Raw genomic sequence first — 142700 nt, 5'->3', positions numbered from 1 at the left:
CGTGCTCGTTTGGTTTGGAAAAGCTATCCTATACTTTATAGTAAAAATAAAAACACAAAGACTGCGCAGTTAAGTTTCTTTGCCTGGCCAGGGAGAAGTGGACCGCTCCAGCTGCATCACCACGAACACTTCTGATCTCCTCCCCAGCTTCAGCAGTTTTTATTCAAAAGCAAGGCGTGTACATGTAAAGAAAAAACATACACTTTATCAGATGTCAGTTGAACTGTCTGTTTCCATATCTTTACTGTTGCCGGGCAAATTATATCTAAGTCAAACACACATGGAGGCCTGTTTAGGCAGGCCACTAAGTTACACAATACATTTTATTTCACACATTATTAAACATAACTTGAGCATAACAATTCAGACCCTATTAAGTATTTTAAATGTTTCCAACATTACCCCCTTTTGAAGTCTCAATAAGACTTCACCCTAAAATGCCCGCAGATTATATTTTAAGCAACTTTAAATCTTCAGCATGCCTTCCTGCTCCTCATCATCACCGTCTACCTCTAGCAGTGGCATCATGGTGGGATGCTGAGAAGCCTTCCCTTCAATAGTGGAGGTGATAAATCTTACCACCAGAGAACGGATACATGGCACACAGCAACACCCGCACGTCACCATAATAGCTACAAACACAGCAATAGAAATCAACAAAGACATTATCAAACCCTTCCAGTGTCCAAACATGTCCGTCATCCACTCCTCAAGGGGATTATCAATTCCAGAATGTTCATGCATGGTTGCGGAGAGGGTCTTAAATCCCTCTAAAGCCTTTGACACTGAACCATCCGGTGCAGTGTTGTTGGGAATAAAAGTGCAACACATATCTCCAAACATCGCACAGAAACCCCTTTTTCTGCTAACAACATATCTAATGCCATTCGGTTTGGCACAGCCATGAGGGAGGTTGGTGCCAATTGTTCAGACAGGCCTTCTACTGCATCCCTTGTTAGGTTAGCTAGACGTAAAACATTATAATGGATGTAGTTGATGCGGTCAACATTCTTATTTGGGGTCACCGGGAAAAAGGCTGCAATTATGGGGATATTTTCAAAACCTGCTGAGACTTGATTTGCGATTTTATATCCATTTGGCACTCCCCGAGGTACTCCTATGGCATCAATGTAAGTGGGGGAGCCCTGACTCAGGTCAAAGGTTCCTGCGCTCCTTTTCATGACGTGCTTTCTTCTTCTACGTGTTAACGCCCTGGTCTTATTATGAGTGGTCGTGGCAGATGTTATATTAGGTCTTATCAGGACCAGTGGTGCCTGTAGCCTAACCATGACACACATTCCTACGGTCTTTTGTGGGATATTAGTGAGCAGTCTATGGTCTCCGCAATAATAGTAGAGTCCTGACCTTGTCCAACGTCCAATGCCCCTGCCTGAAGCGGTCCTATTACACCAATCTAAGGGGATCTGTCCCACATTAATTTTAGGGTTTTGAGCAGTAAAATTAAAACAAGTATAAGGGACATTCTTTCTTTGAGGGGTAAATGGTCCTGTTTTGGTGTTATTGGGGATGGGAGGAAAAATGCTGGCTAGTGTGGTGCAGTTAGCTGGTGTGGCCTCCTTAGTTAGTTGTAACCCCACGTGTCCTCTGGATAAATTCAATTCAATTCATTTCAAAAATACTTTATTAATCCCAAAGGGAAATTAAATGTTGTTATAGCTCATATTATGAAGGTTTCCTCAAAGAGCCGTTGTAGATGCTGATGGCTGTGGGCAGGAAGGATCTCCTGTAGCGCTCCGTCTTACAGCAGATCTGAAGAAGCCTCTGACTGAAGACACTCTGTTGTTGTAGGACAGTCTCATGAAGAGGATGCTCAGGGTTCTCCACAATGTTCTTCATTTTATGAAGAATCTGTCTTTCCACAATGATCTCCAGAGGTTCCAGAGGAGTCCCCAGAACAGAGGCAGCCTTTTTTAATCAGCTTGTTGAGTTTTTTTAAGTCCCTGGCTCGGATGCTGCTTCCCCAGCAGATGATGGTAGAAGAGATCACACTTTCCACAACTGACTTATAGAAGATATACAGCATCTTGCTGCAAACACCAAAGAACCTAAGCTTCCTCAAGAAGTACAGTCTGCTCTGTCCCTTCTTGTAGATGGCTTCACAGTTGCATCTCCACTCTAGTCTGTTGTCCAGGTGAACACCGAGGTATTTATACTCCTCCACCACGTCCACTTCTTCTCCCATGATAGAAATAGTTTTGACTTATTCCTGTTTCTCTTAAAATCTACAATCATCTCCTTTGTTTTATTCACGTTCAAAATGAGATGATTGTTTCCACACCATGTCACAAAGCGGTCCACCACCTTCCTGTACTCAGCTTCTTGTCCATCTCTGATCCACCCCACGACTGCAGAATCATCAGAGTATTTCTGCAGATGACAGGAGTCTGTCTTGTACTGGAAGTCTGAGGTGTACAGAGTGAAAAGGAATGGTGAGAGTACAGTCCCCTGTGGTGCTCCTGTGCTGCTGACTACCTGGTTAGACTCACAACCCTTCAGTCTCACAAACTGTGGTCTGTTTGTCAGGTAGTCTTTGATCCAGGAGATTGTTGAGGCCTCCACCTGAGTCTTCTGGAGTTTCTGACAAAGCAAATCAGGTTGGATTGTATTAAATGCACTGGAGAAATCAAAGAACATGATCCTCACAGTGCTGCTGGCTTTGTCCAGATGACAGTGGGTTTGTTGAAGCAGGTGTATGATGGCATCTTCAACTCCAACTCCACAGCAATAAGCAAACTGAAGGGGGTCCTGATGGTTTATTGTTTGCTTACTCAGGTGGGCCAACAGGAGTCTCTCTAGGACCTTCATGATGTGAGATGTCAGGGCAACAGGTCTATAGTCATTGAGGACTGATGAGTGAGTTTTCTTTGGTACCGGAACAAGACAGGAGGTCTTCCACAACACCGGAACCTTCTTCTGGGCCAGGCTAAGGTTGAAGAGGTGCTGCAGAATCCCACAGAGCTGCCCTGCACAGGCCTTATGCACTCTAGGGCTGACATGATCTGGACCTGCAGCCTTATTCCTATTCAGTCTCTCCAGTTGTCTCTTCACCTGACTTCTTGAGACACACAGGTGGAAGGGGGAAGCAAAGGAAGCATCAGCATCTTCTGATATGGTTGAAGGCAAACATGTAAAAGCAGAAGGGTCTAGGGTTGAGGTGGAAGATAAAAAAATGTGAGGTGTTACTCGACAGCTGTGGGTCCTGTGGTTCAAAGGAAGATGGAATGTCTGTTTGGCTGTGAGCAGGAGAGGAGGATGCGAAGCTGGTTTCTGAACTGAACCTATTGAAGAATGTGTTCAGTTCATTGGGTCTGATCTTCTTTCTGCTTGAAGCCTGTGATCTTCTTCATCCCTGTTCACACATCTCTGATATTGTTTTGCTGGAGCTTTCTCTCCAGCTTCTTCTTGTACACCTCCTTGCTGTCTCACATCTTGACTTTAAGTTGCTTCTGTATAATCCTCAATAATTCTCTGTCTCCCTCTCTGAAGGCTCTTTTTTTCTTGTTAAGCAGGTCCTTCAGGTCACTGGTGATCCAAGGTTTGTTATTGGGGAAGCATCTCATGGTTCTGGTGGGGATGATGTTATCCACACAGAAGTTTATATAGTCGGTTACACACTCAGTCATGGCATTGATGTCCTCTCCATGTGGCTGGCACAGTGCGTCCCAGTCTGTAGCCTCAAAGCAACCTTGCAGAGCTTCTTCAGCTTCCTGTGACCATTTTCTCACAGTCCTCTTTATTACAGGTTGTCTCTGAACAAGGGGCTTATATTTCGAGCAGAGAAAAACAAGATTGTGATCTGATTTGCCTAGAGGAGGTCGTGCTGTAGAGATGTATGAGTCCTTGACATTTGCGTAAAACAAATCCAATGATTTGTTTTCTCTGGTAGAGCAGCTGACAATTTGTTGAAACGTTGGAAGTGTAGCAGAGAGTGAAGCATGGTTAAAATCACCAGAAATTGCCACAAAAGCATTGGGGTTTTGTGTCTGTAGCTTAGCAACAACTGAGCTGATGGCATCACATGCAGTGTCAGCAACAGCGGAAGGTGGAACGTAAACTGTTACCAAAATAACACTGGTGAACTCTCTGGGTAAATAATATGGACGAAAACTTACTGCCAACAGTTCAATATCTGGACTGCAAAGATGACACTTCACAGTAACATGTCCTGGATTACAACATCTGTTGTTCACAAGTACTGCCAGTCCACCTCCTTTACATTTGCCGCTCCTCTTTAAATCTCTGTCTGCCCGGCAGAGAGACGCCGGAGTTGGGGATATGATCCTGCAGCCATGTCTCAGTAAAACACATGATACTGCATGCCCGGTACTCTGGCTGGGTCCTTTGTAGGGCTTGGAGTTCATCCAACTTGTTTCCCAACAATCTCACATTGCCCATCAAAATCGACGTAAGAGATGGTTTGAATTTCCTCCTTCTCTCTCTTCTCTTAGCTCCTGCTCTGCATCCACGGCGTCTCCTTTTCAACTCATCAGGGATTTGGGGTTGTAGCTGAAGTATTATTTGAGCTTTTGAGATATTAATCAGCTGCTCACGGTTGTAAGAAACAACCCCGTTGCCATGGCAATGTATCATAACAAATGTCCAAAAATAGAAAGTATTAAGAAAAATCCTCCAAGCTGCACAGCATCCGACACTGGAGTGGACAGTCATACAAAAAAAATCAACTGTATAGTTCCCAAAAAAGAATAAATCAGAATCAAAAGTAACAGAGCTACTCCAACCTGCTGCCACCTTGAGCTGCGCAATTCTAGAAATCAACCCTAACCCTATAAAGAGGGGCGGGATCGGTGGTAAGATGTGGTCGGGCCGAGGCACAGGCCACACACTCAGCTTTGCTTGGTTCTTTTGCTGTTTGTGTTATCCACTGAAGCCAAAGGTTATCTTCGGTATATCCTGTGGCCATTTGGATTACCTCTATAGGTTTAAATGTAGAATAATCAAGTTCCATCACCTGGGGTTTATTTTTTGGCCTGTCGGTGGGACGGTAATTGTGTTGTCCTGGTGCACAGACGGTGTTTGAAAATTAAGTTTTATTGGTCCCATGTGTCTGTTCCTGACTGCCATACTGCAAGAGTAAAATACTCTACAGAGGGTTGAGTGCAGTCAACGTGCATGGAGAGCATTAGGGGGTTACGTCCATTGGTTATGGCTTCACCTAGCGTGCCGTGCTGGATGCTGATACTTGTCAAATTACTGGGTACTGCCTTTTTATCAGGAGTCCATCCAGAGCCCGTCCAACTAGTTACCCCACTCCAAGAGCCACATGGTAGGGGCCTGGGCATGGAGTACCTCCGTTGTTTACAGTACTTAGACCATTTTTCGTCCATGCATAAATAAATGGCATAACCTTCCCACCCGGCTCCGCCATTCCCGCAATTCACTACCAGACAGAGGTCAAAAGAAAAGGTGGTAGTGGCCCCACAAACATACTTGAGCTCTATCCCCTCGTTTTTAGCCATACACCAGTCTGCTTTTCCCTTATTGATTGCACGTTTGAACATTTGCTCAGTTTGGTGGCTGTCAGAGCATGTCTGGAATGGAAGTTCACAAAACAAACCCAAAATCACTATAATAATGCAGAAAGATATGACACACAAACATCCCATGACCCAACCCTTAGAGGGTTTTCGTCCTACCCTTTGGCTCCCCATGATTATTCCTGGTAATACTTGTGAGTAATATAATCTTTGATACCTGTAAAAAAAGAAATTAATAGAGATACAAAAGTTTTAGTTCAGTTTTTTTAAAATTCAGTATTTTACAAGTGGGAGGGAAAACTCTACCACTTTCAGTGAGAGGAAAACTCAATCACTACCGCCTCTACTCCTGATGTCCTTTCTTCTCTTCAGCTCTCAGGTTAGACTGACCTAGAGCTTTGCGTTCTCACCCCTGGGGATTATTCTGCCCCTTCTGTTGTGTGAGAAATTTGATCTTCCTTCCAGGTGTTTTCTCTTAGGTTTTCCTGGACATCAGCGAGGGATCTCTGCGGAGCGTCTGTCGCTGTACACTGATTCCAGTGGTACCAGGTGTCGCCTTTACCCTTGAGTCTCACCGCATGTGAGGTTCTTTCTGTGACCTGGAATGGACCGGTCCACCTGGGTTCTGACCACTTCCTTTTGATCACCTTCAGGACCCATTGAGCTTCCGAGGTGGTGGTGCCGTTTCTGGTCTCTGGTTCTGCTGGGACCTGTTTAGAGAACGCTGCAACAAGACTGGAGAGATCTGTAATAATCACGGTGAGACATAGACTCTTCACATTCATTTAGAAAAGGTAGCCTGGTTTGGGGACCTGGAAATGGTCTCCCTGTCTGCAGTTCATGTGGAGTCAGACCATGCCTCTGATTCACAGAGCTTCTTACAGACATCAAGGCTAATGGCAAGGCTGTGACCCAATTCATTTTGGTCTGTGCACAGATTTTAGCCAATTTGGTTTTGAGTGTTCGGTTCCTTCTTTCCATCTTTCCCTGGGACTGTGGATGATACACCGTCCCAAAGGAATGTTTGAGCCCCAAAACTTTTCCACTTCTCAGAGCTCCTCATTTTTAAAGTGGGTGCCATTGTCTGATCTTATCTTGGCTGGAAAACCATGTCTGGGAATGTAATGATTTATCAAACACTTTACCACAGACTGCTGTCTTCTTTCTTTGTGGCCCAGGCTTCTGGCCAACCTGTGAAAGCATCCACACACACTAGCAGATATCTGAACCCATTCACTCTCTCAGTCATATCTGTATAGTCAATGATGATTTCTTTCCCTGCAATAGGATCCACTAGGAATTTCCCTGGCGCTGGCTTCAGGGTAGGTTTGGCATTGAACTGTCTGCAAATTTCACATGAGTTTATCCAATGCACTGCCATTGGTTTTAAATAAGGATGCCACCAGTGTTCGAGATTTTTTATCATTTGTGTGGTCCCTACATGCCCCATGCCATGGGCTTCCTCCAGGGCTGCTGTAGTGAGCCCTGGTGGCAGGATTGGACGTCCGTCTGGACTCCTCCAAAGTCCATTTTGGTCCTCACTGCCTCCTCTCGCCTTCCACATCGACTTTTCTTTTGGTGAGGCCCCCTTTTGTAGTTTCACTACTTCCTCCAGAGTGGGCTCTGGTGTCCACCCTACCTCTGAACACAACAATATATTTTTTGGTTGATACCCAGCACACTGCTTCGCTGCTTGATCTGCCGCCTGATTTGCCAGTGCTACTCTGGTATTGCTGCTGTCATGTCCTTTGCACTTGATAACTGCCACCTCCTGTGGTAATAGCAATGCTTCAGCCAACCTCATTTCTGTTCATGCTTAATGGGTTTCTGTCCTGCTGTCCTAAACCCTGTTCTCAACCATTGCTTTAGTTCAACATGGCAACTGTGGCATATGCTGAGTCTGTGTAAATGTTTATTTTTTGTCCTTCTCCTAATTCTAGGGCCGCTATCACTGCCAAAACTTCGGCTCTCTGTGCTGATTGTGTGCCTGCCAGCTTTTCCGCTTTCACTGTTACAAAGTCCGACCCTGAGTCCTCCACCACTGCATTTGCTGCTTTAAGTCCTTGTGTGTCATGTCTGAAACAGCAACCATCTGTATACAGATTTCTAGCATCTGTCAGAGATGTGCTTTGTAGGTGTGGTCAGATTTTTTCATTAAACTCCACTTTTTCTGCACAGACATGTGGCTCTCCTGATGTCATTCTGTCTGCCATGTTTATGCCTTCATGTGTGTATGTGATGTTAGGAGCTTCCAGCACCTTGCTCAGTCTCTGTCGTCTCAATGGTGATAGTGTGAATGTCTTTGAGTTCACAAAAGCCACTACTCCATGTGATGTGAGAATGCGGAGGAAGTGTCCCATAACTACATGGGCTGTTTTCTGGATTATTTTAGCCATCCCTGCTGCATGTCTGGTGCATTCATGATGTCTTTGTTCCATGTTGTCCAACATAACACTTATGTACATAAGGACAGTTCTAGTACCCCCTTTTTTCTGGAACAGCACCCCATTTGCTGTGTGTGCTGTTACAGAAACATCCAAATAGAATGACAGTGTGTAGTCAGGGTGTGCCAAGATAAGTTTGTTTTGAGAGTGATAAAAGCTTCTTCAGCTTCTGTGGTCCATTCCAACGGGGCAGTGAGATTTCTCATGCCCTGTTTTTTCACTAGGTCTCTAAGGGGAGCTGTGAGATCAGTGTAGCTGGGGACAAATGATCTACTGTATCCTGTAAGGCCCAGAAATGACAACATGTCTTTCACAAAGAATGGTTTTGGATAAGAAAGTACTGCAGATTGATGCGCAGGGGACATACCGGTCCCTGGCTGGGAGATCACCGTGCCCAAGAAGTCCACCTGTCTTCTGCAGATTTGAAGTTTGGCCTTACTGACTTTGTAGCCTGTCTTGGCCAGATGTGAAATAACTACAGCAGTAGCCTCCAAACATTCAGTGACAGTGGGTGTGGCCAAGAGAATGTCATCAACATACTGGAGGTTAGGAGTGGAAGAGAGATGCCAATCCGGTAGGGAGAGGGAGCGTTTTATCACCCCCCCTAACTCACGTGCTTCATGTCCTCGATGGAGGGCTAAAGAAACGTGCGGAATGCCATCAGCCCACATTTCAAACCACCCTTCCTGTTCTTTGGATAACTGTACAGAGGCGACAACGCCTTCTGGAGCTACATAAATGTCAGTGGTGACAATGTCCCACGTCTTACCCTCCAGCTCATCAGCAAAGTTTTCCTGGTAGCATTCACAGTTATTTCTGTCATAAAACAGGGTGACATGCGGCGGGTCAGGGGGAGGAACATAGGGTGCCAGAGTGGAGATCCAGGATTTCCACCGAAGGAAGGAAGAGAGAACACCTCTGCACGCTGTGGTTTCTGGGTGTAGCAAGACCCAGTAAATGTCAGCCAGAGGATCGGGTAAGGGCTGGATTAAATACTGTCCATGTGAGAAGTGTGTGTTGCTGCCACATGAAAGTTGGGTGCCATTAGGAAGGTGCACCTGCAGTCCATTTGAACCACACAGAATGGTTGCGCCCATTTTGATCAACATGTCTCCGCCCAGTAAATTTACTGGTTTGTCTGCGGACACTAAGTAACTGCGGTTCAAAGTTTGCCCTCCTATTTCAGTTCTTAGGGGCTTGGTGTAAGGTATGACCTGTTTAGCCCCAGAAAACCCCGTGACAGTGGTAGTCCTTGTGGAGAGAGTGTTGGGAGGGGCTTGTTTGATGGTTGAGCATGTAGTCCCGGTGTCCACTAGAAAAGGAAGACTTTGTCCATACACCATCACGGACAGTAAGGGGTCCTCAATCCCTCTGTCCGGGGGGTTCTGTGGGGACCCTCACTGGTGGTCTGGCCAGAGACTGGGCTCATCCCAGGCTGGCAATTGGAGTGAAGGCTGCTGCTGTTGGCCTCCACGTGGCGGACCACCTCTCCCTCTGCGGGGGCGACCTGCTGGTCTTGCAAGTGGACCATACCATCCATTCTCTCCTTGAGGGTTCTTGTATGGACATTCACAAGACCAGTGGCCTGGCTCTTCACAGTAGTAGCACACATCAGCATTCCCCCACCTCCGTGGAGGCCCTCGCTGGAATCCCCTTCCCCTGGGCCCACCTCGTCCCCTGAAACGACCAGCATGTGCCTGATGAGGACCAGAGGTCATAGGCCCCTGTGCAAACATGTCCTGGTGGCCAGGAAATGGAGGAGCTTGTGGTGGTTGGGACACAGCACCTTCATACATTATTTTGGTGGTTTTATTCTCTTTTTTCTTTTCCCTGCTTTTTGTTTTGCTTCAGCTAACTGCCTTTCTAGTAACTGAGTCTGCAACGCTTTAAGTTCTTTCTCATCCTTCTTATGTTCCTCTCTTATTTTAGATAGATGGTGAATTAAATGGCGATCCCACATTCCACTACCAGCCACTGGCAAATCAGGATTGTCTTCCATGTTGGTTTTAACCTGTGTGGGTAAGCCTCTCAGCACAGCGTCTCTGAACCAATCCCTCTGTGAGCCCTCATTGGCTGGATTGGTTCCTGTTTGCGTTTGCCACATGGATTTACATTGGTCCAAATATATTCTCTGGGGTTAGTGTTGGGATTCCATTCGAACTTAGGAATGGTGCGGCCCCTGGTTACAGAGTATAGCTCCCTCAGCGTGTCCCCTATGGCTTGGGCATGGAGAGAGAAATGATCTGTGTCTGGGAAGAGAAGGGAGCGAGCACTCGCTTCAACCTCTCTACAGCTGTGTGGTTTCATACAACGCGCTGCAATAGCCCGGTAATCCCCTAGAGCTAAAGTGGTGCCTGCAGTGAGAGAATCTAATGTTTGCAACCAAATAGAAACACCCTCAGTTATGGGTGGGAGCTTGTCGCAGAGTGTGGTAGGATCCCCCAGGGAAAAAGGTTTATATTTCCGCTGCCCCCTGAACCAGGTTGATGAAGGAAGGGCAGCTGCTTTTTATAGAACCCAGGCTCCCCTCTTGATGCCACCTTACGGAGGATGCGTGGTTGCATGGTTTGAGTTTCTGGTTGGGGGGCACTGCGCTCAGGTGTGTCTTCTGGTGGTTCATGCAGGGTTGAGACGGCTTCATCATTTTCCTGGGCCTCACATTCTACACTAGGAGTGGGTGAAGCCCAAGGAGTAGATGTCCGTGGTGGAAATAATCTATGAGGAAGTGTGGCATCAGGCCGCCAGTCACCATACACAGCAACAGTCACTGAGCCTACTTGCTTAGATGGGGCAGGTGTTGCCATGGTCATGCTTTGGGGTGAATAATCTGTACAGGGTGAACGGGGTGAGGGATGGTGCTGAGATGGAGTTAAAGTTGGGATGGGAATTGTTACACCATCCACGATTTCTCGCATTTTTCTTAGCTTAAACCCATCTGGGCTTACTTGAGTATAAGAGCCAACAGAGAGTGCTTCAGAGCAAGCTGGGTCAGTTACAGACAGAGAGTCTTGTGATTCAGATGAGAAAGAAATTAAGTCCTTTTGTTCTTCTTGTGGAGCTGTAGGGGCGGGACAGTCGGTGAGAGCAGCCTGTGGGGTGGGCAAGCCACGAACAGTTACATCCCCTTCTTTGACGTCAAGTACAGGGTACAGCCCTGTGGGAGGAGATGTAGGAGGGGGAGGAAACTGGGCAGAACCAGTGGGAGGTGCATAGGGTGGTGGCTTGTCAGCTACTTCCTTATTCCTGTCAGTGTATCGTTCTGTATGTGTGGTGTCAGGTTTATCAAACATTGCATATTTTCCTCCCTGCCATATTCACACCATCTGAGACCAGAAAGTCTCATATTTTGTTGCTTTGTCTCTTAAATCTTTCCACTTGCCTTTAAACCATCCACTTTCCTTGCATTTCTCTTCTGCCAACTCCTTTTCTTTTTTAGCTTTCTTCATGTGCAGCCAAAACCATCTTCCAACACTCTTTCTACTCTTTTCATCTGTTCCATCTCTCACCACTTCCTCTTGTATTTTCTGGTTCATTTTCTTAATCAACTTTTCAGCCTGTTTTTCCTCCTGAGTCTGCTGCACCAGCTGCCTGAAAACATACACCTGTTCCTTAAACGTTTTCCAAACGTGCCTCTGCAGGCAACAAGCAGAAGTCCTCAGCAGTGGTTTCCTAGCAGCTATTTTACCATGAAGGCCTGATTCACAGAGTCTCCTCTTAACAGTTGTTCTAGAGATGTGTCTGCTGCTAGAACTCTATGTGGCATTGACCTGTTCTCTAATCTGAGCTGCTGTTAACCTGCGATTTCTGAGGCTGGTGACTCGGATGAACTTATCGTCCGCAGCAGAGGTGACTCTTGGTCTTCCATTCCTGGGGCGGTCCTCATGTGAGCCAGTTTCATTGTAGCGCTTCATGGTTTTTGCGACTGCACTTGGGGACACTTTCAAAGTTTTCCCAATTGTTCGGACTGACTGACCTTCATTTCTTAAAGTAATGATGGCCACTTGTTTTTCTTTACTTAGCTGCCTTTTTCTTGCCATAATACAAAGTCTAACAGTCTATTCAGTAGGACTATCAGCTGTGTACTGTATCCACCTCCTGCACAACACAACTGATGGTCCCAACCCCATTTATAAGGCTTGAAATCCCACTTATTAAACCTGACAGGGCACACCTGTGAAGTGAAAACCATTTCAGGTGAATACCTCTTGAAGCTTATCAACAGAATGCCAAGAGTGTGCGGAGCAGTAATCAAAGCAAAAGGTGGCTACTTTGAAGAACCTAGAATATAAGACATATTTTCAGTTGTTTCACACTTTTTTGTTCAGTATATAATTCCACATGTGTTAATTCATAGTTTTGATGCCTTCAGTGTGAAGCTACAATATTCATAGTTGCAAAAATAAAGAAAACTCTTTGAATGAGAAGGTGTGTCCAAACGTTTGGTCTGTACTGTACATATATATATGTAACCCTTCTTGTTCATTCTGATCCAGCAGGTTGACTTCACGACATACACATTCTGGTTCTCTGTATTTATTCTAACAAGAGACAAATAAACAAGTTGGTGGTTAGCCGCTCCAGCAGCTTCTGCCCCACAGTAACAGACAGCAACAGAAAAAGGGGTGAGCTGACTGTGATTGTATAGTGGTTTTTACATAAATTTGTCACAAATCAGGTCACTAACTAGCAATGTCTTATGTTCAGTAAGCCACATTTAATTGTTTTATTTTTCTTTTTAGTCTGAGTTGTGTTTATTTTTATTAGATTTTCCTGATTTCCTCCTTTTAGATTATTTTTTAATCTTTTCAATTTTGGCCGTGGGCGAGACACTGTCTTAATAGGGTAATGGGTGGGTAGCAGTACAGAAGCTGCAGAGAGGAGTGTTAAACTACGACCCTGCTTCCTGGTCTGAACCCTGTGTTGTCAGAGTTTTGGAGAACTAATAAATTCGGCCAGATTCCTAGAAAGAAGAGCAGCTCCATCCAAAGTGAGATGGATGCCGTCTCTCCGGATCAGACCAGGTTTTCCCCAAAATGTTCGCCAGTTATCAATGTAACCCACATTGTTTTCTGGACACCACCTAGACAGCCAGTAGTTGAATGACAGCATGCGGCTAAACATGTCGTCATTGGTCCGATCGGGGAGGGGACCAGAGAAAATTCATTGTGAGAGTCCGACATTGTTTTGGCAAACTTACACACCGAAGCAAAACTAACTTTGGGGACCTCCGATTGACGTAACCGAATGTCATTACCGTGAATAACAATCTTACTGTATTTACGCTTATCCTTAGCCAGCAGTTTCAGGTAGGATTTGATGTCGCCCGTTCTGGCCCCTGGCAGACATTTGACTATGGTCGCTGGTGTCTCTAGTGCCACGTTTCTGACTATGGAGCTGCCAATTACCAGAGTTGGCTTCTCAGCGGGTGTGTCACTGAGCGGGGAAAATCTGTTAGAAACGCAGACGGGTTGGTGGTGACCTGTGGGCTGGGATCTAGGACTATTCTTTCTACGTACTGTCATCCACAAGGCCTGAAGCCCCGGCTGCGCGGGCTCTGCTGGAGGACTGCTACGGGGAGCTACCCTCGGTGGCTCCGCGCTGGCTAAGGGGCCTCGGCTATCTGCTGGTTTTTCAACAGCGCGGAGCCGGGCCTCCAATTCCGACACCCTCGCCTCCAAAGCTACAAAAATGCTACATTTATTACACGTCTCATTATTACTAAAGGAGGCAGAGGAGTAACTGAACATCTGACACAAAGAGCAGGAGAGAGGAGAAGACTCAGAGAGAGAAACAGCAGAACGGGTAGCCATGGTGGAGCTAACACTAAGCTAGCGACCCCTTACCACTACTAGAAAAACCGTGTAAACACGGAGAGTCCCCAAACGTTAAACGTAGCAACAGAAAGTAAGTGTTTTAACGTGCTTATGTATTAGAACAAGTAAGAGATATCACAGTAGAGAGAAATCAGATCAAACGAGAGAGCTTCACACATCAAACAATTCACCAACAGCGAAAACAGGAAGTGACGTTACCCAGAGCAACAGAGCATCCAATCAGGATGCAGGATCATATCCCCGACTCCAGCGTCTCTCTGCCGAGCTTTTTAACCATACGAGCAGACAGAGATTTAAAGAGGAGCGGCAAATGTAAAGGAGGTGGACTGGCAGTACTTTTTAACAACAGATGGTGTAATCCAGGACATGTAACTGTGAAGTGTCATCTCTGCAGTCAAGATATTGAACTGTTGGCAGTAAGTTTTCGTCCATATTAGTTACCCAGAGAGTTCACCAGTGTTATTTTGGCAACAGTTTACGTTCCACCTTCCGCTGTTGCCGACACTGCATGTGATGCCATCAGCTCAGTTGTTGCTAAGCTACAGACACAAAACACCAATGCTTTTCAATTCAATTCAATTCAAAAATACTTTATTAATCCCAAAGGGAAATTAAATGTTGTTGTAGCTCATTATGAAGGTTTCTTCAAAGAGCCGTTGTAGATGCTGATGGCTGTGGGCAGGAAGGATCTTCTGTAGCGCTCCGTCTTACAGCAGACCTGAAGAAGCCTCTGACTGAAGACACTCTGTTGTTGTAGGACAGTCTCATGAAGAGGATGCTCAGGGTTCTCCATAATGTTCTTCATTTTATGAAGAATCCGTCTTTCCACAATGATCTCCAGAGGTTCCAGAGGAGTCCCCAGAACAGAGCCAGCCTTCTTTATCAGCTTGTTGAGCTTTTTTAAGTCCCTGGCTCGGATGCTGTTTCCCCAGCAGATGCTGGCAGAAGAGATCACACTCTCCATAACAGACTTATAGAAGATATGCAGCATCTTGCTGCAAACACCAAAGGACCTAAGCTTCCTCAAGAAGAACAGTCTGCTCTGTCCCTTCTTGTAGATGGCTTCACAGTTGCATCTCCACTCTAGTCTGTTGTCCAGGTGAACACCGAGGTATTTATACTCCTCCACCACCTCCACTTCTTCTCCCATGATAGAAATAGTTTTTGACTTATTCCTGTTTCTCTTAAAATCTACAATCATCTCCTTTGTTTTAGTCACATTCAAAATGAGATGATTGTTTCCACACCATGCCACAAAGTGGTCCACCACCTTCCTGTACTCAGCTTCTTGTCCATCTCTGATCCACCCCACAATTGCGGAATCATCCGAGTATTTCTGCAGATGACAAGAGTCTGTCTTGTACTGGAAGTCTGAGGTGTACAGAGTGAAAAGGAATGGTGAGAGTACAGTCCCCTGTGGTGCTCCTGTGCTGCTGACTACTACTATTTTGTGACATTTTCTGGTTATTTTAACCACGCCTCACTCTCTGCTACACTTCCAACGTTTCAACAGTTTGTCAGCTGCTCTATCAGAGAAAACAAATCATTGGATTTGTTTTATGCAAATGTCAAGGACTCATACATCTCTACAGCAAGACCTCCTCTAGGCAAATCAGATCACAATCTAGTTTTTCTCTGCTCAAAATATAAGCCCCTTGTCCAGAGGCAACCTGTAATAAAGAGGACTGTGAGGAAATGGTCACAGGAAGCTGAAGAAGCTCTGCAAGGTTGCTTTGAGGCTACAGACTGGGACGCACTGTGCCAGCCACATGGAGAGGACATCAATGCCATGACTGAGTGTGTAACTGACTATATAAACTTCTGTGTGGATAACATCATCCCCACCAGAACCATGAGATGCTTCCCCAATAACAAACCTTGGATCACCAGTGACCTGAAGGACCTGCTTAACAAGAAAAAAAGAGCCTTCAGAGAGGGAGACAGAGAATTATTGAGGAGTTTACAAAAGCAACTTAAAGTCAAGATAAGAGACAGCAAAGAGGTGTACAAGAAGAAGCTGGAGAGCAAGCTCCAGCAAAACAATATCAGAGATGTGTGGACAGGAATGAAGAAGATCACAGGCTCCAAGCAGAAGGATGATCAGACCGATGGAGGTCTGGACAGAACCAATGAACTGAACACATTCTTCAATAGGTTCAGTTCAGAAACAAGCTCAGCATCCTCCTCTCCTGCTCACAGCCAAACAGACATTCCACCTTCCTTTGACCCACAGAACCCACAGCTGTCCAGTAACACCTCAAATGTTTTATCTTCCACCTCAGCCCTAGACCCTTCTGCTTCTACATGTTTGCCTTCAACCATATCAGAAGATGCTGATACTTCCTTTGCTTCCCCCTTCCACCTGTGTGTCTCAAGAAGTCAAGTGAAGATGCAACTGGAGAGACTGAATCGGAATAAGGCTGCAGGTCCAGATCATGTCAGCCCTAGAGTCCTGAAGGGCTGTGCAGAGCAGCTCTGTGGGATTCTGCAGCACCTCTTCAACCTTAGCCTGGCCCAGAAGAAGGTTCAGGTGTTGTGGAAGACATCCTGTCTTGTTCTGGTACCAAAGAAAACTCACCCATCAGTCCTCAATGACTATAGACCTGTTGCCCTGACATCTCACATCATGAAGGTCCTAGAGAGACTCCTGTTGGCCCACCCGAGTAAGCAAACAATAAACCATCAGAACCCCCTTCAGTTTGCTTATTGCTGTGGAGTTGGAGTTGAAGATGCCATCACACACCTGCTTCAACAAACCCACTGTCATCTGGACAAAGCCAGCAGCACTGTGAGGATCATGTTCTTTGATTTCTCCAGAACATTTAATACAATCCAACCTGATTTGCTTTGTCAGAAACTCCAGAAGACTCAAGTGGAGGCCTCAACAATCTCCTGGATCAAAGACTACCTGACAAACAGACCACAGTTTGAGAGACTGAAGGGTTGTGAGTCTAACCAGGTAGTCAGCAGCACATGAGCACCACAGGGGACTGTACTCTCACCATTCCTTTTCACTCTGTACACCTCAGACTTCCAGTACAAGACAGATTCCTGTCATCTGCAGAAATACTCGGATGATTCTGCAGTCGTGGGGTGGATCAGAGATGGACAAGAAGCTGAGTACAGGAAGGTGGTGGACCACTTTGTGACATGGTGTGGAAACAATCATCTCATTTTGAACGTGACTAAAACAAAGGAGATGATTGTAGATTTTAAGAGAAAAAGGAATAAGTCAAACACTATTTCTATCCTGAGAGAAAAGGTGGAGGTAGTGGAGGAGGATAAATACCTCGGTGTTCACCTGGACAACAGACTAGAGTGGAGATGCAACTGTGAAGCCATCTACAAGGGACAGAGCAGACTGTACTTCTTGAGGAAGCTTAGGTCCTTTGGTGTTTGCAGCAAGATGCTGTATATCTTCTATAAGTCTGTTGTGGAAAGTGTGATCTCTTCTACCATCATCTGCTGGGGAAGCAGCATCAGAGCCAGGGACTTAAAAAAGCTCAATAAGCTGATAAAGAAGGCTGGTTCTGTTCTGGGGACTCCTCTGGAACCTCTGGAGATCATTGTGGAAAGATGAATTCTTCATAAAATGAAGAACATTATGGAGAACCCTGAGCATCCTCTTCATGAGACTGTCCTACAACAACAGAGTGTCTTCAGTCAGAGGCTTCTTCAGATCTGCTGTAAGACGGAGCGCTACAGGAGATCCTTCCTGCCCACAGCCATCAGCATCTACAACGGCTCTTTGAGGAAACCTTCATAATATGAGCTACAACAACATTTAATTTCCCTTTGGGATTAATAAAGTATTTTTGAATTGAACTGAATTGAATATTAAAGTGTTTATGCTTTCAAAAATAAAGCTATCTTTTGAAAGTGTACGCCTGTGAAAAGAAAATTAATTACATTTATATTCAAGTTCTTAGGTTTGATATTTACATACTGGTTGAAAATAACCCTGTGAGAAATTTATAGTAAAGTTCATTTAAAGTAAAAAGTTAATAGAAACAAAATGTATACAGAAGTTCAGACGTTTTAACCAGAGACAACTCGGGTAATTTAGCTCATTTATGTTTTTTGACCCTGCCTCTTAAAAGAATCGGAATCGAGAATCTATAGGAACTGGAATTGTTCTGATTTCACTCCTATGTTCTCCAGCTTGTCTCTCAGAATTATGGGTTGGATGGTATTGAAGGCACTGGAGAAGTCAAAAAACATGATTCTCACTGTTCTACCAATGGTGTCCAGGTGAGAGACGGAACAATGGCATTACCCATCCCAATGCCGGGCTGGCAGGCAAACTGAAGTGGGTTCAGTGATGCACTCACTAGGTGGCATAGCTGCATAATGACCAGTCTTTCAAGGGCCTTCAACCTGTGGGATGTCAGACCCACTGGCCTGTAGCTGCTGAAGTCCTTTGGATGTCGAGTCTTTGGCACAGGTACCACACAGGAAGTTTACGAAAGCTGTGGTACCCTCCCCAGCTTTAGGCTCAGGTTAAAAATGTGCACCATCACCCCACACAACTGATCTGCGCAAAATCTGACAACCTTTGAGCTGATTCCATCCACCGACCTGGCGCTTTCCTGGTTTTCATCCTCCTTAGTTCCATCTGTACTTGGATGGCCGAGATAGAAAAAGCTGGAGGAGCAATGAGGTGTCTGAAGTGGAACAGAGGTGAAGGTTGGGGTGACTTTAGCAGATGTTAAAGACTGTATCAAGGGAGGCATTATAGATGTAAAAATAGGGGCAGCTGTGTCAAACCTAGTAAAAAATGTATTTAGTCATTTGCCCACTTTGCATTCCCCACTGGCAGAGTTATGTTCTCTGGGCCTGAAATGGTTCTAAGGCCTCTCCAGACTCCGCTAATATTGTTCTTCTGAAGTTGATTCTAAATCCTCTGCCTTTAGCTGTTCTTCCCATCCCTGATCAGCCTCTTTAGCACTCTGCACCCTTTTCAGCTCCTCCTTGTTTCCCGATTGAAATGGCCTCTTTTTTTGTTTGAGCACGGCCTTGATTTCTGTGGTAATCCATGGATTATTGTTCGGGAAACTCTGTATGGTTTTGGTAGGTATGATGTCATCCACACAGAAATTAATATAGTCCATAATGCAAATCAGAAGGCTGTCGATATCTTCCTCATGGTCGTCACAAACATTTCCCACACAGTAAACTCAAAACAATCCTTTGGAGCCTCCTCACTTTCATTTGACCATCTCTGCACTGTGCTGGTGACTGCTGGCACCCTGTGAACCAAGGGCTCGTACACAGGGACAAGGTGCACCAGGTTGTCATCAGATATCCCCAGAGGAGGGCATTTGTTGCATTAGCATACAGTAGGTCCAGTGCCTTATTGCCTCTAGGGCTGCATGTCACATACTGGGTGAAGGTGGGTAATATTGAGTACAATAATGCATGCTTAAAGTCACCTGATATTAATAACAGTGTTTTGTGTCTGCAGTCTGCTGACTACAGAATGGAGAGAGTCACAGGCTGCCTCTGCGTTGGCTGAGGGTGCGATATATCGGAATCATAATCAGAATCAGCTTTATTGCTAAGTTCGTACATACAAACAAGGAATTTGACTCCGGTACACTTTGCTCTTTGGTTTTGTTTTTGTATTACAGAATATACATATTTACAATGTACAATATTCATATATATAATAAAAAGATGCATTTGCAACATCTGTTGCTGTTGTTTTGTACTCTATTAAATGTTCATCAGAGAAACAGCCTGGAGGAAGAAACTGTCAGGTTTAAACAACCTAACAATACGTATAACAACACAAAAAGAAGAGAGAGACAAAGTATTAGTTATTTTACTCGCTTGCGAGGAGAGACGGTCAGAGTTGCTTTCAGTTACAAACTCTCCACCGCTCTGAAACCCATCTAACCGCTCCCTCTTTTTATTGTCTTTTGGGGGTCCCTAGTTTACAAAAACATTAATCTCTAAAGGATGGGAAAACAACAACTGCATCGTAAAGAAGTCATAAACAGCTTTATCCATTAACAACACATTTCCACAGTCCTCTTTCAGCTTCCAGGGTCAGTTGCGCCTTTTGTTCAGTGTAATCAGCCTTCATCTTTATGACCTCCTCAACTGGACTGCTTCCTTATCTGCTAGCTCAGCTCAATTTATGATCTTTGCCTGCAGACAACTCATCAGATCATTTACTCACATACATCTTGAATGATTATAAGATCAAATAGCCAAGTTAAAGAATAAGAACAATATAAGACAAATCTTTATTCAATTATTCCAACATTTCCCCCCTGTTTGTCTTATATTTGCTCACATTCTCATATCACTTAAACAGCCACTTCTCTCAAATTTTTAACTGTAAGATTATCTTCATGAGTACAAAGACAAGAGGTACTTACTGACATTTAAATCACAGAATCATATAGAAATGGATCTGGATACAGGCCAGAAAAGTGGCCAGTCCCATCCTCGTCATCTTCATCATCCTGATGTTTAAATAACGGATAGAGTTGTGTAACTCTGTTTTCCATAGGAGAAATAGCTGTGGTGATAAGACTGTTAAACAGAGAACGAAGGCAGGGAATTCAACAATATCCACACAATGTCAAAATTGCATCAAACACTGCAAAGGAAATTATTACTCATGATACTAAAATTTTATACTTCCCAAACATATCCAGCCAGGAGTCCCACATCGAGGTGTCTACTCCAGAATGCTCTTTCATTTTACCATTTAGAGATCTCAAACCTTCTATGGCTTTCATTTGGCTGCCAGCAGCAGTGTTGTTAGGTATAAATGTGTAACATTTTTCTCTAAAAATAGCACAAACTTCTCCTTTTTCAGCTAACAACATGTCCAAAGCAATTCTGTTCTGGAATGACATCAGGGAAGTTGAAGCCAATCAGTCATGGACAGTTTCAAACCCGCTTTGTGTCCAATTTCCTAGTTTTTGTACATTGTAATGGACATAATTGATCCTGTCTACGTTTTTGTTCAACGTACATCACCAACAGATACTTGATTCAAATCTTGCAGCTACTTGATCAGTTAATTTATATTCATCTATAGCATCTATGTATGTAGAGTCTCCCTCAGTCTGCCAAGCTGCTTCTCTGCACTTCCTATCACACCAATCATGTGGATTTAACACTAAATAGTCCATCTGTTACTTCATCTACTAACATAGGATATAACCATAAAGTAATTAAGCACAGAGTCCTGTTACTTTTGAAGGTGATCAATCAAACAACCACCACCAAATGTCTCCTCTAGAGACTGGTTTAAAACACTTATTTACTTTTACAATTGTAATACACCATACTGCAATGAGATTTCCCAATTTATTACCTCTCTCTGTCATATTTATACATGTATAGTGTCCAGTGGTGACTCGCTTATGGAAAACTGATTTATCCTTATCTGCTCTAATTACAGGAAAAACAGAATCCTTGTGCTGACACATTTCATTAGGATTAGTTTGATTCATTACTTCCATCACACAGAGTTGTGGTATCACAGCTGGAATTATTTATAACAAAAACCTGGGACCCAAACACACAACACAATCTCTTTTAGTCATGTTAGCCTCTTGCTCTACCATCAATAACCAGTTATTATTTGTGCCTAATACTCCTGTAATAACCTGGAACTTAGTCATCTATGGTTAACTTTCCTAACATAATTTTACTCTCTTCGCTTTGTTACCTGGATTGCATTATCAGCTTTATGGAACTTAAACAACTTCTTTTAATAACTAGCATAAGCAGTGGTGCACCACTCTGGTGTCCAATTATTTCCTTCATCAGCTACCATCATGGACCATGAGGTGTCTCTTCTATCATTAGTTAAGTACCATTTATAACTTCTATAATCCTGCCCTTCCTCATTTGGTCAAGCTAATGAGTGGGATCAGCACCACAGCTATGGTTTTAGATTTCACGCACACTTGAATACCATAAGTATAAGGAGTTTGTTTAGTGCACATAGTTAGGTTATCTTTCCTACCTTGATTTAGCGCTACTTGTTTCATATCACTCATAACAGATGTTGTTACATTCTAATTCATCTTGACTGGTTCCCAGAAATACCAGAAAAATAAAAATCAATATAAGAAACAAAATATAACCACCCAGCATCGGAAAGCATTGTTCATCCATCTAGAAATCATTTTGGCTGAAATTTTCACTCCTCTAAATGGTTCCAGTGTCTTAATTGTCTTCACTGACATTCGGATCTCTCCAGCCTCTAAATGTCTGGGTCCACCCTATTATCAGTCTGTAAATCACTTCCCCTGACGGAGCTTTCAACCGAAATGATCTTTTTACAATGTGTAAGGTGAATCCAGGTTGATCTCTCAGCTATTTTACTGCCCTTGCAGTGGTTAATAATACCTAATATGGATCCTCCCACTAAGGTGAATACCAATGCTTCTTCTTTACACTCCTTATTAACACCCAGTCTCCTGGTTTCACTAGTTAGTTTTCCTGCTGGGAAATAGAACATTCCTCATTAGTTTAAATTTATTTCTGTTGGTTTCTAACATACTCCTCATATAATCAGCTAGGTTAGCTTCTTCATCTAACTCCCACTTGTTTTTTAATAACCATGTATGGTCTTCCAAATAACATTTCATAGGGTGTTAACCCTGAGGTGCTTGTAATATTTAGTTGGAAATAGTTCTATCCGTTTAGAAAATGCATCTATAATGACTAAACAGAACTTTTTCCTTCACTGTGGTTTAACTCAATAAAATCCATATGAATTGTTTGAAAAGGGTATCTTAGTTTTGAAAATTGTCCCCTTTGTGGTCTTAAATTCCCTTGTGGATTACGTTTTACACATGCTAACATGTTTTACAAAACTTTTTTTTAATAAGAATTTTAGAATTTAATCAATATGTGATATAATATTAATATATCTGTCCTACTATTCCCCCCTGTTGAGACATTATGAAACACGATGGCTCAAATATTGCTTCCATTTATAGGTTCTTTGGTAGGACAGGTTTATTATCTGGTCAAATATAGTTTTCATCTTTTAATGCAGCTCCATGTTTTCTCCATATTTCTATCTCCTGTAGTGAGCTTTGTTGTTGCATTTCTTTTAACACTATATATTGTCGATATTATGTTGTTTTTCCATTACCAATATTTTGATTTGTCCAGCTGCAGCCTTTCTTGTTGTCTTATCTGCAAATAGTTTGCAGACCTCAATTAGCGCAATTAACTCTGCAGCCTGTGCAGAATAATGTGAAGGTAATTGTTCTGCTTTTAACACTATCTCTTGTCACCAACGCATATCCTGTTTGTGTCTTCCCTCTCTCATCTTTTTTGGAGAAATCATTCACATAAACTATTTCGTGATCCTGCAAATCACTTCTAATTTATTTATTTATTTATTTACTTTTTCTTTTTCTACTAATTCAGCAGTATTAATGCTGAAATTGCATGGGAAACTCTTAAGGTTAAAAGGTGAAACAACACTATTGCAGCACTGCAACTGTCATTTTAGGCTGCAATTACAGCTCTCACACAATATGGTTGCACACACACAACACTGTCTAATTTTGAAAAGAAATAGGCTATTATTTTCATTTTATCTCCATGTTGTTGAACCAGAACTGAAGTCATAAAATGTCCCTTGCAATCTACCATCTGAACAAACGGTTTACTATAATCTGGTAATGTTAAAGCAGTACTGGAAACTAGAACTTGTTTTATGTTGGTAAATGCTTCTTCAGCTTCTACACTCCATTTCAATTTAGACGTCATTTTGAGCTCTTCCTCATACATTAATTTGTTTAATGGAGCTACTATTTCTGCATAATTTGGCACCCAGTTTCTACAATAATTAGTTAGTCCAAGGAAGGACATCATTTGCTTTTTTGTTACTGGTTTTAGAACTTGTAATATTTCAGTCTTTCTTTCTTCTACTATTGTGCGGCCCCCTGCGCTAAGATTGTGGCCTAGGTATTTAACCTCATTTTTACACAACTGAAGTTTCTTTTACTGACTTCGTGTCCCTCTTCTGCTAAATGTTTTAATAATGCTATTGTGTCATTTTTACAGGTTTCCTCATCAGGAGAGGCTAATAGCACATCATCAACATATAATAAAACCTGTCAAACTTGGCCATACTTGCACTCATTACTTGAAAGTATATAGTTGGACTTTCACAGTAACCTTGAGGTAGTCTGGTATAAGTATATCTTTGTCCCTCAAAGGTAAATGCAAACCACAACTGCCTATCTTTCCTGTTGATGGAGCTTGTTTTTTAACTGGAAAAATGGGGGTGTTACATGGTGAATCCTCACATTTTATTATCACCCCTGCAGTTATTAAATCCTTTATTACTGGTTTTATTCCTTCACGAGCATCATATTTCAAAGGGTATTGTTTTACTCTGGGCCTGTATTCTGTTTTTGCCCTGATTTGGACAGGTACTGCTCCTTTACTAAAACCCACATCAGTAGGGTCTGTTGACCATAATTTATCAAGGACTTCATTCAAGAACTGTTCCTCCTGTTCAGTAAGGAATATTTCTCATTGATGCTTTGTATGAAAATGTATCCCTTCCTGCACTGTCACTGTCCAAAATAATAATTTTCTAATTAATCCTGTGGATGCACTAGTTTCTGTATTCATTATTGTTACAAACCAGTCTGTGGCATCTTTTCCCCTCTGCACTATTCTTCCCATATCATGCCACTTGAGTTCTTTATCCTTGAATAAAGATATTTGTGGAGGTGACCACATTTTGCAGAGCTTCCTAATGTCTTCCGCTAACACTACTTCAGCAACTGACATACTCTTCCTATCTGTATAAACATAAGTTACCATGACTTTTATAGGGGTTACTTTATTTAATGCTTATTCGTAAGTTTTATCTGGTCCAGGAGTATTTTTATACCACATGGTAATATGTATATCATCTGGTGTCATCTGATCTTGTAGTTGAGTTATGACATTTCTTCCTTCTGTTAGTAAAGCTGTCCCTACGTCTAGGGGTGGCTTATTCAGAACATCCAGTTAATAGTGGTAATAAGGTGGTCTTACTCCTTTTTAACATCAACACCCTGATGTGTATTGTCTGTAATCTCCTCTGCTCACTCCTCTCTGACCCCTGCGGTTTTTGTCCTCTGCCTCTAAATTTTTTCTTCCTCTGTTGTTTTAATAATAAATCTGCTCTTCTTCTTCTTGCTGAAAAAAGGTGTTGCCTATTTATTTATTTATTTTTTTCCTTCATAACTTTTTTTGCATGGAGGGCATGACTTACATAGTCTTCTAGATTTGCTGTGGGGAACCCTATAAAATGTCTCCTTACCCAGGTATTAATTGCATTCCTGGCACCAGCATGTAGTGCATTTTTTAACTGCTGTCAATAACCTCCTTGCTCGTTTTCATCTTCTTGTAGACCACTAAGTATTTTAAACACTTTTGTCAGTCTAATCCTATATTCTTCAAAAGGTTCTTCCTCTTTTTGTTTCACTCTGGCTATTAAAAAGAGTAAAATATTTTCTAAGGATACTCAGAAAAAAAAAAACATGTCATGCCATGAACCTCCGTGACACGCTGTATCAACAGCCTCCAGCGTCTCAAAACAATAATAAAAAATAAAAACTAAACACAAATAAAACATACATGAAGTACAGCCATGGTGCGGATGGATTTATTCACCAAAGGGACTTACTTAAAAATGACTTCTTAGCCCTCTGACCTTTTCTGCTTTCCACAAAAACGTCCATTCTTGTCTCCTGCATCACATCTCTCTCTTTTAGTTACTTTTAAGCAATAATCTACATCTTCATAACCTTCTTTGTCCATTTTTCTTAAATCACATTACTTTTAATGTACTTTTAATTATTGCATCCTATAGATCACCTAATTTTTTAGAGTTTAAACGACCATCATAATGATATGTGGTTATCCATTTATCTAAATATTTTAATTTAAATATTTTAATTTGATCCTGTGCTTCCATAAATTTCCAATCTTTACATTATTATTCATTTTAGTGTATTTAAATCACCCTTTTCCCATTTTTTGATTTAAATTTGGTCCAGCATATAAATACCTAGGGTATTCTAAATACTGGATTATTCTGCTCAGTAGGGTGACAGAAAAATCTCCTTTTGTGGTAATTCTCACTTCAACTCTTTCGAGTGGAGAATTCTTGCCTTTGCTTCCACAAAAGTTAGTCACTTACAATCCTACTGTTTTTGGTATGAGGTAAAACCTAGTGGTTTAAATCCTCCATTTATTTCTCACATACACACATTTAAACGCGGATTTTACTTAGTATTTTTTGTTGTTTAAAATACTTAAACGCAAATTTTACTTAGTATTTTTTTGTTGTTTAAAATACTTAAACGCAGACTCCGCCGTTCTGGAAACACGGAATTTTAGTATTACTTTCTTAATACTTAAGAGGACTCTGTCGTTCATTTCTCACATGCACACATTTTAAATGGATTTTTCTTAGTATTTTCTGTTGTTGTTTAAAATACTTCTTAACACTCAAAGGACTCCGCCGTCCTGGATCACTGAATTTTCAGTATTTTCCCCAATACTTTAAGCAGAACTCCGGCACACTGCTGTTACCTGTTAGGGCCTAGGATTCACAAGGTTTGTTTCTTATTTCACGCAATGACCCCCAGTCATTCGTCACACTTTTGTTTTAAATCCAGATTCAACTCACCACTTTGTCCTCTCCTCTCTCTCAGAGTTCCGTCAGCCGTCAGAACCCAGCGGTCGGGCCGAAATCCAGTCCCGGAAAGGGTCTGTGTGTCTCCCTGTTGAAGACAGCCGTGCGCACGGTCTTTTCCTGGAATCTACCGACCCGCTGGAACCATCAGGCGTAGTTGGAATCCGGCTCGAAAGGACCAAATTAATGTCAGGTTTAAACAACCTAACAATACGTATAACAACACAAAAAGAAGAGAGAGACAAAGTATTAGTTATTTTACTCGCTTGCGAGGAGAGACGGTCAGAGTTGCTTTCAGTTACAAACTCTCCACCGCTCTGAAACCCATCTAACCGCTCCCTCTTTTTATTATCTTTGGGGGTCCCTAGTTTACAAAAACATTAATCTCTAAAGGATGGGAAAACAACAACTGCATCGTAAAGAAGTCATAAACAGCTTTATCCATTAACAACACATTTCCACAGTCCTCTTTCAGCTTCCAGGGTCAGTTGCGCCTTTTGTTCAGTGTAATCAGCCTTCATCTTTATGACCTCCTCAACTGGACTGCTTCCTTCTCTGCTAGCTCAGCTCCATTTATGATCTTTGCCTGCAGACAACTCATCAGATCATTTACTCACACACATCTTGAATGATTATAAGATCAAATAGTCAAGTTAAAGAATAAGAACAATATAAGACAAATCTTTATTCAATTATTCCAACAGAAACTGTCTCTGTGGCGGCTGGTTTTAGTGAACAGTGCTCTGTAGCGCCACCTGAAGGTAAAGCTCTGAACAGTTTATGTGCAGGGTGTGTGGGGTCTGCAGAGATTTTAGCAGCTCTTCTCCTGACCCTAGACCTGTATAAGTCCTGGATGGAGGGAAGGTCAGCTCTGATTATTCTCTCTGCAGTCCTGATTATTCGTTGCAGTTATCACATTAACGTGAGAATTCCCTGGGAAGGTAGTATGCAGTGTTACCAGATCTTGTGAGAGAAACAAGCAACCAGCTCTATGAAAACAAGAACAACGGGCAACCACCACACTATGTAAAACAGAGGGCAATTATAAACATTATAAATGCTTACAATTATTATGGCATTATACATAAGCAACAGCAAAATTATGCTAAAAACTTTAACCATGGAAATTTTGAATAACAAATTCTTTGAATAACTCCTACTTTTAAACTCTGATATAAAGAAAAGTGCATTTTGCATACATAACATCACAATGACAGTAAACATAGTCAATAAAAAACTTTCTTTAAACTGTTTAAAATAAAAGACACACATGAGCCAATTCAAACAGGCTCAGTGTAAAACCATCTTTGTTTGTGGTCAGAAATCACATATGTAAAAATTAGCATAAAGCCTGGCACAGATGAAAAAGATGTAAAACGGCAATAACCTGGACTGCAATACATCATTGCTATTTTCCCCATTTACTGCAACTCATTCTCCCACTGTCACTCTGAGCTCTGGCGTGTTTGTGTTTGGGGTCTGTGGTCAACTAACCGGGAAACAGGTATGTGGAAAGGACAAACTACCTTCCACTCGTGTTTTGCTTTATTGTGGGGAGCTGGGAGATAATCAGGAGGTTTCACTTGGAAAGAAAGTCACGCCCAAATCAGCAACTTCTCACATTCAAAAACAAGCCAAAAAAAATGCAACCCGCAACTCAAGAGATTTGCAAGTGACTTTAGAAAAACAGAAGCCCAAAGTCGCTTATAATAAACAGACTTGGCAACACTGGTAGTATGGTCGCATACTAACAGTTCTATGATTCTGCTGCAGAGTTGGTCTTTCACAGTGATGTGCCCTGGGTTACACCGTCATTCACAAACACAGCAAGTCCTTCCTTTTACCACTCTCACTTGTCCTGTCCACCTGTAGCAACTGGAATCCAGGCAGTGCTACATTCATATCCGGGATGGGCGATGTAAACCAGGTCTCCATCAGGATCATAATACTGCACTGCAGAATTCAGTCCAGTAACGGATCAGCGCAGCTAACTCATCCATCTTATTGGGGAGGGATCTTACATTCCCCATAGTGATAGAAGGGAGGGATGGTCTGTACCGTCTCGTTCTCGGGTGACGACGGTCCCTCCCAGCTCGACACCCACGTCTCTTCCTTCTTAGTCTGCTGGGGATGTCGGGTCTATCAGCCAGATGCACAGCTGTGGGGCGCATAGATAATAGCTCCTCTCGAGTCTAAACAAGGTCAGGAGCCATGCACCGGATCTCCAAACAGAGGCGAAACAAAAAAGTAAAAACCACAAAAAAATTACCAGATCTAACACAGCCCGATGGTGAATATCGGTATCAGATTTACGTTCATAGCGATATCAAGAGAATAAAAGGGAATAAAAAATAGTAAAATAAGAAAGAAGCTCAGAAATGTGAGGAGCTGCCGTTAACAGACTGACACTTGCTGGGGGTGCCATTTTGAATGTCCATGGTTATGGTTAGCTACCACATTTAGTAAGAAACTAATTAACATTTATGGAAATATTATGTTCTAGATTGGAAACTAATTACCTTTCTGGATAGATTCTTAATATATTACTATCCATCACATGGGGTAATGGACTACTAAAATGGCAACGAGGAATGCCTATGGACTTATAAGATGTTGAGTTGGATGTAGATCTCTGGCCTGACTAGCGTTAGCTGTCAGTGGTTTCAGCTAGCAAAGGAAAGCCTATAACTTCCCTGAAGTCAAACATGTACCTTTAAAATACCAATAATTAAAGGATTAAAATGCATATGAAGAGTTTCAGTCAGGTTTCAGAGCCCATCCTAGCACTGAAAAAGCTCTGCTGAAAGTCACTAATGATATTCTTATGGCCTCAGATAATGGACTTGTGTCTGTTCTTCTGTTCTGGTTCTGTTAGATCTCAGTGCTGCATTTGATCCAGTCGATCATAATATTCTCTTAGAAAGGCTGGAATATGCTGTAGGGATCAGGGGAACAGCGCTAGGCTGGTTTAAATCTTATCTGTCTGACAGATTCCAGTTTGTTCATGTAAATGATAAATCATCTTTAAACTCCAGGGTTAATTGTGGAGTACCACAGGGTTCAGTACTTGGGCCAATTCTCTTTACTATATATATGCTTCCAATAGGTCAAATTATCAGGCAGCATAGGATCAATTTTCACTGTTACGCTGATGATACTCAGCTTTACTTATCCATAAATCCTGATGAGCCCAACCAGTTAGATAGACTACAAGCATGTCTTGAAGACATAAAAACTTGGATGACTTTAAAGTTTCTGCTTCTAAATTCAGACAAGACAGAAGTTGTCGTCTTTGGACCGGAGTCTTTAAAAAAGAAACTACTTAGTCAATCACTTAACCTGGATGGCATTAAATTGACCTCTGATAATAAAGTAAAAAACCTTGGTGTTATTTTTGACCAGGACATGTCATTTAAATTCCATATTAAACAGGTTTATAAGATTTCCTTCTTTCATCTCCAGAACATTGCCAAAATTAGAAATATCCTATCTAGGAGTGACGCTGAAAAACTAGTTCATGCATTTGTTACTTCAAGGCTGGACTATTGTAATTCTTTACTATCAGGATGTCCGCAAAATGCAGTTAAAAGCCTTCAGCTGATTCAAAATGCTGCAGCAAGAGTTCTGATGAAATTTAAAAAGAGAGATCATATTTCTCCTATTTTAGTTTCCCTTCATTGGCTCACTGTTAAATCCAGAATATAATTTAAAATTCTCCTTCTCACATACAAAGCCCTTAATGATCTAGCTCCATCATACATCAGAGATCTGATTGTTCCATATGTTCCTAACAGAGCACTTCGTTCTTAGACTGCAGGTTTACTGGTGGTTCCTAGAGTCTCTAGAAGTAGAATGGGAGGCAGATCCTTTAGTTATCAGGCTCCTCTCCTGTGGAGCCAGCTCCCAGTTTTAGTCCGTGAGGCAGACACCCTGTCTACTTTTAAGGCTAGGCTTAAAACTTTCCTTTTTGATAAAGCTTATAGTTAGAGTGGCTTAGTTTATCAGGGATGGAGCCTTCCTCCCTCCCTGTTGGTTGGAATAAGGGGGAGTCAGGTTTAGCCTAAACCGGCTCAGTTATGGTTGAGGTGCGAACACACCCTCCATTTCTGCTACCTGTACGACCCCTTCTCTTTTCCAACGGTTATAATCAGTCTGACAGAGAGAGGTATCCCAATCATTGTGGTTTTTAGTATAACAATGACCCCCAGTGGGACCCTTTGTGGGGTTCCTTGAGACGACATTGTTGTAAATAAGCGCCGTTTAACTAAATAATCTGAACTGAAACTATCTGTGTAGTTATGCTGCTATAGGCTTAGGCTGCTGGAGGACATAACGACCACTTTCACCCTCTTCGCTACATTCTCACACTACTCTCCAATTTTGCATTATTTGCTGTTATTTCAGTTTTTAACTTTGTTCTCTCTTTTCTCTTCCTAGAACCTACACCTGGCCTGACTCTGTGTCTACCTGTGACACCTTTCTGGAGAGGGGCATCGTCTGACCTGCTGACAACAACTTAATGCTCACCTTCTACCGATGATCCACATGGCCCTGTCTTTCAGTGTTTAACCCTTTCTCTCTCCTAGACATGGAAATTGACTGAGCTTTTACTGTAACTAACTCTATGTGCTCTCTTTCAGACTCTAACCTTGAAAACTGGCTCAGAGTTTATCTGTTATTTCTTTCTAGGTGAAACAACTAAAGGAGCTACATCCATTAACATTTACTTTTCCTTCCCATAGAAAGTACTCCTGGATCACTGCTTCTTTGTTCTTTTTGTGTCTCTGCTCTGTTCTCTCAAACCCCCAGTCGGTCGTGGCAGATGGCCGCTCACACTGAGCCTGGTTCTGGTTCTGCTGGAGGTTTCTTCCTGTTAAAAGGGAGTTTTTCCTCTCAACTGTCGCTACATGCATGCTCAGTATGAGGGATTGCTGCAAAGTCAACACCAGTGACTGTCCACTGTCTCTACATGCTCATCCAGGAGGAGTGAATGCTGCAAGTCACTGACTGGATGCAATCTGCTGGGTTTCCTTAGATAGAAAAACTTTTTATCCAATTTGAATAAATAACTAACTCCGACTGCACTGTTCAATGGTTAGGATTAATTGAAATGTATGAACCTGACTGTTGTGAAGTGCCTTGAGACAACATGTGTTGTGAATTGGCGCTATATAAATAAACTGAATTGAATTGAATTGAATATAAGCGTTGATGGTGCGTTATTGCCGATCTGTGTTTAAACCACACTTTAAATAAAGTTTGCTTTTAAAGGCAACCCAGAACAAATAACTAGCCTCAAGCTGAGAGGTCTGTTCACATTAGCTGGAAAAATAGCATGCAAGCACTTCGGTAGCTTACTTTCTCAACACAAACGGAGCAAAACATCATGAGATAAATAGTCTTTAGATTATTCCATCCTGAACTAATTTTCTCTGCTGGAAACTTTGGTTGCTTCTATTGTATGTAGGCCTAGACAAGCTAAGCTTGTTGTAATAACCCCTTTTGTACAAATGCTGGGTTATTTGTATCATACTTATACATACATACATATTATTTATAACATACTTAGGGTATTCGACCGTCGGATCATGGTCGTGGATTTAAGTTCAAGAGTTGTGCTTTCTCACCCGCAAGGAGACATTCATGCCTCTCCTGTCTGACCGCGGTTGAGGTGCATGGATTCAGACTGCCATGTCAGATCAAGGTGTTTTTGTTTCAGACTGAATGACGGGGACAGTTCAGTCCATGTTTTTAATCTATGGCAGGGGCCCGACAACATACAATCATCCAACTTTAATCTAACTGAAAACCTATGTAAAGAAGTGCAGACTGCACAGATGCTCCTAGAACCTTCAAAATTTGAAGAACAATTTGTGAGGAAGAATTTTTCAAAATCACAACTGGACAATAGATACAACTTCAGGCTACCATTACTTTGTTTTGTCAGTTGATTGACAGGAAATGGGGTGAAGAGAGAGGGGAAGACATGCAGCTAAGTTCAAAGGGCCGGGACTTGGACCCGTGACGGCTGGTCCGAGGACTGCAGTCTTCGTATATGGGTCAGGCGCTTACCCCTGTTCCACCGCCACTCCACCAATGGAGCCTTTTATATTAGGTATTGAATAGGCTACACTTGTAATAATTTTTGTGCTTATTCTCTGAGGTATTTCACTTTATTTCCCATAACTTAATACATAGACTTATTTGTGTTGATCTTTTTGTATGACTGGACCGCAAATAACATGTTGCAAAATCTGTTTTTTTTTAGCTTCTACCAAAGATGTGAGCACTACGAATGTATTTAAACACCCCCTTGGAGTGGGAGAAATGCTGCTCTCTACAACATGCTCAAGACAACAGTAAACCTCTAATCCCCACCAAAAGACAACCTACCTTACGGAAATCATTTTCATACTCCATCCCCTACAATAAGATAGGGGACTAGTGGAAAGCTATCAAGGATGCCGTCATGCTGTTTATTGCCAAAGACGTGGTGCCTATTTATACAGTGGAAAAGCCCAGCTTTATTCACCTGCTAGGCAGAAATATTTTGTCGAAATTGCCTTGGCCCAGCTGTACAACTGCAAATGTGAAAGGAGCGCAAGAGAGCTGGAGGGTGTGAGTTTTTACTCTGCCACAACAAACTTGTAATCCAGTCCAACAATGGAGCCATATATGAGTTTTACGGTGCATTTTGTTGACGATAACTGGGCTCTACGAAGTGTCTGCCTGCAAGCAGCTAACTTTGCCAAAGATCACATAGTGAAGCAATTACCTTTGCAATTGCAATTGGCTAAAAGACGCTGTGAGCTACTGGAACCTTTCTGAAGACTGACTCATCTCTATGACAAAAGACAGCAGCATCAGCATTATCAAAGCTCTGAATGACATTGGGTGGCCAAACCTCCAGTGGTTTGGACATAAACTACCAAATGCTATAAGTAAGAAAGGAATCTATACGGTATACCTTATTTAGCATGTTATATGCACTTCATGTGTAGCCTCTTTTTGTCATTTGATAGTACATTCAGGTCTATTTTCCCACAAAAAATACACATGAACATTTCACCTAATGCATGAAGCAAATCAAATGGAGTTTAGACAAAAATTCAGAATGAAAGACTCATCTTCACCGTCTCCACCTTCCAATGACTCTTCTGTGTGTTTCCTGGCCTTCCAGTCAGCATCCTTTCCGTCTGATTCTCCATCCAATCACCTTCCGACGCCTTGCTTTTAAAGGACCTTCAGCTGTGTTCATCCTCGCTTGTCAGCTGAGCTCATCCCTCCTCCACCCCACCTCCACAATCTTCCTTCATATCTACTCCTGGCTTCCTCGCTCCATGGCCGCCAATCCACCATCAGTGTCAGATCAGGGGGAAGACATCTCTAAATTTAAGCCTTACAAATGATCATCTTAGCTCATGTCATTCTCAGCATTCATGTCTTCCTCCCAGGTCCGAGCGCCAAAGAAATAACCATGTAATTTCACATCATTAAAACTTTTCTAATTGCCATCCCTTTTCTTTGTGAGTCTTTTCAGAATTGAAATGTATTTTAATCAAATTAATACATATTTATACAAAATGTACATGCATCTTAATGATGGTACATGTACCATGTGAGTGAGTATGTGTGTCTATGCGTGCCAACATCAGTAAAATGTTGAAATCTAAAAAAAATAAAATGTTTTCACATATTGACCAGTATGTTGAATGTAGCTCATTATAACATTAAAACGGATACATTTTTGTTTTCTTTATTGTATAAAGAACAATGTGAAGGACCCACAGACTGAACATTGGAGTTTGTAAAAAGGCTACTGCTGTCTTTTCCTATAGTTAATGAAAAATAAGAGAGATGAGTGAAGAACAGGTCGAGCTTATTCGAGCTATTCTATGACTAATAGCAGAATCCCAAACTTGATGGGCTTCACGCCAAAATATGATAACCTCTGGAACAATAAAAAGCGATGTCTCGTGTTCTGAGTTCAGGCAAGAAAGGTTGGCATCTTGTGCCCATTTGGCAAGACTTTGATGTTTTGGAATCTGTAAATAAGGCTGTTAGACCACTCCAAACCTTTACTGATGCCCTGTCTGGTGAGGCTTATGTCAGAGTTTCCTACATTAAACATGCTCCATTTGTTTACAACCAGTCTCCTACAGTAAGTGGAGGAAGACACTGAGCTCACTAAAACAATAAAAAAAGAAAGAAAAAATTACAGAAGTACCTCAATGATGAATACTGCAAACGTGCAGGATAAAGTTTTAGACATGGCCTCACTGATGGACACCAGGTTCTGGAAAACCTAATTTGACCCAGACAGGGTGGAACACATAAAAAAAGAACAGTAATTGAACTAATGTCTCTGCCTGCTGAAGTAAGTGCATCACAACAGCTGCGAGCTTCAGCTGTGCATACGGGCAGAGAAGAGCAAGCTCCACTCAATAAGAAAATTACTTTTGGTGCCTTCTTCCAAAAAATGTGCCATTGCCTTCTCCTCACAAATCAGAGGCAGTGAAAATAGAAACCGAGCTGGCAAACTACCTGTTGACCACTGAGGCAGACCCAGACACCGATCTACTTCAGTGGTAAAAGCACCACAAGCTAAACTTTCAAAGGCTGTGAAAAACTGGCCAAGAATTGTTTCTGTCCCTGCTACAACTGCCCCATTAGACAGTGTTTTTAGTGTAGGAGGGGGCGCTGCTACATGCCACAGGGCATGCCTGAAACCAGATGCAATAGGCAAGCTTTTTCTTGTCATGGATGTATAACAACACAAAACAACACAAAAAACAGCAGGAATGTACTAATGATTTTGGCGGCTATGCAATGAATGTATGTATGGAACATTTGGTATACATGTCAGAGATTCATTAAAATACTGTTTTGTCTACAAGAGGTATATTTTCTTCAAACACATGTTAATTCTAAAGAAACTTTGCTCCTTATAGCATTACCAAGAATGGAAACTGTTTTGGTAATAACATCCAATGTTACATTTATGTGTAAGAAAATCTATTGTCAAAATACTTTAAAGGGGAAGTTTCTTTACCAGCTTGTATTTAGTTGCACTTTGAATTCATGTCAACTCCCAGAAAGGATCATTGAAATAACAAGTTTTCAAAAGTAATTTCTGTCATTTGTTTTTTGGTTTTATGTAACAAACAGTAGAAAAAAAAATCTATTAATTGGATTTGGTATACAAAAATCAGAGATTTTATTTTTAAGCCATATCACCCAGCCCTATTTTCTTTTCATCCTCTTTTCCAGCAGTCTAGATCACCCAGTTTTAAGTCTAATTGTAATTTTCCATCAACACAGTTGGATAGCTAATTAAGAGAATGAAAATACTTCAACTGTCCAGCTTTTTTCTCTTTGAGGAACCAGTGGGATTGTAATTGCTAAAAGAGAATCACAACAATGAGCGCTAATTAACATTAACACTCCCTGAAAAACGTTTGTCAAAAACCACTGAATCCTTAAATCAGGTAATTTAGTGTGTACTGACACTGCAGATTAAGGGAATGGTAGTGGTGACATTTATTTTTATTTTACAGCATGTAGCAGGAATTACCGTATTTTCCGCACTATAAGGCGCACCAGATTATAAGGCGCATAGAATAGAAGCTACTGCAGTCAAACGTTTGACTGGGGTTGCGTTATGCATCCACTAGATGGAGCTGTGCTAAAGAGAATGTCAACAAAACAGTCAGATAAGTCAGTCAGTCAAACTTTATTAATAAACTACAAACCAGCGTTCTGATAACTCCATTCACTCTCATGGTAAGGTCTCCTCTACATAGAATTCTATTGAATAGAGCCAACCGCACGTTAGGAATGCATTGGAGTCTATGAAGTTGAAGTTGAAATCAAACGTTAGTTAAAACGTGAAAGGGAACTTTTCCCTGATTCAGTAAACACGTAAAAGAAACAGTTTGATGCACTAAATCAAACGTTAGTACTGTTAACCTTTCCTGTTTCTGTCCCCTGACCGTAGTCTGATGACACAGGGGAGACGCTTTCTCCAGGGCCGAAGTTACTAGTTTCCTCGGGGTTAACTCCCTCACTCATACGTTGCTGAGTTGAACATGAAGAAACAGCATCAAAACACTGAGTTGTGGACGAGATTCGGGGTTCTTTTTAATGACTTTGCAGCACGTAAAAACACAGGGCTTACAGACTCATACACCGCTGCTCCGGTCGCCGTCTCTACCCACCCCACACACACAATAATACCGACGTCACTCCTTCACTCTTGATTCTCAGCTACGGCAGCACACAGCGCCACCTCTGTCCGGAGGAGTAATGTCAACATCTTCCATACACACACGAAACATACACCCCACACACTGAGCTTCTAATCACATATAGTTCAGGCAATTCCTGCAACAGTACATTCAAACGTTATACACACACAAGTGGGTGGTGTTGGACTAGGAGTAAGCACAGTACAGGTGTTTACTGCTATTACTTCGGCGACACCCCTGACTACGGTAGCCGTAATGCTGCAAGCGGTGCGGCTTTGTAGTTTACCAGTCGTACTGAAACATTTTGACAGAGCGCCGTGTACAACCAGTATGGATCAACCAATTAACCAATTGATCCATATATAAGGCGCTCCGGATTACAAGGCGCACTGTCATTTTTTGAAAAAAATTAAAGGTTTTTAAGTGTGCCTTATAGTGCGGAAAATACGGTACTTAACACTCACACATTAAAGTTTTGCAATAAAAATATTGAAGTATAAATTTGAATTCCACTGTCGCTACATGCATGCTCAGTATAAGGGTTTGCTGCAAGCAATGTCAATGCAAGTCAGTGCACACAACTGTCCACTGTCACTACACGCTCATCCAGGAGGATTGAATGGTGCAAGTCACTGACTCGATGCAATCTGCTGGATTTCCTTAGACAGAAAAGGCATTGTAGTTTGTTGAGTGTTTTGGATGGTGTACCATACAGAATACTGTTGCAGTAGGATGTGAAGGCATGTATTAGGTTTTCAGTGCCAGAGAAGGTAAATAATGGTCATGTCATACCCAATCACCTCCACCCTTGTGACCCTGCTGGGACAAAAAGGCAGGGACAATGGCGGCATGGATTGCTCATTTGAAAACTGCACAGGGGAGGGTGAATATCTTTCATGATACTGTAGTAACTATTGCTAGATGCAATGAATAATTCATCTCTTTTAAAAGAAAACCCCGATTTCTTTGCTTAGTCATAATGTAATCATGCTCCACTGAATCATTCTGGATAGCAGCTTAACCCATAGTGATAGAAAGGAGCGAGGGTCTGTACCGTCTCCTTCTCGGGTGCACTGGCCCCATGTGCGCAACTCGAGTTTTCCCCTGTCTCTTTCAAAGTTTTCCCACACGCCGGGCTGCAAGGAGCCCTCCACATCACATTTACGACCACTGCCCTAGATTTTTGGTCCTGCTGGGGTCAGAGCAACCCTCAGTTTGGCCCACTTTTTATTTGAAAACATTTGCTATATTTAGCCAGGTTTTATAAATGGGAACGCTCAGGCCTGCTTTTGAGGAAGAGCTGGATATTTGTTATGCTATTGTTAATAAAATTCAAAAAGCATAGTCATTGAAAGACTAATTAAAATGCTAAGTTAAAAAAATAAGACTTTGTTTTTAAGAATATTTATTTTTTATTAAAAATCTCACCCAATTTTTTATTTTTTTATTTCTCCATCTGCTTAAACTGCCTGTGCTGCCAAATTTGTACCATTCTTCAACTGCGGTCAGGGACCACACAAAATAATTCCCAGGGCTACAAATAAATTGGACACCCCAGTATTGCGTTTTTAGTAGTGGGGAAATGTAATGCATCAGATAGACCAGAGAAATGCACACAGTCACACACACATTCTAATTTACTCATTTTGGATTTTATTTTGTTTGAATCAAAAGTAAAATGAATAATACAAAATTATCTCAACCCAACATCTCTAATTCAACAAGTCATTATTTTAACAACCAGCTATTTTCTTAGCTCCATCCCTCAAGTCAGCCTATAGTTTTAAACATTGCTATTGCAACAACTTCCTTTTTTGCCCTTAAATGAATTTAAAAGTTAGTAATGTGACCATGTGCCTTGCAAAAGTATTCGGCCCCCTTGAACTTTTCAACCTCTTGCCACATTTCAGGCTTCAAACATAAAGTTATAAAATTCTAATTTTTTGTGAAGAATCAACAACAAGTGGGACACAATCATGAAATGGAATGAAATTTATTGGATGTGTCAAAATTTTCTAACAAATAAAAAACTGAAAGTGGTGCGTGCAATATTATTCGGCCCCCTTGTGTTAATACTTTTTAGCGCCACCCTTTGCTCCAATTACAGCTGCAAGTCTCTTGGGGTTTGTTTCTATCAGTTTTCACATCGAGAGACTGAAATTCTTGTCTATTCTTCTTGTAAAACAGCTGGAGCTCAGTGAGGTTGGATGGAGAGCGTTCGTGAACAACAGTCTTCAGCTCTTTCCACAGATTCTCGATTGGATTTAGGTCTGGACTTTGACTAGGCCATTCCAACACCTGGATACGTTTATTTGTGAACCATTTCATTGTAGATTTGGCTTTATGTTTTGGATCATTGTCTTGTTGGAAGATTAATCTCCGTCCCAGTCTCAGGTCTCTTGCAGACTCCAACAGGTTTTCTTCCAGAATGGTTCTGTATTTGGACCCATCCATCTTCTCATCAATTTTGACCATCTTCCTTGTCCCTGCTGATGAAAAGCAGGCCCAAACCATGATGCTGCCACCACCATGTTTGACAGTGGGGATGGTGTGTTCAGGGTTATGAGCTGTGTTGCTTTTACGCCAAACATATTGTTTTGCATTGTGGCCAAACAGTTTGATTTTGGTTTCATCTGACCAGAGCACCTTCTTCCACATGTTTGGTGTGTCTCCCAGGTGGCTTGTGGCAAACTTTAAATGAGACTTTTTATGGATATCTTTGAGAAATGACTTTCTTCTTGCCACTCTTCCATAAAGACCAGATTTATGCAGTGTACGACTGATTGTTGTCCTATGGACAGACTCTCCCACCTCAGCTGTAGATCTCTGCAGTTCATCCAGAGTGATCATGGGCCTCTTGGCTGCATCTCTGATCAGTCTTCTCCTTGTTCGAGATGAAAGTTTAGAGGGACGGCCGGGTCTTGGTAGATTTGTAGTGGTCTGATACTCCTTCCATTTCAATATGATTGCTTGCACAGTGCTCCTTGGGATGTTTAAAGCTTGGGAAATCTTTTTGTATCCAAATCTGGCTTTAAACTTCTCCACAACAGTATCTCGGACCTGCCTGGTGTGTTCCTTGGTCTTCATGATGCTCTCTGTGCTTTGAACAGAACCCTGAGACTATCACAGAGCAGGTGCATTTATAGAGACTTGATTACACACAGGTGGATTATATTTATCATCATCAGTCATTTGGGACAACATTGGATCATTCAGAGATCCTCACTGAACTTCTGGAGTCAGTTTACTGCACTGAAAGTAAAGGGGCCGAATAATATTGCACGCCCCACTTTTCAGTTTTTTATTTGTTAAAAATTTTGACACATCCAATAAATTTCATTCCACTTCATGATTTTGTCCCACTTGTTGTTGATTCTTCACAAAAAGTTGAATTTTATATCTTTATGTTTGAAGCCTGAAATGTGGCAAGAGGTTGAAAAGTTCAAGAGGGCCGAATACTTTCACAAGGCTCTGTACTCTGTACATTCCCACAACACTAGTAATATAATACAGTACACACATGCACACACTGCTTTCTCCCTGGTCCCATTGGCTTTCCTTAGCACGTCATCTTCATTTAGATATTCCATTCCACTCCAGACACATTACCAGCCAAATAAATATATACACAGGATCACACACACAGGATCACACACACACACACACACACACACTCTTTCCTCTTGCTGTCTAGCATCTCAGAGGATTTGTAGACAGATTGTTTCTCCTGCAGAAGACCGAGCAGCTGAATTTTATTCATTATTTTTGCAGTGTTTCCCATAACTGCAGACAGTAGCAAACCGCTGGGCTGCATGTGCAAACTGCCTGTGAACACAGTTATGACGGAGTGTATCATGTTACAACCCAGCATCCATCGCTTTGGGTTTTATACATCTGACAAGGGTAAGTGTGTTTGACATTGGTTTGGACTGGCAGCAATTTTGTCTAGTCTCTAGGGTGTTTATATTTCGAGTGACTTGTTTGTCAGGATTTTTTCGTTCTTTTTACTTTTTTAACTGCAGTTTTTTTATTCCCTCTCTTAAGATTTGTGTTGCCTTAAGAAGTGGCAGAACTTGTCTGTTACAATTGGGCATCCTGTACTCAGAACACTGATTGATATTCACCTAGAAATAATAAAAACATATTTACAGTGATGTAAAAAAGTATTGCCTCCCCCATAAATTTTTTTTTTCATATTTTGGTGACATTTTTATGAAAAGTAAATGTTTCAAAGACAATTAAATTTATCTACAGTTTTTGGAAAGGTTAGTTCAGTATCACAAGAGACACCCGGACCTGATCACTGCCAGATCTGTACAAACAAGAAACTTCTTGAATAGAACTTGTCTGACAGCATGAAGTAACACATAATACCCCAACCTAAAGAAACTGAAGAACAAATAAGAAACAAAAACATCTATGGATCTGGAGAGTGTTACAAAGTCATATCTAAGGCGTTGGGACGTCAGCAAACCACAATGAAAGTCATTATCCAAAAGTGAAGAAAACATGAAACAAAACTTCACTTTCCCAGGAGTCTTCAGCTACCAAAGTTACCCCAAGAGTGTATCAACGACTCATCCTGGATGACAAAAAAGAATCCACAACCACATCTAAAGCACTGCAGGCCTCACCTAAGTCCTTGGTTAAGGTCATTGTTCATGATTCAACAATAAGAAAGAGATTTGGTAAATATTGCCTCTACAGCAGATTTCCAAGGCCAAAACCACTGTCGAGCAAAAAGAACACAAAGGCTCTTTAAACATTTACCGGGAAACATCTTGATGATCTCCAAGACATTTGTGCCAATATTACAGAGGCAGATGAGTCAAAAGTGAAACTTTTGAAAGGTCATCCTAAATATGGTATAAAAATAACACACTCTTTCAGAAAAAGAACATGGTCAAACACGCTGGTGGTAGTGTGATGGTTTGCTTAGCTAATTCAGGACCTGCCCAAGTTTCCATAATTGATGGAACTGAATTTCTTTATTAATGTTGTGTGATGATCTGAAATATGTAATCGTGGAAGAAAAAGCTAAACAGTAGAACTATGTGGGGGACAAATACCTCCTAAACTTTTACTGTTTTCATGTAACTTGGGAAAATAAAAGATATTGATAGATAGATATTGGATTTCCTGTGGGAAATTAAACAACAGACAATGGAAATGTAAAAAGACAGAAATCAAAAAGACTAAATACCAGATATGTGTCCAGAGCATTTGTAAATGGCCAGTATTGGAATCCCAGTAAATACATTTGAAGATACAGAAGGAGGTGAGATAGTTTGTTTGATGACTTTGTGTTTGTGCCTGCTGAAATGTCTCCACATAGTCTCCAATGATTTTCTAGCTTTCTAACTAGTTTAACGAGTTTGTTGGTATATCTAGCAGTGATGCTACCGATGCTAAAGCAGAAATGCTTTCTACGCTTCTATCTGTGCCAAACTAAAGGACAGGTTTTTTTGTGAATCTGCATTCCATTTAGGCATATGTAGTTCAATACTAAGACTGGCTAAACCTGAACTGTGCAATTCTACACTTCACAGAAATGTATAGTCAACATTTGACACTTAGGAAACCTTTCAATTGTAGTTTTTATTTGAGAAAGTACAAAATGGACAATTTTCACAGTTTTGTATTATTTTATGGGGGGGGGGGGGGATCTGGACTACAATAAAATAAGATTTTTTTTAATGCAATATACCGACTAAATGATGGTACACTGATTACAGATCCTTTAAAACACAGTTTGTGATTTGTGAAATCTTTATTTTATTTTCTTGAAATATTGCTAAAATCTAGGAAAATTCTTGTGCATTAAATGTTGAGTATCATCTTGTGTGTTGTGTGCTGGATGTATGGTAACACCCCTAGCTATGACACAAATATTTTTATGTAGGTTAAATTGTTTATCTAAAAAAACAAAAAAATGAAACACAACCCTGCATCTCTATTTCATTTATCTGTCACATCCCAACATTCCCATTATGTCCCAAATCAGATAACATTTCCACCTGGTACCCACCAACTTACATCTAGCCAATTTAACTTCAAATATGTGTTTAGCTAGTTTGTGCTTCTATTTTCTTCCCCTGTGCCCTGTAAAACACCTCCAAAGGATTTCATTTATTGCAGTAGAAGAAGAAATGTTGCCCTCTCCGCTGGCTGCTTGAAGGGAAGCGCTGCTCAGCTCTGCTCCCTGTAAGTGTGGTGACATTACCATCTCCGTTTAACACCCCCACTCACTCTGTGTCAGAGTGAGTGGGGGTGGGGGTGGATTTTTGTGCCCCCTCTGACAGCCCAACTGGGGAATTACACAAGCTTGCTGTTCAGTAAAACTGCCATCTTATTTAGCAGGCGATCTTTATGTTTGAGTGTGTCTTTTCTAATAGGTTGCCATGTTATAGAGCTTTATAACAAGATTCACTATCATTATTCTTTATGTAAACCTGCCATTTTTTATTCCTTCATAATTTCTCGTTGACTAATGAAAAAGAGCTGGTTGAACATGAACAGGTATGGTAAGGTGGACCTTAAAAAGAAAGGGCACTTGACAGATATTCTTTGATTTCAGTTCAACGCCCCTCCACCCCCATCAAAAGAGACCCAACAGCAGCACTGAGGGTAGAGCTCTGTGATTTTCAGCAGATGAAAGTGAATATGTAATTAACATGCTATAATTGCAGGCAGTCTCGCTTTTTATTCCAAGATAAAGTGATGCACACTCTCTCTAAAGCCAAGGTCAAGGGCCCTCCCTCCTGTTATACATATTTAATGGACAAAGACAGAATGTGATCATGTGGCTTGCACTGTGTTTTAAATGTAATCCACAGAAGCAGTAAGCTAGCTTGGTTTATGAAATCACTGGCACATACAGTTAAAAGTGCATTTTTCACTATTTTCCATGCATCGTCAAGGTTATTTAAGGTTGCTTTAAATCCATAGAATAGCTGTGGAATGATTTCGTGGCCAGACCACAACTAAAACTCACCTTAACAGTAGAATAAAATGACCACCTCATGTTCTGGCACATTTTCTTTGTCAATTTTTGACTTATTATTCATTGATAAAATGTTTTCAGCATATGACATGGAGATGTCATAGTAGGTGTTACTTCATAGAATGGAGGATTGCTGTGCACTGCTTATGCACTTAAATGTATTCCTGTTTTTCTGTGTGTCTTAATTTATGTTTGCTATTCACCTGGGCTTACTTACCCCAAAGCCATATGTAGAGAACACTGATAGGTGTCCATATAATTTGTGGATAGAAAAGGATAGAAGCAGTTCATGAAGACGACAGATTTGGTGATTACGTTGTACTTTGTGTACGATTCAGTAATACACAAGTCACAAAAGTAAGTCATTTGCTCTGTATATGCACTTTGTAAGGTTTTCTAAATGTGAAATTTTTTTTATATGTATTTCAACTGTATGCGCTGGCATCTCTCATAACTGAGGCAACAGCAGCATAATACAGCATTTAGGGGAGGCAATCGAGAGTAAATCAATCACATAAAACAAAACTTGAATAAGAAATACAAACATATTTGTAGTTTAACTTCTAAAGTTGATAATTTTCCTTTTCACTGCTTGGTTTTTTTGTCTCGCCCTCCATGTTAGATTCCATCATCTGGTACGGATAGTCAGATTCTGGTTCAAACATAAATTCTTTCAATAATTTAAAATATTATTATCACCTTCTTTAATTTCATTAACTTAATTTACTAAGTGAAACACATTATATGTAATATGTAATTGTAGCACTGTTGACTTGCTGTCAGAGGGTTCGAATCCTAGCTTGGGTTCTTTCTGCATTGAGTTTGCATGTTCTCCCCGTGCATATGGATGGATGGATGGATGGAAGGATTGGATGGATGGATTGAAGGATGGATGGATGGATGGATGGATGGATGGAAGGATTGGATGGATGGATGGATGGATGGATTGGATGGATGGAAGGATTGGATGGATGGATTGAAGGATGGATGGATGGATGGATGGATGGATGGAAGGATTGGATGGATGGATGGATGGATGGATTGGATGGATGGATGGATGGATTGGATTGATGGATGGAAGGATTGGATGGATGGATGGATGGATGGAAGGATTGGATGGATGGATGGATTGGATGGATGGATGGATGGATTGGATGGATGGATGGATGGATGGATGGATGGAAGGAAGGATTGGATGGATGGATGGATGGATGGATGGAAGGATTGGATGGATGGATGGATGGATGGATGGAAGGATTGGATGGATGGATGGATGGAAGGATTGGATGGATGGATTGGATGGATGGATGGATGGATTGGATGGATGGATGGATGGATGGATGGAAGGATTGGATGGATGGATGGATTGGATGGATGGATGGATGGATGGATGGATGGATGGATTGGATGGATGGATGGATGGATGGAAAGATTGGATGGATGGATGGATGGATGGATGGAAGGATTGGATGGATGGATGGATGGATGGAAGGATTGGATGGATGGATGGATTGGATGGATGGAAGGATGGATTGGATGGATGGATGGATGGATGGATGGAAGGATTGGATGGATGGATGGATGGAAGGATTGGATGGATGGATGGATGGAAGGATTGGATGGATGGATGGATGGATGGATGGATGGAAGGATTGGATGGATGGATGGATGGAAGGATGAATGGATAGATGGATGGATGGATGGATGGATTGATGGATGGATGGATTGATGGATGGATGGATTGGATGGATGGATGGATGGATGGATGGAAGGATTGGATGGATGGATGGATTGGATGGATGGATGGATGGATTGAATTGATGGATGGAAGGATTGGATGGATGGATGGATGGATGGAAGGATTGGATGGATGGATGGATTGGATGGATGGATGGATGGATGAATGGATTGATGGAAGGATTGGATGGATGGATTGGATGGATGGATGGAAGGATTGGATGGATGGATGGAAGGAAGGATTGGATGGATGGATGGAAGGATTGGATGGATGGATGGATTGGATGGATGGATGGATGGATGGATGGAAGGATTGGATGGATGGATGGATGGATTGGATGGATGGATGGATGGATGGAAGGATTGGATGGATGGATGGATTGGATGGATGGATGGATGGATGGATTGGATGGATGGATGGATGGATGGATGGATGGATGGATTGGATGGATGGAAAGATTGGATGGATGGATGGATGGAAGGATTGGATGGATGGATGGATGGATGGAAGGATTGGATGGATGGATGGATTGGATGGATGGATGGATGGATGAAAGGATTGATGGAAGGATTGGATGGATGGATTGGATGGATGGATGGAAGGATTGGATGGATGGAAGGATTGGATGGATGGATGGATTGGATGGATGGATGAATGGATTGATGGAAGGATTGGATGGATGGATGGATGGATTGGATGGATGGATGGATGGATGGATGGAAGGATGGATGGAAGGATTGGATGGATGGATGGATTGGATGGATGGATGGATGGATGGATGGATGGATGGATGGATGGATGGATGGAAGGAAGGATTGGATGGATGGATGGATGGATGGATGGATGGAAGGATTGGATGGATGGATGGATGGATGGATGGAAGGATTGGATGGATGGATGGATGGAAGGATTGGATGGATGGATTGGATGGATGGATGGATGGATTGGATGGATGGATGGATGGATGGAAGGATTGGATGGATGGATGGATTGGATGGATGGATGGATGATGGATGGATGGATGGATGGATGGATTGGATGGATGGATGGATGGATGGAAGGATTGGATGGATGGATGGATGGATGGATGGATGGAAGGATTGGATGGATGGATGGATGGATGGAAGGATTGGATGGATGGATGGATTGGATGGATGGAAGGATGGATTGGATGGATGGATGGATGGATGGATGGAAGGATTGGATGGATGGATGGATGGATGGAAGGATTGGATGGATGGATGGATGGATGGAAGGATTGGATGGATGGATGGATGGATGGATGGATGGATTGGATGGATGGAAGGATTGGATGGATGGATGGATGGATGGATGGATGGATGGATGGATGGATGGAAGGATTGGATGGATGGATGGATGGATGGATGGATGGAAGGATTGGTTGGATGGATGGATTGGATGGATGGATGGATGGATTGGATGGATGGAAGGATTGGATGGATAGATGGATGGATGGATGTATGGATGGATGGAAGGATTGGATGGATGGGTGGATGGATGGATGGATGGAAGGATTGGATGGATGGATGGATTGGATGGATGGATGGAAGGATTGGATGGATAGATGGATGGATGGATGGATGGATGGATGGATGGAAGGATTGGATGGAAGGATTGGATGGATGGATGGATGGATATTTGGATGGATGGATGGATGGATGGAAGGATTGGATGGATGGATGGATGGATGGATGGAAGGATTGGATGGATGGATTGGATGGATGGATGGATGGATTGGATTGATGGATGGAAGGATTGGATGGATGGATGGATGGATGGAAGGATTGGATGGATGAATGGATTGGATGGATGGATGGATGGATGAATGGATTGATGGAAGGATTGGATGGATGGATTGGATGGATGGATGGATGGATTGGATGGATGGATGGAAGGAAGGATTGGATGGATGGATGGAAGGATTGGATGGATGGATGGATTGGATGGATGGATGGATGGATGGATGGAAGGATTGGATGGATGGATGGATGGATTGGATGGATGGATGGATGGATGGAAGGATTGGATGGATGGATGGATTGGATGGATGGATGGATTGGATGGATGGATGGATGGATGGATGGATGGATGGATGGATGGATGGAAGGATTGGATGGATGGATGGATGGATGGATGGATGGAAGGATTGGATGGATGGATGGATTGGATGGATGGATGGATGGATTGGATGGATGGAAGGATTGGATGGATGGATGGATGGATGGATGGAAGGATTGGATGGATGGATGGATGGATGGAAGGATTGGATGGATGGATGGATGGATGGAAGGATTGGATGGATGGATGGATGGATGGATGGAAGGATTGGATGGATGGATGGATGGATGGATGGATGGATGGAAGGATTGGATGGATGGATGGATTGGATGGATGGATGGATGGATGAATGGATTGATGGAAGGATTGGATGGATGGATTGGATGGATGGATGGAAGGATTGGATGGATGGAAGGATTGGATGGATGGATGGATTGGATGGATGGATGGATGGATGAATGGATTGATGGAAGGATTGGATGGATGGATGGATGGATTGGATGGATGGATGGATGGATGGATGGAAGGATGGATGGAAGGATTGGATGGATGGATGGATTGGATGGATGGATGGATGGATGGATGGATGGATGGATGGATGGAAGGAAGGATTGGATGGATGGATGGATGGAAGGATTGGATGGATGGATGGATGGATGGATGGAAGGATTGGATGGATGGATGGATGGAAGGATTGGATGGATGGATTGGATGGATGGATGGATGGATTGGATGGATGGATGGACGGATGGAAGGATTGGATGGATGGATGGATTGGATGGATGGATGGATGGATGGATGGATGGATGGATGGATGGATGGATTGGATGGATGGATGGATGGATGGAAGGATTGGATGGATGGATGGATGGATGGATGGAAGGATTGGATGGATGGATGGATGGATGGAAGGATTGGATGGATGGATGGATTGGATGGATGGAAGGATGGATTGGATGGATGGATGGATGGATGGATGGAAGGATTGGATGGATGGATGGATGGATGGAAGGATTGGATGGATGGATGGATGGATGGAAGGATTGGATGGATGGATGGATGGATGGATGGATTGGATGGATGGAAGGATTGGATGGATGGATGGATGGATGGATGGATGGATGGATGGATGGATGGATGGATGGAAGGATTGGATGGATGGATGGATGGATGGATGGATGGTAGGATTGGTTGGATGGATGGATTGGATGGATGGATGGATGGATTGGATGGATGGAAGGATTGGATGGATAGATGGATGGATGTATGGATGGATGGAAGGATTGGATGGATGGATGGAAGGATTGGATGGATGGATGGATTGGATGGATGGATGGAAGGATTGGATGGATAGATGGATGGATGGATGGATGGATGGATGGATGGATGGATGGAAGGATTGGATGGAAGGATTGGATGGATGGATGGATGGATATTTGGATGGATGGATGGATGGATGGATGGATGGATGGAAGGATTGGATGGATGGATGGATTGGATGGATGGAAGGATGGATTGGATGGATGGATGGATGGATGGATGGATGGATGGATGGATGGAAGGATTGGATGGATGGATGGATTGGATGGATGGATGGATGGATGGATGGATTGGATGGATGGATGGATGGATGGAAGGATTGGATGGATGGATGAATGGATGGATGGAAGGATTGGATGGATGGATGGATTGGATGGATGGATTGGATGGATGGAAGGATGGATGGATAGATGGATGGATGGATGGATGGATGGATGGATGGACGGATGGATGGATAGATGGATGGATGGATGGCTGGATGGAAGGATTGGATGGATGGATGGATAGATGGATGGATGGATGGATGGATGGATGGAAGGATTGGATGGATGGAAGGATTGGATGGATAGATGGATGGATGGATGGATGGATGGAAGGATTGGATGGATGGATGGATGGAAGGATTGGATGGATGGATGGATGGAAGGATTGAATGGATGGATGGATTGGATGGATGGATGGATGGATGAAAGGATTGATGGAAGGATTGGATGGATGGATTGGATGGATGGATGGAAGGATTGGATGGATGGAAGGATTGGATGGATGGATGGATTGGATGGATGGATGAATGGATTGATGGAAGGATTGGATGGATGGATGGATGGATTGGATGGATGGATGGATGGATGGATGGAAGGATGGATGGAAGGATTGGATGGATGGATGGATTGGATGGATGGATGGATGGATGGATGGATGGATGGATGGATGGATGGATGGAAGGAAGGATTGGATGGATGGATGGATGGATGGATGGATGGAAGGATTGGATGGATGGATGGATGGATGGATGGAAGGATTGGATGGATGGATGGATGGAAGGATTGGATGGATGGATTGGATGGATGGATGGATGGATTGGATGGATGGATGGATGGATGGAAGGATTGGATGGATGGATGGATTGGATGGATGGATGGATGGATGGATGGATGGATGGATGGATTGGATGGATGGATGGATGGATGGAAGGATTGGATGGATGGATGGATGGATGGATGGATGGAAGGATTGGATGGATGGATGGATGGATGGAAGGATTGGATGGATGGATGGATTGGATGGATGGAAGGATGGATTGGATGGATGGATGGATGGATGGATGGAAGGATTGGATGGATGGATGGATGGATGGAAGGATTGGATGGATGGATGGATGGATGGAAGGATTGGATGGATGGATGGATGGATGGATGGATGGATTGGATGGATGGAAGGATTGGATGGATGGATGGATGGATGGATGGATGGATGGATGGATGGATGGATGGAAGGATTGGATGGATGGATGGATGGATGGATGGATGGAAGGATTGGTTGGATGGATGGATTGGATGGATGGATGGATGGATTGGATGGATGGAAGGATTGGATGGATAGATGGATGGATGGATGTATGGATGGATGGATGGAAGGATTGGATGGAAGGATTGGATGGATGGATGGATGGATATTTGGATGGATGGATGGATGGATGGAAGGATTGGATGGATGGATGGATGGATGGATGGAAGGATTGGATGGATGGATTGGATGGATGGATGGATGGATTGGATGGATGGATGGATGGATGGATGGATGGAAGGATTGGATGGATGGATGGATGGATGGAAGGATTGGATGGATGGATGGATTGGATGGATGGAAGGATGGATTGGATGGATGGATGGATGGATGGATGGAAGGATTGGATGGATGGATGGATGGATGGAAGGATTGGATGGATGGATGGATGGATGGAAGGATTGGATGGATGGATGGATGGATGGATGGATGGATTGGATGGATGGAAGGATTGGATGGATGGATGGATGGATGGATGGATGGATGGATGGATGGATGGAAGGATTGGATGGATGGATGGATGGATGGATGGATGGAAGGATTGGTTGGATGGATGGATTGGATGGATGGATGGATGGATTGGATGGATGGAAGGATTGGATGGATAGATGGATGGATGGATGTATGGATGGATGGATGGAAGGATTGGATGGAAGGATTGGATGGATGGATGGATGGATATTTGGATGGATGGATGGATGGATGGAAGGATTGGATGGATGGATGGATGGATGGATGGAAGGATTGGATGGATGGATTGGATGGATGGATGGATGGATTGGATTGATGGATGGAAGGATTGGATGGATGGATGGATGGATGGAAGGATTGGATGGATGAATGGATTGGATGGATGGATGGATGGATGAATGGATTGATGGAAGGATGGATGGATGGATGGATGGATGGATGGATGGATTGGATGGATGGATGGAAGGAAGGATTGGATGGATGGATGGAAGGATTGGATGGATGGATGGATTGGATGGATGGATGGATGGATGGATGGAAGGATTGGATGGATGGATGGATGGATTGGATGGATGGATGGATGGATGGAAGGATTGGATGGATGGATGGATTGGATGGATGGATGGATTGGATGGATGGATGGATGGATGGATGGATGGATGGATGGATGGATGGAAGGATTGGATGGATGGATGGATGGATGGATGGATGGAAGGATTGGATGGATGGATGGATTGGATGGATGGATGGATGGATTGGATGGATGGAAGGATTGGATGGATGGATGGATGGATGGATGGAAGGATTGGATGGATGGATGGATGGATGGAAGGATTGGATGGATGGATGGATGGATGGAAGGATTGGATGGATGGATGGATGGATGGATGGAAGGATTGGATGGATGGATGGATGGATGGATGGATGGATGGAAGGATTGGATGGATGGATGGATTGGATGGATGGATGGATGGATGAATGGATTGATGGAAGGATTGGATGGATGGATTGGATGGATGGATGGAAGGATTGGATGGATGGAAGGATTGGATGGATGGATGGATTGGATGGATGGATGGATGGATGAATGGATTGATGGAAGGATTGGATGGATGGATGGATGGATTGGATGGATGGATGGATGGATGGATGGAAGGATGGATGGAAGGATTGGATGGATGGATGGATTGGATGGATGGATGGATGGATGGATGGATGGATGGATGGAAGGAAGGATTGGATGGATGGATGGATGGAAGGATTGGATGGATGGATGGATGGATGGATGGAAGGATTGGATGGATGGATGGATGGAAGGATTGGATGGATGGATTGGATGGATGGATGGATGGATTGGATGGATGGATGGATGGATGGAAGGATTGGATGGATGGATGGATGGATGGATGGATGGATGGAAGGATTGGTTGGATGGATGGATTGGATGGATGGATGGATGGATTGGATGGATGGAAGGATTGGATGGATAGATGGATGGATGTATGGATGGATGGAAGGATTGGATGGATGGATGGATGGATGGATGGAAGGATTGGATGGATGGATGGATTGGATGGATGGATGGAAGGATTGGATGGATAGATGGATGGATGGATGGATGGATGGATGGATGGATGGATGGAAGGATTGGATGGAAGGATTGGATGGATGGATGGATGGATATTTGGATGGATGGATGGATGGATGGAAGGATTGGATGGATGGATGGATGGATGGATGGATGGAAGGATTGGATGGATAGATGGATGGATGGATGGATGGATGGATGGATGGAAGGATTGGATGGATGGATGGATGGAAGGATTGGATGGATGGATGGATTGGATGGATGGATGGATGGATGGATGGATTGGATGGATGGATGGATGGATGGAAGGATTGGATGGATGGATGAATGGATGGATGGAAGGATTGGATGGATGGATGGATTGGATGGATGGATTGGATGGATGGAAGGATTGGATGGATAGATGGATGGATGGATGGATGGATGGATGGATGGACGGATGGATGGATAGATGGATGGATGGATGGCTGGATGGAAGGATTGGATGGATGGATGTATAGATGGATGGATGGATGGATGGATGGATGGAAGGATTGGATGGATGGAAGGATTGGATGGATAGATGGATGGATGGATGGATGGATGGAAGGATTGGATGGATGGAAGGATTGGATTGATAGATGGATGGATGGATGGATGGATGGATGGATGGATGGATGGATGGAAGGATTGGATGGATGGATGGATGGATGGATGGAAGGATTGGATGGATGGAAGGATTGGATGGATGGATGGATGGATGGAAGGAAGGATTGGATGGATGGATGGATTGGATGGATGGATGGATGGATGGATGGAAGGATTGGATGGATGGATGGATGGAAGGATTGGATGGATGGATTGGATGGATGGATGGATGGATTGGATGGATGGATGGATGGATGGATGGAAGGATTGGATGGATGGATGGATTGGATGGATGGATGGATGGATGGATTGGATGGATGGATGGATGGATGGATGGATGGATTGGATGGATGGAAGGATTGGATGGATGGAAGGATTGGATGGATGGATGGATGGAAGGATTGGATGGGTGGATGGATGGATGGAAGGATTGGATGGATGGATGGATGGATGGATGGATGGAAGGATTGGATGGATGGATGGATGGATGGATGGATGGATGGAAGGATTGGATGGAAGGATTGGATGGATGGATGGATATTTGGATGGATGGATGGATGGATGGAAGGATTGGATGGATGGATGGATGGATGGAAGGATTGGATGGATAGATGGATGGATGGATGGATGGATGGATGGAAGGATTGGATGGATGGATGGATGGAAGGATTGGATGGATGGATGGATTGGATGGATGGATGGATGGATGGATGGATTGGATGGATGGAAGGATTGGATGGATAGATGGATGGATGGATGGATGGATGGATGGATGGACGGATGGATGGATAGATGGATGGATGGATGGCTGGATGGATGGATGGATGGATGGAAGGATTGGTTGGATGGATGGATTGGATGGATGGATGGATGGATTGGATGGATGGAAGGATTGGATGGATAGATGGATGGATGGATGTATGGATGGATGGAAGGATGGATATTTGGATGGATGGATGGATGGATGGAAGGATTGGATGGATGGATGGATGGATGGATGGATGGATGGAAGGATTGGATGGATAGATGGATGGATGGATGGATGGATGGATGGATGGATGGATGGATTGGATGGATGGAAGGATTGGATGGATGGATGGATGGATGGATGGATGGATGGATGGATGGATGGATGGAAGGATTGGATGGATGGATGGATGGATGGAAGGATTGGTTGGATGGATGGATTGGATGGATGGATGGATGGATTGGATGGATGGAAGGATTGGATGGATAGATGGATGGATGGATGTATGGATGGATGGAAGGATTGGATGGATGGATGGATGGATGGATGGATGGAAGGATTGGATGGATGGATGGATTGGATGGATGGATGGAAGGATTGGATGGATAGATGGATGGATGGATGGATGGATGGATGGATGGATGGAAGGATTGGATGGAAGGATTGGATGGATGGATGGATGGATATTTGGATGGATGGATGGATGGATGGAAGGATTGGATGGATGGATGGATGGATGGATGGATGGAAGGATTGGATGGATAGATGGATGGATGGATGGATGGATGGATGGATGGAAGGATTGGATGGATGGATGGATGGAAGGATTGGATGGATGGATGGATTGGATGGATGGATGGATGGATGGATGGATGGATTGGATGGATGGATGGATGGATGGAAGGATTGGATGGATGGATGAATGGATGGATGGAAGGATTGGATGGATGGATGGATTGGATGGATGGATGGATTGGATGGATGGATGGATGGATGGATGGATGGATTGGATGGATGGATGGATGGATGGAAGGATTGGATGGATGGAAGGATTGGATGGATGGATGGATAGATGGATGGATGGATGGATGGATGGATGGAAGGATTGGATGGATGGAAGGATTGGATGCATAGATGGATGGATGGATGGATGGATGGAAGGATTGGATGGATGGAAGGATTGGATTGATAGATGGATGGATGGATGGATGGATGGATGGATGGATGGATGGATGGATGGAAGGATTGGATGGATGGATGGATGGATGGATGGAAGGATTGGATGGATGGAAGGATTGGATGGATGGATGGATGGAAGGAAGGATTGGATGGATGGATGGATTGGATGGATGGATGGATGGATGGATGGAAGGATTGGATGGATGGATGGATGGAAGGATTGGATGGATGGATTGGATGGATGGATGGAAGGATTGGATGGATGGATGGATTGGATGGATGGATGGATGGATTGGATGGATGGATGGATGGATGGATGGATGGATTGGATGGATGGAAGGATTGGATGGATGGAAGGATTGGATGGATGGATGGATGGAAGGATTGGATGGGTGGATGGATGGATGGAAGGATTGGATGGATGGATGGATGGATGGATGGATGGAAGGATTGGATGGAGGGATGGATGGATGGATGGATGGATGGAAGGATTGGATGGAAGGATTGGATGGATGGATGGATGGATATTTGGATGGATGGATGGATGGATGGAAGGATTGGATGGATGGATGGATGGATGGATGGATGGAAGGATTGGATGGATAGATGGATGGATGGATGGATGGATGGATGGAAGGATTGGATGGATGGATGGATGGAAGGATTGGATGGATGGATGGATTGGATGGATGGATGGATGGATGGATGGATGGATTGGATGGATGGATGGATGGATGGAAGGATTGGATGGATGGATGAATGGATGGATGGAAGGATTGGATGGATGGATGGATTGGATGGATGGATTGGATGGATGGAAGGATTGGATGGATAGATGGATGGATGGATGGATGGATGGATGGATGGACGGATGGATGGATAGATGGATGGATGGATGGCTGGATGGAAGGATTGGATGGATGGATGGATAGATGGATGGATGGATGGATGGATGGAAGGATTGGATGGATGGAAGGATTGGATGGATAGATGGATGGATGGATGGAAGGATTGGATGGATGGAAGGATTGGATTGATAGATGGATGGATGGATGGATGGATGGATGGATGGATGGATGGATGGATGGAAGGATTGGATGGATGGATGGATGGATGGATGGAAGGATTGGATGGATGGAAGGATTGGATGGATGGATGGATGGATGGAAGGAAGGATTGGATGGATGGATGGATTGGATGGATGGATGGATGGATGGATGGAAGGATTGGATGGATGGATGGATGGAAGGATTGGATGGATGGATTGGATGGATGGATGGATGGATTGGATGGATGGATGGATGGATGGATGGAAGGATTGGATGGATGGATGGATTGATGGATGGATGGAAGGATTTGATGGATGGATGGATGGATGGATGGAAGGATTGGATGGATGGAAGGATTGGATGGATGGATGGATCGATGGATGGAAGGATTGGATGGATGGATGGATGGATGGAAGGATTGGATGGATGGATGGATGGATGGATGGATGGATGGAAGGATTGGATTGATAGATGGATGGATGGATGGATGGATGGAAGGATTGGATGGAAGGATTGGATGGATGGATGGATGGATATTTGGATGGATGGATGGATGGATGGAAGGATTGGATGGATGGAAGGATTGGATGGATGGATGGATGGAAGGATTGGATGGGTGGATGGATGGATGGAAGGATTGGATGGATGGAAGGATTGGATGGATGGATGGATGGAAGGATTGGATGGATGGATGGATTGGATGGATGGATGGATGGATGGATGGATTGGATGGATGGATGGAAGGATTGGATGGATGGATGAATGGATGGATGGAAGGATTGGATGGATGGATGGATTGGATGGATGGATTGGATGGATGGATGGATGGATGGAAGGATGGATGGATGGATGGAAGGATTTGATGGATGGATGGATGGATGGATGGAAGGATTGGATGGATGGAAGGATTGGATGGATGGATGGATGGATGGAAGGAAGGATTGGATGGATGGATGGATTGGATGGATGGATGGATGGATGGATGGAAGGATTGGATGGATGGATGGATGGAAGGATTGGATGGATGGATTGGATGGATGGATGGATGGATTGGATGGATGGATGGATGGATGGATGGAAGGATTGGATGGATGGATGGATTGGATGGATGGATGGATGGATGGATTGGATGGATGGATGGATGGATGGATGGATGGATTGGATGGATGGAAGGATTGGATGGATGGAAGGATTGGATGGATGGATGGATGGAAGGATTGGATGGGTGGATGGATGGATGGAAGGATTGGATGGATGGATGGATGGATGGATGGATGGAAGGATTGGATGGATGGATGGATGGATGGATTGGATGGATGGATGGAAGGATTGGATGGAAGGAAGGAAGGATTGGATGGATGGATGGATGGATGGATTGGATGGATGGATGGAAGGATTGGATGGATGGATGGATGGATGGATGGAAGGATTGGATGGATGGATGGATGGAAGGATGGATGGATGGATGGAAGGATTTGATGGATGGATGGATCAATGGATGGAAGGATTGGATGGATGGATGGATCGATGGATGGAAGGATTGGATGGATGGATGGATGGATGGAAGGATTGGATGGATGGATGGATGGATGGATGGATGGATGGAAGGATTGGATGGATGGATGGAAGGATTGGATGGAAGGATTGGATGGATGGATGGATGGATGGATGGAAGGATTGGATGGATGGATGGATGGATGGATGGATGGATGGATGGATGGAAGGATTGGATGGATGGATGGATCGATGGATGGAAGGATTGGATGGATGGATGGATGGATGGAAGGATTGGATGGATGGATGGATGGATGGATGGATGGAAGGATTGGATGGATGGATGGATTGGATGGATGGAAGGATTGGATGGATAGATGGATGGATGGATGGATGGATGGATTGGATGGATGGATGGAAGGATTGGATGGATAGATGGATGGATGGATGGATGGATGGATGGATGGATGGAAGGATTGGATGGAAGGATTGGATGGATGGATGGATGGATGGATGGATGGATGGATGGATGGATGGATGGAAGGATTGGATGGATGGATGGATGGATGGATGGAAGGATTGGATGGATGGATGGATGGATGGATGGATGGATGGAAGCATTGGATGGATGGATGGATGGATGGATGGATGGAAGGATTGGATGGATAGATGGATGGATGGATGGATGGATGGATGGAAGGATTGGATGGATGGATGGATGGATTGGATGGATGGATGGATGGATGGATGGATTGGATGGATGGATGGATGGATGGATGGAAGGATTGGATGGATGGATGGATGGATGGAAGGATTGGATGGATGGATGGATTGGATGGATGGATTGGATGGATGGAAGGATTGGGTGGATGGATGGAAGGATTGGATGGATGGATGGATGGATGGATGGATGGAAGGATTGGATGGATGGATGGATGGATGGAAGGATTGGATGGATGGATGGATTGGATGGATGGATGGAAGGATTGGATGGATAGATGGATGGATGGATGGATGGATGGATGGATGGAAGGATTGGATGGAAGGATTGGAGGGATGGATGGATGGATGGATGGATGGATGGAAGGATTGGATGGATGGAAGGATTGGATGGATAGATGGATGGATGGATGGATGGATGGAAGGATTGGATGGATGGATGGATGGATGGATGGATTGATGGATGGATGGATGGAAGGATTGGATGGATGGATGGAAGGATTTGATGGATGGATGGATGGATGGATGGATGGATGGATTGGATGGATGGATGGATGGATGGATGGAAGGATTGGATGGATGGATGGATGGATGGATGGATGGAAGGATTGGATGGATGGATGGATTGGATGGATGGATTGGATGGATGGAAGGATTGGATGGATAGATGGATGGATGGATGGATGGATGGAAGGATTGGATGGATGGATGGATGGATGGATGGATGGAAGGATTGGATGGATGGATGGAAGGATTTGATGGATGGATGGATGGATGGATGGATGGATTGGATGGATGGATGGATGGAAGGATTGGATGGATGGATGGAAGGATTGGATGGATAGATGGATGGATGGATGGATGGATGGAAGGATTGGATGGATGGATGGAAGGATTTGATGGATGGATGGATGGATGGATGGATGGATTGGATGGATGGATGGATGGATGGATGGAAGGATTGGATGGATGGATGGATGGATGGATGGATGGATGGATGGATGGAAGGATTGGATGGATGGATAGATGGATGGATGGATGGATGGATGGAAGGATTGGATGGATGGATGGATGGATGGAAGGATTGGATGGATGGATGGATGGATGGATGGAAGGATTGGATGAATGGATGGAAGGATTGGATGGATGGATGGAAGGATTGGATGGATGGATGGATGGATGGATTGGATGGATGGAAGGATTGGATGGATAGATGGATGGATGGATGGATGGATGGAAGGATTGGATGGATGGATGGATGGATGGATGGATTGATGGATGGATGGATGGAAGGATTGGATGGATGGATGGAAGGATTTGATGGATGGATGGATGGATGGATGGATGGATGGATTGGATGGATGGATGGATGGATGGATGGAAGGATTGGATGGATGGATGGATGGATGGATGGATGGAAGGATTGGATGGATGGATGGATTGGATGGATGGATTGGATGGATGGAAGGATTGGATGGATAGATGGATGGATGGATGGATGGATGGAAGGATTGGATGGATGGATGGATGGATGGATGGATGGAAGGATTGGATGGATGGATGGAAGGATTTGATGGATGGATGGATGGATGGATGGATGGATTGGATGGATGGATGGATGGAAGGATTGGATGGATGGATGGAAGGATTGGATGGATAGATGGATGGATGGATGGATGGATGGAAGGATTGGATGGATGGATGGAAGGATTTGATGGATGGATGGATGGATGGATGGATGGATTGGATGGATGGATGGATGGATGGATGGAAGGATTGGATGGATGGATGGATGGATGGATGGATGGATGGATGGATGGAAGGATTGGATGGATGGATGGATTGGATGGATGGATTGGATGGATGGAAGGATTGGATGGATAGATGGATGGATGGATGGATGGATGGAAGGATTGGATGGATGGATGGATGGATGGAAGGATTGGATGGATGGATGGATGGATGGATGGAAGGATTGGATGAATGGATGGAAGGATTGGATGGATGGATGGAAGGATTGGATGGATGGATGGATGGATGGATGGATGGATGGATGGAAGGATTGGATGGAGGGATGGATGGATGGATGGATGGATTGGATGGATGGAAGGATTGGATGGATGGATGGATGGATGGAAGGATTGGATGGATAGATGGATGGATGGATGGATGGATGGATGGAAGGATTGGATGGATGGATGGATGGATGGATGGATTGATGGATGGATGGATGGAAGGATTGGATGGATGGATGGAAGGATTGGATGGATGGATGGATGGATGGATGGATGGATTGGATGGATGGATGGATGGATGGATGGAAGGATTGGATGGATGGATGGATGGATGGATGGAAGGATTGGATGGATGGATGGATTGGATGGATGGATTGGATGGATGGAAGGATTGGATGGATAGATGGATGGATGGATGGATGGATGGATGGACGGATGGATGGATAGATGGATGGATGGATGGCTGGATGGAAGGATTGGATGGATGGATGGATAGATGGATGGATGGATGGATGGATGGAAGGATTGGATGGATGGAAGGATTGGATGGATAGATGGATGGATGGATGGATGGATGGAAGGATTGGATGGATGGAAGGATTGGATGGATGGAAGGATTGGATGGATAGATGGATGGATGGATGGATGGATGGATGGATGGATGGATGGAAGGATTGGATAGATGGATGGATGGATGGATGGATGGAAGGATTGGATGGATGGATGGACACAACATTTTAGGTTAGAATATTAAATCCGACCGAAAAAAATAAACACTTTTAATTTTGAAATGTGGAATTTATTAAAAGTATGTTTAATACCTCCTTAGAGGTTATTATTCTCAAAAACCACTTTTAATCTACCAAACGAGCCTCAATGGATCCCATATTCTAATAGTGTTCTGATTTCTTATTGAGTTTAACTGCACATGTCTCGGTTGCACCACTTTTTTAATCAGGAAGAAAACTGAGCTTGACTTAATATTTCAGAATCCACATCAGAATCTGTCCAAAGTCACTCGTCCAGAATATGGTTTATGCTGGATGAGTGACTTGTTTAAAACTCCCCTTTTGTGCTGTTTGAAAAGTGCTGTTTTCTGTGTATTTGTACAGATGTTTAAAAATAAACAGTACCTCTGGTCATTACCTTCAAGGTTCCATCTAAGCAGAGACATGGCAAAACTTTAGGATGGTGATAACCTTAAAAAAGAACTGGCTGTACATTTCTTTGCCCGTGAGATCAGATTTAGAAGTATATTTAGACCTAGTAGGTTTTCTGCTGCATGGATGACTTCATCAGCTGCGGCTTGGGTGGCTTGGCAGCCTGGGAACACATTAAGGATGTGGTATAAAATGACACAAAATGCCTGAATAAAACAAAAAATCCTTGATTGCATGGTTTTATTTTATAGCTAGAATAAATTTAGTCAAAACTGATGCTTTATACCTTACTGTTGGTTTTGAAGGTGCTTACATGCTTACATCAAGACCTTTAATTTGTTTAGAGAAAGGCAGCCTTAGAAATATATAAAGTAAAAACATAAACCTCATAAAACACTTTTTCATAATTACCTGAAACTTAATATTATAACTTTTTTCATTTTAGCTGTTGGACATTGGTTTAGACCTGCTTGCAATATAGCATATTATCTGAGCATTTTGTCTAATGAAAGAGAGAAAGGCACAAAAAACAACAAACACGAAAGAAGAAGAAGTCCTTAGCCACAGTCTGTGCCTGAATGCATCAGTGTGTCTAAATAGTTTATCAAAATCAAAAGTTGTTTAAGAAGTAATACCTAGGTCAAGCTGACTGTCCAATCCCATGGAAGCCTGTTTAAAATAGATTGGAAGATGTTCACTGTGTAATGTTTCCATTCTTATGCATATTTACTCTCTGTGGCCATTACAACAAATTTTGGAATCCCATTTGCTAAGGTAATAATGTTGTGTTCATCAGGAGAAGGAAATCAGCACATCACATTAAACATTTTATTAAGCTACTCTTAATTTCCTAGGCCTTGTCAATGAGAATATAAACGAGATAACCACTAAATCAAATAACCTGGAATACCTATGGAAAGAGCCATTTCTGATTTATATTTATTTTATTTTATGTTTTTAGGAGGTTTAGATTAAGACTGTATTGACATTTCCAAATAACAATTTAGAGTACATTGCATAATTTCAAATATGGTCAACAAAGCTTTTAACATGGATAATCTAGTGGTTGTGTTTAGTGCTTTAGAAATGCACTGATGCCCTTTGAACTTTTTCACTTTTCGTCACAAAACAACCACAAACTTCAATGTATTTAACTGGGATTTTATGGGATTTTTATTATGTCCCCTTCACACTGACACTGAATTAAAGCTCAGTGCAACTACCTACCTTTAGAACACTTCACTCTTAATTAGTCAGTTTCAGTCTGAATGCAACTGTTCTGTGAAGGCCTCCAAGGTTTGTTGGAGAACATTACTGAAAGAACAGCATGACAAAGAACATAGACATGTTTGAACCAAGGTGAGGTCATACAAATATATTCTGAGCTCTGAACATCTTACTGACCACTTTTCATTTTTCCATGGCACAGCTGCAGGAAATGGAGATCCACCTAAACTGACCGGCTGTGCAAGGACAGCTTTAACCAGGGAAGCAGCCATAAGGCCAGTGGCATCTTGGGAGGGGCTGGTGAGATCCTATATACAGGTGTGAGAATCTGTTGATAAGGCCACTAGTAGTTTTGCATTTTATGTGACAAGATAAAGAAACTGCTAAAAAAAAGCCACAATAAGTCCCGTTTTCAGTTTGCCACAGGTCAGGATCACGCATGCTAGCAGCAACACACTGTGGGGATTCTTTACTTCCGCAGACATAAGATGGTCAGACTTGAAGATGGATAACGCTAAAGATTGGTAATGCGTGCAGAAAGGTTACCAGCAAAAGAGTGGAAGAAAATGTCAACCAATTGATTGCTATTGAAATTTTGATCATCATTTTGAAAACCAAGTGACGGGTAAAAACAAATCATGACTAGATTTTTTTTAGCCAGTCAAAATGACTGAAGGCAAAAAAGTCTAGCGCAACCTCCACCTGTAAGTGAGAAGTGGAGCAAACTTTACTTAAGCTAATTTCCAACTCTGGTAGATGGCATCAAGAAGTGTCTCACTTAAGTTATTTCAACCAAAGTGGTAACACTAGATAATAGAGGGTAGGATATATTAAGTTTTTCTGTAAAACATTCAATTGTGTAAATACCAGGAACTAAGTTACTTTCTTCTCCAAGGATAAAAAATATTGATTAAATATCAATATGTACACATTTCTAAATTAAGAGCTGAATATTTAACAGCATGTCCTAATTTGTTTAATATGTATGTATGTAATCAAAACTTTATAAAACCTAAATTTTTACTAAACACTAATAAACACACAAGTACAGCAGATTTAAGTGGAGATAAAGTGTAAAAGAAGTACGATACTCATTTCAGTCCAAAGTGTCCCATGCACACTGCTGATTTCGTAGTGAACGAAGAATTAATTGCAGATGCAAAGTATTTTCATGGGTCTCGTAAATCAGCAGTGTCCAAGACACTTAGCCCTCCACCCACCTCCTTTCCCGAGGGCCGAGGCCTGACTCCTACATGTCACCCTCTTCATGTAATGAAGAGACAGCGGGTGTCATGTGTGTTCTCGACGGTCTGCGGCATACATGAGAGTTAGAGTATTAAATGGACTAACTGCTGGCTTTGCCACTGAGGGCCCACTGGTGTCTGAGCCCAATGATTACTACCGACCCAAACAAAAATGACATTTGTCTGACAATAAAATTGGATACTAACCTGTCTGAAGGCCGTCTCTATTTGCCTAGAACAAATGTTGGCTTCGGAAAACAGTTTGACACACTTTTCCCCTTGAATAAAGAGAGAAGGCGAAGCCATCCTTTGGCTCACGGTAATGGCCTCTCATTGTTAGCCGGTGCGGATGTGGCACTATTCATACCGGCGGATGATTGAAAAGAAAATTGAATCTCTTTTGATGTGATAAATGTGTCTGTTACTGCATTTGCACACAAAATGTTGGTGGAAATTATAGTGGGGAGGCATGGCTCAGAAGGAAAAATACATATGGAAGGCATATTGGCTAGATTTGATTGGGGCTGAAATATAAATATACTGTACTGGTAGTAAAATAAGTCCAAGCCCCCTGATTTTTCCACAGGAACTTCACAAATGAAAGGCCTTGAGAGCCCCAATTGTAAGACTATGTAAAAAGGTTAAATGTCTTCAAAGCGCCGTCTCTCTTCTCCTTCACAAAGAACAGATTGATAAAGGACACCAAAAACTGCTTTCCATGCAATGAAAGAGAGTTTTCTTTTTTCTTTTTGTTTTCAAAATTTCATAAAATACACGAAGAGGACCAAGAGAAAAAAAAGGAAAACATTGTTTCTTTTCAAGCATTTCAAAATGAAGGACTGATTCATTTAAATGTTAAAGACAGTTGGTGAAGTATTTAGAGCACGTTTTTGTTACTTTTTGAATTTTTATTTGCGTAAACCATATGCACTCTTATTGATTTTGGCCTGTTAATGATTTGTGTAAACCATGCACTTCTCTGGGTGGAAAGATTATGTAACAGACAACTTTAGTTAATAAAAAAAACAAGGATTTAGTGTATAAGTTTGAATTTATTATACCTTTTTCTAATCTGCATATTTTCAAAGTAATGCATATAATTTGGCTGAAATTTGAGCTTCAGTCAGATAAAAAAAAGAATGAGCAATTTGGCCACAGTAACAAGAAAGTATTTTTGGAGGATCATATGTAAGGCATTAAAACGTAAGAACACTGTCAAGCACAATGGCAGCATCATCATGCTTTTGGGCTGTTTTGGTTCTGGTAGTAGTGGTGTATTGCATAAAGCTGTGGGAATAAAAAAGAAGGGTGGCTACCTCCACCTGGTCAACTAGAGTAAGCAGAATACGTTTCTATTTTCACTACCTTTGCACTGGGGAGTGACATCTCATTGGGGGACATCAGACTGACCTAACACTGTGATGAGGCTATCATTAAGCAGTTCATATTTACATTACCTAAGCAATGTGAGTACATCCCTCACATTTTTGTTAATATTCTATTATATATTTCTTGGGACAACACTAAAGCTATGACACTTTCATACAATGTAAAGTAGTTAGTGCACATCTTGTATAACCGTGTGTATTTTCAGTCCCCTCAAAACAACTAAACACTCAGCCATTAATGTCTAAACTTCTGGCAACAAAAGTGAGTAAACCCCTAAGTATAAATGTCCAAAATGTGCCCAGTTACCCATTTGAATGGAGAACAGGTGTGCTAAATTTGGTTTTAGCGCTCTCACTTTCTCTCATACTGGAAGTTCAACATGGCCAAGTTCAAAGATGGCTACTGAGGTAAAGGTGCTGGTCTGGCCAAGCGTGTTTAAAGACTTAAACCCTATTTGGGGTAACCTTGAAAAGAAGGTAGAAGAGCTCAGAGTCTCTAACATCCATCGGCTCCATGATGTCGTCATTGAGGTGTGAAAGATGATTCCAGTGGCAACCAGGTAACCTCTACTGAAGTCCAGTAGAGAGTTAAGGCAGTGCTGGAAAATAGTGGTAGCCACAGTTGACATATTTTCATTATGGGTATACTCACTTTTGTTGCCAGTAGTTTAGACATGAATTGCTGTATGTTGAGTTATTTTAAGGGGACAGCAAATTTATACTGTTTTACAAGCTGCACAGTGACTACTTTACATTACATCAAAGCGTCATCTCTTCAGTGTTGCCTTATGAAAAGATAAAATAGAATATTTACAAAAATGTGAGTGGCGTACTCACTTTAGTGAGACACTGTAAATAGATAACGTTAATATATGCCACCCAATGTGTTCACTACTTTAATACTGCAGGTAAAGGAACATTGATTACCTTTTTAAATCTGGTTTAAACCTCTGAGTGTTTGTCTCTCAGATATATCGCCAAGGTTGCAGTTCTAGGACAACTAGCATCTGGGCTCATCGGTATTGGTTTTTCCTGTATGTCTGCCCTATAGGAAAAATTCCGCCAAACTACACCTTTTGGGCTAAAGGGAGTCAGAAAGGCTCATTTCCAAACACAATAGCTACGTTACCTGTGTTTTAAACTTGCAGCAGTAGCACACTGTTTGAATTTTCAACCATTATTGTTCAGGTGAGGCTCTGAAGGGAAGGGAGGCGATATGTTTTTGTGTGTCTGCAGCACTGCTGGGTGAAGATGTGTACCAGCTTGATAGATGAAAATGGCTGAGATTGTATTGATGAGTATCTTTGAATAATTTTTTTTTTTAGTATTGGTGATATCCAAACATCGATTATTTTGACAAACCTTCAAAGACCTGCTTCACATTTCCCAAAAATCTTGATGATCCCAAAGTCTTTTGGGAAAACATTCGGTGGACTTAGAAGACAAAAGTCAAACTTGATAGAATGTGTTTAATCCTGTTTTATCCAGGGAAAAATTTACACAGCATTGAAAAAAAACCCAACATAATACTAAGACTCAAACACAGTCGTGTTATGGTGTGGGGCAGCTTTGCTGCTTCAGGACTTGCGCGGCCTGCCGTTAATGATGGAATGGTGTCTGGCCATCAACTTGTAATGTTAAGCTCAGGTTATTCAGCAGCACAATGTTCCAATGTACCAAGAAGTCCACCTCTGAAAGGCCCAAAAAACAAGGTTTCAGAATAGCCTAGTAAACGTCTGGACCCAAATTTATTCTAGATGCTATGCCAGGACCTTAAACAGGTTGTGCATGATTTACAACCTTGAGATCTGCCTGACTTAAAACATTGGTGCAAATAATAGACCAAAATTCCTCCACAACAATGTAATAGAATCATGACCAGTTATTTAGAGGCTTGAAGGGCAATTACTTGTCACAGAGGGCAAGTTTGGTTTGGATAGGTTTTTCCATTGATGAATAAAATCCTCATTTGATCTCATACAGTTTATTGTATTTAATCTGGTTATCTTCATCTGATATTAATAATTTGAAACAAAAAAAACAGACAGAAGAAGTCTTTAATGGTTCAAATATTGTTTCACAGTATTGTAAATTGTTGACACTTGGATACAATTGAGGTTCTAACAGGACAATGATTCCTAACACTCATCAAAACATTGTTTGGAAAAGATGAGATAGGTTAATGTGAAGCTTTTGGAATGCCCTGACCTCACCAATACTAACAATTAGGGGACTGTGCCATGTAAGCGACCAGTTAAGAGAAACTATCAGCTTCGCCAAAAGCTTTGGGAAGTTTGACCTCGAGGAGTTGAGGAAATGTCCACCAAAGGTTTTAATACTGTGCATCTAATTCTTGTTTTTAAAATTCATTGAAGATGTATGTTGTTCATCCTGAAAAAAGAACTGCTCAAAGGTTTCATTCAAACCCCAATGTGAATATAGCTTTCATGGCCATGATGAGTGGATATAAGCACCAGCGCTTCATCAGCATCATTATTATGCATCCTTTGTTATTTAAAAAAGGCATTATTGCTTTAAAGGAAATGTTTGAAGAAAGTTGTTTTCCTAGGTTGGTTCCCAGAGGTTACTTATTCAATCAGGTTAGTACTATCTCATTTGGTTTAACAGCTCCTTAAATACCAAGGTCATTGGTAAAGCTCTAGGTATTGCTCTCTGGAACTTATAGGTGAGGTTCGAAAAGAAAACAAACATCATATTGTAATAAATCTCCTCTCCTTTGCAAAAGATAAAAAATATTGTTTATGGAGTTTAGACGAAAATTCAGAATGAAAGACTCACCTTCACCGTCTCCACCTTCCATTGACTCTTCTGTGCGTTTCCTGGCCTTCCAATCAGCATCTTGTCCGTCTGATTCTACATCCAATCACCTTCCGACGTCTATCTATTAAAGTACCTTCAGCTGTGTTCATCCTCGCTTGTCAGCTGAGCTCATCCCTCCTCCACCTCCACCATCTTCCTTCATATCTACTCCTGGCTTCCTTGCTCCCTGGCCGCCAATCCACCACCAGTGTCGGATCAGGGGGAAGACATCTCTAAATCTAAACCTTACAAATGATCATCTTAGCTCATGTCATTCTCAGCATTCATGTCTTCCTCCCAGGTCCGAGTGCCAAAGAAGTAACCATGTAATTTCACATCATAAAAACTTTCCATTTCCATCCTTTTCTTTGTGAGTATTTTCAGATTGAAATCTTTCATAATTCTTTTGACATTGATGGTATGAAATAAAGCATTATATTTTCCTTTCATATTACAGTTTTCAGTGCTAACATGTGTAAGTCTCATTGTTTCTTATTTTGTGGCTCAAAAACCTCATCAAACTTTCATTGCGTCTTGAGTGTTTTTCTTTTTATTGGAACTCCAGGTATCAAAGATTTAATTAAAATTCCATACATTTTAATTTAGTCTCAGTGTGGCGAGAATCCCACTCAATTCAATCACTCTCTCATTGTTGTAGTTAAGTGCCTTTTGTCCATTTTGTAATGACAGTATTTTTAGGTTACCAGACTTCTAATACACAAATGTAACCAGTAATTAAGATGTACATCTAAACGAAGTCAGGGTCCGCCAGACAACCTGCTGGAATATAAAGAAATATCAATTCACTTTTTCCCTTTTATCAGTCATTATATTTTTATCATAGCACCTGTTAGTGGGCAGCAAGTGAACATTTGGTCATTAGGTTGATGTGTTAGAAGCAGTAAGACTGGGCAAGCACAGGGATTTTAATCAAGTCTGAAAACTGTTCTTCAGTGATGGAGATCTATCAAAATTAGTCCAAGGAAGAAGCAGTGGTGAACAGGTAACAGGGTCAAGGTTTATCAGAATCAGAATCAGAATCAGCTTTATTGCCAAGTTCGTACATACAAACAAGGAATTTGCCTCCGGTACACTTTGCTCTTTTGTTCTGTTTTTGCATTACAGAATATACAAATTTACAATGTACAATATACAATATACACATATCTAATAAAAGGTACATTTGTAACATCTGTATGCAGTTGTTTTGTACTCTATTGAATGTTCATCAGAGAAACAGCCTGGGGGAAGAAACTGTCTCTGTGGCGACTGGTTTTAGTGAACAGCGCTCTGTAGCTGCGGCCTGAAGGTAAAACTCTGAACAGTTTATGTGCAGGGTGTGTGGGGTCTGCAGAGATTTTGGCAGCTCTTTTCTTGACCCTAGACCTGCATAAGTCCTGGATGGAGGGAAGGTCAGCTCTGATTATTCTCTCTGCAGTCCTGATTATTCGTTGCAGTCTGGACCTGTCCTGTTTTGTGGATGATCCAAACCACACTGAGATGGATGAAGACAGGACAGACTCCTTGAACCGTCACCTTAACGTGGTGGAGGGGTTTGAGTGCTCAAATGATCCTAGAGGCTATGTTGTCTGGGGCCTAAATGCCCCTGGTAGGGTCTCCCATGGCAAACAGGTTCTAGGTGATGGGTCAGACAAAGAATGGTTCAAGAACCCCTCATGAAGAACACAATATCGAGGCACGTGACGTCGCCCGGTACGGCGGAGCCGGGGTCCCACCCTGGAGCCAGGCCTGGGGTCGGGACTCGTCGGAGAGCGCCTGGTGGCCGGGTTGCTCCTCGCGGGACCCGGCCGGGCCAAGCCCGAACGAGAGACGCGAGGCCATCCTCCAGTGGGCCCACCACCTGCAGGGGGAACCGTGAGGGACCGGTGCAAAGAGGATTGGGTGGCGGACGAAGGTGGAGACCTCAACGGCCCGATCCCCGGATGCTTAGGCTGGCTCTAGGGACATGGAATGTCACCTCGCTGGGGGGGAAGGAGTCTGAGCTTGTGCGGGAGGTCGAGAGATATCGACTAGAAATAGTCGGGCTCGCCTCCACGCACAGCGTGGGCTCTGGAACCCAGCTCCTTGAGAGGGGTTGGACTCTCTTCTACTCTGGAGTGGCCCACGGGGAGAGGCGGCGGGCTGGTGTGGGTTTGCTTGTTGTTTGGGTTTACCCCAGTGGATGAGAGGGTTGTATCCCTGCGCCTTCGGGTTGGGGAGAGGTCTCTGACTATCATTTCAGCCTACGGGCCGAGTGGTAGTGCAGAGTACCCTGCCTTCTTGGCGTCCCTGTCGGGGGTGCTGGATAGTGCCCCTCCCGGGGACTCCATTATTCTGCTGGGGGACTTCAACGCCCACGTGGGGAACGACAGTGACACCTGGAGAGGCGTGATCGGGAGGAATGGCCTCCCCGATCTGAATCCGAGTGGTGTTTTGTTATTGGACTTCTGTGCTAGTCACGGATTGTCCATAACGAACACCATGTTCAAACATAAGGGTGTCCATCAGTGCACTTGGCACCAGGACACCCTAGGCAGGAGGTCGATGATCGACTTTGTTGTCGTATCATCAGACCTTCGGCCGCATGTTTTGGACACTCGGGTGAAGAGAGGGGCTGAGCTGTCCACTGATCATCACCTGGTGGTGAGTTGGATCCGCTGGAGGAGGAGAAAGCCGGACAGACTCGGCAGGCCCAAGCGCATAGTGAGGGTCTGCTGGGAACGCCTGGCGGAGCCCTCGGCCAGGGATGTATTCAACTCCCACCTCCGGGAGAGCTTCGACCAGATCCCGGGGGATGTTGGAGACATAGAGTCCGAGTGGACCATGTTCTCTGCATCTATTGTCGATGCTGCTGCCCATAGCTGTGGCTGTAAGGTCTGCGGTGCCTGTCGTGGCGGCAATCCCAGAACCCGGTGGTGGACACCGGCAGTAAGGGATGCTGTTAAGCTGAAGAAGGAGTCCTATCGGCTGTGGTTGGCTTGTGGGACTCCTGAGGCGGCTGACGGGTACCGTGAGGCCAAGCGTGCTGCGGCCCGGGCTGTGGCAGAGGCAAAAACTCGGGCCTGGGAAGAGTTCGGTGAGGCCATGGAGAAGGACTACCGGTTGGCCTCGAAGCGATTCTGGCAAACCGTCCGACGCCTCAGGAGGGGGAAGCAGTGCTTTGCCAACACTGTTTATAGTGGGGGCGGGAGACTGCTGACCTCGACTGAGGACTTTATCGGGCGGTGGAAGGAGTACTTCGAGGATCTCCTCAATCCTGCCATCACGCATTCCGTGGTGGAAACAGAGGCTAGGGACTCGGGGTTGGACTCTTTCATCACCCAGGCTGAAGTCACCGAGGTGGTTAAAAAGCTCCGCGGTGGCAAGGCTTCGGGGGTGGATGAGATCCGCCCTGAGTACCTCAAGTCTCTGGATGTTGTAGGGCTGTCATGGTTGACACGCCTCTTCAACATTGCGTGGCGGTCGGGGACAGTGCCTCTGGACTGGCAGACTGGGGTGGTGGTCCCCCTTTATAAGAAGGGGGACCGGAGGGTGTGTTCCAACTACAGGGGGATCACACTCCTCAGCCTCCCTGGTAAGGCCTACGCCAGGGTATTGGAGAGGAGAGTCCGACCGATAGTCGAACCTCGGCTTCAGGAGGAACAGTGTGGTTTTCGTCCCAGCCGTGGAACACTGGACCAGCTCTATACCCTCTACAGGGTGCTCGAGGGTTCATGGGAGTTTGCCCAACCGGTTCACATGTGTTTTGTGGACCTGGAGAAGGCATTCGACTGTGTCCCTCGTGATGCCCTGTGGGGGGTGCTCCAGGAGTATGGAATCGGGGGCCCTTTATTAGGGGCCATCCGGTCCCTGTACGAGCGGAGCAGGAGTTTGGTCCGCATTGCCGGCACTAAGTCGGACCTGTTCCCAGTGCATGTTGGACTCTGGCAGGGCTGCCCTTTGTCGCCGGTCCTGTTCATAACTTTTAATGACAGGATTTCTAGACGCAGCCAAGGGCCGGAGGGGGTCTGGTTTGGGGACCAGTGGATTTCGTCTCTTCTTTTTGCGGATGACGTGGTCCTGCTGGCCCCCTCTAGCCAAGACCTACAGCATGCGCTGTGGCGGTTCGCAGCCGAGTGTGAAGCGGCTGCGATGAGGATCAGCTCCTCCAAGTGCGAGGCCATGGTACTCGACCGGAAAAGGGTGGCTTGTCCTCTTCAGGTTGGAGGGGAGTTCCTGCCTCAAGTGGAGGAGTTTAAGTATCTCGGGGTCTTGTTCACGAGTGAGGGAAGAATGGAGCGGGAGATCGACAGACGGATCGGTGCAGCTGCCACAGTAATGGGGGCGCTGTGCCGGTCTGTTGTGGTGAAGAGAGAGCTGAGCCGAAAAGCAAAGCTCTCAATTTACTGGTCGGTCTACGTTCCTACCCTCACCTATGGCCATGAACTTTGGGTCATGACCGAAAGAACGAGATCACGGATACAAGCGGCTGAAATGAGCTTCCTCCGTAGGGTGGCCGGGCACTCCCTTAGAGATAGGGTGAGGAGCTCGGCCATCCGGGAGGGGCTCGGAGTAGAGCCGCTGCTCCTCCACATCGAGAGGAGCCAGTTGAGGTGGCTCGGGCATCTATACCGGATGCCTCCTGGACGCCTTCCTCGGGAGGTGTTCCAGGCACGTCCCACCGGGAGGAGGCCCAGGGGACGGCCCAGGACAGGCTGGAGGGACTATGTCTCTCGGCTGGCCTGGGAACGCCTTGGGCTCCCCCTGGAGGAACTGGAGGAGGTGTCTGGAGAGAGGGACGTCTGGGCGTCTCTGCTGAGTCTGCTGCCCCCGCGACCCGGTCCTGGATAAGCGGAAGACGACGAACGAACGAAGGACAGACTGAATGATGGCAGTGGAGAAGATGACCAGCAGCTCCTGAGGAAGGTTGAACTTCTTGAGTTGCCTCAGGAAGTACAGTCTCTGCTGGGCCTTCTTTCGAACAGTGTCTATGTGTGAAGACCATCTCAGGTCCTCAGAGATGGTGGTTCCTAAGAACCTGAAGTGGTCCACGGCCGATACAGTGTTGTTGAGGATGGTGAGGGGGGTGTATATGGGTGGTGTTCTCCAAAAGTCCTTATTTAATGCAAAGAGGTGTTGCTGTAGCTCAAATTGTTGAAGAGATTACCACAGTGCATCAGGATGCACTATATAAAGAAGAAAAGACAGCAAAGATGGTGCAATGGTTTGGACAGCGGAAAGCCTTGGTTTTGCCATCCATGTGGATGTAACTTTGACATGTACGATCTACCGAAACACACTTGATGCTCCCCTAATAGAAACAATACTTCCTAATGGATGTGGCCTCTTTTAGCGGGATAACACAGATTGCCAATTAGCTTATAAATGTCTTCTAATTGTACACAAATGCTAGTAGTAAGGGGTTTAGGCAGGTGGTTATAACGTTTTGCATGATCGGTGTACGCTTACATTTAAGGGCAATAGAGAGTGGCCAATTAACCAACCAACTTTGTATGTTCTTGGACTGGAAGAAACGTAAATCAAAACCTACAAAATGCAACCCTGATCTAGCCCCTACAACTACTGTACCATTCATGACACAGGAGACTCATGTGATCTATCATCGTCATTTACTTTAACAGAGCATCTAGACTTAGCAGTGAGTTTTGTCATTCAGTTGTACAATCTATTCTGAGAAGAAACACAACTGCCGCAGCTGCCTCTCAGGTTGTTTTAACACTGCTAATTTTTGTAAAATACCGCTGGTTTGTGCAGAGCTCTGTAATTACACCATTACCACAGTCTACTTATGGGTTTGCTGAAGGATTCTCCTAAGGTTCTTTGTGCAGATGTCATGCCACTCAATCAGGGTGAATTGTTCACCAATCATGTCTTGGGTATGTGTTTTGTTTTTGAGTGTTTCAACATTTCCAACATATTTCGTTCATTGAAGGAAAACAGGCAGCACTCCTACGGAAGTCTTTTCTTGGTCTTTTATTTGTGTCTGGCAAATTATTAAAATTTTTGATGATTCTTCTTCAGAATATAGCTCGAGCTCGGTGAGGTTGGATGTAGTAGTAAACATATGTTTTCAAGTCTTGCCAAAGATCTTCCGTTGGATTGGGTTAGAGTTAGTCGAGTCTAAAATGCTTCAGTCAAAGTTCAGAGTTTGATTGGAGCATTTTAGAATATCAATAAGCTTTAATCTAAGTCCAGACCTTGATACCTGCAAGGCTTTGCATCCCTGCTCTAGCACACCTGAATCAAATGGCTGAGTTTCTCATCATCAGTCATTCAGCTCTGCAGAGGCCTGGTAACGAGCCCGGTAACATTTGATTAAGGTGTGTTGGAGAAGGGATGCCTCTAAAAGTTGCAGGATAGTAGCTCTTTCTGAATGAACTTGGGCACCCCAGCTTTAAACCATTTCATCAAAGCTCTGGCTGGATGTTCAAGGTTGTTGTCTGCTTTAAAGCTGAAGTCTCACGTTGTTTGCAGCTTCAAACACGTTTTCTTCAAGGACTGGCCTGATGTTAGCCATAAATCTTCACGTCAACTCGGATTTGATTCTGTGTCCCTGCTGAAGAAAAGAATAGTTTTTCCCCACATATAGTGTTCTGCAGGTAGTCTCATCCGACCTGAGCGCCTTCTTCTACATGTTTACTGTGTCCCCTACATGGCCCACATGTCTAAGGATGTAATGATCCGATACAAACCGTAAACAAGAAGAACCAGGGATGAAGGAAAAGAAGCAGTGTGTAAACTGTCTTATTTGTATGATGAGTTATTGTATCCATCATCTGTTCTCCAACAAACCCCCTTATTCAGCTGAGTTTGAGACACATTTACAGGCAGTAACACAAACACCAACTCCAGCACTCCATTCTGACTCTTACATTTTTAACTGACACACTCATCTCTCCTTTTAATACACAACATCTTTGATGATGAGACGGCCTTTGATGGCAAGTTAATTTTATTTGGGTCTGAAAGCTTGCAAAGCATTCGGTTCAAGACGATCAGCGCATTCGTGACTTCAAGGCAATTACTGTAATGATGCAAAGTGGTAAACACTGGGCCAGCATGTAAATTATTTAACAGGCTTAAAACATGCAGCTCCAATGTTTACCAAATTTGTTTTAGTGCTTACAGACTGATCATGTTGAAACCTTCCATGGCACTGGGCTAAAAGGAGAAGTCATGTTTGAATCACTTAATTGCATGATATTTAAATATGATGGCTTTGGTCAGAATATAGCTTCAGCCTTTCTTTGAAATTTTCACAGTAAAATAAACTGTAACCTGAGTTTCTCATTGTTGGTCAAATTTTGGAATAAAGTGCATTATAAAGTGTCCATACAGATTACTTATTTCAGAACATCTCACAGGCCTTTACGAGAAAAGAAAAAGATAATATTTTCTCTCAATTAGGAGATGGGAAAAAATATGTAGCTTAATTTGAATGATTTTTTTTATATTAGGCAATTGTCACTTTTACTTATAATGTTTTCTTTACGCTATACATTAACATAACAGCGTCTTGGTAAAGGATTCTTAGCCCTCTTAGCCTTTTCACATTCTGTCACAATGTACTTTATTGGGATTTAATAAGATATTGCAACACAAGGTAGTGTGTAAGTGTGAAGTTTTTACATGTCAAAATGTACATTTGTACTCAGCACCTTTTACTCTGATACTCTTCCATAAAACTAATACAACATTAGCCTTCAGAAGTCACCTAATTAGTAAATGGAGTCCATCTGTGTTCTTTAACTGCTTAACATTCGCCCCAAAGTGTCCTAACATTGGCCCCTTAAGTCTCGGGTGCCCCTTTTATCTAAAGAACTGGAGTTTAGGCTCAAGGTCCAGACCTCAAACCAAATAAGAATCTGTGGCAGGTACTGTAAATCGATGTTCACACCCCCTTTCCATGCGGTCCGTCTGAGCTTAAGCTATTTTGCAAAGAGGAATCTGCAAAAACAAATTTAGCTCTGGGTGTTCCATGCTTTACAGAAAAGCCTTGAAAAGGTGATTCTACATTTTTTCCCCTCAGGACAGTCGAAAACACAAAATGCATGCCAAACTTTTCAGATTTTAATTTGTCAAAAACGTTTGAAAACAATGTATCCTTTTCCTTCCACTTCCCAATAAGGTTCTATTTTATGTTGGTTTAAAACATAAAAACAGTCACTTACTTCCTAAAGTTCCTTTTATTCTTTTAAATTCCGGTTCCAACCTGCTGGTTCCTGCTGCCAAACTTTACCCACCAGTGGTTAATAAGTAAGCTCTAGCAGAGTGGCTGAAGATGCCCACAGGAACATTGGCCCCTGCTGCTGAGTCACCCAAATGAACAGTTTCACTGATTTCCAGGTGCCACAGATAGCAACTCTTAACTGAGTAGATGTTAAATGCTGAATTGTTTTGACGTACACTGAAAAAAATCCAAGATTATATCCAAACTGGCCCAAACAAACCTTTAAGCAGGTGTTGAGTCTGGTCATGTCACAGCTGGTGATAGGGCAAAAGTTCTGAAGCAGGTTTTTAGGGTTATTGTTTCTTCTGTTTGAAATGGACACAGAACTTGGAGGTTCTGGCAAACAGCTTCTCCATATGGACATCGCCGTTGATGAGAATGAACCCTGGAGAGGAATCGTGGACCTTCTGAGCAAACTTCGTCCTGAATGGAAGGCACAGCACATTCAGATGAAGGTATGCCACCAACTGAATGACGTGATTAAGTCTGTTTCCACTGGCTTCATGTATTATTTCAAATGTAATTTTTTACTTTTGAGCTTTGAGCTTGGCCACAGCTGACAAGAAATGATGTCATGAAAAGAGGAGGATGCTCATATTTTTTTTAAAACTGCAGACAATGCATTAGTAATACTGTCCAAGGGTCATTTAACTACATTAGACAAGTAGTAAGTAATGTTTGCTACTAAATCTGTTTATAGAAAATAAAATTTTTAAATTTCCTAATAGTCAGTTAAAACCTACCGGAGCTTTAAAAAACTAATTGAAAATCTATAAATACACATCTTGACCTTTCTGAAATAATGGCCTAGGTCATTTTTTGTCATTAAAAAGGATATTTTTGTCTAAATCATCTCCTCATGATGCTAGCCACCTCTTGTAAAATAGTCTAAATCCTCAGTTGAGAAGGTCATGCAAATCCATGCCTCTTGTGAATGGCCTATGTCAAGAGTGTGATATAAACAGTTTTACAGGCTTTTCAAAATGGAGACTGCTTTAGGAAAAACAAAAATCTACTTAGCCACTGAAGTTACTTCCAGAATTCAGGGCTCATCGCCTATTGGTAACTGATGAGGATTACCACATTTATTTTAACACAAGTATTTTATTACTGTCTTTCAGTTGGCATTTTTGTCCACAAAGTAGCTACATTCACAAAGCTAGCATTTAGCAAATAGTGGAAGAGCTCCAGAACCTGTGGCTGTTCATCTTTTCTTTCTTTTTAAAGATTACTGCATCAAATGGTTTTCTTTTAATTTTCCACATTATATGATCTACTTGAGAAAACTATGTACACTATGGGTCAAACGTTTTAGAACGATTTTCTCACTTAGTGGGTCTCTTTATTTTCATGACCATTTAAATAGTAGATTCTCACAACAAACAACAAACCTGTGAATGAACACACATGAAATTATGTAGTAAACAAAAAATCTAAACACTTTTTTAGATTTTTATAAAAAAGCCACCCTTTGCTTTGATGACTGCTTTGATCTCTTGGCGTTCTCTCCATGAGCTTCATGAAGTGGTCACCTGGAATGGTTTTCCAAAGAGTCTTGAATGAACTTCCCAGAGGTTATTATTTCAGTCATTACAGCAAAGGGCAGCTACTTTAAGGAATCTAAAATATAAAACATATTTAAAGTTATTTTACAATTTTATGTTTGCTGCATAATTGCATATGTGTTGCACAGTTTTGATGTCAACCATTAAATGAGAAAGGCGTTCTAAAACTTTTGACCGGTAGTGTAACTTAATTAAAAGGACCATAAGAAATGGCTATGTCAACACGTATCTGTTATTACCATTTTGGAGGAAATTGTTAAACATTATGTATATTCTGTGAAGTTTTTTGTGTTTCCTGAAAAAATTACATAGGCCATTATTTTAGGAAAGTGATGATATATTAAACTGATAAGGTTTTTTTCTAATCAGTGTGTCACCCAAAGTAAATAGGTTATGCAAGATGCAACAAGATGATCTCAACGATCAAAGACTGGGAGAAGCTTTTGTAAACGGCGAGCCACATCAGAAAACTCAACAAAATCTTTCTCAACTTATTACATAACCTGCAGATCATAGTCTGGAGGTTGTAGAGTCCTGCTGAGTACAGATGTTTATACCAACCCACTTTTAAAAGTCTGAGGGGCGGTGAAGGAACAAAATTCATTCAGGACATGATGCAATCAGCAAGCAAAGAGCCACTGCAGGGTGACGTCACGGGTAGTGTCAGTACTCTTGGTTTTCCTCTCGATGGCATATCAGAACTCCTCCTGTCAAGCAGAACATGAATCTCTCTCATAGTAAATAGGAGAAGTGAACATAAACATGCAGAAAAGTTATTGTGCACCTGCAGTGCCTTACAAAACTTTTGATAAATCTTTAACTTTTTCAAAGATTTTCTGTAATAGATCAACACAAAGCAGGGCCTAATTTTAAAGTGGTTGGAACATGAGTTCACCATTTTTCCATATAAATATCCAATACATTTAGTATTCATTTGTATTAAGCCTCCCCGATTCAAATAATATTTAGAACCACCTTTCCCTGCAGTTACAGGTGCAAGTCTCGCCCCTAATTTTCAATGAGACTTGGACATTTACTTTGACTGGGCTGTTCCAACACATTAATATGATTTCATCTAAACTAGTCCATAGAAGCATTGACTTTATGTTTGGGGTCATTGTCCTGCAAGAAGGGGAACCTGTTGCGGTCAACAGATTTTCCTCCAGGATTATCTCTAGTAATTTTCTCATCAACTCCCGCATTGCATCCCTTCCCCATAGAAACATTATTTTCCTTAATACAGCAGTGTAAAAAAACTTTGATGATGCTTTTGTACAACCAACATCACAAGCTAAAATAAATTAAGTGATTTATATTTATCCAGCTGCTCAGCGTGGTTCTTAGTACACAGTCAAACAGACAATCAAGTGTTCAGCAAATCACCGATTATTCTGTGCACAGAAACCCTTATGATGATGGCTAGAGAAGTTTTGCCAAGAATTATGCAGCATTTTAAAGCAGGAAAGAGGTTTTTTAATTGGTTTTTTAATCTATACCTCCTGTATTTGTATTTTTAGCAATTAAAACATATATTTAAATTCAGTTGATATCCCATCGTTTACATACACTTACTTAACCGTTTTTCTAACAGTTAGAAATGAAATCTAACTAAACCTCTACTGTTTTAGATCAGTTATAACCTAAATTATTTATCCTTCCACAGGTGTCTCACACAATAGTTTGCTGAGATTTTGACCCATTCTTCCTGACAAACCTACTCAGCTTTGGAGGCTGCTTTTCTCACCTTCACATTTTCAGCTATGCCCATCAATTTTTGTATGGGTCTTTTATGAGCTTTGTGATGGACACTCTAAAGGTTTAATGTGATTCTCCTTAAACCACTTTTTAACATATTTCACTGCATGATAAGGGTCGTTGTCTATTTGAAAGAAACATTATTGCCCAAGCTTTAACTTCGCGACTTCAACTTCCAACATCCACACAATATAATACTGCTACTTCACTGTATGGATGGTGTTCTCAGGCTGGCAAGCTTCACCCTTTTTCCTCCAAACCTGCCTATTTTGTTTCACAGCAAAGAAGGTGATGGTGCGGTAAGGTGTTCATTGTGTTCATCAGAACGACAGCCTGGGCAAAGAAATTGTCTCTGTGGCTGCTGGTTTTAACAAATAGTGCTATATAGCGCTGACTTGAAGGTAAAGGTCCAAGCAGTTTGTGTCCAGGATCAGGGAGAGAAGCGGAAAAGGCCGAGTGAGAGTGACTAAAATGAGACACAGATGAGATGGGAGTGCAGGGAGGCAGCAGAAAACATCTAAGTAAACAATGAATTACAGAACATAAACAGAGAGGAACCAGATCTATAAGGAAATATAAACAAACTCATCTAACACTCCAGGGGAGTAATCAAAACGCAAGTATGAAATGATTAACCTAAACAGGACTAAAACAACAGCAAGAACGTGGGGAAAACAGACTAGGATCTCATACCCGAAACCCTAACACAGACAGATCATGACAAGCTGCCCTTTTTCTGACCCTAGACCTGTACTAGTGATGGATGGAGGGAAGATCGGCCGTGATGATCCTCTCTATTTGGTGCAGTTTGGACCTGTCCGGTTTTATTAATGAGCCAAACCACACAGTGATAGATATGCACAAGACTGAATGATGGCAGTGTAGAGGATGCCCAGCAGCTCTTGTGGCAAGTTGTACTTCTTGAGGTGCCTCATGTAGTACAGTCTCTGCTGGACCCAGCTCGGGTCCCAAGGAAGGGCGGTTCTTAGGAACAGGAATCAATCCACAGTAGACAGTGTTGCTGAGGATTTTGATAGAAGGGAGTGTGGAAATCCACCGTCATCTCCACAGACTTGAGAGGGTTAAGCTCCAGGTGGTTCTGATCACACCAATGGAGCAGCCTATCCGCCTCTTGTCTGTATGCAGACTCATCACTGTCCTGGATCAGACCAACAGTGGTGTCCTCTGCAAACTTCAGGGGTTTCACACACTGGTCTGCTGAGGTGCAGCCATTTGTGTACATAAACTCCATGGGGTTTATACTTATACTATATTTGGACATTATGAATAGCTGGTGCAATAAATGAAGACTTGCTAAGAATCGAGAAAAAACACAAATTGTTCATTTTCGAAATAAGTGTAGAAGTGAATATGAATTTAGTTTTGGTGAAACACAATTGATGCATTCTGTTACTTATAAGTATCTCGGTTTTGTTTTTCATGAGAATATGACATTTGTTGAAGGCAGAAGAGTATTTTCTGAATCAGCACCGAGGGCACTGGGAAGTGTGATTAATAAGATCAAGTTGTGTCTAGATTTGGGCTTCGCCAGATATGCTATAGCGAACAACTCCATGGTTGCTCCTGCGTTATTATATGCTGCAGGTGTTTGGGGCTTTGGAAATGCACATGAGTGTGACATTATCCAGAACAGAGCTATTAGGTGCTTCTTAGGAGTTCATAAGTATACCACTAGGGCTGCCATAGAGGGTGACATGGGGTGGGTGGGAACCCTGTCTGATTAAACAGAGAGCAGAAGTCATTTGATTGTGGGACCACTTTGTGCGTTTACCTGAAGACAGGCTCGCAAGGAAATTTTGGGACAAATCTTAAAAAATATCCCTGGTCAAACAATGTTCTAGCAATTTTCCTTTAATAAAACAGTAAATGTTTATTTTTTAATAATTTGCAATGCAAACTTACAACACTTAAGCAGACTTTGTTTCAGACATATAAAGACCAGTGGAAATCTGATGTGCTCAATAAAACAAAACTAAGAAGTTATGCTCATTTTAAGGCAGTTTTGAGACGGAGCCTTATATTAATGGTAACCTTAAAAAGAAGACAGAGATCTCTCTGTGCTCAGCTGAGAGCAGGTGTTCTGTCTCTTGCTGTTGAGATGGGTGTGTTACAAAGGGCTACTAGAGGAACAACGTGTGTTTTATGTGCTTTGAATGTTGTTGAAGATGAATTTCATTTTTTGTTTCATTGTCCATTATATAATGATCTGAGAATGTTTATTTATGAGAAGATTCAGAGTAAAAATCCTGATTTGTTTTGGCAATCAGATGGTGATATGTTGAGTTGGCTTTTTAAGAACGAGATGTTTATGTTGACAAAATTTCTTTGTTGTAATGTTAACGTAAGGCTACTTCTTAATAGTGTCATATAAGCTTGTATAGGTTGGGCACATTGTGTGCATGACACTTTAATACAAAATTAATTTCATTCATTTTATACTAGCTTCAGGCATCTGGAAATCATACCCTAGAATGAACCAGACTTGTGGAGGTGCACAATTCTCTTCCTGATATATTAGCTGACTTCTTTGGATTTTTTCAGGATGTCACACAAAGAAAGAGCATGTTTGTGGTGATTCCATTCAATACATTTATAAAACTTACACATATACTTAAAAAAAACAGGAAATCATCATATGTAAACTCCTGACTTTAAAGAAAAGAATACACAATTGACAAAAAATTGCAACTAAATAAAAATCATTTTCAGGAAAGGTTTCACTTGATTTAATGGCAGTGGCAACACAGGTTATGTGTGTTTTATACAGTATATATCTGGTTTCTGTATATCTGTACCTTGTATTATAAAGTTTTGCTTTCACGCAATGTCCAAATCAAAGACATGTATGGTGATAAAATCCTGTCCTTAAGTTTATAAAAGCCTTTACATTTCCTGACAATAAAGACACCTGTTCAGAAAGCACCTTCCAGGAAAGAATCTGGAGAAAACCCAAGGTTAATGGACAACAAAAACAGAATTTAGAAACTTTTTTGTGTGTTTTCAAGGCATCCATTGAGGACAAGAGAACCCCATTCTGGTCCCATGTGCAAACACAAGGTCCAATCTTTCCGAGAAATAGGGTTTATGTTTGATAAGTGACTGCACATCAGCTGTGTGACCTCTCAATCTACACCGGGTCCTGGAAAGTACACAGAGGAGCAGAAGTTTCCCTTCAGAGCTCAGATCACATCAGTCACTTTATGGATGTACTGTGTTAGTCAGGGTAAGGTCAGACAGTTCCTGCTGTCACACCTGTGCTTTGGCATGGACTGTGTACAGTCTGTCAGTGTTATGATTTGTGGGTGTTTTTGTGTTTTTGTTGGTTTTATTTACAGTTAAGGTTTTGAATCGTTCTACTGTTTGTTTTCCTGGTCATGCTTTAGTTTTTGTATTCATGTTTTGCTTAGTTGTGTATTTGGATTGAGCTTCTGGTTATGCTTTGGTTTCATGTTTTTCTAGTTAGATTTCTGTTTGTTTGTATCCTTGAAGTTCTGTTTTGCCCTTGTCATGTTGTGTTCTGTCTGTTAATTATCTTTATCCGGTTCACCTGCTCTAAGCTAATCTGTCTCCTTGCTCCACCTGGTTTACTCTCCATATATACACTCCTGTTCAGTTATTCAGCGTGGAAACATTTTTCAAACCATGTCTTGTCTTCTGGATCATGCTCATGTGTTTCATGCCAAGCCTATCTTGCCACTCTGCCCATGTCTGCTTTTGCCTGTCTTGCCTGCCCATTTATTGTTTCTATTTTTTCTTCCTGCCTCATCTGTGAGTGAATTTTAGTTGATTAAATCTTTTTTCACTTACCATCACGCTGCCTGCTCGTCTGCATTCTGGGGTCCTATCTCGCAAGCCCTAACAGTCAGAGGTGCTTTTCAATTAGTTTCCTCTTTAGTCACTTCTTTCTTTTTCATTATTCTTGTTTACCATCTGAAGTAAAATAAATAATTTAAAAACAATTCTATAAATCTGTTTAAGATTCCATAATTCACATACTTTAAAAGGACATTTACAAAAATATCACAAATAGTCAGAAAAACTATGAAGAAGAAAAATACTAAAGTAACAATTATTAAGTATTTAGGTCATTTTGCTTTACATGTTTGCATCAAAACTGTGCACAGTAATGACATTTTTTTGCTATTAACTTTAGGGCACAAGTTTTATTTATCCGTCCACTCACTGTCATGCGCACATTTTGCACTCAGTAGGAATCATAATCAGATAACCCAACCAGGATTCATGTGACTCCTTTCAACTTTTAGGACTATTGGCTTTGCTTGCAGCTCCCTCCTGAATGATGGAGCTCGCAACCCTACAGAGAAAGCTCATTTTAAACATTTGTATCTAAATGAGACTTGGATTCGAGTCGCACTTTATTCTCAGACTACAAGTCCAAGTCAAGTCTTGGGTGCTTGTATTTATGATGCACTATCTCAAGAAGAAAAGCAAGCCAGTATTTAAAGTTCTTTTAAATTTTTTTGTTTGCTACATAATTCCATATGTGTTTATGCACTGTTTTGCTGCCTTCAGTAAGAATCTAAGCACAGTGTAAACGGTCATAAAAATAAAGAAAACCATTAAGTGAGGAAGTGGTTCTAAAACTTTTCACTGGTAGTGTACCTATAAAATCTCTCATTGTTATACTGGCTGTTTCATTACAAGAACACATATCAAAATAAAAGCGCTTCCTGTTTTGGTCCTTTTACATTGTCTCTTGTTTACTCCCAACACTGTGCCTTGCTCATTATATTATATTGTATAATGTACATTGGAGGATGTTCAGTCTCTGACAACAAAAGTTTTGAATTCAAACTTAGAACATGGTTTTCTAATAATATAAAAACTTTTCCGCCTCAGAGTGAGGAGGAAAGAAACATTCAAACCCTGTACAGTGCAGCATAGAGTGAAGGACTGGATAATATAACACAAATATTAATATTATTTTAAAGAACACATAAAAACACTTTTTTGATTCATTCAGAAATTCATCACAAACAACATTTAACGGAAGTACAGGACTGAGTTTCTAACCTCCAGCAAGGCAGTGGTACTGTGGACAATATGGCATGGATTTAATGAAGCAATTTTTACTGGATAGAAAACCCAGATGTAGCAAACAACACCACAAACTGCATAGGTTACACAGATCCATGCAGAGTCCAACCGCCGCTGGGAAGTATGACATTCTGTCTAGAATGCTACACTCCGCTTTTCCATTGGGCATTAAAGAACCAGATGAAAGTGACTCTGGCACTTTATACCCATGCTCCAAACACCCAACAATGCCTTGGGAACAAGATAATAACTCTCCTACATGTATAAAAATATCCATGTGGACTGGACAATAAAACTCCCATGATTCTTTCAGCAATTCAACAAGGGGGTAGATCTGTTCTGCTTTTTAACAGCTAGTTGAATGTCTCACAGCTTGTCCTCAATCTGAGATTTGAGCCTCCTTTCCAAAAGAACTCTTGTCTTCATTTCTATATTTATTTGACAGGTAAATTATTTACCAGTTTAAATTAAATCTTATGAAAAAGAAGACAATAGATACAAGTGAGGCTGAAAAAGACAACTTCATTACAAATATCAAAACCAGCCCTCCATTTACTATAAATAATAGATCAGATGTCAGGGTGGCCATGTTTGTTCACTCTACCTAGATGAGAAACTGTTGTGTTCATGTCCCTTTGGAGGCTCAGAATATACTTCAGGGACTGTGGTGCTGAATGAGAAACCACTGAATGACAACAGGGAGGCTTTGGAGGCAAACAGCGGTCAATGTGGTATCTTTGTATACACAAAGAGAATAGTAGAGGCTGTCCTGGAACACTACTGTGCTGTGAAGAGCACACCTGTGCATATTGCTCTGCTTCCCTTCATAAAGGTTTCATTCTATACTCAATGTTGCATTTCTTAATATACTTAGAAACAAATTTGTGCAGTTTATGTAGCTGTCCCCATATTAGTCGGGTTTTGTGTACAAGTTTCATTCATATCTGTAGCTATAAATGTATCACTCTAAATTATTAATATCTTATGTAACTCCATTTTACCTATATAGATTCTGATAAAGGATTCATACTAAAATATGATACAACATAAGATTGCTGATTGATCATTTTGATATTTGTACAACCACTTAATAACTGACTTATTAAGTAAGATGGAAATGGTGTTACCTAAACAACTTGAAAGATGTTTACAGAAATGATAAATTCATTAATATTTGTTTCTAGAAACTGAACAGATATTTCTTAAAGTATATTCACAAACCTCATACGACAGCCATATAACTAAGACAAATATTTAAATAGTTAAATAATGGGCCCCAAATTGGTTTGTCCTTGGTTTGCATAATGGCCCAATATTAACTGCCTGTATAGGTTTGATGCGGGTCAACTCTGGGCAATGGCTCCTGTACAATTTGAACAAATTTTCCTCATTGTTTTGTGACCCAGCTAAGGTCATAGGGGGCCAACTGGTTTTGCCGACCTAGGTTGTATTTAGTCAACCACTGTGGGTTCCATAAAGAAAGTCCACTTTGGGGCCAGGCCCACTAATGCCTGGTTCACAGGACAAGATTTTAAAATTGTTGGTTGATTTTCAAAATCTGAGAGACTCCACACATGACCATATGAAATTGTAGCTATAACAGGTTTGGTCCTACAGTGTGTGGTGTACAGCCACACGGCAAGCACAACACACCACAAACGAACAGATTTCACTCATGAACATTCAGAAAGCAAATCTCCTAAAATCAAATGTGGGTAAATAAACATGGCCGACAAGGAAGAAGGACTAATTTTAACAGAGAAAAAAACATTACAAAAACGAAAAGGCATTCGTTATAGAAGTGGAGACAGCTCAGGCAGGGGCTCTACTTGCTACACTATGATATGGAGGTGCGGTGTTGTGTTTTTCCTTTCTCGGAAAACGTCATTTCACAATGTGTTTAGATTTTCCCCCCATTTTGGTTTAGCATCCATGTATATGTCGCCTCGCTTTCTGATTGGCTACACGTCACACTCAACCAAGTAGATACAGGGGTTGGACAATGAAACTGAAACACCTGTCATTTTAGTGTGGGAGGTTTCATGGCTAAATTGGACCAGCCTGGTAGCCAGTCTTCATTGATTGCACATTGCACCAGTAAGAGCAGAGTGTGAAGGTTCAATTAGCAGGGTAAGAGCACAGTTTTGCTCAAAATATTGAAATGCACACAACATTAAGGGTGACATACCAGAGTTCAAAAGAGAACTATTTGTTGGTGCACGTCTTGCTGGTGCATCTGTGACCAAGACAGCAAGTCTTTGTGATATATCAAGAGCCACGGTATCCAGGGTAATGTCAGCATACCACCAAGAAGGACGAACCACATCCAACAGGATTAACTGTGGACGCAAGAGGAAGCTGTCTGAAAGGGATGTTCGGGTGCTAACCCGGATTGTATCCAAAAAACATAAAACCACGGCTGCCCAAATCATGGCAGAATTAAATGTGCACCTCAACTCTCCTGTTTCCACCAGAACTGTCCGTCAGGAGCTCCACAGGGTCAATATACACGGCCGGGCTGCTATAACCAAACCTTTGGTCACTCATGCCAATGCCAAACGTCGGTTTCAATGATGCAAGGCGTGCAAATCTTGGGCGGTGTACAATGTGAAACATGTATTGTTCTCTGATGAGTCCACCTTTACTGTTTTCCCCACATCCGGGAGAGTTACGGTGTAGAGAAGTCCCAAAGAAGCGTACCACCCAGACTGTTGCATGCCCAGAGTGAAGCATGGGGGTGGATCAGTGATGGTTTGGGCTGCCATATCATGGCATTCCCTTGGCCCAATACTTGTGCTAGATGGGCGCGTCACTGTCAAGTACTACCGAACCATTCTTGAGGACCATGTGCATCCAATGGTTCAAACATTGTATCCTGAAGGCGGTGCCGTGTATCAGGATGACAATGCACCAATACACACAGCAAGACTGGTGAAAGATTGGTTTGATGAACATGAAAGTGAAGTTGAACATCTCCCATGGCCTGCACAGTCACCAGATCTAAGTATTATTGAGCCACTTTGGGGTGTTTTGGAGGAGCGAGTCAGGAAACGTTTTCCTCCACCAGTATCACGTAGTGACCTGGCCACTATCCTGCAAGAAGAATGGCTTAAAATCCCTCTGACCACTGTGCAGGACTTGTATATGTCATTCCCAAGATGAATTGATGCTGTATTGGCCGCAAAAGGAGTGTCACGGAGTGACATTTTTGGACTTTGTTTGTGGCTTTGTGTTTGTTTACCTTTTGCTTAAATTTTTCTATTTTGGTTTTTGTATCATGTTTTTCTTTTCTCCCTCCTCCGCCTCCTAGTGTTTACTTCTTAAATTCTTTTATGGTTGTTTTCTTATTACTTTGTATGGTTTATTATTATTATTATTATTGTAATTATAGTTCTTGGTCTTCCCTGGATTATCTAGTTTTATTTCTCTTTAGTATCTTTGTGGTTAATTGTGTTTTATTATTTGTTCCTTTGCATTCTTCTTGTTTACTAGTTTATTTTCTGTTTCCTTTCCAGTTAATTCAGTCAGTGAGGTTAGGTTTGTTTTCTTTATGGGTTCTTTGTTTGTTCTCAGGTTATTATTGTTGTTCCTATGTTCCCTCTAGTTTCTCTGTTTACTTTAGTCATGATTATTCTAGTTTTCTTATTCCCCATTTGATTATTTATCTTTGTCAATAGGTTTGCTTGGTCTGTGTTTCTGTTTATTGTTTATTAGTTACTTTGCCCGTCCTCAGTCTTTGTATTTGTTTCACCTGTTCCTTCTGCTTCCCTGCCTCCTTGTCTCACCCGTTCCCTGTTTTCTCTGATTACCTGCCCTTTGTTATCCCTCAGTATATTAGTTGGTTTTGTATCTTCGTTCAGTCCTGGTTCCTTGTGTTCGTCACACCTTGTTCTCATCCATGATTATGCTTGGTTTTTTGCCACGTCTTGCCTTGGGAAACTTGCAGTGATTTTGCTACATTTTTGACCTTGTAAATAAATATTTGAATTTCAAAAATGATCCTGCCAAGCTCTTGTCTGCACTTTGGTCCAATCCAAAACCACATCGTGACAAGGAGGCCCTACACCATACTAATAAATTGTGGTCTAAAACCAGCTGTTTCATTATTCAACCCCTGTATCTCTGCTAACATTGGGGGAGTTTCTGAAGACAGAATGGGAGTATCTAAATGAAGGTATTTCTCCAACACCAACCCTGATTGGATGAGCAAAATCAAGTGAAGCACATGAATGGATGAGCGGGTCATTGCGGGTGTATTGACAAGTCAGTGTATGATTGGATGAATGCAACGGTGTCATAATGGGTTACTACAGGACTCTGAAGAACAACCACGAGAGAACCAAGGCAGCGTTTTAACAATTAGGATTACAGGAGTAGTAATGAACTGGAGACAGGACTGGATCAGCTAGCAGGATTGGGATCTCACTGAGGGAGAGAAGAGAGGCTTAGAGAAATCCTGCATAATATGGCGAATATCTACTAAATAGGTTCTTTGGTTTTACTTACGAGGGCAGAGCTTTCAGAAAAGCTTTGGAGGAATAAGTCTGTTCCACAATAGTTGAGGTTGGCAGGTGGGTGCAGCTGAGAGGAAAGTACTTCCTCGTTCTTCTGACTTTGTGTTTCTCTCCTTTCGATCCTTTCAAAGAAGGAGAATTTGTCGTGAGAGGGAGGACAGGCAGGTGGAAGGTCTTCTGAGGCTAGAAACCTGGGGTCCAGGAAGGAGGCGGAGTGGAGGCTCACAGCCGAGACGTTGAGGCTTGAATTTCCATATTCCTTTAAACATGGGTAGCAGGAGGCAAAAACCATTGATTCTCCGGTAGACTTTTCCTATGAGGCACAAAAGAAAAAACAAGATGGTCAGGAGAAAGGTTCAAAAACTACTGCAGAGCAGCAGAGGTCTAGCTGTTTACCACAATAGTGAGACGAGCTGACGCCTCCTTCTGGTTCTCCACTCCTTTTGAAGCCCAGGTTGATTGCTCGCTGATGAGCAACTGCTGCGCAGCAGCACCTGCCAGTCACACCCTGAGTAGGAGGGGCAAAAAAACACAGCACAAACACACAGGCTGCACCCAGCCTGCACACAACCACGTGGATATGACAAACAGGAAGTGATGACAGATATCAAGTGCAACAAATGATTGGACAATAACAAGAAGTGATTAGATTAAACTGAAGGCTATCATCGGAGTACTTATTATCTTCAATGGCACCTTTTTTTACACTTAATCTGTATGAATAAAATAAATTGATAAAATAAAAAAAATAAAAAACATCTGTCATCTGATTCCAGTAGTTTACTCCCTGGCATCCGAATTCCATTTACTTATTTAGTTTCACAGGCTTGATCTTTTAATAAACAAAGACATGGATTTTTCATAGATACTGTAGGGTGTAAATGTACATATTGGGACAAAATTGTTGAGACATGCCATTATATTCAAAAGGCAAATCCGTTTTTGGTTTAAAACAAAGAATGATGGGTTTGAAACAAACAATAATGAAGACATTAAAAAAAAGTATTGTTTTAAAATTAATAATAGTAATTATAGTAACCTGTATGGAGGTAAATTTGTCTCAAAATTATTCAATCCAAAAAAAAAAAAAACTAATCTCAATCAAAAATATTGAGTTGTGACCAAAACTTTCAGAGTTGTAATGATTTATTTTTTTTAAATGGAATATTTTATTTTGGAGAAAATATTGAATTGTTTGAAAAAACTTTTTTTGACTCATTTTTTTTCACGAAGAGAAAAAAGTTATTTTCAAAACATAATCTTTTATTTGCGCATGTCAAAAATCTTTCCTTATGACTCTCACTCTTTTGGTTTTGACGCTCTCTGTTTTTGGTTGAACTCAACAAATTTTGAGTGCTGGAAACATGAACATCCTGGGCGGGGCCTAAAGACGTATGATGTAAGACGTTTCCCTATTGGTTAGCGCTGACTAAAGCGGCCGCTCGAACTGCAGGGCTTGCAGCGTCGCTTCAGTGAGGAGACATCAACTGTACAGAAGAAAACTGCGGTCAAGTGAGCCGACAGTCAGAAATACGCGGTCACGCCAGCCGACACTAGTTCTCTCTTAAAGATTAACGTCGCGCATACAAGGCGCAGGGTCATCTATATTATAACCAGAATTAATATTTCATAATTTTACTGTAAAGGTTTGGAGAAATACACAACTACCCCAAGTGTAGTATAAAACTGAGTCCATGTCAGGCAGGCATCCCATAATCCTGTGTGTTGTCCTCACAACCCGTGATACTTCCTTCCTCTCCTGTGCAGTTCCCTCACCACACTGTCATGCTGAGACACAGAGTGCTTTCCACCGTGGCCCTGCAGACATTTGTAAGCAGCTGAGGAGATGAAGAAGAGCTGTTGTTGTACCTTCTTCAACAGGCGAGGGGCGTTTCCGGTCCAGGAGAGGTCAGAGGAGATCTGGATGCTCTTGCACATTAAGTTGTCCAGACCACTTCCCAGGACCTCATCGACCTCACCAAAAAGAAGCGTTTGTGGTACTTTGTTGGGGTAGTTGTGTATTTCTCCAGAAACCTACAGTGAAATTATGAAATATTAATTCTGGTTATAATATAGATGACCCTGCGCCTTGTATGCGCGACACTAATCTTTAAGAGAGAACTAGTGTCGGCTGACGTCACCGCGTATTTCTGACTGTCGGCTCCCTTGACCGCAGTTTTCTTCCGTACAGTTGATGTCTCCTCACTGAAGCGACGCTGCTAACCCTGCAGTTCGAGCGGCCGCTTTAGTCAGCGCTAACCAATAGGGAAACGTCTTACAGCGTTCGTCTTTAGGCCCCGCCCAGGATGTTCATGTTTCCAACACTCAAAATTCTTTGAGTTCAACCAAAAACAGAGAGCGTCAAAACCAAAAGAGCGAAGTCGTAAGAAAATATTTTTGACATGCGCAAATAAAAGTTTATGTTTTGCAAATAACGTTTATCTCTTCATGAGAAAAAATTTGTCATTTTAATCAAAAAAAGTTTTTTCAAACAATTCAATCTTTTCTCCCCAAAATAAAATATTACATTTAAAAAAAAAAAATCTTTACAACTCTGAAAGTTTTGATCACAACTCAGTATTTTTTGATTGAGATTAGTTTTTTTTGATTGAATAATATTGAGACAAATTTACCTCCATAACCTGGAGACAAAGCATGGTACCCATAACTTCATATTTTCTTGTTCAACCTTTCAAAGCAGTCACCACAAATGAGTGATTTCTGTAATTTTCTGAGATTTCTGCAGCTGTAGCAGGTATTTTGGCTCACATCTCATTAGTAAACAGCAAAGCGCAAGGTTGAACCAGCAACCTACTGGTTACAGAACGAACCTCTACCACCTGAGCCACCATCACCTGTATGTAAAAGAAAGGACACTTCTTCCCACTCCATGTAAAACCTAAGAGTAAATTTAGTTTTAGCTGTTTGTTCTGGGTCCAAGCTTAACAACATTTGGTAGCACATTTGGCTTTATCCAGTGTTTTCTCATTTATCTATATCATAATATCTCAGAACCTAAGGAACTCCACCATCAGCATAGACAATCTATCTACACATCCAACTCTGAGCTTAACATTGGTGTGTGATCCAAAACAAACTGAATCTGAGCTACCCTGCATCCACAGATTACTGTGTAGCTGTCAAAGATTGTTTTATTGCCTAAAAGTTCATTTCTAAAATATAGACCCTGCTAATCTGATCTGATTATACAGCATGGAAGCAGCTGCATATAGGCAAGAGGGTCAAAAATGTAGTTCTGTATTCTGTAAATGTGCTCTAATTCCATTGTTTGTATTTTTGTTTTTATATATACAGGGGTTGGACAATGAAACTGAAACACCTGGTTTTACACCACAATAATTTATTAGTATGGTGTAGGGCCTCCATTTGCGGCCAATACAGCGTCAAGTCGTCTTGGGAATAACATATACAAGTCCTACACAGTGGTCAGAGGGATTTTAAGCCATTCTTCTTGCAGGATAGTGGCCAGGTCACTACGTGATACTGGTGGAGGAAAACGTTTCCTGACTCGCTCCTCCAAAACACCCCAAAGTGTCTCAATAATATTTAGATCTGGTGACTGTGCAGGCCATGGGAGATGTTCAACTTCACTTTCATGTTCATCGAACCAATCTTTCACCAGTGTTGCTGTGTGTATTGGTGCATTGTCATCCTGATACACGGCACCGCCTTCAGGATACAATGTTTGAACCATTGGATGCACATGGTCCTCAAGAATGGTTCGGTAGTCCTTGGCAGTGACGCGCCCATCTAGCACAAGTATTGGGCCAAGGGAATGCCATGATATGGCAGCCCAAACCATCACTGATCCACCCCCATGCTTCACTCTGGGCATGCAACAGTCTGGGTGGTACGCTTCTTTGGGGCTTCTCCACACCGTAACTCTCCCGGATGTGGGGAAAACAGTAAAGGTGGACTCATCAGAGAACAATACAAGTTTCACATTGTCCACAGCCCAAGATTTGCGCTCCTTGCACCATTGAAACCGACGTTTGGCATTGGCATGAGTGACCAAAGGTTTGGTTATAGCAGCCCGGCCGTGTATATTGACCCTGTGGAGCTCCCGACGGACAGTTCTGGTGGAAACAGGAGAGTTGAGGTGCACATTTAATTCTGCCGTGATTTGGGCTGCTGTGGTTTTATGTTTTTTGGATACAATCCGGGTTAGCACCCGAACATCCCTTTCAGACAGCTTCCTCTTGCGTCCACAGTTAATCCTGTTGGATGTGGTTGGTCCTTCTTGGTGGTATGCTGACATTACCCTGGATACCGTGGCTCTTGATACATCACAAAGACTTGCTGTCTTGGTCACAGATGCACCAGCAAGACGTGCACCAACAATTTATCCTCTTTTGAACTCTGGTATGTCACCCATAATGTTGTGTGCATTTCAATATTTTGATCAAAACTGTGCTCTTACCCTGCTAATTGAACCTTCACACTCTGCTCTTACTGGTGCAATGTGCAATCAATGAAGACTGGCTACCAGGCTGGTCCAATTTAGCCATGAAACCTCCCACACTAAAATGACAGGTGTTTCAGTTTCATTGTCCAACCCCTGTATATATATATATAAAGACATATTATATATATATATATATATATATATATATATATATATATATATATATATATACAAAAGCTGTATGCACATCTAAATACAATCATGCCGTTTTGTTCTCATTGGTTGCTCACACTGAATATTTTCCTTTTTGCAGTCCATTTTTTCTTGCATTAACATGAAACTAAATACTGCAGTAGACAGCATTCCGACTTTAAACCATTTATCAGCTGCTTGAAACTTTTGATAAGAACTGTGCATAATCTATGTGGAAGACTTTGTCTTTGTTTATTAAGAGAATGTTTTCAGACAGATGCACTTACTTCGCAATATACTTTGCTTAATGTCAAGGTAAAAGCTTTTTCTTATTTTTCAGATATATTTTCTAACAGTAATAATGACCACACAGAGTTGCCTTTGAATGAATGTGTCAGAAATATATTATGTACAAATACTAGAAATCATCACATTCCGACACACTGGCAAAACAAATCAAAGGTAGCAATCAGAGCAGCACTAAAACAATACAAACAATGGAATTAGAGCACATTTACAGAATACATAACTACATTTTTCACCCTCTTGCCTATATGCAGCTGCTTCCATGCTGTATGATCAGATCAGATCAGATTAGCACCATCTATATTTTAGAAATGAACTTTTAGGCAATAAAACAACAGGCATGAAGGCTGCCTGTCTTAAAAGCAAAATGTTGATTTCTTAGTAGTTACCATTATTTCAAACCTTACTAACCAACAGCCATCATGGCAGAAAAGATAAAAATCATTGTGAAATGTCATCAAAGCACACAAAACAGATTCCGGGTTTGTTGCTTCTGTGGGGTCAGACATTGTTGCTGCTGATGTGACGTTGCTGCACATACTGTATACTTACTTGGGATGAGAGGGAAGGAAAAACAAAGAACCAACCAACCAGTGTTGGTGTGCCGGCACACCTACACTTTAAAACCTCCTACTTTCAGTCTGCAGATACCCCTTCTCCATTCAACACACTAGGATATCCGGCCAAGACAATCCCCTGAATATCCCATTTCTGAGGTTGGAGCAGTCCAGATGTCCTTCCGAGCAGACTAGATTACTCATAACACATCACACACAGTGGGAATATCTCTTTAAATTATCTTTTGCTATTTGGGGCACCCTTAAGATAGTCGGAAGGGAAAGATTGGGTCAAAAATCGGTATAGAAATCTAGCCGTGTGAACCAGGCATAAGTAACATCAAGCCTGAGCAACTGCCAAATGGGGCTCCCATATACAGTACAGACCAAAGGTTTGGACACACCTTCTCATTCAAAGAGATGTCTTTATTTTCCTGACTATGAATATTGTAGCTTCACACTGAAGGCATCAAAACTATGAATTAACACATGTGGAATTATATACTGAACAAAAAAGTGTGAAACAACTGAAAATATGTCTTATATTCTAGGTTCTTCAAAGTAGCCAACATTTGCTTTGATTACTGCTCCACACACTCTTGGCATTCTGTTGATGAGCTTCAAGAGGTAGTCACCTGAAATGGTTTTCACTTCACAGGTGTGCCCTGTCAGGTTTAATAAGTGGGATTTCAAGCCTTATAAATGGGGTTGGGACCATCAGTTGTGTTGTGCAGGAGGTGGATACAGTACACAGCTGATAGTCCTACTGAATAGACTGTTAGAATTTGTATTATGGCAAGAAAAAAGCAGCTAAGTAAAGAAAAACGAGTGGCCATCATTACTTTAAGAAATTAAGGTCAGTCAATCCGAACAATTAGGAAAACTTTGAAAGTGTCCCCAAGTGCAGTTGCAAAAACCATCAAGCGCTACAAAGAAACTGGATCACATGAGGACCGCCCCAGGAAAGGAAGACCAAGAGTCACCTCTGCCGCGGACGATAAGTTCATCCGAGTCACCAGCCTCAGAAATCGCAGGTTAACAGCAGCTCAGATTAGAGAACAGGTCAATGCCACACAGAGTTCTAGCAGCAGACACATCTCTAGAACAACTGTTAAGAGGATGTGAATCAGGCCTTCATGGTAAAATAGCTGCTAGGAAACCACTGCTGAGGACAGGCAACAAGCAGAAGAGACTTGTTTGGGCTAAAGAACACAAGGAATGGACATTAGACCAGTGGAAATCTGTGCTTTGGTCTGATGAGTCCAAGTTTGAGATCTTTGGTTCCAACCACCGTGTCTTTGTGCGGTGCAGAAGAGGTGAACGAATGGACTCTACATGCCTGGTTCCCACCGTGAAGCATGGAGGAGGAGGTGTGATGGTGTGGGGGTGCTTTGCTGGTGACACTGTTGGGGATTTATTCAAAATTGAAGGCATACTGAACCAGCATGGCTACCACAGCATCTTGCAGCGGCATGCTATTCCATCTGGTTTGCGTTTAGTTGGACCATCATTTATTTTTCAACAGGACAATGACCCCAAACACACCTCCAGGCTGTGTAAGGACTATTTGACCAAGAAGGAGAGTGATGGGGTGCTGCGCCAGATGACCTGGCCTCCACAGTCACCGGACCTGAACCCAATCGAGATGGTTTGGGTGAGCTGGACTGCAGAGTGAAGGCAAAATGTCCAACAAGTGCTAAGCATCTCTGGGAACTCCTTCAAGACTGTTGGAAAACCATTTCAGGTGACGACCTCTTGAAGCTCATCAACAGAATACCAAGAGTGTGTGGAGCTGTAATCAAAGCAAAAGGTGGCTACTTTGAAGAACCTAGAATATAAGACATATTTTCAGTTGTTTCACACTTTTTTGTTCAGTATATAATTCCACATGTGTTCATTCATAGTTTTGATGCTTTCAGTGTGAAGCTACAATATTCATAGTCATGAAAATAAAGAAAACTCTTTGAATGAGAAGGTGTGTCCAAACTTTTGGTCTGTACTGTACATGTTGGCTGCAACAACGTTTGTTTATCAGTTCGTACATTTTTGGTTGGAAAATATAAGTTAGCATGGCACGGGCTCGTAGTGCCTAGTATCTAGAGCGAGGTCCAAGCCGACTGTAAGTACTTCTACAGGAGTGTGCTAAGCATCTATTTTCAAAGGTTAAACTGCTTGAAAATAATATCTTAGTCTATAAATGAAAAATAAATCTAGATAGTAACTGTTAGAATTTTAGGAAGACTAGGTACATGTTGAATTCATGGTTACTGAAAAGCAGCTCACCGAGGAGTTGTATGGTTTTCATATTAAAGTCTTGTGGTCATTAGCTCAAGCCAACAGTTACATAAAACAGGATCATTCTTACCTTGCTGGTTATAACAGCCACGTTTTCCTTTGTGCGGTATGCTGACACTTTTCATACCCAACTAAACTGGACATGTACTTCTTTGACAACACTAACTAGCTCTCCACATCGATGTATGACATGTTCAGAAGCCAAATTCTGACTACATTTGCTATCTTGCAGCTGGTACGGGTCTAGTGCATCAAATTATTTATCATTTTTTTAAGGCCACCATATTTTCCTTTATTATGTGTTGTCAAGTTTATGCTGCTTGTTTGATAGTCGGTGGTCACTTTTTGTGATGTCACTACGATCAGTGTTTATTTTCTTATTAGTTAGACAGAAACTACAAATTCATTCTCAGGCTTTGTCCTGGATTCCAAAAAATTGAAAAATTTCACAAAGTATTTCTGTACAGTGCAAGGCTAATTTCCTGAACTTTGTTACCACACAGACATTTACAGAAGGCATCACTAACCAGCTGATTGGCTGCTACGTGGGCTCTCTCCAGGACCCCGGTTGTGTTCTAGTGCGGCTCTATGGCAGAATGACAGACCTCTATGTGAATCGCAATCGAGAGGTGGAGATGTTCAAGGTCTTCCACGCCCATGGCTGCGGCCCTGAGATCTACTGCAGCTTCCAGAACGGCATCTGTTACGAGTTTGTGCGAGGAACTGTGCTCCAAGATGAGCTACTGCAACAGCCGTCCATCTACAGGTCTCTGCTGCCACAAACTTTCACAGAGCTCTTTTAAATTGATTTGGGAAGCAGGACATAAGTTCAAAACTGCTAAAGGGAATCTGTAATTAGAATACATGCTAAAGAAATGCTACCATCCCAGATGTGCAATTGATCTTTGACAATAGGATGAAAATAATACCGTTTACCATCATCCTGGCTTTTAAACTAGCCACAACCTGGATGGTCCTTCTTATTTCCATTAGTACCTAAAAAGATTTAAAAAAACAAAGATTCTGCACACAATTCACAATAGAATGATTTAACCTCGGGTTTGAAAAGGCAGGTCAATTCCACCACTAAATGTAACTGTTTTTCCTCAAAGCTACAACAAGAGTTTGAATTTTAAAGCATTCAGTTTCTAAATATTTTTCCAGACATCTCAGGAATCTCAGTTTGAAGAATCGTGATGTCATGTTGGTTAAGTTTGAGACCCTCACTCAAGCACCAATGACGGACACCAAAGAGAAGTTTGAAAAGGTTATTGCGACAAGTTATTGTAAATGAATGGGTCTTGTGGGTTCACAGGAAGAAAAGGATAGCCAGCATAAATATTTTTCTACAGTATAACAGACCAACACCGTTACTCACAGCACAGGACAGTAGGACACAATACAGCCAGCAAAGCTGAACAGCCAGGGCTACAATAAACATCCATCATTCATCTCTGCACAGTACCATTGCTGGTGGTTACCCAGAAAACCTTATGTCACAGCTAGGAAGGCTCAAGAACATGAAATCAAGTGGTTGAAAGGTCACATACGCAAGGAGGCCCATTATTTTAAAAAGAACAAGATAAGAATGCCAAATGGAAAGGGAGTTGTGTTTCTGCTCCGATAATGCTTGTTTGTGCAATAACAGCAACAGACAGGGTCATCTGAGAAAATGTTTTTTTCTTGACAGATTGATTGCAGCCGAAATGGGAAAAATCCACTCGATCCACCGTGGCCGACCTGCAGAGCCTCTGCTCTGGCCCAAGATGTCTCATTTTCTTACACTGGTGCAGAGCAGCAACACCAGGACTCCAGCTGAGCAGCCGTGCACAAAAAGGTAAAGCACAAACCACATGAAAATGACTCTGAAGAAAAAATGTCATGAACACTAATATCCATGTTACTATCTGCAAGAACTAGGAGGGTATGGGAAATTCCAAACAATATGAAGTCCACAATCTTGCAGTGAGAGAAATTTCTCTCAAGTGTAAAACATTTAAGAAAGCTGCCAATTTTCCAGCAAAGTCACCCTAATGTCAGCTCATGCAATGCTCTGAAAAATTGCAAAAACCTAACACCAAAATAAACACGTTAACATGTTAAATGTTCAGGTTTATGACAGTATGGTTGTAAAAAAACCAAACATGTACTGCCTGTTTTTGAAGACCAGACTTGTGTCTTCCCTTTCAAAACAATATAGCATGCTCAGTTGAATCTGAATGAACCACAAGACTTCTGGAACTACAATTAGATGGATGACACCAAAGTATAGATGCAGCATAAACATCTCATACCAACTGTCAAGCATGGTAGTGGAGGGGGATGATTTGGGCTTCATTTAAGGCTAGAAAACCCAGGTACCATTTATTCATTGAGTCAACAATAAAGTCCCCGGTACACCAAACTACTTTGGAGTCAAAAGTTAGCTATTCAAAAAGAAAAGAGCTGGAGTGTTTCAAAAGGCCCGGTAAAAGTAATGACTTAAGTTTAATTAAAAGGATTTGGTCTCACTTGTAAAAAGTTGTGTTTAATTCCTGAAGCCCTCAGTGACATTTACTTTGAGTTTAATAAATAGTGACAGTGTGGAACTGATTTAGTATTTCTGTATGCTTGAGGTAACTTTGTGAGTCATGACTGTTTAGCCAGGTGTGAGACGGTTTAAGTGGCCGTTTTAATGGTTAAGAAATCTGTCAGTTTTCTGTGTACTGAACAAGTACAGCAGTAATTTCTTTGCCATGATCTCTTCGATAGTAACCAGTCACAGCTTTTATCTTTTTGAAGTAGCCTCACTTACCCCATTTCTTCACCATGTTCTCACATTATTCAGACCTGCTAACAGGTTTTCAGTTAACTGTTTTTTTTCTCCTGTTTTGCATTTTGCTGAGCTGGCATTGGTCAAACAGCTGAAGCAGGGGAGTGGCCTTAATGGCAGTGACTGCATTATCTCTGACAGAGGTCACGAGGTGCAGGGTGAGAGAGGCCCTCTAAACACTACGAAGAAACAGATGCTTGGCCATTAGCTTCCTACTAAGCTCTCCCTTATTGGTCAAACGTTCAACCTTGTTTGTGTTTGCAGCAAGGGGGCCAGAAGTCCATGCAAACATTGGAAGGGGTTGGTTTTTTTTATTTCAGAAAGTGGGTAAGGTATTTTTTACTGGTGTGATAGTGGGTATACATCAACGTTACAAGAGAAAATAATTATCAGCTTGGGTAAAATGCAGTAAAGCCGAAGAAAAATTATAAATAGTTTTCTCATTTTTTTTTTTCAAATGAAGACAAGAGTGTCATGCATTTGTATTCAGTCCCATTTTATCTGCAACCCTAAGTAAAACAACTGCCTACACAGGTCACGTTATGAAAAAAACACAGTCTCTGTGTAATTTCATCTCAGTATAAAGTCAGCTGTTCTGTGAAGGCCTCAGATGTTTGTTGGAAAACATTAGTGAACAAACAGCTTCATGAAGACCAAGGAACACAGCAGACAGGTCAGGGAAAAAGTTGTGATTTAGAGTTAGGCAATAAAACAATATCTCAAGTTTAGAACATCTGGTGGTTGCCGAGAGGTACATTGCAACCCTGGAGGAGCTGCAGAACAACACAGCTCAGGTAGGAAAATCTGCTGATATGACAATTAGTCATGCACTCTACTAATCTGGCCTTTATGGAAGAGCAAACGGAAGCTGATCGGAGTTAATCAGAACAACAACTCTAAACATACAGCCAACGGAATAGCATAGATCCAAGCATTTTGGCCAGAATGGACCAGTCAAAGGCTGGAACAATACAGGACTCAGAATTTGTGGAAAAAAAAAACATAAAAATTGAGATGCATAGACGCTCATTCATCTATTCTGACAGAACGAAGCTATTTGAGCTCTAGATGTGCAAAGCTGGTAGAAACATACCACACAGACTTTCAGCTTTAATTGCAGCAAAATGTGGTTATAACACATTTTTGTAACAAATTTCCCTCCAAGTCACAGTTAAACACTACACTGTATTGCTTTATCACATAAAATCCCAATAAAATCCATTCAAGATTGAGGTTGTGAGCTTGATGTAAAAAATTTCAAGGGCTCTGGATACTTTAAATCAAGCAGAAAGTCTAGCTTTTGCAAATTATGTCAAATTAAGTATGTCTAAAACATATTTTCTCCCTTACCTGTGCTCCACATTAACAATTTTTTTCAAGGCTTCAGTTTTACACAGGTGCTCGTCTGTCTGCTGCATATTTTCAAATGAAAACTGCAGTTTAAACATACAGAGGTTGGACAATGAAACTGAAACACACAATGATTTATTAGTATGGTGTAGGGCCTCCTTTTGTGGCCAATACAGCATCAATTCATCTTGGGAATGACATATACAAGTCCTGCACAGTGGTCAGAGGGATTTTAAGCCATTCTTCTTACAGGATAGTGGCCAGGTCACTATCCTGCAACTTCACTTTCATGTTCATCAAACCAATCTTTCACCAGTCTTGCTGTGTGTATTGGTGCATTGTCATCCTGATACACGGCACCGCCTTCAGGATACAATGTTTGAACCATTGGATGTACATGGTCCTCAAGAATGGTTCGGTAGTCCTTGGCAGTGACGCGCTCATCTAGCACAAGTATTGGGCCAAGGGAATGCCATGATATGGCAGCCCAAACCATCACTGATCCACCCCCATGCTTCACTCTGGGCATGCAACAGTCTGGGTGGTACGCTTCTTTGGGGCTTCTCCACAAAGTAACTCTCCAGGATGTGTGGAAAACAGTAAAGGTGGACTCATCAGAGAACAATACATGTTTCACATTGTCCACAGCCCAAGAGTTGCGCTCCTTGCACCATTGAAACCAACGTTTGGCATTGGCATGAGTGACCAAAGGTTTGGCTATAGCAGCCCGGCCATGTATATTGACCCTGTGGAGCTCCTGATGGACAGTTCTGGTGGAAACAGGAGAGTTGAGGTGCACATTTAATTCTGCCATGATTTGGGCTGCCATGGTTTTATGTTTTTTGGATACAATCTGGGTTAGCACCCGAACATCCCTTTCAGACAGCTTCCTCTTGCGTCCACAGTTAATCCTGTTGGATGTGGTTCGTCCTTCTTGGTGGTATGCTGACATTACCCTGGATACCGTGGCTCTTGATACATCACAAAGACTTGCTGTCTTGGTCACAGATGCGCCAGCAAGACGTGCACTAACAATTTGTCCTCTTTTGAACTCTGGTATGTCACCCATAATGTTGTGTGCATTTCAATATTTTGAACAAAACTGTGCTCTTACCTTGCTAATTGAACCTTCACACTCTGCTCTTACTGGTGCAATGTGCAATCAATGAAGACTGGCTACCAGGCTGGTCCAATTTAGCCATGAAACCTCCCACACTAAAATGACAGGTGTTTCAGTTTCATTGTCCAACCCCTGTATAACAGTAATGGTAGGGTCATGTATAAGTAAACTGCACCACATGTGCAGGCCCAATAGAGGGTGCTGTATTGTGACACATTTGCATGACTTTACACAGTTCAGTGCCGCTCACCAGCAGAGAGATTCAGAGCGAGTCCTAATGATCTGGAAATGATGAATAATTAGGATGTAAACCTGAGAAGTGTTAGAAAATTATAGTAAAAAGGGGAAAGAATATTAAAGTGAACATTTAAGAAAATTAGATATTATTTATGGGATCATATGCATTTAAAACTGGAGTGTATGTCTGTTTGGATAATCACTTTCCTCTTCCCAGCGTGACATGAGACAGAGGCCGACAAACAGCAGGAAAAAAAAGGTTCTTCAATTTGCATCAGAGAAACTTTTGGTACTCAAAAGTGTATCCAAGTGCAAATATGAATGTGGTCTTCAGAAGAGTGGGTAAAAGAAAAGGCAGAGGGAGCACAGGAAGAGGCTGCACCTGCAGAGGAGGTCTTCAGCTCTCAAGCCACCCGCTGTGTGGAGAGGGAGAGACAGACATTGGAAGAGGAGGAGGGGGATGCAGGAAAGTGAAGGAGGCTGCAGCAGCTGCATGGTTCAGAGAGAGAGAGAGAGCACGGTGGAAGTCAGAGATGGCAGAGGAGAGAAAGAAAAGTAATGGAAAGCATGAGTGCAACCTCTTTTTCTCCCACCGGCCCCCTGCTGAGTCGCCCATTTGTGCTCCTGTACTTCGCCTAAAACCCCCCCAAAAAATGTGACAAAAATCTGCAGTTCGGGGCTTCTGTTTGAAATCATATGTAAATAAGGCACATTGATAATGAAGCGCCAGAGGAGGAAATTCCACTAATTACTTTACAGAGACTTGACAGAGAGCAGGAGGCGAACGTACTTGACACCCTCCATTTCATGAAAAGGATCGAAAAGAGAGGAAAAGATATGATGGCAAGACGTCAGGTTTCCATTTAAATTAATGCAAGTCTTTCATTTGGCTTTTCAATCCAACTATTCGTGTGACAAACTACGTGACAAAGTCAGTTGGTTAGGTTGGTGAAATGGATGAGTTGAAAAGGAATTAGGGTGATTCACCATTGAAATGCCAGCTTCAATTCACATTAGAGAGGATAAAGATCATTTGTACGAGTCAGAGGGGGTTCGATTCTTACTGACTAAAATTCTGCGGGCAAGTAAATGTAATTAAGCACTCGATTCTGAATTTAAAGCTAATAAAAAAGCAGTAAAGGAAGAAAATTTTGAGTATTAAAGAGTCAGCTTTGAATAAACGTATCTCTTAAATTTGTTTTACACAGTTAAATTCATTGGAGGATTAAAAATGAAGCAAAGACATCTTCACACAATAAAGTTCTGAGAGTCAACCTGTTCTTGATTTGCTGACACTCTGAAGAAAGAATGTCTAACTCGACCTCAGGGACAGAATGCTGGACTTATTAAGCGCGTGTTGGTGGACTTGTATATAAAAGCAGAGCCTGAGTGTCACCATCATAAACAAAGCAAGCCTCTTTTTGCTTTTATTGCGTTCCTCGCAGGCCGCACTAAATCACGTCCGTAAGTGTGTATAATACCGCAGCGTCTGTTTGTTACCCATCGGATAAATAGGTACTGTTTAAATAACACTGTTTAGAAGCACTGTCTTGCCTGGACAGACAGAGGACAGAGGGGCGGCAAATAAAAATGAATTAGCTAGGTAGATGTTTGTGCCGCAATTCTTCCGGGTGCATTTAGCACTGACTTCTGAGGACATTATAGTGATCAACAGAGGGAAAAACAAGACATGTGACCTCTCGCTGAGGCGTGCTGGTTTACAAACACGCTCTTCCTGTGAAGAGTTCAAGACATCTGGACTGTGGTCCGATTTTCCATCGACTTTTATCATTTAAGAGTTGAACAATTTTTAAGATGAATGCTTCTGAGAATCATTAATGATGATTAAATTAGAGAGACACAGCTCACAATCATCCTAACTCCAGTTTTTGTAAACCTTTAACCTGTATACACGTACAGATTTTAGCCAATTTAGATTTTTCTTTAGGAACTAAAATAGAAGAAGATGTAAGAATGGCTTTTACATTCCCCACATTGTTTTGTAATAAACAATTTAAACAAAAGCTAAAGTTGACTTTTACAGAAGAGAAAATGTGAAAGAATTGTAGCTATTAATTAGTTTCAAAATCATTTTTAATATTCAAACATAAAGTCTCCTTTTTAATGTTAACTGGCTCAGATGGAAGTCTTTAAGCCTAATAGGTAGATCTATTACATGTGGACGTTAAACAAAAATTCCTTAAAAATTAAAAAAATCTAAAACTTAAAAAAATACTTCAGTATAATATTTTTGTAGAAATTGTTGATTTTGTTCACAATACTTATTTCCTATCATTTGATGTTTTTGGTGTCTAAATAAATTTGGTCAAAATAGAGGTCGGAATGTTTTATTTATTTAATTAATTCAATTCAGTTAAGCTACTGTAATAAAATATGAACTTATTTCAAGGGTAATTGTAATTCTCTGTCAGTGGTACCATTAGCTGTGGAGCGTGTTGTATGTGTCCGTAGAACAGGTGATTTAGCTGGTTGTACTTCCTCCAGCTCTGTGGCTCTCCGAGAGGTGCCGAGCTATGAAACCTTGATGGCGGAGATGGAGTCGTTGAAGATACACCTCTCTCAGACGGATTCACCGACTGTCCTTTGCCACAATGATCTTCTCACCAAAAACATCATCTACAACAGCTTTGAAGGTGAGGAGAACCTGTTGGTTTCAGATAAAATGGTGTGAGAATTATTTCATTTAATGACTATAAAAAAGTATATGACTAACATTTTTCCCATCACATAGCACTAAATACCACTGTCCTGTTACGATCCGTTGTTAGATGAATGAATATCTTCCTCTGACCTTACCTTTGAGTTTACCTTTTTTATGCATCCAGAAGCAAATTTGTTGCAATCTTTTATTCATCCTTCACACGATATCCACAAAGCTGCCCAAGGTGGCTCTAAAGAGACTCGCTGCTACTTTGACCTTTTGCTCTAAGTAAAATACATAAAGGTTGTCAGTTGTTTGTCCATACCATGGAGGTGTTTGTCAGGTTGTCCCGGTAACCGCTGCCGTCCTTTTCCTCTCCCATCAGGGACGGTGAAATTTATTGACTATGAGTATGCTGATTACAACTACCAGGCTTTCGATATTGGGAATCACTTCAATGAATTTGCTGGTAGGTCTGAGCAGTTTTTTCTTTACATGTAGGTCATAAGATTCTGGCAACATAACAGCTCATATGTCCTCATTGGGCTGCATCTTTCACTGCAGTGTTTTATGTTTCTGCCATTGTTTGACATGAAACTGCTTTTCTTCTGACAACGGAAGGACAAATAGTACAGACAAGCCAACATTTATCTTCAGATTCCTCATGTGATACTGAAAATATATACATGTTTATATAATATACCTCATGTTGTCTGTAAGTGTAACAAACAACCTTTATCCAGCATTTACAAAATGATTCTCATTTTAAATTATTAACAGAAGGCAGCAAACTTGTCCAAACCTGTCCAAAAATGTTACAATGTGGGCTTTATAATGTGGGAAATTTACAGACAGAATGTTAAAAGGAAAAATTGTAGCAGAAAGGAAGGGTTTCTTTTTATCTAAGGAAAGTAAAGCTGAAAGGATAAATATTCTCCATTCTAATTAATGCAACTTATAATCTTCTATCTCAGATTTAGAGTATACCACAAAGATGGAACGCATCGTAACAAAAGCAATGTTAGGTGATTTGCTATATTTTACAACCTTAATCAAAATTATATCGACTGATCCTGGAATAAAGGTACAGTTACGCCTGAAATTATTCATACCCTTAATAGATTTAGATATAAAGCCAGATTTTTATTTATTAGATTTTTTTTCTTAGGGCTGCACGGTGGAGCAGTTGGTAGCACTGTTGCCTTGCAGCTAGAAGGTCCTGGGTTTGACTCCTGGTCAGGGGACTTTCTGCATGGAGTTTGTAGTTGCAAAGAAGTTGCAGTTTAAGGTCACATTTTTCATCATAACTTGTGTTTTAAAGTCCTTTAAACAAGAAATCAGGAAAAGTGCTCAGCTTTTCTGGCTGTGTGGAGCATAGAGTATTACAGCACACTAAAGGAGCATCCTCCAATTAATCTAAGACTGCACTCTCCACCTGAACAGATACCCCACTTATATTGGTTTTAGTTTGTGTTACTATACAAAAAAAGCTGAAAGCAAATTAATATGGCAATATAAACAATATTAACTAACATTAAATGTTGTTGGCATTTATTTTAGCTTAAGTTTATTTGTTGACATCAAAATAGCAAGAAATAAAAGTTATAAATGCTGTTGTCATAATATTGTTTTCAAGATGTTAACAGCGGTGAGAACTATTTTTGCTTGTCTGTTAGATCATGCTGTACATTTGTAATTACTGTGTATACCATGTATATACCCTGTTTTTTCTCAAGGTTATCATACTTTAAAAACCTCATACCAGCCCCTGCTGACTCTCAGACAAAGACATACAGTATTATTTCTACGAAAGCTGTTTTCGTGACATTTAAATAATTTTCATGACATTTTCCTTTCATCCTGACACACTGCAGTTAAAAGTTGCTTGAAAAAAATGGGAATGTTTTTCCTGCAACACCTGTTGAAAGATTGCTTGAGTTAGGCAAATTCTTACAAACTGTTTAGTATAAATAGATAGTCATTACCTTTATGCTAAATTGTTTTGTAATAAACAATTTAAACAAAAGCTAAAGTTGACTTTTACAGAAAAGAAAATGTGAAAGAAATGTAGCTATTGATTAGTTTCAAAATCACTTTTAATATTCAAACATAAAGTTTCCTTTTTAATGTTAACTGGCTCAGTTGGAAGTCTTTAAGCCTAATAGGTAGATCTATTATGTGTGTGTGCGTGTGTGTGTGTGTGTGTGTGTGTGTTTGTTTGCTTGACTCAAGGTGTCACTGATGTCGACTACAGCCTGTATCCGAGCCGGGAGCTGCAGAGGGACTGGTTGACGGCTTATCTGGAGAGTTACAAGCACAGCACGGGCCGTGAGGCCACAGTTACAGACGCAGAAGTCACGCAGCTCTACATTCAAGTCTGCAAATTCTCACTCGTAAGTGTCTGCTCACACTTACCTTTTTCAAATGTTACAATAATAAATCCTAAAGTTGTTTAAGGCACTTTAGGGAAGTGACAAATTTTCCTTATCTTTCATTCAGTTCTTGTGTAGGTGAAATTCACAGAAAGAGGAAAAAAACATTCACGTTATGAGATTAACGCTTTCATCTCAGCAACATCCAGATGTGTGCAGACCTCAGAGATGACAGATTGGCATCACCTTACCGCCACATTCTGATAATTTACTTTTCCAGTACCACCATTCCCCTCCAGAAGAAAACCAAACCACCCTGTTTAAGCCACCGCCGCTCAAAGTTTGATAGACTCCGTCCGAGTTGATTAGAAGGTACCGCAGGGAAAAATGAAAGACGGCAGCCAAAATTATTTTCCTCATGACCACAATTTTCATTCTTTGGTGGCTCAAGTGGTCCTGAGCTATCTCTGATAGTGCTTCTACAGCACTATCAAATACAATATGCTACTATAATATGCTACTATAATATGCTAAATTGTCCTAGCAATTTGAAAAAGGGGGGTGGTTGGGGGGGTTGATGTGAATGTCTCTTGAAATAGCCCAGAAGTGATAAGGAAGGATATTACTTTTTAAAAGAACCCATGCTTTGGCCAAAAACACAGAGAGGGATAAATTAGTAAAAGGGAGAGTTGGATGGGTTAGGCTGGGGGGTGAAATATGGCCGGGAATGGAGTGGGAGAAGTGATAACATCTTGTTGATTGAATTCAGATTTTCTGTGAAAGACTGAGGAGCGTTTTTTTTGACTTGGAAGATGTGAGAGAAATTGTTTGCCGGCACATAAAAAGCCAAGTTTCCAACTCTGGTCATTTAAACGTTTCATGAGTCAAAATGAATGACACAAAGTGTACAATAATAAAGCCAACCGCAGAAGCCCTGTTTTAAGTTATAAGTGTTGTTTTTAATTAATATTTAGCACTGATGCATTAGATTATATAATGTATGGAGACAGGAAGCATTCTATCCAGTGTCAACTTACTTAACTCTAATTAAAAATTAAGCTATGAAGACCTTGTGTCCACCTTATTAGGTCTATTTATGCATTAAAAATCATGCTAGTTTTCTGATGTTTGTTTTAAAGAGGTTCTTAAAAGACAATTCCCAAACTGTCCTTCTTAGCTTCACAATTCTGCATTGTTTTTTTACTATTTTAAAATGTTTGTGCAAAATTCATGATCGCAATGAAAAATGTGTAGGACCCCTGTGCAAAAGTATTCATGTCACACAGAGCCTTTTCACATTTTGTCACATTACAAGCACAAACATCAATGGATTTATAGGATTTTATGTCATGTATGTAATAGACCAGGACAGAGTAGGGGAAGTAATGTGATACACGGTTTACATATTACAAATAACAATTCGAAAAGTGTAACGTCCATTTATTTTTAGTTCCTTTTACTCTGATACACCTAAATTAAAGGTAGGGCAACCCTTCTCAGATTTTCTTTTGTAAAGAAAACTGTAGATAATGTACCATTATTCTTTCACTTCACATTTATGCTCTATTTATGCTTTGTATATGCTCTATTTTTTTGTTAATTACTTAAAATTCATATAAAATCATTTTTTTTTTTATATTTAGGGTACAACATGTGAAACGTTTAAGACACTGCATGTAGCAGATTTTTGAAAATCCTGATAATTAGCTTCTAACCTATTTAGTCTGAATGTTGATCTTTTAGTTAGTTTTCTATCCAGTTTATCAAATGGGGTAAATATCACAAAGTGTATAAATTTGCTACTTTAGTCATCAGTTGGAGTAAACAAACCAAACTGAATTCATTCAAAAGTAAAGTCTCAGTTGATAATAATGTTGTGAGCCAATGAGGGAAGCTGTGTGGCCAGTTGCCAAATATGTTAAAAGACCGAAGCTGTCTCTTTCCCTTCTTCACCTCCAGGAAATGCTGCCAAGAAGCAGTGGGGTCCTTGCAACTCATCCTCTTCCCCTCCGGGGATCCACCGCGTCATCGCAGCTAAGGCCCGGGGCTATGTGGTGTCGCTCTTTCCACACATCTTTGTCGTGCTTTTTTCCCTCGCCAACTCTCCGCTACCAACGGTCTCCGCTCAGGGTTAGATTAATGCTCCTCCTAATGAAGAGCAGTTACTAATCATACTGGAAGCTCGCTCAATTTTTTTTCCAACTAAGGAAGGAGATTAGAGATGAAAATCTGCCAGGTTTGGCATGGAAAGGCAAGGGAAACCACACAATGCTCCACAAGTATTTCATTCCACCCTTTATTTGATTATCAAATAAAAATGTGATTATATCACTGGGCCACAGAACAGAGGCCCGTCTGGATCTTATTAGGATGTGCTATTAGTGGCCTTGCCATGAAGATTTACAATAAGGGTGGAGAACAACAGAAATTTATGGAGGCATGGAAGTCTGCAAGCCTAAGTGAGCAAGGCCATTAAGGAGGGAACCATTCAATAGAGATTTGTCATTCTGACTGAGCAGCGTGCAACTGGCATGCAGCAGTTTTGGAAGCAGTTACAACCCAACAACTGGAGGTCACAAAGTGTGTTTTTACAGCCCTGCAGCGTGGCACGAGGAACTGTAACCAAACAAAAAAACTACAGCACTGCAAAAATAAGCCACAGTTTCACACTATCAAGTTCCTGAAGTGAGTTCAAAATCTCCTCATACATGTTCCTCACTGAAAGGGGTTTAAGAAAAGATCTAAATATCTGACCCACAGTGACCCCCCTAACAGGGAAGAAGCAGGTGGCTTATTGGATCAAACCAGCATCTTTTCTTGAAAGACTATTAGAATCTTTGCAGAGACTATAAAGACACTTTACAATATCTACAGTAAACCATCAAAGTAGTGAAACCCAACTAGGCATGGGCTGGTGTGAGATTTTTACCGTACAAGAACCTTCAGTGAAAGTGGAACGGTTTCATGGAATCAGGGTGTTTTCACAAACGTTTAAAGTGTGATCTAGTGTGATCTAATTTATTTTATTTAAAACAGGAAAAGAAAAATCAATTAGAATGCTCATAAAATAATAAAACCTATATATTATTGCAGTTATAATCTTATATAAAACATAGAATAAAAACTTGCTCAGTTTTGTTATAGACAGTTAATTAGTGAAAACTACTAAATACTATCTACTCAAGTAGAACCTGCAGTTCTACTTAGCATACATGCCACTTGCTGAAAGCTACCTGTAGCTTCGAAAGGCGTTACCTTAATGAAAATGATAGGTGGCGCTCATTTAAATTGTGTAGTAGCCCTTTAGTCACTTAAATGGTAATGCACAGCAACAGGTAGGGGAGGGGCTGCACAGCTTTACCCAATTCCAGTATCTCTGACACTTTCTGTGGAAAGATGTCATGTTTTATTATTTAATTGTTAAAATAGTAAATAAATCCTTGGAGTGGTGAAAAGTTAATTAGCTACTCAGATGTGTGCTGTATCGATCTGCCTCATTAACTGATAAAGAAGATCAGCTGATCATGGCTCTGCTGTGATTATTGTCAAGCAACTACAAGATCTAGAAAGCACCTGGACATAGCAGCTTAGATGGTGTTGCACAGCTAACAAGTTGACGGGAAATACAACCGTTTATACCGAGCTACAGGAGACTGATTGGGGGTCAAACAATCTGGCAGATTAATATAACTGGCAGGTTCAAGTAGCGATAACTCCACACAGGAACACAGATGTTATTCAACTGGGCAAACAGCATTAAATCTAACAACAGTCTCTTGTGAAACTGAAAGATATTTTTATGTCTGCTAACATAGATTTCTATCCCACTAATACGAACATTTTTCATTTGAGATGTTTCATATTGCTAAAGTCAACTAAAACAGGCAGTGTATATCTGACTGGTTTGTGTAGGCCCATAAATACTCCACAAGACCAGAGAACTTAGTTCTTTTACTTAAGGCTGCAAGAACAAAAAACAAAGCTCTTGCTGGCTCAGGTATCGCATACTTCACAAGAACTCCAAAGAAGTCTTCATAGTCTCTCCAACTGCAGCACACCCACGTCTTATTTCTCAGATGCCAAGCAAGAAGAAGGTTCAGCCCAGATAACACATCCAGAACACGTTGCAAGAACTCCCAAACTAGGGCTGCAAGAACAGAATGAATGAGGAGTATGTATCGACCTTTAGCTTCGATCACTCTGAGGATTTATTTGCTTTACAGCAAGTTCAGTTTATATATGATATTTTGGCAAGAGAATTATTAACAATTGTAACTTCACAGAACCTGAAAATCTGAACTAATCCTATAACCTGTAGGGACAGTACTACACAAATGTTAGTGGCTTTACAACAGTATGTTTTTAAACTTTTCTGCTCTCTGATTCTGCTAAAAATGCCTAAACCTAACCAAGCCGTGGTTCATGTTGCACCCTTCAAGCTTTGAGTTTTTAATAAGATGATTTTGTTTTTTTTTTCAGTGCGAAATTATTTTTCTTTCTCTCTCATCAGGCATCCAACTTCTTCTGGGGTCTTTGGGCCATCCTGCAGTCCCGTTACTCCTCTATTGACTTTGACTTCCAAAGGTTTGTACACGTGGTGAAAGTTCCTCATTGCTGAGGTTGTCTAAAGAGTTTGGCCAAAAAGAGATGCCTGAAAGAGCTGTTCCTTTTGTCAAAACGGGGTTAACGTTCAACACAGTGATGATATCTTTCGGTAAATGAAAGCGTCTTTCCTTTTTCCCTCTTCCTCTCTTGTGTAAAAGATGAATGATATGCACATCTCCTCTTCTTGTCACTTTTCCGTGCAGACAAAATATTTACTTGGGGAATTCTCTGCTTCTCGTCACTGTTGCGCCACACATCATGATAGGATGAAAGCCAAAGCTTTCATTAAGACTTTAAAAGGATGCCAGAGCTAATTTCTTTTATTTTTAAATTTACAACAGCATGCATTAGGACTATTTATCTTAAACGAGTCCAGGAGACATTCCTCATCACCGGCAACCTGACAGTAAAGTTCAGGAGGGCACAATGCTTCCCTCTCCCCCCACCTTTTACTCTAACGTCTAGCTTTCCTTGGTGCCCTGCACCAGAAACAGTTGTGATCGTGATCCTAATCACTATTGACATACGGCACCCTCCCCTCTGTGTGGCTTTCTTTGGCCGCTTGCTAGATCAGCAACAGGGCCCCTGCCACATTTCGATCTGGGCCTCGGAGGAAATGTGATCCAGAGGGGTGCTCGGGCACAGAGGCGCTATTGTTTTAGCGCTGTCGACCCAGCCTTACTATATGTCTTGCATAGCCGTCTGCTGCTTTAAGCCGTTGGCTGAGGTTGTCCTGAAGTGCATGCAGAGGGTTAGGTTACCTTTATTTAACTGGAGGGGTTAAACTAAAATGAGCTCTGAGAGCAACAGTAACTACAGGGAAGTCTGATGTTTGAAAGCAGCACTAGTCTCCTGACCTCTGCCATCTCTTCATACATACTCTGAACCATTTTAATTCTTTGTGCCTACTAAAGTCCTAATTCTTTATTTTAACAAGGTCAACAAAAAGAAACCTTGACAATCAGGATACTGTTTCCTTTTCATCTGTCACTGAATGACAGAAACAATGAAATTAAAAAGTACATATGTAATTGGAGGACCAAAAGCAACTGTTGTCCTTGTATCAAAAATTTGGCAAAAGTAGATCTGTTGGATAAATGCAAGGTCAGCCCAGCATTCACAAAAAGCAGATGGCTGTAACATTCATTGGAGAGGCCCTCGTCTTCATTTATACTTGAATTTAGAGGTGACTGGTATTATGTCAGAGCTGGTGTAAATGTTACCAAAAAAGAAATGAGCGAATGAAATGTTGTGACATACACTATGTTAACAGCTAGCTTTCAAGCTAATTTACCTGAATCTGTTGAGATGATTTAGTTTGTGCTTATTAAAGAAGCTGTTTTATCTAGTGCTGCAATGCAGGTTTTCTTAGAATACTCTCACACCTTGAAAACTCACAGGATTTGCTGACTCTTGTGCTTTTTGACCAGGCTAACTATAACAATACAACCTAAAACAAACTCACAATTTTGTACATTCACCCACCGTATCAACACTTTCACTATAACTATGCCTGTGACTAAATAATGAAATACAAATAGAGACTAATGGCTCCTAGCTGATCCTCTTACAGTAACAGCAAGATGTAAACATTTTCTTTGTCTCAAATACGTCATTGCAGTAAATTAAGTCAGTGTATTGCTTTTGTCCCTTTTTGATCCATTAATTTTGGTAATGTAGACTGTAAATAAAATAAGGGGAACATATTACAGTTAAAACGATTCTGTGGTCCTGTGACTTGTTGGCTCCTACGCAGACTTTAAGTTTAAAAACTGAACCAACTAAGTAAAATAAAATGATAAAAAGTAAGTAACTCCAGGAGTAGGTTATTTGTGTTTCTTTTGCTGGTCCCAAGCTGCCCTCAACTGGTCCCAAAGATTTTAAATTGTGCCATTAAACCAAAAAACAAGCAAAAAATAAAAAGAAGAATTGACAATGCAAGTTTACTTGTAGTGTTAAACAGGTTAACAGTGTTTCATACTCATAATTGTGTCTCCCACATTATGTTATGACATCTTAAAGTGACTTCTTGCAGCTTTTAGGACAGCTAGCAGCAACTTTTCGTATGCAGGAGATAACAGCATTAACTGTGATACAATGAAACAGTTGTATTTTTACTCAAGGTTAATTAGGCAGAAATAGAAAAAATCAGGCACCATTAAACAGCTTTATGCAGGCAGAGGTTCATAACAGCTAATGGTCTGCTCTCTCTCACTGCTAGAGAGGATTTTAAAGACTAAAACGTACAACCATTCCATAAATCCCAAACAATTGGACTAAAAAAGCACCAATGAACCGAGGAGATAAATGCATTTGAATTTATTTCAAATTAAACATGTTTGATTTTAATTAGTTTCATTTCATGAATTGCATTTAGTAAACAATTTCCTTTATTCTATCACCTAAAGAACATCTCCAGGATTAAAGGACTAATGTCTCAGCAAGACATTGAAAAACTAATTCATGCGTTCATCTTTAGTAGAATTGATTACTGCAACGGTGTCTTCACAGGTCTGCCTAAAAAGTGGATCAGACAGCTGCTGTTGATCCAGAACGCTGCTGCCCGCGTCCTCACTAGAACTAAGAAAGTGGAGCACATCGGCCCGATTCTAAAGTCCTTACACTGGCTCCCTGTAGCTCAGAGAATAGAGTTTAAAATAATCACTGAATGGCTTAGCACCAAAATACATTACAGACTTGTTGTCAGTGGATCAACCACCCAGAACTCTCAGGTCTTCTGGCTCAAATCTACTCTGCAGAATCAGAACCAGAACCAAAAATGGAGAAACAGCTTTTAATTCTTATGCTCCACTAATATGGAATAAACTCCCAGAAAACTGTAAAAGCACCAAAACCCTAAGTTGCTGTAAATCAAGATTAAAAACATATTTGTTTGGGGTGGTGCTGGTGGTGTAGGGGTTAGCGCGCAACCACATATAGAGGCTATAGTCCTCGAAGCGGCCATCCTGGGTTCGAGTCCCAGATCTGACGACCTTTGCCAAATGTCTCCCCCTCTCTTTGCCGGTCCTTCCTGTCTGCCTATCGTTAAAATAAAGGTCTCTAGTGCCCAAAAAAAAAACCTGTTTGTTTAGAGTGGCCTTTGAACGTGTTATCTAAACATTATTAGTTAAGTTTTCAGTCCAATTTTCCTTTCTTTTTTTTATCCATCATTCTATTCTCTTTATTATTTTAATTACTTCTGTTCTTTGATTTTCTGAATCATTGTAATGTTTTTCCATATGTACAGTGCCTTGAGCGCCTTGTTGCTGAAAAGTGCTCTATAAATAAACTTGACTTAACTTGAACTCACAGAAGAGTGAGTAAATTCATATTCAATCATTTAAAATGGTATTAAAAAGTTCATTCATTTCAGTAACTAGGTGAAACAAATTATGTACATTAATTACACCCACTGATGTTTTCAAGCTGTTCTTTCTGTTAATTATGCTGATTTTCCGCTTACAGCTAATGAAAACACAGCATTTAGGATTAGAGTACTACGTCAGATCAATAAAAAAAACATGTTCTAATACAGAAATCTGGGCTTAATAAAAAGTATGTTTAATACTTGCTAAACGGTATTTTCAAAATGCACTTTTAATCTGACAAACGAGCCTCATCGGAACACACATTGTAATTTACTGAGTATGACTGTATGTGTGTATATATGTGTCTGCATATGTGTGTGTGTGTGTGTGTGTGTGGGTGTGTTCTTGTACTTGTTGCTGAGTGAGAACCATTTTTCATATTTTTATTGCAAAGTGAGGACATTTTGACAAAGTGAGGACATTTTCCTGGTCCTCACTTTTTCAAATTCCGTTCTTGGGACAGAGGTTAGGTTTAGGACTAGGGTATGAATTGAGTTATTGTTAGGGTTAGGTATTAACTGGTTAGGGTTAGGGTTAGTGTGAGGGTCAGGGTTAGGCACTAAAAATCAAGGAAAATGAATGGAAGTAACCGAAAAGTCCTCATAAAGATAGTAAAACACGGATTTGTGTGTGTGTGTGTGTGGGTGTGTGTGTGTAAAAGAAACATTTCTCCCAGCTCTATCCGCCTGAGTCAAATTTTTGCCCACTTCCCAACGAGTGACAGGCGTCACAAAGGCCTTGTGCTCTAACCCGGTCCAGATGTAGATGTGACAATGGAGAGCCACAAGGGGAATGTGAACCCTCCCTCTTTCTACCGTCCTTATTTACTTTCTTCTTATGATTTTATTCATGTGTTGAAAGTGCCTGCAAGTCAGCGGTTTAGATTTGTGGACATCTTGGCAGGCCCAGCTGTTATTTGACAAAGACATTATTATAAGGAAATGAACAAGGAGGAGGCCCACTGTTTGGAACAGCCTGACTCCAAAATTGAAGGAATTGTGCACAAAAGCACATTGTGAAAGGGAATACCTGCTTTTATGCAGGAGCTAACTTTTTCCCTCACTTATGCAAAATAGAAAAATGTCTCGGTTTCATCGCTGATGATGATAAACACTGAGCCAACTAGTTTTACGTGTAGGCCTTAACGCATTTAAGGATGAATGTAATAAATGCATTAAGGCTGACATGTAAAACTATCTTGCTCATCAAGGATGAATGTAATAGTTTGTGAAAAGAGCAGTTCTTAAAGAACTTAGTACCAACATATAGTACACAAATCAGTGTATGTGATGAATAAAAAGATTAACAGGAAAACGTGGAATGACTAGATTTGTTTTGTTTGTTTTTTTCAAGTTGCCAACAAGGCTGTTTTCCTTTTTTTAACATAGGTTAAATGTTGGGATTAAACTATGCACTTTTATCAGTTTAAACATTTTAGATTTCCAATCTAAGGTGATCACACGTAGTCCAGACTCAATAAAAAAAATTTCATATCACCAAAAGGAATTTTTTATTAAAATATCTTATTACAGAAAGGAAACTGCGAGATGTCACTTGGCAATATTAGCGCCGCTAGCAGCCAACTGTAGGGTTAGTCTCACAGTACTTTCAAATCATTCATCACTTGTCTGTCACTATTTCTTTTCGAATGAGTATCTGATATGCGGCAAAATACACACTTTAAAAGGGGTCTTACTCAGACAGCATTGTCTACTGCAAAAACTCTTGTTCTCGGTTTGCGCGCCTTCAAACCTTAGTGCTTTGTTGAGCACCGATATGCATTACCACCAGTTTTGCGAACCAAGCATGAGTCATCAAAAGCGGGCGTAGCACAGCACAGGGGAAGAAGCTTCGTAGCAAGACAGCTGACACAGCAGAGCTGTGCTCAATGTTCCTTTAATGCAAAACGAGGGCATCCATAAACTACAACTAATACAAAAAGGAAGCGAGAACAATGGTATGTACAATGTTTTTATTTGCATATGTTGACCATCCCTGAGTGTAACAGCAACAAGTACTGTACTTGCTGCTTCTATTTTCTGCAGCTTTGACCCGCCCATGGGTGACGTTACGGTTTGCGCAGAAGAACCAAGTCCCCTGCGGTGCCTGAGTTGAACCAGAGTTTGCGTTTTGGAACCTCTTTTCATTGGTGGAAACACTTGTCACCGGTTCGAAATCAAGCTCAGGAACCAGAACGGGCGCTGAACCGGGTTGGTGGAAAAGGGGTAAAAGATCTTTGTAGCTGTCCAAGATCAAGATGTGTTGTGTTACAGTAATGACCTACAACTGTGTTGTCATTGTAGGTAAGGCGGTCCGAATTCAGCTTCTTGGACCAAATGTGAAATATATCGGATTTTGTTATGGCAATCTGATTTTTTTTTTTTTTTATATCAGACCCAGACTATTTTCATACATGGTCGGTTCCAAATCTGATGCTCTTTAAAGTGGTCTCAGTCAAAGTGGTTTTTCATCTGAACAACCTTTGCCTCGGAAAAAAATCAAATTTCAGCAAAACAAAATTCTGAATCGAATATCAAGCTCTGGACTGTGAAGCCAATGGTTTGCTGGGAGATAACATTTGGTTATTAAATTTCTCTGTCAACAACAAAAGGCAGCAAGTCAAGATCTACTTCCTTTTGAACTTCAAAATAAGAGCCCTAACATACAGACTGTCAGGCTTAGAGGACACCTTCACATTTGGGCCCAATAATGACAGCTTAGACTCACTACAACAAACAAAGTCAACATGCTGACAGTAACTGGAAAGCAACTTTGTGAGACAAGGTTGATGAGATAAATTGTGGCATTTTAATATCATGAGATCTCATGCCCTAAGATCTTGTTACACTCTTAGCACCTATTCAATTAAAATACACCAGCTGTACAACAGAGGTGAACTTTTTTCTAAGGTAGTTGCAATTGTGCCTAAGTGAGTAAGAGTGCTGTCAGTCATCTGTGGGAGCACGCAGGTCACAACAGATTAAGTCTGTCCAGAAAGAAATGCTTCTCAAGCTTCGCCAAACCTCAATGCCTGAAGTGAAAATTGTCTGCCGAGTTAGGATAACACCAAAGGTTTGTATTCCTCCCAGTGTTATTATTGGCTGTTTTGTAGTGGCACATACTGTTTTAGATTGGACCAAAGCACATTTCTGTCATAATCTTCATGTTGAAGGGTCTCCTTTAGGGGCATCAGAAAAAACAAGAAGGAAACAATTCCAATAACAGAAGACAACAGATAGCTCACACTGAAACAATAATTGGAGCTGGGTTTTACATAAAGATGCATGAGGGGAATAGGGTGATGGAACACAAGTATCTGAAAAGCATGTGTCTGAATTATCTTTTTGTCTCACTAAAGCAGTAAGAGCGAGAAAACCAATTTCGGCATTGAGGAGTTCACTGAAAGCACTAATTAAAGGACCAACTCTTCTCTGTGCTTCCATTTTCTTTGCTTTTCAAACTTCACTTAATTTCAAAGGAGTATAGTATAATGGCCAAGGGCAACAGCATACTCAGACTTCAGGTTTATCAAGACACTTAACGATAAGGTAGGAACAAGCACAAAACCACTTTTATCACCGTTAAGCTGTACTCTGAAGCTTTCAGACTCACTACTTTAATCAACAAAGATTCAATGCAGTTTCAATTCTACAAACAAAGACGCTCTGCCCACCGTAGGCTAGGAAGAACCACATACCGTGTGAACATTTGTAAAACACACAATAAAGGACATTACTTTACCTTACCTTGCAACTCACTTTGTACCTTACGCATTACTTTTAAATTATGCATGATTGTGCCTAGATAGTGACAGATAAACAATATCTCAGCTGTTGGAACGAACAGCTGCTAATATTTCAATGACAGATAAATAAAAAGAGGGCCACAACAAACTCAAAATACAGGCTGAACATCACAAATAGAACAAAAATCTAAATCTCTATGTACTTTCATATCTTAATACAATATTTATTTTTTCTTCACAGACAAAGCAGCACATTTTCCCTAGAGATAAATTGATCTGCAGGCATGGGCGACCCTGAAATTCTGGCACCACAATAACCTTGAGTAAAACTACAGTTTCAGGTTAACAGGGTATTAATAAAAAGTATTTGTGATTTTTGCTCAACCATTCCTTTTAAATGTTTTTTCATGACAAATATACACTTGAACAAAACCCTACCTTGCCAACCCCAGAAAAGACATCACACACAACACAGGGGGGCAGTAAATACAAATAAAGAAACACACACACATAACTTATCTCTACCTCTACCTCTTATGGGCCAGCATATACAAACTGGCTCAAACCACAATGCAGCAAGATCATCACTGAGTCTGAATCTTTTGAACTGTCTGCTTCTGAATAGAAGAATGAAGACTAGGAAAAAATGTGATGTCTTGATGGCAATTCAGAATGAGTGTTGGACAGATAATCTAATCTAATTGTTTTTTATTGAAATTTTGAAAAGAAAAAAAATAATTACACCACAGCTACAATAATAAAACTTATAGATTCTGACTGTTCTAATGATATTTCTAATGTTTATTTATTAATATGAAATAAATAAACATTCCTATTAGCACTAAAGGGCTATGTCATATAATCGTTGGTCTGAATATAATGACTTAAGCAAAACATAGACCACCACACATCTGTTGCCACCATATGGCAACACAAGATACAAACCATTTGTTAGAACTGTGAAAATACCACAACTGGCTAACGGTTAGCAACTAACATCTGATGTTATCTTCCTATTAGCACCAAATGTCATAGTTTTATTAATAGCTTTGACCCACATGCAGAGGAACACTCAGGAGACAGAGAAATGTTTGACAAGTTTATCGGAGGTTTGGTTATGGATCTGGAACCAGAACCGGATTCATCACTCTGCACAGAGTACTGGTGAACAAGTTGCAATCATACAGGGACAAGTCAGTGTTTGAATGTAAGGTGATGCGTACAGGAAGTGGAGAGGAGTCCAGCTTGAGGAGGGATATATTCAGAGCCTGGAGATGGAGGTTTAGGACCTGCCACCTCGTTTCCAACTTTAGATGAGCAGGCTAGAGGCTGAGTCAGTTTGAGGTGATCCAGTAATTTAAACCATTAGATGCTTCACCTAGAGCTTGCCTTGATATTGACAGTGCCAGTGAGGTTTGTTGGAGGGTGGGCAGGATTCACTAGAGGCTGGTCCAGGGAGTGAGGACCCAGGGGCATTCAGCTGGAGCTTGATCAGGAGAATCTTTCAGGTTTCTAGTACTTGGTCTGGAAGGTTCACAGGAACGGAGCTAGGGCTTGGAAGTAGTGATGTTAGCCCTAACACCGAGGCTTCAAAGCACGCTTCAAACTCGACAGGGTAGTTATGGTGAAGCGGCAGGCTGGAGCTTGCTTCATGTGAAGTGTTGAAGTACCTCTTTAAAGAGGCCTTCTGCGCGTTCGTTTATTCACCATAACCTGGAGGAATTCACACACATTAGGATAAATCACACGGAGAGAACTGTATGTTATTCAAAGTACCTGGACCAGGGAAGCTCTCATGTGATCAGGACACACACCGAGACGACTTCAGAGCTTCTCACTGGGCACATTGCTTTTATTAAAACACACATGAAAATGGGCAGCGCCCTTGATTACAATATTTTCTCACATGTAGTCACGTACACACTTTTTCCGGCTTACCATATTTAGACAGTCATTGTCCTGCACCTGCACCCCGTATCTACTGATATAAGCAGGGAGTAAGTCAGTCTCTACTTTTCACACACTCCTTCAGCTCTCTGTATTTTTCTGCTTCATCACACTCAAGGCCAAGTTTGTGCAACAACAATTCTGCAGGCCACAATGTCTTATACTAACACAGGTTATTCATTTTATTTCCCACACTGGTTATGAACATAGTAATAATAATGATGCACACACATAATATATCTCCACAATTTCCCCCTTTTGAAGTCTCCTAAGACTTCACCACTAATTGGAGATACTGCATAAAAGATTTTAACAATCATTACAACCTGTGGAGCAGAAGGAAATGTTTGTCATCATGCTTTTTGACCCTGCCTCCAATGCCATGCCATGTGCCCAGGGACTATTGCCTGTCCGGCCTTTGTAGTCCCAAGGATGCTTACAACCTTCTAAGTCTTGACCCCTCTAACTGGAGGGTGTCTATCCGTGCTTTATTCCATAGTCTGTCCAAATATGCCAATATAATATTCTACCATCCTTCTGCTCCCTAGACAGTAATACATATCAGACGGGTTAATGGTAAATGGACTGAACTTATATAGCGCTTTTCCAGTCATACAGACCGCTCAAAGCGCTTTACACTAGCGCCACATTCACCCAATCGCACTCACTAACGCTCACACATTCATACACCAATACGCAGATCGGTAGGCAACTTGAGGTTAAGTGCCTTGCCCAGGGGCACATCGACATATGGCAGGAGGAAGCTGGAATCGAACCCACAACCTTCTCATTGCAAGACGACTACTCTTCCTACTGAGCCACAGTCGCCTAATCTTCGTCCTCCTCCTCGTTAGAATCCACCTCAAGCAAAGGCATCATATGGGAAGGAGGAGGTGCGGTTTTCCCTTCAATGGTTGTAGTAATAAAGCGAACAATCAAAGATCTTATACATCCAGTCTTCGAACGGATTGTTTATTCCTGAGTGCTCATGCATAGTGGCTGAAAGTGTTTTTAACCCTTCTAAAGCTTTTGAGACGGAACCATCAGGGCGGTATTATTGGGTATGAAAGTAAACACTTGTCTCCAAACATTGCACATACGCCCCCTTTTTCAGCTAACACCATGTCCAGGGCCATCCTATTTTGTACTGCCATAAGGGATGAGGGGCCAGTTTGTTCAGCTAGGCCCTCCACAGCATCTCTAGTGAGGTTGGCCATTTGAAGAACATTGTAATTAATGCGGTCCACATTTTTATTGGGAGTTACCGGAAAAAAGGCTGCAATAATGGGAAGGTTTTCGAAGCCTGCTGAGACTTGGTCCGCCAATTTATACTCATTGGGTACGCCTCGGGGGACTCCAATTGCGTAGATGTAGGTGGGCAAGCCTTCGGTCAGGTCAAATGTGCTCCGCTTCATGACATGTCTACGCCGTCGCCTAGTGAGAGCCGTGCTTTGTGCATGTTTCGAGGGAAGATACTTAAAGTCTTTACCTAACAGAAGGAGAGGTGCCTGCAACCTAACCATGGCACACATTCCAATAGTATTATTTTGAATCCTAGGTAATAGCCGATGTCCTCCACAATAATAGTAGAGTCCTGATCTTGCCCAGGGACCTATCACTGAGCCTGGCACCATGATGTTACACCAATCGCGAGGAATTTGTCGCACATTTGCCTTTGATGTTGTGGAAGTGAAGTTAAAGCAAGTGTATGTGCCATTTCAAAGGGGTGGGTGTGTCTGCACTTGTGGACTCACAGTGTGTGGAGAGTTCAACATTAGCGCATAGGTAATAGTGGAGCCTCGTCAACCATGTGCTGCCTGAGATTTGGTAAGAGCTACAATTGATAACGTCGCAGAGATCAAATTGGAAAGTTGTGGTCGCACCGAGTGTAATTTAATTCTATTCCCCCAAACGCCTGGAGGCATTTATCTGGACCCTGGGGTTTGGATTGTCTTTTATTGATCCTGCGATGACTGGAGCATGTCTGGAAAGGAAGTTCACAATACAAACCTAGAATCAATGTGACAATGAAAAATAATAAAACACCTATACCTCCCGTGACCCAACCCTTAAGGGGCCTGGGTCCTAGATTTTTGCCTCCCATTCTTTTCCAAGGTACCTGCAAAGGAAGATAAGGATTAACAATATGGAGAAACACAAAAGACCTCTCTTTTTTTTTTTTTTAAGTTCAGAGTGTTCAGTTAAGTTCTTCGGTGGGAGAGCAGCTACGACCACCAGTGAAAGAAAGGAAAGTTCAATCACATCCGCCTCTTCTGTGTGATGTCCTGGTCTTCACTCACAGGTGTAGACTGACCTGGAGCTAAGTGGTCTCACCAGGGGATTATTCTGCCCCTATTGGTGGGACCACTGATCTGACGGTGCACCTCAGGTGTAGACTAACCTTTAGGTGTAAATGAACGCTTTCTCACCCTAGGGGATTATTCTGCCCCTTGAATTGGGTGAGAAAGGTCTTCTGGTGTGCTGGTGTTGTCCCTCAGGTTCTGCTCTGGCAGCGATCTCTGTGGTGCCTCTGCTGCTGCACAATGGCTCCAATGATACCACGTGTCTCCTTTGCCCTTGACCCTCACCGCATGTGAGGTTCTCTCTGTGACCTGGAATGGACCCGTCCACCTGGGCTCTGACCACTTCCGTTTGATGACTTTCAGAAGGATCCACTCCGCGTCTGAGGTGGTGGCTCGAGCCTCGGATGGTTGGGCGGCCACCTGTTTTGAGAATGCTGCAACCAAGCTGTGGAGAGATCTATAGTAATCACGGTGAGACATAGATTCTTCACATTCAGTCAAAAAAGGTAACCTGGTTTTTGGGCCTGGAAAAGGTCTTCCAGTCTGCAGTTCATGGAGCGTCAACCCATGTCTCTGGCTCACTGAGCTTCTTACTGACATCAAAGCTAAAGGTAATGCTGTGACCCAAGTCATTTTGGTCTGTGCACAGATTTTAGCCAATTTGTTTTGATTGTCTGGTTCATCCTTTCCACCTTCCCTTGAGATTGGGGGTGGTACACTGTTCCAAAGGAATGTCTACGTCCCAGGAACTTTTCAACCTCTCTAAGTTCTTCATTTTTGAAGTGTGTGCCGTTATCTGACCTGATTTTTGCAGGAAAACCGTGCCTGGGGATGTAGTGATTAATCAGACACTTCACCACTGTTTTGCTGTCTTCCTTTTTTGCTGGCCAGGCCTCTGGCCAACCGGTGAACGCATCCACACACACCAAAAGATATCTGAACCCATTCACTCTTTCAGTCATGTCTGTGTAGTCTATGATGATTTCCTTACCTGCTACCGGGTCCACAGGGAACTTACCTGGTGCAGGCTTCAGAGTGGGTCTCACATTGAATTGTTGGCAGGTGCTACATGAGCTTATCCAATGACCTACCGTCTGTTTCAGGTATGGATGCCACCAGTGCTCAAGACTCTTCATCATTTGTGCAGTTCCTGCATGTCCCGGTCCATGTGCTTCTTCCAGCGCTGTTGTGGTCAACCCTGGGGGTAGGATGGGATGTCCGTCTGGACTTCTCCATAGTTCATCCTGGTCTTTTCTTCCCCCTCTTGCCTTCCAGACTGATTTCTCTTCCGGTGAGGCCCCCTTTTGCAGTCTACTCACCTCTTCCAGAGTCGGTTCTGGTGTCCATTCAACTTCAGAGTTCATCAAGATGTGTATGGGCACAGTTATTTTCTTTAGGATCCAGGAAGCAAGAGCTTGATGAAGCTCTTGTGGACTTCATAGAGAAGGACTCCCAGCCTTTCAATGTATCCAAACCTATACCACAAAGCCAAACAATTCCTTGTCACACCAGCCTCCTCTGTTCCCTGTGAAAGAGTATTTTCCAAAGCTGGAGAAATTGTCTCAAAAAAAAAGAAACTGTTTGAGCCCTTCTACTGTGCAGAAATTACTTTTCTTGAATAAAAACACATGTAACACAAGCACCTTCTTTATTATACCAAGCACAATGTCCAAATGTCCAGATGGTGCTGGTTATAACAGGTTTTAACTGAGAAACATGGAAAGTGGGATGGATGCGAAGACTGGGAGGCAAACAAAGGCGGATTGCAGTGGGACTGATGACAGAATCAATTTCATAAGGACCGATGAATCTGGGCGAGAGTTTCTTATTCATGGACTTCAAAGGGATGTCACGAGATGAAAGTCAGACCTTTTGACCGGGTTGATACTGTGGGGCAGGGACCCAGTTTTCTGTCAGCAAACCTCTTGTTCTGTTAAGCAGTGTGATGGAGGACTTGTGTTGTGGTGTTCCAGACCTGTTTACAATGACGGATGTGGTGGCAGACTGAGATTACGGCTATGTCCTTCTCCTCTGAAGGGAATAAGGGTGGCTGATATCCTAAAGAGACTTCGAAAGGTGACAGAGCGGTGGCAGACGAAACGTGTGAGTTGTGAGCGTATTCTACCCAGGGTAGATATTTGTTCCAGTCAGTAGGATTGTTGGATGAGAAATATCTGAGGGTTGATTCTAATTCCTCTGTTTGACCATTAGATTAGGGGTGATAACCAGAAGTTAATGTACCTTGGGCTCCATGGCAGAACAGAACTGTTTCTAGACTTGGGATATGAATTGGGGACCATGGTCAGAGAGGATCTCTTGAGGAATTCCATGCGGGCGGAAGACATGTTTTATGAGTAGTTTTGCTGTTCAAAGAGCAGACGGGAGCTTTCTGAGAGAAATGAGATGCCAGGATTTAGAAAACCGGTCAATTATGGTTGGAATGGGGTCATAATGCAGATAACCTGATTCCGGGCACAAATGGTACAAGCTTTGACGTATTCCTTAATGTCCTTGTGTAATGATGGCCTCCAGAATATTCGGGCAATGAGAGCAACTGTACGGCTAGAAGCAGGATGAGCTGAAAACTTGGGACCATGAAACCAGTGAATGACACGGGATCTGACAGCTGTGGGTACATACGTGCTGTTGGGAGGTCCAGTTCCGAGGTCAGGTTCAGATTGTCATGCTTGAGCAATGATATCTTCAATCTCCCAGGTGAGTGTATCTACTGTACAGCTGGGTGGCAGAATGAGAGTTGGCTCTCTTTCAGAATCATCAGGAGAGAACTGTCGGGATAATGTGTCAGGTTTACAGTTTTTTATTGCCAGGTCTGTCGTATATGGTGAGGTTAAACCGGGAGAAGAATAGCGACCAACGGGACTGGCAAGAGTTTAGACATTTGGCAGACTAAGTATAAAAAGTTTTTATGGTCTCTCCATACCAGCACTGGATGCTCTGCGCCCTCCAGCCAGTGACGCCACTCCTCCAAAGTTAGCTTGATAGCTAGAAGCTCTCGGTCTCCCACATCATAGTTTTGTTCTGTGTTTGATAACCTGCGTGAGAAGAAAGCACAAGGGTGAAGTTTTTGATCAGGGTCTGAGCACGGCTGTGAAAGCACGGCTCCTACACCGTTGTCTGAAGCATCAATCTCCAGAGTAAATTGTTTAGAGGGATATGGATGGACCTGTAAAAATTGGTAAATCCCAGAAAACGTTGGAGTTGCTTACGTGTGTCCGGTACTGGCCAGTCAAGTACCGCTTTGATCTTCTCCGGGTCCGAGCGAACCTGCCCACCCTCTAGGATGTAGCCCAGGAAAGTTACAGAGGTTTGGTGAAACTCACAGTCTGTTCTCCAGCAATCTCTGGAGGACCAACCTAACATGTTCTTGGTATTCTGTAAGGGTCTTGAAATAAATCAGAATGTCATCCAGGTAGACGAAGACAAAAATATTCAGGAAGTCCCGCATGGCATCATTTACAAGGGCCTGGAAAATAGCAGGAGTGTTACAGAGACCAAAAGGCATTACAAGGTATTCAAAATGACCCAGGGGTTTTTTGAACGCTGTCTTCCACTCATCTCCTTGACAAATGCATACGAGATGGTAGGCATTACAGAGGTCAAGCTTGGAGGAGATGGTGGACCCCTATACAGATTCAAACGCAGAAGTTAACAATGGAAGAGGATACTTGTTTTTTATTGTGATCTGGTTCAAACCTCTATAATCAATGCAGGGGCGAAGCAGAGATCGGGCTTTGGAGTTACTGAAAACGTGTTTTCAGTCATGGTAAATCTCAGGGACTAAAGATAAATCAGAAACTTCGTCTTATTCAGCGCACTCTAAAGGTGGGTGTGGAGAAACTCCAGACTGGAGACAAGATGAAAGACACTTGAAGAGCTAAGTCATAGTTGCTTTTTGATTTTGCAGTTGTGTACATGTAGTTAATAATCTAAAATACTTTTAAAACCTTTCCCTGTTTTAGGTCAGTTAGGATAACCAAAATGAGTTGTGCTTGCCTTTTTAAATGTTTTATTACTCTCTTCAAATTAAGAACATTCCTTCATATTTGGTAACATTTCCTTTCAAACTGTATGATTTGGGTCAAACTCTGTATCCATTCACAGGCTTGTCACAATAGTTTGCTGGATATTTGGCCCATTCCTCCTGACAGGACTAGTTAGAACTGAGTCAGGTTTGTAGGCCACCTTGCTCGCACTTTTTTAGCTCTGGGACTGAGACCAGGCCTTTGTGATGTGATGACAGTCTAATTGTTTATTTTTTTAAAATTGCACTAATATGCATCTCTATTCCATTTTTAAGATTGGATTTGTATTAACACAGGATTGCTTTTTATATATTTTTTTATTATTTCCCATTAAAGCAAAAACGCTAAGAATGTTTTCTTTTCAGGAAACATAGTTGCTGATCATAACTTCTTTATGAAAAATATCTGAACTATTCCTTTGATTGAATTTCACGTTGCATCTGAACCCAAACTTAAGCAAGATCATTCATTCGTTGATGTTTATGTATTTTTTAACTAGTGGAAGCTACTCGCCATACTTATTGTGCACTTTTTCTCTTAACTTAAATTACTTCTCAATGCAGTTTTACTTTAACAGCTATAATAAAAATTGTTTGGCCACTATTGTGTCTTTATCTGAGAATGATTCCATTAAGCATCCAATAACTGCAAATGTCATCACAAGTACAGCATTATTTCACTCTGCTGATTCACTTCTCAGAACAGCAATTTTCTTCAAGACACATTTAAATAGAGAGATGTTCAAACACAGACATAATAACATTTAAACACACATATGCTGGTGAAGACTCTCTGTCATCTCAGGTTAAAAAACAAATCAACTGGACTTCAGTTCTTGTAGTTGAAGACATTATTATTAAACACACAGAATCGTGGGATTATTTTGACTGAAATGTATCACTTCCTGAACCCTGTTTTTAATATAAATACATTTTCACTGATACACTCAGGGTAAGTAAGATTTAAGGGCCCTTTAACATATAAACAACATGGGTCTGGGACATAACATTCAAACTTGTTTTCAGTGGTTTAAATTATTGTAACTATTTAAACATAATTTAGTCTGTGTGTAAACTGACCTTTCAAATCAGATTAAACTTAAAAAGACATCTTGAAAGTAGAAACTACAGCTGACAGAATGATTTTATGAAATCCTTTGTTTAAACTGAGCATTAACTCAATATTCCAGTATTCACTGAAACAATAAGGTGATTTTAGATTTTTCAACAAGAACCACTTTTAATGTTTTAACTAACCAAAAATAAAGAAAAAGGTGTGGAATTTGTAAAGAAGTTAATTCCTGAGAGTAAAGTAATCCACAGTTTGGGTAGAATAAGTTGTCCGATGAAGACCACTCTTTATCTTGCCAGGCAACAATGTTTTGTTCAACATATTCCTTCAGTTAAATAATATATCTTTGAGTTCATAACTTGGGTTAGGAATCTGAGAACATTTCAGTGCTTCACCTTCACGTAGCCCCTTACCAAACTCTTTATTAGAGTTTAGGCATGAAATAGAAAATTGTCATATAATTTGTTGTGGCAATAATTAAATTATTACCACTGATTTGTAAGTGGTAATAGAGATACTGTAAAAAGAAAAGAAAAAACAGATACAGAAAGCAATAAAAATTTTGAAATTAGTCTACAATAAAGATTTACATCTTTCTAAAGGCTGTTTAAATGGTATCTTCTAATTTATAAATTTTTGTTTCCTGCCCTCTGTTTTGTTTCCAGGTATGCCATAGCACGACTTGGCTACTACTTTGAGAAGAAAGAAGAGTACTTTGACTTGACACTGAGCCACTTCACCATCTAGACTTTTGAGGAAAACCCTTAAATGATTTGATCCAGAGTCATGTTTTTATAGGCTTTATATGCACTATAAACTGTTGTTGAAAGGCAAATGTATGGAACCAACCTATAAAAGTGCTCCCCTTATTTGTTATTTCAGTCCGTAGGGAGTTTTAATGTGTTTTACTATCACTGTGATTTATTGAACATTTATTTTACCACAGTCAGTATGCCGATAAGCCTGTTTGGCAAATTGAAACAAAGCTCATGCCAGAAAAGGATTAATTGTTCACACAGCCAAGTTGCATGAAGCCACAAAAACTGAGCCTGATCATAAAAGCCATAAGAGGGTTATTTGTGGGCTTATTGAGTGTGTACCACAGTTCTGGTGAAAAACAAGTTTTCATGTCTGCTTATTCAAAGTTGGAATTTATTTGGAAATCTTTCTGTTTCCTCAGTGAACGCTGTAAAGCTGCTGTCAGTACCTTTTAGAAGGTTTGCCAATATTAGGGTTTATGAAATTTTACTTAAAATGAATTCATGAACATTGTCAAATTGTTCAAAGTGGGGGTAATATGGTATAATTCCTTGCTGGACATGCAGGACAATAAGCTGCTAATTTACCAGAAGGTACATAATCTGAACATCCTCAGTGCTTGAAATAGTTTTGAATCTACAATGGATACTGAATAACTTGACAACAAAAGTAAGTTGAGGCAGTTACATTTTTATCAAACTTTGACATTTTTTCACAATGACTACTTCAAGAAAAGAATAGCGCAGTGGTTAGTTAATTTCTGTTTGCTAAGAATCTGGTATTCACACCAGAAAACTATAGCTTTCAGAACTAGATTGATGCTACAATTATAGTAATTTTTGTATGTTATATAATGCTTATCATTATATCTACTGCCAGAAAATTAACTATAAAAACATGTTTTATTGTTATGCTTTTTTGAAACCCGCCCTGTCATTTATAAAGAATGGGCTACAGATCATGTTGAAAGCCAAGATTTCAAACATAAGCTGACTCGAGATATGCGTTATTTCATAGTTGTTTTAAATGAATGTGTAACTGTGTGCTTCATTTATTACAGAGATCCGGTTAGTAAGGATTCAAGTATTATTATTTCAGGGAAAATAACTGTTAAGAGAAAATTAATTAAGGTTTACATTTCTGTGTGCACCACTGGCAAATAATTTGAAGACTTTCCTTTGTATTCTTTTGCTTCTTCAGCTTAAGTATTTGCTAGCGAAACAATGTGATAATAGTATTTCGATAACTTCACTTATAGTTGCACTCTGAAAATTGACCTCCTTGTTAAAATTATGTAAATAAATGAGACCATGATCATTCATTTCAAAACTTTTTCCACCTTTAATATTATCTGTATCCAGTACAATTTAAATGAAAACAACCAGATCTTTTTGTAGTGAAAAATAAGCCTTCTTCTTGACTTGGTAATATTTGGCCAATGTACCTTCCAAAAGTTCTCCACATCTATAAGATTGTGAGGACATCTCTTGTCCATAGCCCTCGTCTGATGACCCCAGAGAATCTGGGACAAATTTTAATTCTGGACTCGGGTAGGCCTGTCTAAAACTTTAATTTCCCTTTTATTAAGTTACTGTTTTGTTATTTGAGTCAATACTTGTACTCACTATTTCCTGAACAAATGAATCCTACTTTATCTTAAGCTCTTTGGCAGATGTGTTTGGGTTAAAACTGACTGGTAATTAGAACTGTTCATATTTTCATCCACGTCAAGATACCCCCATTTACATCAGAATAAAAGTAAACCTTCAGATCATGAAGCTGCCATACTTTATTTGAAAGGTTTTAAGGAATTTTAGCCAGGCCTAGATATTTCTCTTTTCAAGATAAAGATTCAATCTTGCAATCCTACATTGTCGTCCAGGAGAATGTAGAATGTGGTAAATTTTTTCACGAGCATCATTGTACAGCACAGATACTCCTGCAGCTCCTCTTGTGCTACTATCAGCCTTCTGACAGCCATATTGTTTTTGGCGTGTTTTTTTTTGACATCTTGAGAATCGCATCTGAGACATCTGAGAATCGCACAAAGATTATCTACAAAGGAAAAAGTACTATTGTAAAATTATATGCAAGTACATCAAGTAAAAGTACCAACCAATAGATTACTCAATTAAAAGTAAATTCTAAAATTAGATGCTGGGCAGCTGGTATGATTTTTGCTGTTCCTTTTTTTTTTTTTTTGCTGCTGGTTAGTAGTTATGGTGCATAACCATAGCAACTGTATGTTGCTATGAGAAGAGAAATTATCTTTTCAATCTGTATTTTACAGGTTTAAAAAACGTCTAAACCACTACATTTACAACAAAACAGCCCTTAGTTAAGGGTGAATAAATTGGAATTGGTTACTTTCCAACTCTGAATATGTTTCTGTGATATCAAAGGAAAACTGGAGTAAACCGAGAAAACCCACCTATTTGTAGAGAGGAAAGGCATTTGACTGTCTAGCCTTCTAGTTGACAGTCACCATGACAAGGTGCAGTCCAGACAGTCAATTTATAATGTGTGCACCATTAAATGTAGCGTTGCAAACAAAAAAAATAATAAAAATACTGCATGTTATGTCTGCTACCTGTATGACCCCTTCTCTTTTCCAATGGTTATAATCAGACAGAGAGAGGTATCCCAATCCTTGTGGTGTTTAGTATAACAATGACCATCAGTGGGACCCTTTGTGAGGTTCCTTGAGACGACATTGTTGTAAATAAGCGCCGTTTAACTAAATAATCTGAACTGAAACTATCTGTGTAGTTATGCTGCTATAGGCTTAGGCTGCTGGAGGACATAATGACCACTTTCACCCTCTTCGCTACATTCTCACACTACTCTCCAATTTTGCATTATTTGCTGTTATTTCAGTTTTTAACTGTATGTTCTCTCTCCTTTCTCTCTCCTAGATATAGCAATTGACTAAGCTTTTACTGTAACTCTATGTGTTCACTTTCAGACTCTATCCTTGAAAACTGGCTCAAGGTTTATCTGTTCTTTCTTTCTAGATGAAATGACTAAAGGAGCTACATCCATTAACATTTACTTTTCCTTCCTATAGAAAGTACTCCTGGATCAGTGCTTCTTTGTTCTCTTTGTGTCTCTGCTCTGTTCTCTCAAACCCCCAGTCGGTCGTGGCAGATGGCCGCTCACACTGAGCCTGGTTCTGGTTCTGCTGGAGGTTTCTTCCTGTTAAAAGGGAGTTTTTCCTCTCCACTGTCGCTACATGCATGCTCATTATGAGGGATTGCTGCAAAGTCAACCCCAGTGACTGTCCACTGTCTCTACATGCTCATCCAGGAGGAGTGAATGCTGCAAGTCACTGACTGGATGCAATCTGCTGGGTTTCCTCAGATAGAAAAACTTTGTATCCAATTTGAATAAATAACTGAATCTGACTGAACTGTTCAATGGTTAGGATTAATTGGAATGTATGAACCTGACTGTTGTGAAGTGCCTTGAGACGATGTGTTGTGAATTGGCGCTATATAAATAAAACTGTATTGAATTGAATTATGTATAGCTGCAATGATTCGTAAACGTACTCGATTACATCTAGTATGAAAAATAGTCAGAGCAAAATTGAGTGCGTCGAAACATGATTTAAAAATAACAAGACAAATATTGCTGAGTTTTTCAATATTATAATGTCAGTGGTAAGCCCTTTATATCACATACGTCCACTTAGGGGGGTGCAGAGAGCAATATAGACTCAATCGCCTGGTGAGCATTATAACCGCAGCCCATGATACATTGTAGGTTGAAGCAAATTGTTTAGACGGAAGTGGCAATGGTGGAGGAGAGCATCAAAAACTGATTAAAGAGTGATAAATCGCACTTTCTGTGACACAAAAGGAACTTTTACTATGTTTTTAGGCGAGAATGTAGCTGTGTAAACCTGAAATATCTGCTCGGTTAGTCGAGATAAGTGCTCAGAGGTTTTCAGAGATGTCAGTTCCTGCCAGCTATACCCGGAGAGAAGGCCTGACTTCCAGCACATCGTTTTCAAACCACTGCTGGCTTTCACCACTGAGTGGAAGTTAAACAGTTATAACTCACGGTTAATGCATGGTTTATTTCAGTGTGTAATTTGGTACTGAGTAAATCTGTTAAAGTTTAAAGTTAAGCTGCATAAAGGAATAATTTTATTTTTTATATTTATACATGTCTTACTAGAGAGCTAGATGGTATATTTTGTAATTAATAATTAATTTGTCTTTATTCCTTGATGTTGATGCTGGGAACATTGCCTCAAAAAAGAGAGCAAGCCTGACTGCAGAATATGTTGATATTCTCACCTTTTAACATCTTCTCTTGACTATTAAACATTGTTAAAAGCAAAGGAAACTTTTGAAATTCGTAGATCGATTTTGTTTTTGAATACATTTGAATAATAATTATAAAATAACTAAATAATTATATTGTTGAAAGTATATAAATCTGTTAAATTTTAAAATAATATTTTATGGGGTTTGATTTGTAAAGGGGTTTAATAAAGGAGAGTGGCAACACAGGGACATTCACAGGTGTGTAGATTAGAAAAAGTTAGTTAAAATGTTTTAAAGCGACTGAGGTGTCAGTTGTAATCACAGAAAGTGATGATGGAGATGATAAAAAAAATTTATTGTGACTGGTCGACTAATCGAAAAAATTTCGATTATAATAACCTTTGGTTGCAACCCTAATGTTTTGTATTTACTTTCTCAAACAACCAGATATCATGGGTTTATAACCATAGATTAAACATAATAAGATAAGTAGGCCTTAACATAAATGAGCAATGTGATTAATAGGTTCAACATAGCCTCCAAGAGCTTTAGAAATTAAAAGCTTTCTTTGAACCTCTGTTTAAAAGAGGCTTCGAGTGATCAAAGGTGCTACAGTTGTATCTCCTGTGGTTTGTGCAGTCATTGCAGTGTTGAATCAACCGTTGCAAATTCTCATGAGACAGAAATGAAGGGGACGCTTCACAGGTAAACTTTCCATAGTCATAAACACAGCCTTGTCTGCTATTACTGTTTACACGCTTATTTTATTTTTCAAGGAAAAAATGTTTTACCATTAGTTGATGATTGAATTTACTGAGCAGCTTTAGACATTTCTAGAGAAAGAGATAAGGTGCATGTTAGAGGGTCAAAAACCTTTTAAAAGTACACCCAAACCTAACCTTTGAAGTTTTCAGGTGCTTTGTTTTCATAGAAAATTAGGTTTTTACTCTCAGCAGAAACATAAATAGTAACATAATTGCAAGGCATAAAAACCTTAAACAATTTCAATACAAAACGGCACTTACATTATGTTTCAGTTGAGTATGTCTGTCTATGTGTGTGTGTGTGTTAGCAACTTTACAAAAAAAGTTATAGACAAATTCCTATGAATTTCTTGATAGAGGTGTGTCTTAGTCCAAGGAAGATTTCATAAACTTTGGCGGTGATCCAGCGATCCAATCCAGGATATTTTTTCCTATGGCGTCAGTGACCCTGCAGAGGTATGCAGTCTCTGACTGTCTTGTTTGTTAACTGTTAGCAAAGGAGGCAACATTCAGATTAAGCCCAAAACTATATGAAATTCTTTTCAGCTTACAGTGCCTTGCGAAAGTATTCGGCCCTCTTGAACTTTTCAACCTCTTGCCACATTTCAGGCTTCAAACATAAAGACATAAAAGTCAAATTTTTTGTGAAGAATCAACACCAAGTGGGACACAATCGTGAAAGTGGAATGAAATTTATATTAATATAAATATTAATATTAATATATTAATATTAATATTATTCGGGGCCTTTACTTTCAGTGCAGCAAACTCACTCCAGAAGTTCAGTGAGGATCTCTGAATGATCCAATGTTGTCCCAAATGACTGATGATGATAAATATAATCCACCTGTGTGTAATCAAGTCTCCGTATAAATGCACCTGCTCTGTGATAGTCTCAGGGTTCTGTTCAAAGTGCAGAGAGCATCATGAAGACCAAGGAACACACCAGGCAGTTCTGAGATACTGTTGAGGAGAAGTTTAAAGCTGGATTTGGATACAAAAAGATTTCCCAAGCTTTAAACATCCCAAGGAGCACTGTGCAAGCAATCATATTGAAATGGAAGGAATATCAGATCACTGCAAATCAGTGGGAGGGGTTAAAGTGATGTCATCAATTGACTATGTCAACGTGTTCTGCATTCATGCACAATTATGCACAAAAAACTTGGATCCACTTATGTATGAAGGAAACAAAGTGGCTGAAATTTCCCTGGGGTGCTGTTGATCCAAATAACAATGTAAATGATAGTTTGAAGTAAATCAGACCACGCATGTGTAATTTAGAGGCAAACATATGCCACTGGCGAGATATACTAATTTGCCACGTCGCAACACCCAAAGTCTAGGCAACAATAACCGTTCCCAGCTGGATTCAACATCACCGTGTTCTATGTGGTCTCACTGTGCTTGAAACTTCTAAGGGTGAGAGTGGGAAAGAATGATATCCACCAGTGAAACAAGTGACCTCCTGTTGTAGGTGAGCGAGGCTAAACTGATTTCAGCCATCGAGCTTGTAAATATGATCAGTGCTGATCTGAGATGATGCACAGAAACGTTGGTGCTGCTGCGATTTTGTGTGTTGAAGTTATTACAGTTTCATCTTTTATGGCGAGAAGTCAGATTTTGAGGCTTGGCCACGCCCACATGCTTTCATGTAGCAAAAAGCTTTTGATAACTTTGATCCCCAATGCCTTCAGAGCATATTGAGTCATTTTGAAGTCTGTAAGCCAAAAGTAGGAGGAGTTCGCTCAGATACAATGTGTGTAAATGAGACAAAATGCTGACTTTTATCCAAAATGGCTGACTTTCTTATGGGGTTTAAACCATGGTTCACAAGGACTTTTTTTTAGGTCCTGATAAGTTACATATGTATACGCAATTTCATAATCCTTAGTCAAAGCATAGCTTGGAGCTGATTTTTTAAAATCTTCTAGGGGGGGATGTGGAGAAATTGTCACACTTCAAGCACGGATGGACACTGAGACTAAGCAGTAAGCACAACATAAAACTCTTGGTCAGACGGGCAATGGTCAGGTCTGGGCGGTCCAAAGGCAACTGGCAGGGAGGTCCAAAATCTCAGGGTTAGACAGGCAGACAAAGCCAGGAATCCAAAAACAGCCAGGGGGTACATCGGGTTTGGGCTGGGGAGGGTCGGGCAGGCAGGGTAACTGGATGAGGGAGAAAGCAAACAGGTTAGCTTTCTAGTCAAACTTGACTTGAAGTTAAAGAATGGCCTGAAGGTGTTACTACATAGGGTTACACGACAATCTGACAACGTGCAGGAGGAGGAGCCATCCTTATATAGCAGCTGCTGCAGACCAGGTTGATTAGGTTCAGGTATGACGGTCATGACTCAGAGGCAGGCGTGACAGGAATTAGGCCACGACCACTAATTAATTCACTCCATGTCTTTTTGGCAGCTGGACTAAGATCGATTATATTGAATTTGGTGCTGATCAGATGAAAAATGTGAAAATTAGAGGCAAACGTAAGGCCATTTTATGAACTCTCACTTCACCACGCCACCACGGCCATACCTTTCAACAAAAACTCTTACTGTTAAAAACCAACTTATCTGTCACTGGGGACAGTTTCATGTTAGTTAGGTGAAAGAGAGAAAATATGGACCTTCCAAATTAAAACAATACACTCCGTGTTCTCAGGGGGTGGGGCTTCGATGATGCCAGCATTTGAATATTGTTTGGGGCCAGATGTGGATCAATCCCAGAAGGTTTTGTGTCTCTGCAACTTTCCTTAGAAACCCTATGACAATTTTGTTTTTCTTGGTGATAAGTTAGGTTTTGAGGCCTGTCCCCACCCCTTCAACATGCTCAAAACCTCATAATTTAGTAAAAGTTTATCCCCATGCCATAAGGGGATACTTACCAGATTTAAGGCCGATTGACCCAAATCCCCAGGAGGAGTACATCAAAATTTGACATGTATGACCTTGTGACGCAAAATGGTCACAAGGTCAATGGTCCTGTTGGTTTTAGGACATACCTCCCAGGTAATTCTTTGCTTGGTTTGGAGGGTTCAACCTGTGTATCATATTTCAAATCTCTATTATATTTTTATTGCGACTTTTTCACAACCCTTAAATTACATAATTTTACACCAGGACTGACGCCTGTGCAAAATTCGATGAGTTTTCATATATGTTATAATTCATTTAATAGATGAAACATAATAAACAGAGCGATTACAATAAGCTTTTGCAGCGCTTTCGCTTCTCGGGCCTAATAACAGTACCATAATGCTCCCACCACCAAATGTTACACTGGAAGCTATCACCAAACCAAGACTCATACATCAGATAGTTAGAAAGAGAAAGTACCTGCAGAGAAAAATGTCTCGGCAAATTTGACATTTTGCATTGCACCTGGTGATGTAATGTTTTGATGCAGCTGATTAGCCATAGAAACACCTTGCCATGATGCCCTCTATGTACTATTCTTGAGGAAATCTGAGGTCACGTGAAGCCTGGAGGTTCGTAGCCAATGACTCTGTAGACATTTGGCTATTCTACATACTGTGTGCATGAACTGTCCACTTCTGTAATTGTATGTAGCCTACCTCTCTCTGGCTGAGTTGCTCTTTATAATTTGTAGTGAAGAACTCTCACAAATTTATACATTACACAGGTGTCATGCTGTTGTAGTATGCTACCATGCTTCAAATCACAGAACTCTTGAGAGTGACCTGTTCTTTTACATACTGTATGTTTGTAGAAACAGTATGAGAGCCAGGCTGCTAAATTTTATAGCACCTTGCTATAGGTGCTGAATCATTTTTCAATTTCGTTGACTGAAAAAGTATTGCCTTTTTTTTACAGTGAATGTTGACAATGGACAGATGCTATAAAATGATCTGTGTACAACAGACCTATACTTACCTGCAACTCAATGTATTTAGGCCACTGAGTAAAGTGAAGATGAATTGCTGAGGTTCAAAAGGAGCATCGGAATGGAAAAGAAAGGAGACTTAAGAGGCCTTGTCTGAGGCATGGCTGTTGGTGCTAGATGGTCTGGTCTGAGTAATGACTGCTGATCTACTGGGATTTTCACAGCCAGCATCTCTCTGGTTTACAGAGGATGGTCCAAAAAGAGAAAATAGCCATTGAGCTCCAGTTGGACAAAAATGCCTTGCTGATGAGGTCAGAGAAGAGTTTGTAGTGTTGTAAATATGAGTCTGAGAATATTATTTAATATTTAATATTAATATTTTAATATTAATATTTTAATATTTTATCAAATAATATTTCGGTCTGTTAAGGATTGTCCTGTGAATACCAGCCCAATAAGGCGATGGTATTAGGACAGAATAGAAAGGTGTGAGACGAGCTCTGGCATTATTGAACAGCATAAACTCTGCACATATATGGAATGAATTCACACAATTTCTTAAAATAGAAGAAATTATTTTCAAAAATAAGTCAACTCAAAGTCAAACATATTTCAATCAACGAACTCTTTACTATGCTAAAACAATTCAACTAAACTACCAAGCAGAATGAAAGAATAATGAAGACTAATGGACTATGTACAATATAAACAAGTTGATTAAAGATGATTCGAAATCATGGCCAAAAGAGTGATGCAACATTACCATGGATGCCGTGTTATGAGCAATGTTCTGGTTAAAACCACCCTTTAAATAAAGTTTATCTTAACTTTAAAACATACAAAGAACACGAACCGGCCTGTGTGCTACAGATAGCATGCTAGCACAAAGATAGCCAAGTTCCACAAAACAAACTTCATAACATGAAAACGTTTAGATCATCTCATCCTAAACCTATCTGTTAATCTGCCCAAACCTAACCTCTGACCATGGTGAGTAAACGTTGTCCAAGGGCGATGAAGTTCGAATAAACGTCCACAGTCAACAAGCGGTTGGCTTTCAGCTAACCTCTGCGTTCGCTCTGTGAACAATAGCGTTAGCTCCGGAGAGCTGGGCGGCTGTTCGTTACCGTAACACGGTGGTGCAAGCCGTAGTCCGTCCTTCAGACTCGGCTTGTAGAAACAGCTTCTCTGCCAGGGATCTCTTCGACACAGTTTTGTTTCTGCGGAGCTTCGGAGAGAAAATGTAAGCAACCCTTACACCTTAATTTCTCCGCCCATGAATGAAAATACCGGATACACAGACAGTATTTCATTCTACTTAACTTTGCATATGATCGGTGATCGTATGGCTTCCTTGGATCCAGTTGAATTTATGTTTTTTTGCCAGCAAAAGACATCAGCGCGCTTTGTTCCCTCCTATCCCGATGGTCATTGGTGTGGAAGAGAAAGACTTGCGGAAAGGTGGGGGCTTATATGCGAGCAGTGTCATCGTGGGAAGTCCTCTGCTACCCCCCCCCCCCCCCCCCCCCCCTTCAGAGTTGTGCTGGAAGTCAGTTAAATGCCATTCATTTTGAAAGTTCCAGAAATGTTCGTACCGGAGTTTTGATGGTGAAATCCATGGCTGTAGGTCCCAACAGTAGCCTGGTTAAAGATAACAGAAAGACTACTCATTACAACCAACATAATGTAGAATACAATTTCTGGATGGACAACATACCTAACCCTGAAGCAGATGGGCTACACCAGCAGAAGAACTCACTGGGTGCCACTCTTGGTCAATAACAAATTGGAAAAATGGTGTCTGGTCTGATGAGCCTCAATTTTAGCTGCAACATTCTAATGGTAGGGTCAGAATTGGCAGAAACAATATAAAAGCATGGATCTATATTTGTGTTTATGCTTAAGGGCACTGGTACTGGTGTAATGGTGTAGGGGATATTTTACAAACTGAATGCTGTTGAAAAATGGTGTGCTATTGTTAAACATGCCTATCCCTTAATATTCACAGCATATCTTCTGATGGCTACTTCCAGAACACAACTTGTCACATCATCTAGTTTCTTGAATATGACAATGAGTTAACTGATGTCCAGTGGCTTCCACAGTCAACAGATCTCAATCCAACCAAACACCTTGGGGATGAGGTTAAAACAGGAGTGCAGGTGGCAGATGTATTTGGCATGTTGATGTGAATATCGTTTAAAATCTCTAAGCGATGTTTATGACCGCTTGTTTAATCTATGCCTCAAACAATAAGGCAGTGAACACAGTTCTGAAGGCAAAGGGGATTCAGCCCAGTAGTATCAAAGTATACTTAAATTGGCAAATAAATATATATAAATCTAAGGTGTGGGAGGTTAAAGCCTCTGAGAAAGTCTGGAAAAATAAAACGATTGAACGAAAATCGCTGGTGAGGACAATATTTGATCCTCTGGCTTTTTAGTTGGTCTCAAAGGCAAGAGAGGCTTTATATTATGACTAAAGAGCAGTGATTTTCCATGTAAAGCAAAACCAGCACAGGTTACTTTACAAAATGAATGCAACACACACAGAAATGTCAGTACTTTTTGGGGCATGACTGTTTCTCCTGTCTTTATCTCTGAATATCACACAAAGGGTAATTTGAATTGTTGAATTATTATAAAGAATTATGTTGGGTCAAATAAAGGGAAGACTGGCAACAATGGCGTTCTTTACCTTCCCATGGTCACTCACAGTTCCACTCATCAAGGCTGCAGCCGTGTCTTTGAGTCAAACAATCCAGCTGCTTTTCATGCTGGCATTTTCGTTTAACATATAATATTTAATTAGCAGGACTAATGCACTTAAAAAGACCCAAGGACTTTGCCTCAAAAAAGGAAAAATTGGCCTTTGTCCGTTGCCTATTCTGCGGAGAAAGTGCTGTAGGTTTTATTTTCTCTTTCCTCTCTAATTGCAATAAAAAATAAGTACGTGCTTTTATGCAGTTCTTCAAAGTCAACCAAATTGTCAAAGCAATTTCCATCAGGATTTTTTGAACACAATTTTTTCTTATTCAGGTGATTTTGATTAGCATTTTCGTTATTGTTAAATAGCTCCCAAGGATGCTGACCCCTTGCTATGCGAATAAAACCTGTTGCAAGCTTGCCATTGTCATCAGCTTGCTAAAAAAACATATTCACCAACATACAGTACAGACCAAAAGTTTGGACACACCTTCTCATTCAAAGAGTTTTCTTTATTTTCATGACTATGAATATTGTAACTTCACACTGAAGGCATCAAAACTATCAATTAACACATGAAAATATGTCTTATATTCTAGGTTCTTCAAAGTAGCCACCTTTTGCTTTGATTACTGCTCTGCACACTCTTGGCATTCTGTTGATGAGCTTCAAGAGGTAGTCACCTGAAATGGTTTTCCAACAGTCTTGAAGGAGTTCCCAGAAATGCTTAGCACTTGTTGGACCTTTTGCCTTCACTCCGCGGTCCAACTCACCCCAAACCATCTCGATTGGGTTCAGGTCCGGTGACTGTGGAGGCCAGGTCATCTGGCGCAGCACCCCATCACTCTCCTTCTTGGTCAAATAGCCCTTACACAGCCTGGTGGTGTGTTTGGGATCATTGTCCTGTTGAAAAATAAATAATGGTCCAACTAAACGCAAACCAGATGGAATAGCATGCCACTGCAAGATGCTGTGGTAGCCATGCTGGTTCAGTATGCCTTCAATTTTGAATAAATCCCCAACAGTGTCACCAGCAAAGCACCCCCAATCTATTAATGCAGATCAATTACCATTCTGTGTCATGATTATCCTGTTAAATGTTTGTATTTTGAGTTTCATGTCTATTTCTCTGCACTTCCCTGTTTAGTTGCTGTTATTATTATCAGATTAGGTTTGTGGTCATTTTTGTGTTTAGATATGCATGTTACTTCTCTGTGTTCCTGCGCATCTGTGTTTATTATCCTCCTTGCTTCAGTTGCTCTGCATTCTCCCTGCTACCAGTTGCTCCACATGTCCCCTGGTTTGCTCCTCATTGGTCATTTCTCCACCCTGTTTCTGTATTTAAACTCTATCGTTTACATTGCTCATCACTGGATCCTACGGTTTGTCCATGACTGTTTGCCTGGATGGATGGATGGATGGATCTGGAAGATCCTTACTTTTAACAAGTAATACAGGAACAGTCACGGGCCCTGATCTTCAAAGATCTCAAAAAGGGGGCACTACATTGCTTGCACAAAACAAAATTGCACATGCAATAACTGGGAGTGTTGCGTGCAATTTTTAAAGATTGCGTGTGAAATGGATAACAAGTGAAAAAGAGATGCAGACCGACCTATTTAAATGTGGAA

The 142700-nt window shown here is 41.3% G+C and overlaps 1 protein-coding gene across 1 annotated transcript; it reads left to right on the top strand.

Annotated features, from left to right (window-relative positions):
• Positions 1-76463: 76463 nt before the first annotated feature.
• zgc:113516 (uncharacterized protein LOC541449 homolog) lies at positions 76464-131141 on the top strand. The gene is made up of 8 exons (XM_047385223.1): positions 76464-76853; positions 97591-97853; positions 98778-98924; positions 105112-105260; positions 105654-105737; positions 107501-107661; positions 112151-112224; positions 129388-131141. The coding sequence occupies exons 1-8, from the start codon at positions 76713-76715 to the stop codon at positions 129467-129469; spliced, it is 1101 nt and encodes a 366-aa protein (XP_047241179.1). The 5' UTR covers positions 76464-76712; the 3' UTR covers positions 129470-131141.
• The last annotated feature ends 11559 nt before the right edge of the window (positions 131142-142700 follow it).

This window comes from Girardinichthys multiradiatus, chromosome 2 (assembly GCF_021462225.1).
Source record: "Girardinichthys multiradiatus isolate DD_20200921_A chromosome 2, DD_fGirMul_XY1, whole genome shotgun sequence".
Lineage (NCBI taxonomy): Eukaryota > Metazoa > Chordata > Actinopteri > Cyprinodontiformes > Goodeidae > Girardinichthys > Girardinichthys multiradiatus.
This window is presented reverse-complemented; position numbering and strand designations above follow the sequence as displayed.

Coding starts and splice junctions, on each gene's coding strand:
- zgc:113516 (XM_047385223.1), top strand. CDS start 76,713: ATGGACACAGAACTTGGAGGTTCTGGCAAACAGCTTCTCCATATGGAC. Junction 76,854..97,590: donor CACAGCACATTCAGATGAAG/GTATGCCACCAA, acceptor GTTACCACACAG/ACATTTACAGAAGGCATCAC. Junction 112,225..129,387: donor ATTGACTTTGACTTCCAAAG/GTTTGTACACGT, acceptor TTTTGTTTCCAG/GTATGCCATAGCACGACTTG.